Genomic DNA, 144,179 nt, shown 5'->3' on the forward strand with positions numbered 1-144,179 from the left:
GTAACCCACTCTCTATCCCCGATTTACAGTTAAAGACTTTATGAAATTTTACATGACAAGGAAGATGTTTGCATTAAAATGGTTACATAGTTAAACATCGGACCTTCCCCTTGGATAAGTATGTGGAAACAGCAAGAAAGATTGAATTTATGTGGCCATTACCTGGTAGATGTTCTGCCGGCCGGAGAAAGAGACGCCCCGCCTCCTGCCTTAACACACACACTCAGAAAGACGACGATCAATTGACAAGGAGACTCGAAAAGCCGCAACTTACGCGTGTTTTGTTTGTGACTGCAGTTGATTAGGTTATGTGCATGTTTACTGTGTAACTTGTAAATAAACATCCGTGTACGCAACTTGACAGCATTTTGTGTGCGTTCTTGTGGCTACAACAAATGAAATCATACCAAGTACTGGATATCAAAGCAACATAGCTGAAGTACTAGCAAATATTAAACTTGCTACTAGCATATAATAGTCTTCTGATGACGAATCTGAAAGTTGAAGTATTTCATCAGATTCTTATTCAAAGGCTCACCCTCAGATTCACTGTCCGATGTCACTTATGTTATCAATATCATCTTGTTCGTTCATTAGCCGACGCAAAGCCATAAAACTACAATTTGCTGGAAAAGTTGCACATTGATACTATATTTCACTAAACAATGAGGAAGTTCCATGCCAACGCTTGGTGTATTCAGACACTAATAATGTAACCGATATCCGAGGCTAGTGAAGGGCAGTCTAAGTTGAGGTCTCCAGACATTCGAGACTAGTGCAGACACTTTTCTCGCGAGAAATTTCGAGAGCGTTGTCCCGACAATGCGTGGCGAACAGCTTGTAGCAGCTCTACAAGTAGGCAGAGCTGAATGTTGTGCCGAGTATGCAAATAGCCAACCATGAGCCTTCTCCAGTCCGTAATGAACCCGCATAATCGGGGTCATAATTTAATCATGATTTGATATATGAAAGAATATAGGGTACAGTTATTGAAGTACAGAATTTTAGTTGACAATATTTAATCTGTGTAGTGTTGAAACATGAGCTAAGGACGGGACAGACTGGAGCCTGGGAGATTAGCTTGTCACAATGTGTAGAGAGCTGCCTCACAGCAGGGGTCTATTAATTTAGCGACCAGAAGATACAGATGTCCACAAATATGTTTCGGACAAGAAGAGAAAGGCGAGCCAGAAACAATAGAATGGTTGCAACATCAGCGCTGCGAAGGTATATTTTGGGTGAAAACAAACTTTCCGCTACGTCACGGATTCTCGAAATCAGACAATGGAAAATTAGTGTTTCCACGGCAATCGTTGGTTACGTTTTTGCAGGTGAAAATTCAAATCGACCGCTCGCTCGTTGACCAATCACAAAATTTAGTTGACGACTCAGGTATACCACCTTGGAAGATCTGGGTGAAATAATACAGTTGGCTTCGAAAGTAATCATCAATAAATTATTGCAGTTATATGGATCAACTTAAGGAACTTTTTAGGTGTCATGCATGGAAGAATAATCAATAATAAATTGCAAATTAAATAAATTGAAGACGGACTTTCTTGGAATTTGATCACCTCGATTGCTATTGGCTGGAAGGTGACCACGCTGGGAGAGACGCTTTCAAGCCCGCGAAAGGTCAGGAGCGAAATCCGTCCATATCTCCGAAATCTATGATCGTTAGGAGATCATATTCGATCCAGTGTACGTTCCAAATGAGGGGATTAATTTGATATAAAGTATAATTTCCAGTTCGGAGGGCAAGTGCCGATTTGAGAAATCCACCCCCTCTCTGAGATATGACGTCAGCTAAGCCACGAAGAAGACATTCACCGATAAATATGAGCACAATGAACACTCACCAGTTTTACTTCTGAATTAATGTTGACGCTAACTCGTCGTGTGCCGCTGATTTCAACTTGCATTTGTGCGAACGACCGCATTTACTTACATGATGTGCTCGTGTGGGCGAAGTGACTTAGTATTTACGTCTTGTTCCAGTCAGTCGAGTATAGTTAAACATTTCAAATCATGTTACGATTTGAGACTTTGAGATATATAGTTTGTCAAGTCTAAAGAGTAGATGGTATTTCCAAGGAGAGAAAATACTTTCTGGTCCTAAAACAGTAAATGCAGAGGTACGCTACTGCGTGACGAACAGTGTGAGGAAATAACAGTAAATTAATGGAGCCTGTATGGTAGGAATCGAACCGTCATCATGATAAACTCTTCAAGAGTGCAACGTGATTCGGACGGGCCGGACAACACGAAGCGTGTCGGGCGTGTATATCGACACTCCGCTGTTGTGTTAAGTCCTTTGTGCGAAAGGGGGACTAAGAGATAACAGTGTAAATAAATTAATTTGGGTCTAGGATGATTAAGTGTTACGATAGTATTTCAGTGAATACCAACAGTGTTAATATTTGAAATAGTAAATGTGTGATAATTTAATAAGTATGGCGGAATGCCAATTAGTTACATGTGACGTGCAACCAGCCGTTATGGAAGGCTAAACAGCAGAGAGGGCCGAATGGGTCTCTCGTCTGCTATGCCGCCAGGATGACTACCAGATGAGTACCAAAATGTAAATAATATTTGGGAATGTTACTATGACAAGGGAGGGGTAGTAGTTTGATTTTGACTTGGTTACTTCACGTAACAAAATGGGTCGCTTCTTGATGCCATTCTAAATTTGTATAACGAACGGGATTAAGTGATTCTAACGTAAACGTCGGGTCGAAATATGTATTCATTTTGTTCTACATATGATTCTGTAGGTATAGGAAAGTGGTTAAGTCATGCATGTATTATAAGTATTTTATAGTCGAGATTTTTTGACAAATTTTGATTTTGTGTAGTGTTCAATTCGACCCGGAGTTTGCTTTTATGTTATTCATTTGACAAGTTGTATAATAATATTGAGGGAAAATCCAGCCATGTGTCAGACCAGCTGTGTTTAGGTTATGTTAATAGTCTCCGTTTGACGTTGTCAAAATTTGGAGGGAATGCCACTAATAATAATCATAATAACAATTCATGAGATACCGTCTTTCTATGTGAACAGTGAGTAATAGCAAATTTTGAGTGGTAAATGTTTAAATTATCCTAAATTGTTAGTGACTGCATATTTTTCTATTTCGGACTTAATATGTGTGATAATCTAAATTTGTGAATTAATAATTACGAGCAATGATATCGGTGCTAATAAACCTTGAATGTTAAACGTATTATTTAAATTACGGTCCAATATTTTATAAATAAATGTCAGATATTTCATTTGCAAGTATTAGCCAGAACACGTAGGACTATGAATTACGTGATCATGAATGTCAAATGTTGGCAATATAATTCCAGGTTGTTGCGATGATTTGTGGAGAATGACCTCAGATATAAATCAGATGGGAAGAGAGATGATATAAAGATCACGCAGTCAGGATATAAAATAGTCGTACGATGTCATAGATGAGAAATATAAGCCAGTTGAAAACTCTGTGATAAATGAATAAAATAATGTTGAGATAGAAAGAAATGTAAATACCGGTACCGTATGGGAAACACTTAGCCTATGATGAAGCTGTCTTGAAATATGATACGAGGAAATGTACGAAATTAATGATGAACACAGAGAAATGAGTGTAAAAGTACGAGCAATTTAAAGACTGAATTACGTAGCGGGCAGGATTCGAAACCGTGACAGCATGTACGAAGTAAATAGACTGCGCAGCTATTAGTTGAAATACTACGGACCTAAAAGATAACGAGAGGTTCAGATTCCACATAAATGATCGTATGTTGTGATAGTTAAAAATGACGAGTGATAATCATGATACCGTAATAATAATAAATATTGCAGATCAAGTAGTTGGACCGTATTAAATAAACGAGGATAAATGTGTTAAAGAGGAATATAACTGATGGTGTGAGACCGATAATAATTATCAGTATAACAATAATTATCAGAAAAATAATAATCACATTTTGGTTTGGTGATCACTGTAGATTCGTAAAGGTAACCGGTACATTGAAATGTTTGCGGACGCGACCAACTCATAACCCATAATATTAATAATCACATGAGTGATAGTATAATAACAGTAATAACATTTGTGTTTTGCGTCCCGTAATAATCAGGATCATAATAAAACGTGGCGGTATCAGGAATCATCGAATAATAATATTTTAATAATAATGAATCAAAGTATTGACGACGACATCATTCAGCTTGCAATCATGGTTTTCTCGTAACTATCTGGCTCATGCGCGAGTCAAGTGGCCGTAATACTTGGTTTGTTTATTTTTGCTTGCGGGGTGAGTGGAGGTCATCGGCCGGTAATCCCTACTACTCCTCATGTTATCTCATCGTGACACCAACCTACTGAGACCATGTGGCCCAGTTGGGCAGTATTCAGATCATGTGTAAAATAATTTGTAGATGCTAGTTCCAGTGGCGTGGCATCAGCTGGATATAAAATAGAACCCGTTCGTGATTACACTTCCCAAAATCATTAAAACATTTCCCATGCCGAGTGCCGACATCGGGGAAATGTAGACAGTCGGAAGTACTTCATCTAATTTAAATCGAGAGGCCGACAAACATGGTTTATCCTCGGGCTCTCGAGTCCTACGGAGATAGGTTCGATCCTCATGCGATCGATCAGTGAATTATACCCCACAACTGTAATTCTTTTCCAGGATGAACATCAGCAGCATATTGTCACCACTTGCGGTGAAGCAAATGATTTGTTTTAACGTGTTGTTAAATTAATTATCAAATGTATCAAAATTCAGCACGCCGGATGGCGCAATAAACTGCTTCTTCCGGCAATTATTTCAAAGGAAACCATTCTCATAATCTTTATTGTAGTTAGATGTTATGCCCTTTTTAAATGTCAATTGCTAGTCCTATCACGGAGTCCTTAAATTCATGTTACAATCGAGTTTTCCCCATGTTTACTTTTAGTTGCCCCGTTCATTCCCGTGTTCACCGATGCCTCTATATATTTTTGATGACTTAAATAATGAACCGACACCCCTAAGATAAATGCTAGTCTGGGACTCGGGAGGTGGACGGGTGCAGTAAATACGTGCCAACAAGCGACTAGGGCGTTCGTTTTTCATTTCTACCGAGGTCTATTTTGACGCAATATAACAATTATAAGGGATACACATTCTGACATTGTATGCAGCGGAAAGTACACGAATCAAGGTCTGTCTAGGGAGGTCAAGTCACGAATGCTACTTATGGAGCCGCCATATTGGGTCTTTAAGCGAGCGTAACCAAAGACAAGTGTATTCGAATTTAGAGGATTTCGGTACCGTACACTGAAATAAAAACAAAACCAACTATGTTTGATAAAGAATTTAATTGGGCATCTACTGGTCATGTATATATATCTGTATAACACTTAAATGATATGAATACATTCACAGCTATTTGAATACGCCCGCCTGGTGGCCATGATCGTTAAGGCGCTGAAGTCTAAAACGGTCTAACACCGAGGTTAGCCGGTTCGAGTCCCGTTGGTCGAAAAAATTTTCACCATCTGAATGTTGGCCGGCAGGGTAGGGGAGGTGGTGGTATACAATTTCTAATCACTAGATTGCGTGCCAAAAGCCTGGATTAAATTCCAAACCTCTCCGCAGTGCTCATATGGAGTGAGGGCATATGACGCTGTTGATGGTGATTCGTCCGTCGGATGGGGACGTTAAGCCTTGAGCAGACCCCTTGGTGCTATTCGACAGGAGTAGGCTATGTGCCGGCACCGGGTTTCACCCTCTCCCTACTATCATATATCACGTCATTCATTTCATCTCCCATTAACTCCTCTGATGAGGTTGACGTCAGGAAGGGCATCCGGTCAAAAAAAAAAAAAAACCGCCACGACAAATTCATCTCACCTCATACCCGACCCCGTAGGGAAACGGGACAAGGGTTGGACAAACAAACAAACAACACAGCTATTTGAATAGGAAGATAATTAACAGAGCCTGAAATTCTTTTTCTTTTTTGAGAAACAAGAATCAATAGGAAAGCTCATGTTGTTCTCTTTTACTTCCTTACAAGTTGGTCTTACTGTGTTTCTTAGTAATATCTGTCAAATACGTAGTCTTATTGACAGAAACATACAAATCTGTACAGTACCTGTATCATTTTTATTATGATTACCGGTACATGAAATACTGAACTTGAAGTACTGTATTTGAAGTACTAAACGACGGTTGTAATAAATTACCTTCAGTTTTCTTTATTAAGAAAGTAATTTCCGATACTGCGTTTCTAAAAGGTTACCCCAGTATGTTGACAAACACTGAATGCCTCTAGAGTTGAGTGCATTAAATTATGTATGGTAACTGTTGTTATCCACTCCTTTGGGTTCTAAGGCAAAGATATTCTGCACATATGCAACAAGAGTGATGTTCTTAGCTACTCTTAACTAGTTTATTGATAACCCATGCAGCTGTATAGTACATTGTGGTGGCGGTGATTGTTTTAAGAGGTAGTGCAACGGGACAGCCATCCTTTATAAACACTAATTAGAAGAAAACAAATGGAAGGGGAACAACACTTCGAAAAATAAAGGTATCGGCAAAAGAAAGATGAAGGCCACAAAGTACGTGGAAATGAAAAACTTCCTAGGCCTCGAATGCGCTAATGCCGTCACGGTCGGAAAAGAACACGTGTTGACGAGGGGAGGTCGGATGGGCTAGTATAGTGAAAGCAATGTCAAGACTCAGCTAAGGGCCCCGTAGTCACAACTCAAAATAGATTTCCCTCGTGGGTGGGGGCAATAGCGACACCCACGGTATCCCCTGCCTGTCATAAGAGGCGACTGAAAGGGGCGCCAGGCGCTCCTAACTAGGGAGCGTGGGTTGGCGACCACGGGGCTCTTAGCTGAGTCCTAATATCCATGCATATAATAATAATAATAATAAATAATAATAATAATAATAATAATAATAATAATAATGGTTAAGAAAATTAAAGCCATTGGTAGAAATTCAGTCACTATTGAGTTAACCTAGGTTAGGCTATTTTAGTGATTACATTAGGATATTATGTTAGGCTACGGTACATTAAATTACAGTAGTTGGTTAGTGCGAGTGTTGTGATCTTTAAGTATTTGTCCAGCCATATAATGTACTCTATAGAGCATTTAAGATGAATGAAATTTAGCTGGAAATAACTACAGTACAGTATAAGACTACTATTATCAATAAAATTGTTAATGATGGCCAGCTGGACATATATTGTTGGTTTGAGGTGATAGCCCTATTGTTTGTTGTGATTAAAATTCGTAAATGAACAGGAACAAGCATTTCAAATTTCTGTGAAACATTTCTACGTTTCATGCAGGGCTAGAATGATACTGTCTGTAATTTACATGAAAAGGAATGGAATGAAATGGCGTTTGGCTTTTAGTGCCAGGAGCGTCTGAGGACAAGTTCGGCTCTCCATGTGCAGGTCTTTTGATCTGACTCCCGTAGGCGACCTGCGCGTCGTGATGAGGATGTGAAGATGAAACACACCCACCTCCCGTGCCAGCGAAATTGACCAAGTATGGTTAAAATTCCTGAACCTGTCGGGAATCGAACCTGGGACCCTTGCGACCAAAGGCCAGCACACTAACCATTTAGCCATGGAAATTTTCATAAACATCAATACTACTGTTACACATTTCCTGTTACTTTTCTTGCTTGTTTTGAAAGACAATTCTCTTTCTTTGGGAGGTTTCCTATTATATGTCAAAGATTTAGGTGGATTAGGGACGTTGAAAATTGTTGGGATGGAATTCCACCCGAGTAGTTTCCGTCCATCTGCCCTCTGTAGTTCAAATTACGATTCTTCAAAATGATGCTAGAAGAAAATACGTAATAAGACCTATAAATATCAAACATCGTTCATATAAACATACTATTATTCAGGAACAATACGAATGTATAACTTCACTAACCTCGCACAAGAAGCAATTATCTGTAGGTTGCCATTTGTCACACCTACAGTTTTGTACCCACTGAGCTCTCCTTTGCTTATCTCTCGGGAAGCGAGAAACACTAATTCCGTCAGTTGTCTTATTTTGACAATTTGGTGCGGCGCAATATCCCGTTTTCCTTCAAAATAGAAGTAATAACTCGCATCATTACATAGGGCACACCCACACAACGATATTTGAGACCCAATATGGCCGCCACAGCAAAGGATTGTGGTAGCGTGACCAGACCTCCCTAGACAGACCTTGCACGAATGAGTAGGCTAAGTACAGAAACTGACCTCCACTGTGGTTACACCTACCTTGTTATTAGAGGCGTGCATTATTGAAACTCGAGACGGGGCAAGATGCGCCTTGCATATGCAACCACAATTACGCACGAGGGGAATGTGTAATATAAAATGCCCGAGTTAGCTCCAGTTCTTCCGATGGGTAGATTTACATAGTTATCAGGTCCCACATTCAGTGTCATATGACCACTGCTTGTGTTTACTGATATTTTGGTGATTAAGGAAATAATTCCTTACAATGTTGTAGAGTAATCGCATCATAATTAGGTACTTCCGTATATGACTGCGCAATGTGTAATTGTATCTAATTGTACGCGACAACTTTAAGACGATATGCGAAACCCAACTTAAGTCGTAGATGTCTTATTTTGAAGAGATGCCACATAGCACAGCCCGCTGTGTTTGTTCAAAAAGAGTAAAATACGTCGGCAGAAATAGTTCTCGGTTGTATACCGAAATATGAAATTGTGTGTGGATGTTTATTACAATTATTAAGTCTCAAAATTTCAGGATCCCAATTAAAATGAAAAGAATTAGCAAACGTTTCAGTGATGACCCAGCCGCATTTGTAGTGTTAAGCTTGTGAACACTATTTTGCAGGTCTCCCATTGTAATGGGAAATCCTGCTGTATGAACAACCCATTCTACCAATAGGCCTTCCCCCTCCACTGTGAACCACATCTCTGTGGAGTCTTTCCCTTGACTGAGAGGTTCCTTGGAACACCATGTCTCTTGCAAGCTGTTTAATGGACATATCATCATAACCCTTAATTACAATCCTTTTTACACCCCTAATTCTAAGAATACTATTGGCCTTCCAGAACTCCGCACCTCAGTAGCTTTCTCAATCACAGTCTACTGACTGTCACTATGGTAGTCAGTGTTGGAGGTGCTGTGTTGTTTCCCATATTAAAGTGACGTCCGGGAGACCGTGCAACTGTGTGTAAGTCGTGACAGACTAACCTTTTCTTTTGTGTTCGTTGCATTTGTTTTCCATACCTGTTGACAGTAACAGGTGAACTTTTAGGTGACCCTGATCTATCATATGCGAATACGAACGATCCAAATTTTGATAAAATTGTTTTGAAAATTATCTATGACCTAGGAAGTGACGTATCCAACTCAAATTTCTGAGGAAGAGGATGGTGATTTTATACATAGAAAACTTGACTCAGACTCCTGTGTCTTAGAGAGTGAAAGTGGAGGAGATAGCCAAAGGGAGAATTGGAAAGCAAAAATGAGGAACATGATACTGTACATATTTTTATGGAAGAAATAGATTCAAGAAAATTAGAATTATTTCACAGTATGAGGATCCCACGGACTTGGCTCGTCTATACAGATGGGGAATGCCAACTCCCAGATAAACTCAGCAACGTTCGGTTGCTGTAGAAGTGACGTCTAATGGTATTGAATAGATGGACCGGTGCAATGTGTAATTGTGTCTACTTGTACGCGACAACTTGAACACCATGTCTGAAACGCAACGTAAGTCGTGGATGTCCGTTATTTTGAAGATATGTCACACAGCACAGCCCACTGCGTTGCTTGTTCAAAATAAGTAAAATACGTCGGCAGAAAGACTTCTGGGATGATCCGGCACTTACAAACGCATATCAATGAAAAGGAATCGTCACAGAACACCTCCGGGCTGGTCTGCATCACAAGAAGCTACCCGTCGCAACGGTTGCGAGGTATCCAGGTAGGTGTACATCCTATCTACGGTTATTAACAAATTATAGGGGTTATTTAGCTAAGAAGTCCACCTGAAATAACTCTTTGAACAGTTTAAGATACTGACATTCTGTTTTCACTTACATTAATGGTATTAAGGAGCTCTTAGTTCAACATGCAGAGCTTCCCCAGGATTTTGACAAAATTTATCGTCGCACACGTTTCTATATGAGAACTGCTGATATACTATGAAGCTTACACTCTTAGTTACTGGGATGTCTCAAAGCTCGCAGCACAAGGGAATTGGTCTTGAGAGCGTTGCCCATTACCCTTGCCGACAGAACTGGAGCAAACTAGGGCATTTTAGATTACACGTTCCACTTGTGTGCAATTGGGGTTGCATATGAAGCAAAGCCCATCTTCCCCGTCTCAAATTCGAATAACGCACACCTCTAGTATCCAAGACGGTGTACATCCTATCTACAGTTAATCACAAATTATGCAGGGTTATTCGGCTAAGATGCCCACCCCAAATAAGTCGTGAACAGTTTAAGACACTGGCATTCTGTTTTTACTTTCGTTAATGGTATTAAGTACATGCAGTATTTTTCCAGGCTTTTGACAAAGTTTATTGGCTCACACGTTTACATATGAGAACGTTATTTTACGCAATAACTGCTAAAGATGTACTATCAAGTTTACAATATTAATTACGGGTACGTTGTACAGCTTGGGCTAAAGAAGAATCTGTCTCGAAATTCTCGCGAGAGTCTCCAGCGAGAGCGTTGCCCATCATTAGGAGAAACTCTGTGCAATTTAAAACAAGTTATAAGTAAATTTGACATTTGTAATTTATCAAATATATATTTTGTCTGTATATTCCTCAATTTAGCAAAACAATAGTTCTGTATTTAACGTGTCCACAGTAAGAACAAACTGCTATTTTCATTTTTCTGTCATGTCTTTCCACACATCACAGCAAACCAGTATGTAAAGTCGGAATAAAGCACTACAATCTAAGCTATAAATATTTTTATTCATGCTGGGTGAAATGATAGTTTGAAGGAAGGCCTGTCAGTAGTCCTATTGATAAATTCTACATAAAAGTTATCGAGAATACAATTTGCCATCATTTAAATCGTATACAGTTTTACTGTACTGGCTATTATAAGAGATATTCATGAATTTAGACTTATTGCCTAGTCCACATCACTGCTGAGCATTACTAACAAGGGATTATTGTTCAATCACATTAACGGGTGATGGTGGTGGTTGCGATTGTCGTAAGGTGAAAAACAGCTTGGTCAATAGTCCATATTGATAAGGAAAATTTTGAAGGGACAATTTTAAAAAAATTCTGAAGGAACGAGCGGTTGAAGAATAAGACCAGAGGAAGTCATGAAAGGAGAAAGAATGACTCCCTTTACATTGGATGTGCTACTATTCGAGTTGGAAGAAAACTAAATGCAAAGGCTTACAATATCAAAAGCCCATAAAAATATCAATAAATTGCCTATTAATTGTTGTGATGTGCTCTGTCTTCTGCCACTAATCTCTGATAGATGGCATTACTGCTGCATGAGCTAAGGGAGTTATCTTTCTTATTTAGCAAGCCATTCCCCTGGTTCATAAATGTTCTGGTAACTACTGGAGCGCGACACACTGGCTCATCATAGAATTCTGGATATTCAATCCCTGTTACAAGGTGCCGATAGGAACGAGGAACATGCACACTTAATGAAAAACTACAGAGCATTGTTCACTGCTGTCTGTGGCTGGGCCATTCCAGTTCTGGAACTTGGCATGTTAGAACGCCAGTATAGCAGTTTGTTTGAGCATTTCACACGATAGCGTAGCTTTTAAGGGTTCAGTGTGATATCTGTCTTGGCTTCACCAGAAAATTGATGCATAGATTTTAATGAAACTTTGCATTTTAGCTAAGAATAAGGTTGAGTATGACCTTAGCTATAAGTTGTTCAAAACATTTCAGTAGGAGGGGGTACTTCTAAAGGGGCCTAAAGCATAAAACTTTACACCTCTCCAATTGGTTTTACATGAAAGTACCTCGTACCATTTATTTAGAATTTCTGTCCTACACCTTTTTCAGATAGTGATTAATGAGGGAAATATTAGTGGTAGTCGTATGAAAGTCCGAGAGTCAGTAACTAGCTCAATATGTAGACTGTAATGAGAGCTTCTATGGAGATTGTTGGCAATGTTTAAAGGCTTTGTACATCTGCCAGTAGTTTTAAATATTAACCCGATACTTGGCTACTTTTTCAATACCGGAAAAAACGGATCAAACTGGGATCAGGAATAATGAAAAACCGTATAGAACTGCAAAGAGCTACAGAGAGCAAGTCACAAGTAGCTGACAGGAAGAGGCATTCCCATTTTATGTGCCTCTGAATCTGGGGAATGAGGGGTGGACAGAAATGCACATGCTACGCGATTATCCCATCAACAACTGGCATTACAGCTTGTTAGTAATATTACAGAGTGTCTGACATCACATTGTAAAAGAAAATGCCTAAGTTTACTAAAATATCTTCGTAAAATCAGATACAATTATTTCCAGAATTGATGTGGACTAAACCATGAGGGTGAAAATGCAGGTGTAACTCATTTCAAGTACGCTTAACTTCAATTTTCTCATAAATTGGTAATATATTTAATTCATTGAGTAGCAACATTAGACACAAATCTGATCCTGTAATAGTCACTGACCTTGTAGCCTGAACCGTGATTACTGAAACCAATGATTTTATGACAATTCTATGAAAACTGGTACTTCAGTACTGTATTATATCACCTTAGCACACGTCAGAGGAAATGATGTGTACCAGTATTTGCCATAGGCGCAAAACACCAGTGAAATGAAATTCTACGGATCCTATTGTCACCAAGTGTGCCCCCTCACCCACAAACACAAAAGGTAAACCAGTGTTCAATCATACTTAAAACACCAAGAGGGGAATAAAATTACAATTTCTATGAAAATAATACCTACTTACCTGCATATTGCCGACAAACACGAACCGCTAGCGCATGTACAACTTACTAATAAAGAGGATTGTCTCCTACATGCGGTACGGAAGGATACCGATTTATACTGTGATGCAACTGATGTTCACTGCAGATGACACAGGTTTTTAGAAAGCTAATAGCAATTTTTAATAAACATGTTAAAATAAGCAGAAAACAAGTGCAGTGACAAAAACCGGTGCATCTACTTTAGAGCAAGGTTTTGCCAAGAAAATTATATTCTTTCTGAAGACATTACAGAGCTTTTATATTACATCCTAAAATGAAATGGACATTCACTTCAAATCTTTCCTTACACCTGTGATTCTTCTTATTAAGCATATGGATTTACTGATAATCAGATTTGGTTTACTTCACCACATTCCACTTCTAAATATTTTCCACAGAATGAATCCAGATATACATTAATAAGACATTTACTTCAATAAGGAACAGGGTTTTTGGCATCAGATTATTAATCTTTGAATAATTATCAAAGGAAACAGAAAAACTATGGGAACAAAAGAAAACTGGCTTTTGTTTAGAACAATTATATTTTACAGAAGAAACACTTAGTGGTAGCTACAAGAGTTATAATTCATGATTTATGGAATGACATCTGAATTAAGAGTAATGCATGCTTTACAACATTAGAGCATCTACACCACCACGTCCATATGGTGAAGAATGAGGATTGAAGGAGGAAATTATAGTGTGCATAGTTAAATTACATTAACCCCCCCTTCCAGAAAATAGCAATCCTACAGTTCAATAATCAAAGATAATGTGTTTATTTTATATATTTATATATGTATACTTAATATATATTACATAGGTGAGACGTTCAGAAATATCAAATTCTTATTAAATACATTTCCAAAAACTAAAAATTTTTGATGTTCTTCAAAAGAAACGATTTCACAGGGCTATTCCAGAATAAGCAAGCACTCACCAGCACAATTTGCTCCAGACACATCTATACACTGAGTAATGCTAGGGCTAAAAAATGGTGCACAATTGTCGTATCTTTTTTCACTGCTACAGTACAGATTAACACGCCAGACCAAACCTGCTGGGCACACACTGAAACAAAATTGTCCTGGACCTGAAGAGCTCATACCACATGGGTTTCCAGCATGTCCACAAAAAAATCTCAATACACTTTTCGAATGCAACCAGAACCCAGATCTTCTCTTCTTTCCAGGCAACAACACTTCAATAAGGAAACGATAACGTATGCAATTCTGAAACAAACACGAAAAGTTGTCAAGTGATTTGAATAAATTAGAATTAGCAATAGTCTTATGACAACCTTGGCAGAATGAAAGGTAGTTCTCAATCCTTGCCTCCCTATATGTACTATCTTTTTACTCTACATATGTAAGGCTCTTCAGAAAACGATGCATTGCAATCAGAGAAAAGTAGAGTTTTCTTGCCATACAGGGCAATATTGAGCAGAAACACACAATGAGAGTGCAAAAAAAATATAAAGCAAGTTCCAGGTGAGGGGATTAAATTTCACTAATATAGCAAATGCCCAAAAAGCCTTACATCTAGTTTTTTATATGCTCTATAGAAATTGCAAAGTGGGAAATAAGTCCATTGTGGAGATTTATCTCCTGTATGCAGTTATAACCACTAATGGGCTTCTGATAAATTCACCTGCATATATTCTAGTGTCAGTGAATAGGGCCTGATAACCTGCTCATGAGTCTAGTATCAGGCCTAAGAAAAAATTCTGGTTTTATAGAGCAAACACTTGATGATGATGTTTGTTTAAAGGGGCCTAACATCAAGGTCATCAGCCCCTAAAGGTACGAAATGAGAAAATGCAATGACGATATAAAAGTACAAAATTCATCCACTGACTAGAATTCAAAACGATGAATGAATGGATGAATATGAATTTAAAACAATCAGTGGATCTGACCTGCAATGCCTCGCCTTCCCAGAAACTACATGATTGACCAAGGGAACACTTCCAAATAACTGAGAATCAAGGTGATTGCATGCAATAACGGGTCTTAGAATATATTGTGACGCAAGGGTTGGCATTTCTGAATTACGTGTTGGCGGTTAATTCGAAATCACGTATTTCGAAGTCCGATGTTTTAGTCCCATCGACGTTGAATTAACGAAGTTTTACTATCAATGATGAATCATCTATTCATGACTAGCAGAAGAAGGAAAAACTTCTAAAAAGTAACGCCGATTGCAGAGTGTTCTGGAGGCAGAGTGCAGAGTTTCTGGAAAGTGAAGAACGACTCCACAAATTTGTGATAGAAAAATGTAAGTTAGGATATGGTGTTTCTACTGAAATGTGTCCACTGAAAGCACTAGATCTCATAAGTACTCAAAACACGGTTTTACTGCAAGCTGCGGATGGATCCGAAACTTTTATCGGAGAAAGGAGACGTACGTCTATTTCACAAAGTCTCTCTGGCGCATATGAAAAAAAAAAAAAAAAGTAACGGCCTTTCAGTGTCCCAGTATTCATTTGAGGAAGCAAAATTCTTGTTTGCTGTCTCAAATTGGGAATGCTCAGACACCTGTCTATTTTGAAATGCCGTTGGAAAATACAGTGGATATGAAGGGTTCTAGAAGTATAACCATCAAAACATGTGGTAACAAAAAAAGCAATGATGCACAGTGATGTATTAGTGGATGGAACCTAACTCCCTCCATATCTGGTTCTGAAAAGGAAAACACTTCCGAAAGGAAACTTGCCGTCCGGTGTTATTGTTAGAACACATGCGTCCGGCTGGATGGACAGTGCGTTAGTTGAGGACTGGGTGAAGTGCTTTTGGCAACGTCACCCAGGAACTTTGTTACAAAAACGAAACATGCTTGTGTTGGATAGTTACCAAAGACATACAACTGATACCGTAAAAGATATGAGGAAAGGAAAAATCAATCTTGCGATGATTCCCGGAGGACTCATTTTTATTCTACAGCCGTTGGATGTGTGCGTGAACCAGCCTTTCAGAACTGCAATGAAACAGTTGTGCACCGAATGGATGTCTGATGGTGATCATGCGTTAACACCAACCGGACGAGTGAAGAGAGCTGAAGGACGAATATGCAGCTGGATCAAGACCGCATAGGCGCACATTCCCAACGATCTAGTATCCAAAGCTTTAAGAAATGTGGAATTTCAAATTCAGTGGAAGGCAGTGAGGACGACTATTTGTGGAAAGATGCCAACGACGGAAGTTCTATGGTGAAACTTCAGACGACAGTGAATTGTGATTGATCTGAGTATTGGACCGACTTTATTAACGATTTTTGTGACGATTTTATTAATTGTAAGCTGTTTGAATTTATATTTGTGGTATATTTGAAGAAAATTCAATAGGTAGGCAAGTTATTTGATTTTTTATGTTTTCCCGTATTTTGCTGTCTCAAATTTAGGGTGCGGGTCTTATTCGGTGGAGGGTGGCATTGGAGATTATATGGCAAGTACATTGGCTCCACGAATTCTTGATATTTGTGCCCAACTCTAATCACTTGCAACATCTTGATTTGCAGCCAAAGTGCCATCTACCAGAAGAGCTGTGAACTGCTTCTGAAGCTCATTCACCACTGCATCTCTCGTTTCTTTTTTTTTATCAAGTTTTAAACTTGCTTCTCTCTCTCTCTCTAAAAAAACCCCCCCTATATTGGCCCGAGTTACGCAATATTAAACGATCACTTTGTTAACGATCTTGCTTGCTATATTAATAGCAACAACCGTGAATATTTTGCAACTAAAGTAAACCCATTTTCTCATCTAGAGGTGGTGCAGCTCATTTTAGACACGCCCCCAGTGGAGGGGAGATACATGTACCATTTTCACTGCATATCAACCTTCCTGCCATTTGTAAATTTCTGGCAGTACGGTCAAGGAGAAACTCAAGACTCCCGAGAACAGCTAATTGTGCTAACCATTACGCTGGCAGACTTTCTTAACTACAAAACACAGATACATAGCATGACTGATTCATGCTTGCAATGTGCAGGTCAGACACGAAACTATTCACCTATTTGTGGGACATCAGGCCTATGCTACAGAGGCGGACATTTCTTGAAATACAGATGTACTGCAAGACCGACGCATTTACATTGCGTGGGTCGTACGCACAAAACTATTCACAAATTTGTGAGATCCCATCACAGCTGCAATAAAACTTGTACCTGTTTCGAAGCGGAATCCTCCTGACGAATTACGTTGGGGGTTTTTGTATCCGAGATTTTCTTTTTTTAGATTTTCCTCGTCAGTAAAAGCTGGGGGGGAGGTCTAATATGCGAGGGGGTATAATACACGAGTAAATACTGTTATAATTGTATACACGTGACTTGTATCTTATGCGTAGTTTGATGATTTGTTCGAGATTTATTAACCAGTGACAAATGAGTTTTCATTTGAAATACGTAAGGCTATAAGTTAACTTATTAGATTAAATTACTACCTAATCGACACTTTATTACATGCGTAAGTTATTTTTAATCTCGATTACGAAAGCAGCTGTAGGTTTGAAACTTCCTCTATGTTCCGAGAGGTGCTGCCATCTGACAGTATTTTTACCACCTTTGGGTATCTAAGCAGTTCTCATCTGGGAATCCCCTTGTTATCTGCTACATAGCTGCGTAGCACAAGAACAACCTATTTGGCGCTTGGCTCTTGCTGGTGCTACTTTTTTTCTTTTCGCTATTTGCTTTACGTCGCACAGACACAGATATGGGATAGGAAAGGCCTAGGAATTGGAAGGAAGCGGCCGAGGCCTTAAGGTACAGCTCCGGCATTTGCCTGGCGTGAAAATGGGAAACCACAGAAAACAATCTTCAGGGCTGCCGACAGTGGGGCTCGAACCCACTATCTCCCGATTACTGGATACGGGCCGCACTTATACTGCTGGTGCGAGAAGCTCAGTCGGTGTGCTGCGTGGAGCGTAGTATTGCGTGTCACGGTGTGAATGTTTCCAGCTCCCATAAGTTGTTTTGTTGGTATATAAATATATCTTGTGATTTATTGTTTTAATTCTACATGTAGTGCTTCCTATTAGTTGGGAACATGTCCAAAAGAATTACAGATCTTCAGAGTGATTATATACGGGATATTCTCAAACTCAGTGAGGAAGATAGTTGCAGTGATTCTAGTTTAGACATAATAATGGTGAGACTATCCTGCTATTAGATGCTCCAAGCACGAGTGCTTCCACCGGAGTAGGCCTGCTGCTCAGGTGCCGACTTCGAGCTCTGATGAGAGTAGAGAGTCAGAAAGTGACAGCGATTTGCCTCCTACTCCACCTAGTGACCGGAATGTAAGGGGATGAAGGAGAACTCAATTTCCAGCTACACACCAAAGTGGAATTTGGGGTGAACTTTTAAATTTAAAAAAAATTGTACGAAATATTTGAACATTTCATTGATGAACTGTGCGAACTTATTGCAGAGCAAACTAATCTGTACACTCAGCAGTCGATACAAGCTAGTATAGGTACAGCTAAAATGTAAAGAAGCAAAGAGGTGGATTGGGTTCCTACTAACAAGAAAAATAAAAATTTGATTTGGGATATTTCTTCTTCAGGGTATTATTCAAAAGCTGAAGCTCTCATTTTTCACGTAATAGATTGTTTGCTATGCCCGTGTTTTACGAGACCATGTCCGAGAAAGTGGTTTTTCCTTCTGAAATGTTTAAATTTCTCCGATAACGAGGCTTATGATCGGCAAGTACCCCCAAAACTCCACAAAGTGAAGGCTGTTTTAGACATTTTTGTATAAAAATTTAAAATTTCCTATTTTCTATTGAGGAACGTTTACTCCTCTGGAAAGGCCGCTTGCGGTGGAAAATGTACATTCCAAAGAAGAAAGCTTGTTTCCAGACGAGTCATCCAGTTGCAAAACCCGTTATGTGAAGACAAAAATTTTTCAGGAAGGGCAAAAAAATTATCATTTGTTACACAACAAAGGTAAGAGGTTGAAATTTTTAATTAAATAGCAAGCGTTCAACATACTGCAAAATCTTGACAAAATATAACTTAAACCATGTTATTTGCAAAAAGCCTTTGGACATAATTAGTTTTGCAGCAGTTTTAAGGATATAAAAGGTATGTGCTGCAGTGTATGGAGCATAGTGTGCAGATTTATGGTGAACATGTTTTATTAGCTACATTTGAAAGTATTACGCTATGAAAATAGCATGAATAGAAATAAATTAAAGGTTAGGATATAATGTTTTGATATCTAATCCCCGCTCCTTGATTTTATGATTACATCAAGAAATCATTCATTCAAAAAGTTTTATAAAGTTGTTTAACATTTTGTACAGTTATATTAAAAATCCATTACTGTCTTCAACAAAATCTCCCACATCAGTATCATAGTATGGCATTTCATTGTTTAAAGTTTGCCGCTGGCCAAACAGTGTCTTGAACGTGTGGTCATCGTTCCTTATCCATTCTTTCCCGAAATGTTGCATCAGCAATGTGTTCAGGTTGTTGAGCTTTTCTTTCTTAAGAGGAAACCCTTCCTCCACTGACACTGGCACAATAGCAGAAAAGGGTTTCCCATGTTTCAATAAGCTTTTCGCTTCCACCACACTCACTGTTATAGTCTACGTCACCTTATCACGCAGTTGCCCGATTCTGTTCGTGGAAGTATGATCCTCCTACAGGGTTCTGGGACATAACGAGCTTTGCTGCATACCACACGCTGGACATTAACGACTTCTGCAGCATTTCCGGTTATTTGTCACCTTTAAACGAATGGATTAAATGAACTTTGAACACGTATTAAATTACTGGATTGTGTATTTTGATGAGCTGCATAAAATGGCGGTGATAACTCATTTTGAGAAAAAATGGACATAACTGGTTTTGCAACTGGACGACTCAGATGGAATCCTTCAAATTATGTGAGGCTAAAACAGGATATGTTGTGGAATATCCTGTGGTACACATGCAAAGAAACTGGGCCAGTAAATGAGGTTTGTGGGGTAAATATTTCTCAGTACACAGACACATCCTCAAGGTAGCGGAGAATAAAAGACACCATTCTAGAAAGAGATCTAGAGGCAAGCTGTTGAGTTTGCTCTAGCCAAACCTCTTCTAAATAAGGGATACCTCATAGCTCTGGATAATTATTACAGTAGACCGGAACTCTTCGATCAGCTCAATGAGTTTCAGACAGACTGTTGGTACTGTAAAATCTAACAGAAAAAATCTTCCGAAGGACGTCATGGGGAAAAAGTTGAAAAAAGAGGGAAGTGGCTTTTGCCTATAAAAACAAACTCACGGATTTGAAGTAAGACAAGAAAGATGTCTGCATGCCGAATAGTATTCATGACGCAGAAATGCGCAGTGTTCTGAACAAGAAAGGAGAAACCAAAAAGAAGCCGGTCGTATGTATAGAGTATAATGACCCAATGGAAGGGGTGGACTTACCAGACCAATGTATCGTTCTATACAGTATGACAAGAAAAAGAATGAAGTATTTCCACAAGATTTTTAGACACCTACTGGACATAATGTTCAATGCTTTCGTGCTATACAAGAAACACGGCAGTAAATTCACTCAGCTGGAGTTTCGTATTCAAATGGTGCAGAAACTATTTCAGAAGTATGTGAACGCTACCCCTAACGCAGCCTTGCGAATTCGATCAGTGAAACCCGCACCGGCAACTGTCAGTGACCATCCTGAAAAAGTCTTTTAAATTTTTTCTCCAGTCATTTGTGATACTGGTTGAGTAAATAATTAGTGTAAATGGTGTTTAACAGTGTAGTGTAATTTTGTATAATGTGGTGACAAAATCTTGATTGAACTCTTGGATTACTCGCTGCCCTCTACAATGGCAAGTTATAGGCCTAAGTGGTGAGTACATTTTTCTATTTTATTTCAGGAAAATGTAATATTTGAGTGAATGTATCTCTTATTTGGAGTATATGATAATTTTTCATTTGTGTGTTACGCATTTCAAAAATCAATTAATACAAGCAACACAAATAATACTCCGAATCTGAGTAAATATGTAATGGCACATACGCAACTTTTGCACTGACACTGGATTAATTTTAAAATAGTTTTAATTGTAAATAAGACAATTTACTCTGCAAGGTACAATTTTACGCTAAGTCCGACATAATATAATATTTAAGCGGGTGTCGGTTGGCAAAAACTATTTCCTTTTTAAAGAAAAAGTTTACTGAAAATGATTGCCCACTATGCAGAAATTTCTCATATGACCTCCAACTTAACGGGTTAACAATCCTAGCACAAGTTCCGACCACTTAGTGGTTATCTTCAGCTGTGTCCGAGAAACCTTAGGCGATAATACACGAATAGTAAGCACGTTAAAAATCGTAATAATTTTTTCCCATAGGAACTTTAAAAAACAATCACTATTTTATATTGAACGAGGAAAGGAGGTGGGGGGGGGGGGGTTTCGGAGGTTGGATAAGAAAGGATAGAGTATATTTAAAATTAAAATCCATGTCTACAATGTGTTAAATACTTATTCTTACAGTTAAAGATTTTTTGAAAAGATTTTTTAGAAGTCTATTGTGAGGCTCTTTTATATGATAACTGAATGACCTGAACTTTTATACAATAGAAGTCTATCCATATTGCAGTCCTCAAGTGTTTAGTGTTTGTATGGCGTGTTGAAAATCTTCCTTGAGGGCTTCATTTAAACCGTACTAGAAGGCTGTTAGGTGTTTGATTTACTGGTTTTTTTTTTTTTTTAAGTTAACTTCACTGTTGTATTGGGTGGAACAGTGGTCTTCTAATTGGGCTGCTTGCCTCACAATCTCTTTCTAGAACGGTGTCTTATTCCCCGCTACCTTGAGGATGTGTCTGTGTTCTCTACCTGGTGTGAGGCAAGCTGCCCAATTAGAAGACTGCTATTCCACCCAATACAAGTGAAGTTACCTTGAAAAAAAAAAAAACAGTAATTCAAACAGCTTCCAACAGCCTTCTAGTACAGTTTAAATGAAGCCCTCAAGGAAGATTTTCAACACCGTACAAACACTAAACACTTGAGGACTGCAATACGGATCTACTTTTATTGTATATAAGTTAAAGTCATTCAGTGACCATATAGACGAGCCTCACAATAGACTTTTAAAAGACGTTTTCAAAAAAACATGTTTAATTGAAAGAATAAGTATTAACACATTGTAGATACAGATTTTAATTTTAAGTATACTCTATCCTTTCTTATCCAACCCTTAACCCTCCACTCCTTTCTTCATTCAATATCAAATAGTAAGTTTTCTAAAGTTCCCATGGGAAAAAATTAAGGATTTTAACGTGCTTACTATTCATCTATTATCATCAAAGGCTTTTTTGGACACAGCTGCTGATGACCACTAAGTGGGCGAAACATGTACTGTGATTATTAAAGTTTTTATAATTTTGCCAAAGGCATGTAATGAAGTAACGATTAGGTGGTAATTTGATCTAATAAGTTGATTTAACTCATAAATAGGGTCATGAAGTGGACAGCTTGCAAGGCTATAAGTTATTGCTTATCAGCAACGTCGCAGGGAAATACCAGCACAGCATATACTAAATTATTGGTAGTTTGACAACATGGTCGCAAGATAGTGTACAATTTATTCACCAGCGGCCTATGAGTTTCCATTTGAAATACGCACGGCTGTAAGTTATCGCTTATCTGCAACGTGACTAGAAAATGCGTGTTCCCTAGTATGACTTTCAAAGCCTTGCAACCAGGGGTGCACTGCTATCAGAACATGCAGGTAAACTGTGACAAAACTTGTCAATGAGAATCTTTCACGAAAAAGAAAGTACCGTATTTCACGACATAATAGTCACACTTTTTATACCAAAATTTTCGAAAAAAATTGTAGGGTGCGACCATTATACGATGAATATTTAATACCAGTATTTGTATTACTCAAAAAATGTATTTATAACTAAATTGTATTTGATACAAATTTAAGATGCACGTAATACTCGCGTTTATACATCAAAATAATTAAAATAGTCTAAAACAAAATTCATAATTTTTCGCAACAATTCACCAAAAGTTTTTCCAACCTGAAAATAAAAATGAACGTATTATTTGTCATTAATTTGAGTATTAAAGTTAAAATATTACACTTGCAAAATTATCGCTTTGTTGTGAAATGCGGACTTACCGGTACGCAATTTATTCCAAATCTTCTTCACCCACGAGCATAACAAGTCCAAGGGTGGACGCCTGATATTTCCGGCGGGCGTCAATTGCTGATCGCCGCTCATCATCCACTCATTGTAAAATCGACGTAAGTGGTCTTTAAAGGGTTTATTAACACGTACGTCTAGTGGCTGCAAAGCAGATGTTAGGCCACCAGGAATGACTATCTGTCGTGTCTTATTTGTAGTGAGAATTTGCTTCACTTCGTTCACGAGGTGACCTCGGAAACTATCTAAAACAAGCAGAGCCGGTTGTTTTAGTAGTGCACCAGGTCTTCTATTCCACACAGTTTTAACCCAGTCCAGCATGAGTTCTACGTCCATCCAACCCTTTGGTTGCACTCGTACATGAATTTCACGGGGAAACTGTATATTCTTAGGCATCGTTTTCCTCTTGAAAATGATGTAAAGCAGCAACTTTCTCCCGTCAGCTGTCATGGCTAGCATTGCCGTGCATCGCAATTTCTCACTACCGCTGGTTTTCATTAATACACTCCGTGATCCTTTTAGCGCAATAGTGCTGTTGAGAGGCATATCAAAAAAGATTGGAGTCTGATCGGCATTACCGATTTGAGAAAGCAAGTACGAAGTTTCCTTGCGCAAACGTATGACAAATCGGTGAAAATTTACAATCTTGTCCATGTAAAGAGCAGGCAACTTTTGGCTTAGTGTTGTTCTCCTTCGCACTGACAGATTGTGTCGTCGCATGAACCCCTTAATCCACCCATGAGTCGCCTTAAACTGAGTTACCGGTATGTTGTGTTTGCGCGCTACCTCCTGTCCCTTAATTTGTAACATTTCATATGATACACTGCAGCCATTGTTACGTATTTCACTGACGTACCTAAACACTTCTTCGTCAATTATAGGAAACTTCCCTGTTTTAGGACCTCTAAACGCGCGTCTAGAAGGGTTTGTGCTTTTTAGCTTGTTTTTTACTTTCCGCCAGTCACGCACCAACTTTTCACTCACTGAAAATTTTCTTTCTGCAGCTCTGTTCCCATGCTGTTCAGCGAAGGCAATTACGCTTAGCTTGAAGCCCGCAGAATAGTTTCTATATTTACCCATAATCGCTTATAAATGCTTCACACGTTAATGTTTTGCGATATAAATGACTTTCCGTAATTGTTCGCTATTAAAACAAATTATTTCTGCAAACACCCAAAACACAAATTAAAAACTTAAATTCTCACGCACACATGTGTACAGTAATCACGTAAATCTGAAACAAATAAATGCATCTGTGATCTGTCCATTCCAGAGCAGCCAATACTTGTAGGCAGCAAGGAAGCATGCAACAATTTATCAGTTTAGCTCGTTGGTTGCGACACACTACTGCGCTTGCGCAAAGCTCGCAAACCGGAGCTCTAGCTAGCGCGGTGTAGATCTACTGTATAGTTGTTGACTGTATTCCTAGACGTCAGTAACAAACATTCATTTTTTTTCAATTTCTTTTAAACATACGGTAATTAGGTTAATATTTCTTCCCAGTTATTGATGATTTTACATTACATTACTGACGAGTTTCTAAAATAAAACTTTAATAGCATTGGATAATAATTATCTTGACTGCTTGGATAAGAGTTTTCATCCCATGCCCGGACACTTATGACGTAGTAGTAAGATAAGAGTCTAGCGATGACAACTGAGACATCGTAAATAATTCGGCTGAATAATTCCGTGGAAATCTGCGTTATCGTCTTGGATTTCACTTCGTGCGCAATAACACAGGAGCCAGCCCCATGGTGTAGGGGTAGCGTACTTGCCTCTTACACGGAGGCCTCGGGTTCAATTCACGGCCGGGTCAGGGAATTTTACCTGTATATGAGGGCTGGTTCGAGGTCCATTCAACCTACCTAGCCGGTATTTCCTGGCGACGTTGCCGATAAGCGATAACTTACAGCCTTACGTATTTCAAATGGGAACTCATAATATGTAGGTGGTGAATAAATAGTACACTGTCTCACGACCACGTTGTCAAACTGCCGATAGCCTACCGGTAAGCATAATATGTAGGTGGTGAATAAATAGTACACTGTCTCGCGACCACGTTGTCAAACTGCCGATAGTCTACCGGTAAGCCATGCGTCGTACATATACCGGTATTATTTATTTATACGTTGTGCAACATGTCGCAAACGTGACTGTGTTGCCAAATTGCCCATAAACCATACACGTATTTAAATTGCGCATTCATGTGCAACTTACGTTGCAGTTCCATTTACCTTTTAACCAGATTAGTGAACAAAATTTGGACGTGCGACGATTATGTAATTAAAGGTTTAAAGTCCGATTTTTGTATTGAAAATAAAGGATGCAACGATTACGCGGTGGCGACGATTATGCCGTGAAATACGGTAAATATTTGCTCTTTAATTATGAACATCAGAATGAATGAGTTCTTTTTTTAAAAACATGGTCATGTTCTTGTGGTCTGCTATAGTACATAATCAACGTTCCAGTACTGGAAAATTTATGAGCAGATACACCCCTGCTTGCAACCCTTATACTTCACTTCTAGTGGACCTCTCCAAAAATTGATGAAAGACAATTTTGTTGCTATTTTTGATGTCAACATTTAATCCTACCCGGCCAGTGAAACTGATTGCAGGCGGGCAAGAAGACTGATGCATATTGGTTATCTGAATGTGCTCAATTTCACTTTGCACAGAGTCTGGTATATCATTGGAATTGCTATTGCTATCAGTGCAATCAGGGATGAGTACTCGTTTCACTAAACACCCTCAAAAGATTATCATGACTGGCTTAGATTTGTGTTTACTCAATGAAAAAAAAAAAGAGCAATGTAATGTACCCTCTGTTCAGGTAGACAATGTGAGAGACTTCATTTATATGCCATCAATGGTTTACAACACAAACGACTTCATACGAATTTTGTGCTAAATTCAAAATGCAGTTTACATCACGCGATCTTAAACGCCCTAACTCAAACTGTCCTACACATAGGCAGCTTATGGAAGTGAATGTGTTAATATAGCAAATACATTACTGAAGGACTTGTAATGAAGAGCAGAGGTCCTACATTCACAATTTCACAATGCTCATGGGTAGCAAAGGGAAGTGACGATCAAATAAGTATTGTTGCCAACTCACAAGCTTTGAAACGAGAAGGGTTTAGCAGAAAGGCTTGAAAGGATTGGACATTCTTTTTCTTTTTTTCTGTAGGAAAGAAATTTTTTTCGTGATCGTCAGCCTTTCTGTAATAATTTCCTCTGACTACAATGCCGCAACCGTGAGATGAAATCCGTAATAATCATGGACAATCCGTAATAGCTGGCACCACAAAGAACATCCACCTTAAACATAAATCATTCCTAATTGCAATCGAGTTTCACAAATTTTCCAGATCATTTGAAATTCCTCACGCCTTTACCTGTAACATTGGCCCATTCAACCAGTTTCTTTGTTGGTTACTCATTGCAGCAACATTCATTTCAGCCAAAATCAACTTTCTTTTCTGTCATCTACAGTTGAACCTGACTTATACGTACATCAAGGGGAAGAGAAAAAACTACTTGTAACTCAGAATTACTTAGAAATCAGACTTACACTATACATCACATATTTACTGAAAAACCAATGGACTAGACCTACATGTGTAAATCCTTGCAAGTAATAAATATATTAAGATAGAAAATATTATTTTGAACTTAGTCTAGCCTTAAAGAAATCATATAGTTTGGCTTGTTTCACTTTTCTTGCATTAGGAGTATAAACCTCCTTTAGGAAACTTAGTAATAAATTCAAAGCATTTTCACTACAACTTTTCACACTGATGTAACGCCTACACACTTCGATTGCAGTTAACACTTCACTTAGTTCAGATGTCAAGATTCAAGTCGTTATCTCCATCTCCAATCTCACTATCGCCTGTAGCTGGTCCATCACCGCCGCGTTGTTGGCATAGTCACCTTTTCCAGCTAATGTTTTATTAGGAAGGAGATTGTAGAATCAGCCGGTCCCATCACAGTTGTAGATGTTTGAAGGCTGATAATTGCTTACGGTGCCCAGCAGAACCTCTTCTTTCCAGTGTTGCACCGTGACTTGTCCGCAGATTTTGAGTCACCACAAAGTGTTCTTCCTGCGATTCCATGACGATCTTTAAATCTTCGCAACCATCCTGATGAAGCCTTTATCAGCAGTGATACTCATCATTTTAGCTAAATCTATCGCCTTTGCCTTCAGCATGTCTCCACTAATTGGTAGAGCTGCAGCCCGCTTTTGCTGGAACCATGTGAAAAGTGCTTCCTCCAAATCTACGTACCATCATTCTTGCTGATGGCTGCGCTTTGCTGATTTTGAACCCAGTTTTAAGAACTCATACAAAACTCTTTTACTGATGACTATACATAGCGTGATATAAGCATCCCTAAGTCTGGAGCGATTTCAGTTTTTGTTTTATGTGGATTAGAGTCCACTTCTCATATAAATTTTCCTTTTTCTGTTCTCCATGGCTAATCAAAAGCAACTGAATGACAAAACTGCTGTTCAACAGTAAACACCAGATACCGGCATCATGGACATTTTAATTCTCCGTTGTTCCCACGAAAGAAATTCTCATATTCAAACAAATTTACTGTATTTTCTTTTGTTTCCGCACCGAAACCGCCCACTTTGCTTAAAATGTATCTTAATCTTTGACTGCGTGTCAAAAACAACGAAGGTAGAGGAGCAGCGAAGGGGACTCGCCTTTGTTAAGCGGCCAGTAAGTAAGCTGCAACAATGTCACTCGGCGAAAATCGGTGTTCTGTTTCAGCACCGAAACCCGATCGCTCTACTTCTGCCTACTCCGACAAAGAGGAAACTTCGTAAATACAGAAGTTTATTTTTAAGAAGCACGTGCTCATTACAATTACGCAAAACTCAGTTATATTTCACCGACACTTAATACGTATAACAGCGAATTACGTATAAATAAGGTTTAATTAACACGATTTTAAATTATATTTTGCCGGGACCTGAAGGATATTACAAACAAATACGAATAAAGCAGGTTCAACTGTATTACTATTTTCCTACCGCTCCCTTAAGATTATTTTATTCTTCACAACTGGGCTTATTTCAGCCTTTCCACATCAGAACTTTTCAGTGAGCCTCCTCGCTGGAAGTCTCTTTCAACACTTTCCGTAATTACATTTTTTCTTGTCTCAAGATCTAAACAAGCTCGTCCCTTGTTATTGGGCAATTGAAATTCTATGGTATTTCTGTCTCAACAATTAGCAGTCTCTTCCTTTCGGCGTTTAAATGAACTATTGGACTTCGACCTTAGTGACAATGCGAGTTATGGATAAAGAATGCAAGCTAGGTTGGAACGTCCGCGGTAACTTGCAAAGTCACTGGCAGCATTCCCGATCAACTAAAATACTCAGTACGTACATTAATTAGAACGCAAGACTGCCATAACAGAAGGTGTGGAAAGAGACCTCTACACAAGAATTAACTTTGCAGCTACTACAGCATCCCTATGGACATTTTCCATCTATTTTCCCAGGACACAAAATAGTACAAATATTCCAAAGGAATTCCCACGTTTGCAGAATGTTTATACAAGAAACTATGACATAGTCCGATGCAAAAAAGTGTCATAACGTGTATGAGATGTCCACGTAAGACAAGTGGACAAGACTAACAGTGCTGTCCACTATTCGAGGTGTCTGCCCAAATGAGGCTTATTTAACATGGGTTATGCAAAATAAAATTTGTTCCATGAAAAAATGCCTGTATAGGAAGATTACTGCTGAATAGAGTCACGTGATGCAGGAAATTCCGCATTTACCCGAATAATCCCCACATATTAAAAAAAAATTAAGGCACAAAATTGGGGTGCAGTTTTTATTTGCATCTAGGTTGCCAACATGCTCCTGGTTCACCTAGTTTTCGATGCTGAGTGTACAGTGATGCTTTGTGCAACCATAGATTGAAGAAAACTGACCCCATGTCATATTTAAACAGAAAACAATTCAGACTTAATTCTAAACTGACTTTACATTTTCTTAAATAGTACTGTATATTACAGAGTAATTTAAATTCAAAATTTCTCCATGTCACAATAGAACGTGTCTTCTGAAACATGCAGTAGTAGTATTTCGCACTTTCACTCACTTAGGTGAGTATAGTGTGTTTCATAGTTGAAATTAAGAGTGAAATCTTAATTCTTTTGTATTCAGCGTTTTAAGAAACACCACAATATCACGTAGCAGGCAGTACCCTGAAAAGCAGAATCTGCAAAAACTGGCGAGGGTTGGCATTTCTGAACTACAAGATGGCTCTTAATTCAAAAATCACTTAATTGGAAGTCCGATTTCTGTATTACAAAGACTTCGAATTAATGAGGTTTTACTGTATCGCAAAACTAACATCAGATTTTGCCGGTGTGTCTATTTCAAGTGTTTACATTGCACGAAAGGAATTATCCACCACCGGTCGCGTTACTGTCCAGTAAAAAGAGACCACGTGTGAAGTGTTTTAGACATAGAGTGTGACTAACTTGTAATTAAGAGAGGATTCTAGAGTAGAACGCAGCTGGGGAGGCGGTCTGAAAAGGGTTGCGCAGAAACATTCGCACGCTTTGTAGTACGTGTTTTCCACAGAGCCAATAGAATAATTTCAGTAAGTAGTGCCTGTTGGTGCAGGTCACGAGTGAATGTTTTGAGTTTTATTTGCAAATATCATAATCAACGAATTTTGGGGAATTATTTGCATGTGTACGATGGATTCAAGAGCAAAAAGACAAGTATTGCATCGACAGGCGAGGGAAATAGTATTTATTTAGAGTGCATTTGTATTTTGTAAGCATGCAGCAGCAGGCGTTCAGAGGCGGGGAAGGTGAGGAACGCCATGTTGCCGCGCCTCAAAAGAAGACACCACTCGCGTACGGTATCAGCCTGCGAACAGAACAGAGGATAAAAAAAATGCAGAGTTCTGGTCACCAGGCAAGAACCCTAAGAGGAAGAAGCCAGTGACGGACCTCTATGTTTTCAATAAAAATGTTCTGCGTAAAACAGTATCCTACGGCTTTGAAACTGTTTACCTTCCTTAATATCTCGAAAACTTCCCTGAACACTTTCTCAGGGTTTGGTGTTAAAAATTAATTTAGACTTTCAGGAAACATCTCGAAAATTTCCCTCAACACTTTCTCGGGGTTTGATGTTAAAAATTAATTTGGACTTTCAGGAAACTTTTAAGCCCACGTAAAATATAGGTTATCGCTTTGGAATTGAAGATATAACTGGATGAAAAAAACGTAGGCATACTTGCTCATTTTCATGGAAAATATATTTCATAACAGTGATAATGTATTTTTATCATCTCAGGCAAAGCAGCTATATCCATAAGTTTACATGTTCATATTTGCGTAGACCACGTGGACCTCGCGGAGTGATACAAAATGTTTATGCCTACGTTACTCTTTCAATGGAAGGAATTTCAGTTCACTTACTGTATTTACTCGCGTATTAGACCTCCCCTAGCTTTTCAAGACGAAGAAAATGAAAAAATAAATCTCGCATATAAGACCCCCCAACGTAATTCGTCAGAGAACTATTCTGCTTTGAAGCAGGTATAAGTCTTATTGCAGCTCTGATGACATCGCACAAATTCGTGAATAGTTTCGTCCGTACGACCTACGCAATGAAAACGCATCGAATCCATATGGTACATCTGTGTTTCAAAGTTAAATGTCCACCTCCGTAGCGTAGGTCTACTGCAGCTTTGATGACGTCGCACAAATAAGTGAATAGGCCTAGCTTCGTGTCTGACCCGCGCATTGCAAGCGTTCATTAGTCATTCTATATATCTGTGTTTTTTAGTTAATAATGTCCGCCAGCATAATGGTTAGCACAATTATTTGCTGCTCTCGGGAGCCTGACTTCGATTCCCGGTACCGTACTGTCAGATTTATGAATGGCAAGAAGGTTGATATGTCGTAAAAGCGGTACATGTAACTCCCCTCCCCTGGAGGTGTGTAAAAGAGCTGTACCACCTCCGGATGACGAAACGAGTTTACTTTAGTTGAGAAATATTCGCAGCTGTTGCTATTTATACAGCAGGCGAGATCATTATCAAAGTGGTCATTTAATATCTCTAAACTCTGACCAATATAGGTATATATTTGGAGAGAAGTAAGTTTAAAACGTGATTAAAGCTATCCAATTATAACGATTGTTTTACTCGCCAACGTACCTAACAAATAATAATAATAGTAATAATTATTTTATGTCCCCACGTACTTCAAACGATTTTCAAAGACGCCAAACAAAACATACGAGGGCATGCGTTAATAAAAAGGAGACAACGAACATATGAAATTAAATATTATAATAAAATGTACTACCGCCACACCTGTAGATATCCATAAATGCGGCATATTTTCCTGTTATTTATTTTTATTCATTCCGTCAAGGAACTTTTGACACTATCAGGGTGATATACCTAACCTAAACAATGTGGTCTGTCTTATCTCATGGGCAGCTATTTACATAAATCCTGATATGATAAATGTAGAGAACAAGCATGAAATGTATGCTACTTAAAAATAAGGGCCTGTGTTTCAACAGCCGCAGTCATCAAAAGAATGTTTCCAGTTACTATATATTACATTCGGAAGTACAACTCGTAACATACGCTAATTATCAGCTGACGGTTTGGCATGCTAGCATGCCTTGTACAGCACGGCATTATTCGGAAGGAGCGGCTTCTGCTACATACACACCAACGGGGAATATCAGAGACCATCTCCAGAAACAATTTGGGAATAGATTCACACTCTTTAGACTCTATAGTCGGGAATGAAATTATTTTTAAAAGGTTCAAAAAGACGGGACCTCGTATGCTCTCGATTGCAGTGCATGGGTCGAAGAGAATGAAGCATGGCTGACGCGACTGACGAGATGGCAGTCAAGATGACGTCACTTGAAGTGCCGACACGCCGGTAGCAGAGCAGGGAAGTTGGCGGCGCACGGCGATAGTTCAAATGAAAGCAGTGATCACGTTTACTGTGTGGTAGGCCTACTGCTGAGCTGACAGAGACGAATGACTGGCCATTAACTTCTTTTGTATCAATATTTAATTATATGATAACACGATACCAATATCCCATACCTTTTTTCTACAGGGTCTAGTATGAAGCGAGCCAAATCTTCGCAGCGAATTTTTACGACCGTATGCCCCTCCTGACGTCAACCTCACCAGAGGAATTAACGGACTCTTATATGTACTGTAGGCCTAAAAGTCGTGTTCATTTATTGCCTTTTTACGTTTAGAAATACTGCCTTCCAACAAAAATAGCCAGTATAACTTACATACATTCTAAGTTTGTTAAATAATAGTATAGAATGGTTACACGTACAATTTATAGCCCTTTACAGCCCAGAAGTCACATGTTCGCTACACAAAATTTTGAGATTATCGCATATTGGACCCCCCTTTACTATTTTTGGCTGTAAAAGTGGGGGGGAAAATGGGGTCTAATACGCGAGTAAATACAGTAGTTTTTTTTTTCAAAATGAGCCTTCCTAAAATGAGGGTGCGGGCATTGTTCGACGGTGGGGATTATTCGGGTAAATACGGTATTAGATTAGGAAATGAAGTCTTGAAGTAGATGAATGTTGTTACTTGGGAAGCAGAATAACTAATGATTCAGATGTAAGGACATAAAATACAGACTAGCACAAGCAAGGGATGCCTTTCTTAAGAAAAATTTGCTCACTTCGAACAGTGATATAGGAATTAAAGATAAGTTTTTGACGACTTTCGCTTGAAACATTGCATTGTATGGAAGTGAAACATGGACGATAACTCAGAAAGAAACCGAATAGAAGCTTTTGAAGTGTGGTGTTACAGAATGCTGAAGGTGAGATGGGTAGATCAAATCACAAATGTAATATAACGAACATTACAGCAGATCTAGGATGTAGTAGTTATGTAGAAATGAAAACGTTAAATTGGGATAGCATGGCATGGAAAGATGCATCAAACCAGTCAGTCTATGGACTGATAGCAACATGCAAGGTAAAAACACCAGCAATAGACAACTTACGTTTCTGTCTAGTTTCAGCAGCATCCTGATTTGGTAGCCTCAATAGGCCTACCATGGTCAATTTTCACCCTATTGGCAGTATCTGCAGCAGATGATGGTGGGCCCACTCTGTTCTTTATTTCAGCAGCCATAGTCATAAAGGCTTGCTCAACATTTGTAGCATTCTTAGCCGATGTTTCCAAGAAAGGTATTTCTAGCTGGTCAGCATATTCCTGAAAATGTACAGCACCATTAAAGCCAGGAACTGTATTCCTGAAAATAAGCTACATATACAGCCATTAACATCAGCAATTCCATTAAAAATGCTCAATACAAAAGTCTTACCTAATTTTCTTATTATGGACATTCATTAAGCAGAGTGTATATCATATTGTGAAAGAAAGTACAAATGGGAAGTTTATGCCTGCATGCAACATTTGCAAATAATGAAACTGATGCCAAAAATATTATTGTATTCTAAATTAATATTATACATTACAGAGAATGACATTAGACAGACTCAGAACCTGAGAGAATGTGATACCAATCTGCTGCTAGCAAGATCTTCAGACTACACAGATGGCAGAAACATGACCATGAAGTTAAAGATTTGTTTGATGAGTGTCTGCTTGACTATATATATATATATATATAAAATATTAATCAGTACTGCCACTACTTTTAAGCGATGAGATTATACTATACATGTCAATTTTGCATAGAAAATATGACTAGCACAGACAACCTGTTACAACCAATATCAAGAAGAAATACTTCCCCTGGTGTTCTTGTTACAAGTTCTATTTTAATGTTTGTTTAGAATTAGTATTTGGATTGAGGTAGCAAGTTATGGTTAAAATGTTCGGATCTGAAAATGTATAAGAAGCATAAAATAAATTCTATGCAACAAGAGATTTCGAATTTTCTGGAAACTGCTAAGGTATGAAAATATGTCCTATGGCAATCAAATCGTTCTCTTTCAGTTGCTGAACGAGTTTAGAAATGATATTTTAAAATTACTTTTGAAGCAAGATTCTTCTACACAAAATTATTTTCGAACTGGGTGCTAGTGACTGGAATCCATACCACTGTGTATTGTTATCTGCCTGATTAACTTGACTGTCATCATGGATATCACCAATACCCACAGACTAGTATATTGCTTTGTATAACACTTGTTTTTGTTCCCTCACTTAAAAAATCCCACATTAAGAGGAATTTCATTTTTGAATGCCCCATATTGAACTGTGATTACAATTAAAAATTAAGGCCCAGTTTCATCAACACATGTTAAATATATACTAACAAGTAGTTAGTTAATACGGAGTTAAAAATTTAACATCTTGTTAGGTTTCTTGCATTTCATCAAACTTTTCTTGTGAAATGTTAACTAATCAACTGTTAACTCTCCCAATATTGTGAACTGGTGCGAATCAAGGAAGCAGTGGTACGAACATGCTGTTTTACAGCGCGCTCCGATGCACTTTTGAGTACAGCTGTAAAATGTGGCGCGTGAAGTGAAACTGAATCTTAGTTCTAATTTTTCCTCCTTCGAAAAAAAGAGTTGTTAATTGAATTAGTAAATATATATAAGTTATTGAGTGCAAGCGCGCAGATGGCTTGACGATAAAAGAAAAGGAGGCGTGGGAGAAAGTCTGTTACAATATATTTCGGCCCAATTGCCTCCAGGTGATTGGATTCTTACACCTAGAACACCAGAAAAACGGCTTATTTCATAGAAGTCGCGGATAATTTGCTAACGCTCTTCTACTGAAGGGAACGTTATATACCTCCTTCTCATGGATGCTATTGCTGCAGACACTCAACAAACAACTCTACTAACAGTGGCTTTAGAAATTCCAGCACTCTCTCTGACCATTGTGAAAATAACCAGTAGCAAAAAATAATATTATCAGTACCTGCAACACTGGAAAAAGAGGTAAATTTCTCTTCATAGTATATTCCAACCTCACTTGAATTTCGTCAACAACCTTAGCAACGACTATTTTCAATAACCTGTATCTATGAAGAAATTCCGCATCCGTCAAATTTTCGAAGTCATTACGTCGCTGAACTCTTCTTCGATCAGGATTGTTTTATATAAGATCTAAATAGAGCAATTCCGCATCGAAAGCGAGATTCACAGCAGCCATTTTGGAACAGGTTGCTAAATGCTAATGTTAGCCATTTAACATTGGAAATGGCTGATGTTAACTTTAATACGCAGTTTAACATTTGTTGATGTTAATAGTTGTTGATAAAACACAAATTTTCTTAAATCGTATGTTAAAATGATTTCACACGTTAAGTACTAACATTTGTTGATGAAACCGGGCCTGAAAGTAAAATATTTCCACCTTTTCAATACAAAATGAAGTAATGTGGGTTACATTGGGGAAGAAACATTTATTGGAACTACTTTCCACCCATTTTTTTAAGGTCAAGCCAAACAAGTTGCACAATGTATCTGATAGTTCTTAAAAAAAAAAAAAAAAAAAAAAAAAAAAAAAAAAAAAAAAAAAAAGGTTGTGAAAACAGTGGTTTGACAGTATAAAGGGGAAGTCAAACTTGTGGTAAAAGTTTTGGATAATACATAAAATGCATAAATCGATGCACTTAGCTGTTGAAGGAAGAATTCAAGAATAATAATTTGGCTGTTTAAGATTCTTGAGGTTTGTATACATCACTCATTGTGATGTTCTGATAGTTGTGCTGCAATGTGTTGGACGTGTTGCAGGTAGGGTCTCATTGGTGATCAAAGTTACAGATTATGTTTAAAAATGCATACATCAATGCATATAGTTGTCGTTGAAGGATAACGAAGATTCTCGAGAATTATGTATCACACGATGCTGAGTTTTAAAAGCTGCAAATCAACGGTATTAGTAGTGCTGAGAAAACAATTCATGCACACGCAGTGAACAATGTAAAAAGATGGTAAAGAGAAGTCATTCAAAGAGATTAAAGTCCTTAAAAAAAATTGAAAAATTGAAAGTGAAAGCGCTTGAAACCTAAAAAAAGTTTTAAAAAATTACCTCTTCTATTCCTTTTCTTCCTGCATTTCCATTCCCCTTTTCTTTCTGAAATTTCCCCTCCCTTTTGTTTTCTTTATCTTGCTTCCCATCATGTAAGTTATCCAATACGTCCAACACTCAGCAACGCAAGGCGAGTCATACTACATATTTTCTTTATAAAAATTTCTATTTTTCCTCTTTTTCCATTCCTATTTCATTAATTTGGTTTTATTACTATTTACAACTTCATTCGTTTCACTTCTTTCCGCACTGAACTGCAAATCTTCACCATTTTAAATTTTCGGGACCGTTTTTTTATCTTTCAAGCTTAATTTTTTAAGGACTTTTAATCTCTTTGAAATACCATCTTTTTACATTGTTCACTGCGTGTGCATGGAATGTTTTCACAGCACTACTACTACCACAGGGGATTTGCAGCTTTTAAAACTCTACATCGTGGGATCCGTAATTCTCAAGAATCTTCGTTATCCTTCAACGGTAACTATATGCATTGACGTATGCATTTTTAAACATAATCTGAAACTTTGATCACAAATGAAACCTTACCTGCAACACGTCCAACACATCGCAGCATTACTATCAGAACTTCATAAGGAGCGATATATATTGCACCCGACAGGGGCATGATCGAAGGACCTCTGGTTAAGAAAGGTCATTTCAATTGCAGACGCAATACTATTTGAGGAAAGAAATCTCGAAATTAATAAATATCAATATCATTGAGACAGATGAAATAAGTCTTTAAAATTTATTCCATAAATTTCATTATTTGCGATCTATTGCACAACATCTTACTTGGTCCAGCGCTGAGCCCGCAGAAGAGAGAAGCCCGTGAAGTCATGGGTGGGGTCGCATCGGTGGTTCACCGTGATGCAACTTGAAAAGTCATCCCCACCTCAGTTCAAGAAAGTGAGGAGAGGCAAACTTTTTCGAAGCGAAATATGAGAGCCATCTTTACATCAGCTTGACCAACTTGATTGTCTACGATGTGAAAATAAAATCTGAATTCTGGCGTCGCTTTTTTTATTTAGATGAGATAATTATAATTGGGGCATTTATTTAGAGTGTATAATGTCCTCTTGGCCGATAACTTACGGATCGAGCAAGAATACTTCGTTATATCTGCGTGGAAAATTACCAGGGGCCATCTGGTTAGTGTCAAGACACCTCAATGATACGGGGACTTACCCCAGAGTAGAGGGGGAAACAGGAGAAACTAATTACACGAGATCCTACAAAAAATAATCGCACGGATGTGTCTCAGCCACATCAGGTGAATACTGGTCACCTAATGGACGCATTATTTGACCTCTAGTGGACCGTGGACAGGCCATCTGCACATTTTAAGTGGGGGAAATCTCCTTGTCAAAAGCACTGCCAAGGGTGCAGCGTCTCATTCGTAACTTTCAGCTCATGGAGGGCGAAGCTATGTTTAGCCGAGCTTGCAGTAATTCTTTGTTTAGTGATTTGAAACCTAAAATTCAAACGCAGGAGAGTAATTAGTGTGAATAGTACATAGTGCTGACATGCGTGACGCTAATATTTAAACTGTCGAGTCGCGAACACTTTGTTAGACTTGTAAAATTATTATTATTATTATTACTACACTACGACCATGACCGGTAGTAATAAATGAATAGTGGCCGAGAGGCACAGGGTAATTCGATATTGAACTGCGGACTACAAGGTACTAATCTTCATAAAAGGAAAGAAAAATTCCACCTAATCAATACATTTATTTTCTTGTAAACTATTACAATCTAGAACCGGTTTCGACCCTTCATAGGTCATCCTCAGCTATATCAGAATCACATTTGCATTTCTATCTTATACCTCTGAAAGACCTTCATGATGTATTGTTTCATAATTTTTCAGTGAAAACTTATCTAAAAACTTACAAATTTCTAAGCGTTGTGTTAAATTTAAAAATTAAAATTACAAAACTTTGTCTATTATATACATGCCCTTGGGCTGACAGAATGCATCCTTGGGTTGATTAAGCACATATCTTAAGTATTGCTTACTCTGTTGAATCGAAACCCTTTTATACTTATGTACAATCGTGAATAGACTATCAGTAAAATTTGATAAATAAAGCTTGCGTGATAATTATAATAAAATATCATGTTACATCTTTATACCTTATTGCTGGAGTGATATTATTTTAGGCAAAATATAAATGCGTGTTGACCTCTATAAAATATTTTTACATAAACACACTAATGTACTTTAAAGTCTAATCATTGTACTTTAAAGTCTAAAATACTTATTGCTTGGATCTTGCGTTGTTATGTGGTAAAATATTATAACAATTTGTCTTGTATAACATCAGATATTGATAATGTTTGAATATGCCGTGTATGGTTGGCTTCCCAAAATTCACAAAGAAAATACCCCTATGAGAACCATAGTAAATTATAGATCTAGTCCCACATATAATCTCTCTAAATTTATTCAGAAATTTCTAAAAAAATCACTATTCCTTTCAGGCTAATAAGAGCATACGAAATTCCATAGATTTTTGCAACAAAACAAAGAACTTTAAGTTAGATAAATATCATTCCATAGCCTCCTATGATGTAACAAATATGTATCCAAATATCCCCACTGACAAAACCTTAAACATAATCAGAACTAATCTCAAAACATATAGTAAATTAAGCACATTGGAAATTGAGGAATTTATGATATTACTCAAATTTGCAGTCAATAACAATTTCTTTAAATTTCACGATACAATTTATCAACAAACAGGTCTACCTATGGGATCACCCGCCTCCGGAATAATAGCAGATATATACTTAGACTACTTAGAACATACTGCATTTAGTAAAATTGAAGGAATATCTTTCTGGTGCAGATTTGTGGATGATGTATTCGTCATCGACAACAGAACAACCATAATACCAATATAAATGGTCCGTTATTGGACATTATAAATTTTCCAGCTAACTCATTCTTGGTTGCCAGCGTTTCGCCCTCGTGTGCTAGAGTGGGCTCATCAGTTGGTACCTAGCACACCTACCAATACGCTGGCTAGTGCATACCGTGGAGGCCACTGCGTAGGCTAACTGGAGCCACCGGCAGTGCCAATGCACTAAGAGACTTTGTCTCATCAGCAAAAATTGATGCCTGCTTGGCCATCAGATGATATAGATGTTGATTCCCATAGGGAATCTGAAATATTTGTCCTGAATGAGTAAATTTATAATACCAATATAAATGGTCCGTAAAATTTATAATGTCCAATAACGGACCATTTATATTGGTATTATAAATTTACTCATTCAGGACAAATATTTCAGATTCCCTATGGGAATCAACATCTATATCAACAGAACAACCAACGAAAATGCAATATTGGATAAAATAAATGCCATAGATACATGTATACAATTCACCAAGGAATCTGAGAGTAACGGTCAACTAAATTACCTAGATCTAACGGTTACTAGACACGAAAAACATCTCACCTTCAAAATTTACCGGAAACCTACACATACAATAAACACCATAAAAATAGATTCTAATCACCCTAATCCACATAAAAAAGCAGCATATCAAAGTATGATTTTTAGAGCGTTTAATATACCGATGTCAAAAGCAGATCTCAAAGATGAACTACAACTAATTCACGAAATAGCTCAAAAAAATGGTTATAGAAAAGAAATGGTTAATTCCATCATTCGTAAGTTCAAATCACGACCCAACACCACTCTGACGAAAACAGATCAACCCAGAAAAAATTACGCAACTTTCACTTTCAATAATACGGGCGTATATTCACTAACCAATGTTCTGAGGAAGCATAACATTAAAATAGCATTTAAGACTACACAAAATAGGCATGTCATATATAATAGCAAATCAGTAAATAGTAGTAACAAATATCTTCAATCAGGAGTCTACCGAATGGAATGTAACAACTGTTTAACAAGTTATGTACAGGCAGGAATTTCACGTCTAGATATGAGCACGTAAACGCAATTAGGCATAATCATTTCTCGGCAATAGGGCAACATATGCATGAATATAAGCACAATTTTACGGACATAAATAACGATTTAAAAATATTAAATGTAGAACCTAAAGGTCCTTTGCTTAATATAAGTGAAGAATTATATATAACTCTAGATCAGTATGCAAATCCTAATTATAACATAAATGAGTTATCCGAAAAAACTAATATTTTGTTCACTAAAATCGTTCCTATCTTAAAAAACGACTATGTCAAAATAGTCAACAGATGACGTCATACACAAGCTACGGCGCAGACAGCGAACCTCAGTGACTCCGCCCATACACACGTAACAACCTCCCCTGCTTATCCCTCCGCCCCTCTCACAACAGACAACACTAGAACCATCAGTACGAGGTACATCACTCGTCAAACGGCCAAGAAACTTGCATTTCAAACATCCAGCAGTAAGTAAATTAATTCAGGCTTTACAAATTCACACAATATTACACTTCTATTGAAATCTAACTCACTTCATTCATTTTGGCTTACAGACTTTACCAGCCTTAAAAAAGGGAAGGGAACCACCAGTCTTACGGCATTTGATGGGAGAAAACTCCCGAAGTTAGGCCAGAACTGAATCATACATATATTCCATAATTTAACACGTATCAAGCTTATATTGATCCATTTCACAGTTATACAAATGGAACCTATAAAGTTCAACATTCGACATATATAAGAAAAGGCAAATTATGGAAATATAACGCAAGAATCAAGGCCAACACGTTTCAGTGTCACTAAACACACTGACTACATTACTAGACATTCAAGTGTTTTTTAAAACTTCTGTAGTAAATGATAAGCATTCAATTTAATAGACATTCATGTTTTATACAATACATAAACAACATAATATGAAACTTGTAATTTTATGCAAGAAGGAACTGACATTTAATCATTAGGTTTAAAAGCCAACCATACACGGCATATTCAAACATTATCAATATCTGATGTTATACAAGACAAATTGTTATAATATTTTACCACATAACAACGCAAGATCCAAGCAATAAGTATTTTAGACTTTAAAGTACAATGATTAGACTTTAAAGTACATTAGTGTGTTTATGTAAAAATATTTTATAGAGGTCAACACGCATTTATATTTTGCCTAAAATAATATCACTCCAGCAATAAGGTATAAAGATGGAACATGATATTATAATTATCACGCAAGCTTTATTTATCAAATTTTACTGATAGTCTATTCACGATTGTACATAAGTATAAAAGGGTTTCGATTCAACAGAGTAAGCAATACTTAAGATATGTGCTTAATCAACCCAAGGATGCATTCTGTCAGCCCAAGGGCATGTATATAATAGACAAAGTTTTGTAATTTTAATTTTTAAATTTAACACAACGCTTAGAAATTTGTAAGTTTTTAGATAAGTTTTCACTGAAAAATTATGAAACAATACATCATGAAGGTCTTTCAGAGGTATAAGATAGAAATGCAAATGTGATTCTGATATAGCTGAGGATGACCTATGAAGGGTCGAAACCGGTCCTAGATTGTAATAGTTTACAAGAAAATAAATGTATTGATTAGGTGGAATTTTTCTTTCCTTTTATGAAGATTGGTAAATGTCAATACGGAAAATGAAATTCATAAATCAAGATACAAGGTACTAATCCGAGATCGTGGCCGGATGCCCGTGCTGAACACAATCGAACGTATTGTGGAAATAAACCAGTGAAGTGTTCTGTGCCTAGGAAACTGCAAGTGACATCATCGATCGAGGACCATGGACTTCCATCTTGATGGTGAAATGGAGTTGCCAGTAATCGTTTGGTGCTGCTGGAGCAGTGCTAAATCCCGATATGGACCACCCCAGCTGACAAAGGTGTCAGAGGATAAAGGATGAGTACTGTTCTAATTAAATGGCATGGCTAGAAGGGGCGGGAATTTGTCATAAACTGTAGCTATAAAGTTAGGGATGTAACCTTATTTGAATGTAGAAGTGCCAAGGATGAGCACTTTTTTCCCCCTTTTCTTTATTAATAAAAGGTCCGAGTGATTTTAATTGTAAACTGGGGAAATTTTGATTTTTGAGAGATTTGTATGTGGGAGAAGATTCATTTATTTACAGAATTTGGGAAACCTGTAGTTAGCTAATGCGTCATAAGACTAGTAGTTTAGTAGATTCAGGGATTGATAATTTAAGTTAGGTTGTAGTTAATCCAGTATTGATAATTGCATGGATAGTAAGTACTGTAAGTTAAGCTACATGAGAAGTTCCAGAATTCTGAGGTGCCCACAGGACTGATACCCCAACAACCCTCTTTGAAATATTTAGCTAGGAAGTGTCTCAATTTAAGTTGGGTCATTTTGATCAGTTTAATTATAATTTAACTATGGTTTAATTATGAATTAATTACTGTGACTAATTACGAGTTGATTATGGTTAATTATGATTTAATTATGAGTTGATTACCGTGTGACAATTTAATTGTAGTTCAATTATCGTGTGACTAATTATGAGGAAGTTACCGTGTGATTTGATAGGATTTAATTGCCAGGTATCACCTAATTTCAATTTGATTACCACGTGTATGGCCTCATTGCATGCATGTGCAAGGTAAATCACGTAAGGAAGTCAGTGGACAGCTGAAACCAATAATAACGATAATGATAATTATGCAAATATTAGTATTCTAAACCCGTGTCGTGATGCGAGATAGGTGTGACACTTGAAGTCATGGGTTCGGCCATGAAGAAAATACGTGCTGAGCTGAGGTTCTTTTATTTACAGAACGAGGTGTCTTTAAAGAGATGGTTTGTTTTTGCCCGTGAAAGGTGAAGCTGATGACCGCCCGTGGTGAAGGGGGGAATGGTCGACCTTGCACTAGATGTGGTTTCTTTTTATATGTGTTCGCTTCCAAGGGAAGGGGATTTTGGGCTGAGAAGCAAGGCCTGAGTGAATATCACTATTAGAAATATTCAACACGGCAGAATGATGTATTTGCTAATAAGCGACACGGTAATTGGTATTGATATTTGTTATATTATTATTTATTGGAGTATAAATTAGCAAGGGTTTTCAGTGCCATATGTTTTTCATTGGGGTCATCAGATCAGTCCTGGGCGTGGGCAATGGTATTCCACAATGCTGGGATGAAGGATGTGTCTCTCGCATGATTCTTGTACATAATGTGTGACTATGATGCTTTGTGTAACATGTAGTGAATGTAATTAGCGCCGGCGGTGGCTTCATCCCATCGCACAGCGAATTGTGTATTCAAGGGAGGGTTCGGTTCAAACCCACGAGTTTGATCCAGGTTTGTATAATCTATCTTATGGTATTCCGTTGGAGAAATAATTCGTGTGCATTTAGAATAGGCATCACTCAGACTTGTTGCATGTGTGTCAATTTCATTTGTCCAATAATTTGGGATAGCTTCAGTGTATGATAAATCTTTCCATCCACGTTACGCCATGGCATCTCGCATCGCGATAGATCTCTATGATGTATCACACAAGACTAACAGTCAAATAATCCACAACAGATGTAAATTCAATTATGTACTTTATGTATATATGTTTCATTTCCATAATCATCAGGATTTAATAAACTGACTTAATTTAAACTTTATAAGAATGTGTTATAGTTAGGTATGCCCCGTTTCTCCTACCCTGTATGCCGCTAAGATAATTTAACATAAGCGCCTATTTTTTTGCCCATTAACGCCCTGTAGATTTCTCGCTGGAGCCTTCTAGTAGGGGGCAGGTACAACAAAACTCCAGAATCTTCAACGCCCAAATTATTATTCTTGAATTCTTCCTTCAACAGCTAAGTGCATCAATTATCCAAAAATTTTACAATTTTGGCCTTTTCACATTTACAGTGTCCAACCAGTTTTTTCAAGACCTTTTTATTTACAATTTCTATGAACTATCAGATACACTGTGCAACTCTCTATTTGGCTGATCTTAAAAAATATGTCTAAACTAATTCCAATAAATGTTTCTTCCGTAATGCAACCCACATTACTTGATTTTTTATTGAAAAGGTGGAAATATTTTACTCTTAATTTTTGATTTAATTGAAAAAACCCAGTTTAAAAAATAAGTGTTGCAACAAGTGCCGTAATTACATTTTTATTCGCCAGTTGGAAAGAACAGTACTTAGGTCCTCCAACACAAAAATTAGAAAAGTGTGCACAGCTCTACCATATTTTCTTTCAGTAGTTTGACATGATTAGTGTACTCTATTCTAATTATAATGCACATGCCTGTTAGTGCATTATTTTATAATGCACCAAAAAGAGGTCAAGTTAAATTACTCGTACACCTTTATTTCAAGATCAATGTTTTTTCCTAAACTGAATGCAAGTACTAAATATTTTACTTTATAGTTTAGAAATTGTTGAAGTAAGTTGCTGATGCTTATTCGATATTCATATTTTAAAATCTCTGAACAGACTGGGGGTTTATGAGAAGACCAGAAGGGATTTCTTTCAATTAATGACTCATTTTCTCTTAGATTTGTTTACCAGATTTTCTGCAAGCTCATATTTTTGCTTTTGTACAACTCAAGAGCTGAAAATGGAACGATTTCATTGATGTATTTCTACATATTTTTCAACTCCTGGATGTTAGCATTCTTACTATTACATAGCACACGATATACACTGACTGACAGAGCAAATGCAACACCAAGAAGGAGTGGTCAGAACTTTATGCCAATTGCAGGGTAGACTGACGTCACTGAGGTATGCTTATGATGTGAAATGCGCCGCTGTGCTGGGCACGTAGCGAACGATAAATGGGACACGGCGTTGGCGAATGGCCCACTTCGTACCGTGATTTCTCAGCCGACAGTCATTGTAGAACGTGTTGTCGTGTGCCACAGGACACGTGTATAGCTAAGAATGCCAGGCCGCCGTCAACGGAGGCATTTCCAGCAGACAGACGACTTTACGAGGGGTATGGTGATCGGGCTGAGAAGGGCAGGTTGGTCGCTTCGTCAAATCGCAGCCGATACCCATAGGGATGTGTCCACGGTGCAGCGCCTGTGGCGAAGATGGTTGGCGCAGGGACATGTGGCACGTGCGAGGGGTCCAGGTGCAGCCCGAGTGATGTCAGCACGCGAGGATCGGCGCATCCGCCGCCAAGCGGTGGCAGCCCCGCACGCCACGTCAACCGCCATTCTTCAGCATGTGCAAGACACCCTGGCTGTTCCAATATCGACCAGAACAATTTCCCGTCGATTGGTCGAAGGAGGCCTGCACTCCCGGCGTCCGCTCAGAAGACTACCATTGACTCCACAGCATAGACGTGCACGCCTGGCATGGTGCCGGGCTAGAGCGACTTGGATGAGGGAATAGCGGAACGTCGTGTTCTCCGATGAGTCACGCTTCTGTTCTGTCAGTGATAGTCACCGCAGACGAGTGTGGCGTCGGCGTGGAGAAAGGTCATATCCGGCAGTAACTGTGGGGCGCCCTACCGCTAGACAACGCGGCATCATGGTTTGGGGCGCTATTGCGTATGATTCCACGTCACCTCTAGTGTGTATTCAAGGCACGTTAAATGCCCACCGCTACGTGCAGCATGTGCTGCGGCCGGTGGTACTCCCGTACCTTCAGGGGCTGCCCAATGCTCTGTTTCAGCAGGATAATGCCCGCCCACACACTGCTCGCATCTCCCAACAGGCTCTACGAGGTGTACAGATGCTTCCGTGGCCAGCGTACTCTCCGGATCTCTCACCAATCGAACACGTGTGGGATCTCATTGGACACCGTTTGCAAACTCTGCCCCAGCCTCGTACGGACGACCAACTGTGGCAAATGGTTGACAGAGAATGGAGAACCATCCCTCAGGACACCATCCGCACTCTTATTGACTCTGTACCTCGACGTGTTTTTGCGTGCATCGCCGCTCGCGGTGGTCCTACATCCTACTGAGTCGATGCCATGCGCATTGTGCAACCTGCATATCGGTTTGAAATAAACATCAATTATTCGTCCGTGCCGTCTCTGTTTTTTTCCCCAACTTTCATCCCTTTCGAACCACTCCTTGGTGTTGCATTTGCTGTCAGTCAGTGTATGTTGAAGATTAAATATTAAACCATCATGTATTTAGGAAAGGTAATGGAAGAACAATTGTGAGGGTGGGAAGGCGGAAAGGGTTGCAAATTAAGATCTTCCAACTCAACTAAACGTCTGATCTTGTTTGGTACCAAAATGTATTACTGAGCTTCAATACTATTCTTTTGTATATAATGTGAGTTATTAAAAGCAATATTAATCAGTTCTACAGCCAGATGGCCTTCCTGATGCCAACCCCATGTGGAGTGATATAACCATTGTGCATTTCTCTGGTGGTTGGTAGCATGGTGTTACCTGAATATGAAGAGTGTTGGGACAAACACAAACAGCCAGTCCCCAAGTCAGAAGAATTAATCAGATGAGATTAAAACTCCCAAACCCACCAGGATTCAAACCAGAGACCTCCTGAAACAAAGGCCTCATTGCTGACCATTCAACCAAGGAGTGACAATTTTTACTGTACAGTGATGTGAAGTGTAAGAATGGACCACAAGTCCTAATTAATAAAAATAAATAGAATACGAACATAATGTACTTCATGGCACGGTAACAGGACATTTTCTCTCAGTTTCACATCACCTTACTATGCAGCTTTAAATAGAAAGTGTAAAATTCTTCAGCAAGATACATCACCATATCTTCAGGATCCCTTTTCTTTTCCTTATGGGGGTTAATTCCATAGTACATAGGAAGTCTATTTGACAGATCTGGTTATAGGTCTTCAGTTGTTTATTTCTCACTATCACACTTTCAATCAGCTGGAAGAGTTTGAAGACTGGTATAAATTTCAATGACAAAACACTCTGGATCCAGAATTGATTACTTCCACGGTGAAAGGTGGTATATATGACAATCTTTGTTTTCTCAATCAAAGCAAAGTCTCTGGTGCAGGAGAGAAAGCTATGGCTTGTGCACAGAAATTTCTGGTGAACTTTCCTAACAAGCCACTAGCCACAACAGAACTGTAAAGTGTAAGAATCCTCCGGTTATTGTTTTGCCTTATGCAATGATCAGACAATACAATTTGTTTCTGCTCTTCACAATGGTTGGAGACAAGCATTTAAAATGGTTCATAATATATGATTCAACTTTCCTAAGCTCTTTTCACAATAGTTGCATTCCACAAATAAAATGTCATTTCCTTTTCAGAGATCGTTAACAGGAAAATCATAACATGACAACTGGAACTGATAAAACACAGAATTGTGACCATCAGGTAAAATACCTGTTGCTACATAGAGCAAATAATTTGGATTTGCTGGGCCGAGTGGCTCAGACAATCAAGGCACCAGCTTTCTGAGCCTCAGTTGGCAGGTTTAATCCTGGCTCAGCCAGTGGTATTTGAAGGCGCTCATGTATGTCAGCCCCATGTAGGTAGATTTACAGACACAAAAAAAGAACTCCTGTGGGACAAAATTTCAGCACCTCGGAAAATCGTTAAAAGTAGTTAGTGGGACGTAAAACCAATAACATTATTGGGAAGCAGACTTATGTGCTAAAAACTTGATACTGTATTTCACTTTTTATGTAGTAAAAAAATCAAATATTTATAAAAATGGAAAAATGTCTATAAATTTCAAAAACACTGTTGTAATATGGCAAATCTGTAAACAATTGAGTAAAAAGTAACTCGCCAATCATGTGGAGCAGAGGTGGATTAAAAGAGCTCGCTACTGAAGTGACTAACATCGCAAGATGGTGGTTTTGCACATTTCAAAGGAATGTCACTGGCACTCAAACTTTCCATTTCACCAATGACTTATTGACTTTCCAAAACTTTGGCAAGTACAGAATCTATCATTGTTTCAAAAACACTTAAATTTCTGTTTAATACCTTCCACTTCAGGACATCTGAGTGAATTTTTCGCTAGTGTCATTTATCTCACTGTGGCATTTAAGAAGTTGGTTGATGTTTCCATTTTTTTATGCATGAAAAAACTCAAATTTGCAGATATAAGATAATTTTTTTTTTAATGTACTGCCTTTTAAGTCCTGGAGAATTTTGACTGATGAAGCAACACCCTTGTTTAGTTCATCTATCACCAACTTAAAATTTTCAAATTATTTTGCATAATACTCTATTGCTTCTAACCACGTCCCCAACAAGTAATAATGGGTCTAGGTGGAGTGCAAGATCTTTATTTTTTTTGCTCTGAACAAATCAACTCTTGTTGGCACTTTCCATTTGAAATCAATTTGTCAACTTTACGAAACAATATAAGCATGTGCTCACATACTATGTGTAAACCATACACTAAACAAGTTACGTATACCAGTATAATGTTGGAAAATCTTGCAGAGGGGCCATCTGCTGCCTTCATATACAGAGCAGCATCCGTAATTAAGAGTAAAACATTATCAAATTTCATCACATTCGGCCTTAACTGCAGAGATTCGTTGAATAACTGAGCTACGTATTGTTAAACGATTCAATGCTGATACTTCACATGTTAAAAGAAAACACCTATTGGAAACAATTTCATTATTTTCTAGCACACCTACAACAACCTTGCCACTTTCCTACCACTGGAGTCTGGTGATCCGTCTATGCTAACCCATACTCTATTTTCACGTTCTGTAAAGATCTTTCCAAGCATTTCTTTGTAATATGCAGGGGCATACAATTTTCTTAACGTTGATTCATTAGGCACATCAAATTTGTGTACTCTGTAAGAAAAATTATAAGCTGTGGACTTATAATTTTACAATATACAGTATAAAGGAAAAAACAAAAAAACACAAGCTCATAACCATGGGTAGCTCCTAGCTACCACTTTAACATTGCCCTAACACAACTAACTCACTCATAAGGGGTAAAAACAGGCAGCAATACTCCAGAAGCAACAATCCTACATGTCCTGACAAAACCTACAAGCAATGGATTATTATTTACACCATCAACATGCTACTCTATCCACAATTGTGGTTTATATTACAAGATATCCCGAAAGAGCTACCCTGTAGGGTTCACAGCAGGCAAAGCGAAAAGGGGCCAAAATCCACTGTAGTGGCTCTTAGCACCGAGGGCAAACGCTCCTTGCACCACTGTAGTAGCTCAAAGCAGTATAAAAGCAGAAAGCAGTGCCACTTCAGTGGCACACAGCACTGACAGCACAAATTATCTAAACTGTTAAAAGTTAATTTGTATTAATTTTGCTTCATGAACTATTTCCCAAATATCCACTCTCCAAAACCTGTGCGTCAACTTAGCTGATGTAGTCTAACCCTATGGAGTAAAACCCGTACAGTTAAGTAACACAACTTAGGAATGAGTTTCTTAATTTTAAAAATTTATAGTTCATGTATAGTTCATATTTGGAATAATTTATAAACCCAAATATTCTATTTCCTTCTTTTGCAAAAGAAATCAAATTCTTACAGGAGATTTAATTCAGAGAGAGAATGATAAAATGAAGTAGTCAAAACTGGTTAGGACGATTTTGTGAAGACGAAAAAAACGACCTAAAGAGGGAATGTGCTAAAAAATGAAAAACAATTACGCTGTTTAAGACTAGGTTGGAATGTAAAAATAATTACGATGAAAACAAAGAAACAAGTATTCACAATTATAATGAAAATACATTTTAAGAACACCAACAAATCAAAACATCCAGGAAAAACATTTTTAGAGACAACTATACACGTCGCTTACAATTACCGTATTTCACGGCATAATCGTCGCCACCGCGTAATCGTCGCATCCTTTATTTTCAATACAAAAATCGGACTTTAAACCTTTAATTACATAATCGCCACACGTCCAAATTTTGTTCACTAATCTGGTTAAAAGGTAAATGGAACTGCAACGTAAGTTGCACATGAATGCGCAATTTAAATACGTGTATGGTTTATGGGCAATTTGGCAACACAGTCACGTTTGCGACATGTTGCACAACGTATAAATAAATAATACCGGTATATGTACGACGCATGGCTTACCGGTAGGCTATCGGCAGTTTGACAACGTGGTCGCGAGACAGTGTACTATTTATTCACCACCTACATATGAGTTCCCATATGGAATACGTAAGGCTGTAAGTTATCGCTTATCGGCAACGTCGCCAGGAAATACCGGCTAGGTAGGTTGAATGGACCTCGAACCAGCCCTCATATACAGGTAAAATGACCTGACCCGGCCGTGAATTGAACCCGAGGCCTCCGTGTAAGAGGCAAGCACGCTACCCCTACACCATGGGGCCGGCTCCTGTGTTATTGCGCACGAAGTGAAATCCAAGACGATAACGCAGATTTCCACGGAATTATTCAGCCGAATTATTTACGATGTCTCAGTTGTCATCGCTAGACTCTTATCTTACTACGTCATAAGTGTCCGGGCATGGGATGAAAACTCTTATCCAAGCAGTCAAGATAATTATTATCCAATGCTATTAAAGTTTTATTTTAGAAACTCGTCAGTAATGTAATGTAAAATCATCAATAACTGGGAAGAAATATTAACCTAATTACCGTATGTTTAAAAGAAATTGAAAAAAATGAATGTTTGTTACTGACGTCTCGGAATACAGTCAACTATACAGTAGATCTACACCGCGCTAGCTAGAGCTCCAGTTTGCGAGCTTTGCGCAAGCGCAGTAGTGTGTCGCAACCAACGAGCTAAACTGATAAATTGCTGCATGCTTCCTTGCTGCCTAAAAGTATTGGCTGCTCTGGAATGGACAGATCACAGATGCATTTATTTGTTTCAGATTTACGTGATTACTGTACACATGTGTGCGTGAAAATTTAAGTTTTTAATTTGTGTTTTGGGTGTTTGCAGAAATAATTTGTTTTAATAGCGAACAATTACGGAAAGTCATTTATATCGCAAAACATTAACGTGTGAAGCATTTATAAGCGATTATGGGTAAATATAGAAACTATTCTGCGGGCTTCAAGCTAAGCGTAATTGCCTTCGCTGAACAGCACGGGAACAGAGCTGCAGAAAGAAAATTTTCAGTGAGTGAAAAGTTGGTGCGTGACTGGCGGAAAGTAAAAAACAAGCTAAAAAGCACAAACCCTTCTAGACGCGCGTTTAGAGGTCCTAAAACAGGGAAGTTTCCTATAATTGACGAAGAAGTGTTTAGGTACGTCAGTGAAATACGTAACAATGGCTGCAGTGTATCATATGAAATGTTACAAATTAAGGGACAGGAGGTAGCGCGCAAACACAACATACCGGTAACTCAGTTTAAGGCGACTCGTGGGTGGATTAAGGGGTTCATGCGACGACACAATCTGTCAGTGCGAAGGAGAACAACACTAAGCCAAAAGTTGCCTGCTCTTTACACGGACAAGATTGTAAATTTTCACCGATTTGTCATACGTTTGCGCAAGGAAACTTCGTACTTGCTTTCTCAAATCGGTAATGCCGATCAGACTCCAATCTTTTTTGATATGCCTCGCAACAGCACTATTGCGCTAAAAGGATCACGGAGTGTATTAATGAAAACCAGCGGTAGTGAGAAGTTGCGATGCACAGCAATGCTAGCCATTACAGCTGACGGGAGAAAGTTGCCGCCTTACATCATTTTCAAGAGGAAAACGATGCCTAAGAATATACAGTTTCCCCGTGAAATTCATGTACGAGTGCAACCAAAGGGTTGGATGGACGTAGAACTCATGCTGGACTGGGTTAAAACTGTGTGGAATAGAAGACCTGGTGCACTACTAAAACAACCGGCTCTGCTTGTTTTAGATAGTTTCCGAGGTCACCTCGTGAACGAAGTGAAGCAAATTCTCACTACAAATAAGACACGACAGATAGTCATTCCTGGTGGCCTAACATCTGCTTTGCAGCCACTAGACGTATGTGTTAATAAATCCTTTAAAGACCACTTACGTCAATTTTACGAGTGGATGATGAGCGGCGATCAGCAATTGACGCCCGCCGGAAATATCAGGCGTCCACCCTTGGACTTGTTATGCTCGTGGGTGAAGAAGAGTTGGGATCTTATACCACCTGAACTAGTCTCCAAGAGCTTCAAAAGGACTGGGATTTCGAATGCACTAGATGGTTCCGAAGATGACGCAGTGTGGCAGGGAGACGAAGAATCTGATACTGGTATTAACAGAGGCGAGGACGGCGCATCAGATAGCGAAACCTGCGAAAGCGACACCGAAGATTTGGAATAAATTGCGTACCGGTAAGTCCGCATTTCACAACAAAGCGATAATTTTTTGCAAGTGTAATATTTTAACTTTAATACTCAAATTAATGACAATTAACTTAATACGTTCATTTTTATTTTCAGGTTGGAAAAACGTTCGCCGAATTGTTGCGAAAAATTATGAATTTTGTTTTAGACTTTTTAAATTATTTTGATGTATAAACGCAAGTATTACGTGCGTCTTAAATTTGTATCAAATACAATTTAGTTATAAATACATTTTTTGAGTAATGCAAATACTGGTATTAAATATTCATCGTATAATGGTCGCACCCTACAATTTTTTCGAAAATTTTGGTATAAAAAGTGCGACGATTATGCCGTGAAATACGGTATGTTTCAAGTTACTGTAGGAATGTCCAACATCTGGGCTATTTGCACACGTTCTGTGTGTGGATTATAATACGCAATTCTCAATAAACTTTACATCATTTGTAAAATGTCTAGCTTTCTTGTACAGTAGGCCTAATTTTTGTACGTTGTTACACAACTAACTTCACTCTCTCTCTCTCTCTCTAGTAATCAGCTGTGATGCTGGTTGGCAACAGCTCTCCATTCTTTGAAGTTGGAGTTTGTAGTAGGAGTCGCATCTCGTGTCATCGAATATTTGCATCATGTACCATAACCTTGATCGTCTACTTTTTTCCTCTAAGGAACCGTCTATTTTCTTCAATAACCCATCACGTGTAAGTATATGGCCTATTAGATGATCCCGCCGTCTTTTTAGTTGTGTCAAAACACATCTTCATTCGTGACTGACGCTCACTGCAGCTGTAGGCCGACATGCTAGGGCTGTGAAATTAAGTTCTCTACCAAATCCTCACCCAGGTCAGTCGCCACTGGCGCATCATGCGTTCAACATGACCGGGAACGCCAATTTAAATCACTTATGATGGGGAATATTACAAACGTACTAAAGTGTGACGTAAATGTGGTATACAGGTTTCTTGAACATGTATTTAGTAGAACACTGACTGGGACTTTGGAATAATGACATAACCAGGGAAACACACTAGAGAGGGACGTCTTAACCTGTTTCAACTGTATATATTCACTTTACAGACTAAAAGAAACACCGATGACAATGAAGAATGTTTCACAGCACCAATGTTTAATGAATTTAAGCACCACGTTTTCAGGAACTGTCTTTAGCAACTTTTCTTGCTGCTTTTGTTCATGAATTACAATTTCCTTTTAAGTGATTTCCATTAGAAAATTTGTTTCTTACTAATTTTAGCCAATAGTGTGTACAATATTTACAAATGCCTCATTCTTGACCTTTATAGTATTTATCCTTTTCTAATCTATGGCTATACAGGGAACAATACACGTATAGTGTCCCGCTGGTTTTCAGCTTTTCATTATACTACCATACATTAATCAACAAGGCAATCATTCAAATCAATAGCACTAATTCTCACAGAAGAGGAAAAACAGTTTATATGAAAAAATTGAAGAAACCTTAAAATTATAAAATATATGCTTACCTTAGCAGCTGTAAAATCGACGACTTTCTTTGTAGTTAGATCACATTTATTCCCTACTAAAAGTTTGTTTACATTGTCACACGCGTAACGATCAATTTCTTCTAACCATTGCTTGACATTGTTAAAAGACTCCTGGTCTGTACAGTCATACACTACAATAATGCCATGTGCCCCTCGATAGTAACTAGATGTGATGGTCCGGAAGCGCTCCTGACCCGCTGTGTCCCACTGAAACAAATATTGCCTTAAATCAGACACAGGATATACAAGATAAGGATGACAACAATCAATAACAACTTTCTTCAGCTTATCCCAGTTAACGGGTTGCTGGAGCCACCTAGGGATTTAACCCTGACAATCACACCATACGGCTTTCTGACGTGTCGTGCGAATGAATGCCATCTAGCACTTAAAGGCAGGGAAGAGTTATCCCATCCACACCACCACTATTCCTTGTTCATTCAGTCTGGTGAGAGATCCCGTTGGTGCTGCTTGTCTGTCATGAGCGGCAAGTTACGTTTCCTTCCTTAAAACATAGTGCGCCAAAATGACATGTGGTGTAACGTAAATATTCACACGTCTTTCTAATGTATGGTGTAACTTACATGGAGTGATTTACATTATTTTGGTGTACGGTGTGTGCTGTGTTTCTATGCACGCATGTCAGGTATGCAGGAATAAAAAGAAGTTAGAAATACCGTATTTACGCGAATAATCCCCGCACCCTAACTTTAGGTAGGCTTATTTTGAAAAAAATAAATGCCAACTTTGATACAAAAAAACGCATCCCAATTTCGTGCCTCAAATTTTTAAAAAATTGTGCAGGTATTCTACCACGCGTTGTTGGCTTCAATATCTTATCTCCATTCTCAACCTTATTTCTTTCCTTTCCGGTTTTTACCTTTAGGTATTTTATTTGATAAACCATCTAATGGTTTCATTATTTTTTTGTTTCTAGATCACAATGGACAAAGAGGAAAATTACTACAGGTATTTATGCGAATAATACCTGCCACCGAATAATCCCGCACGCTAAATTTAGAAAGGCTGATTTTGGAAAAAAATGTCAACATTGACGCAAATAAAACCCGCATCCCAATTTCGTGCCTCAAATTTTTTTAAAACATGTGCGGGTATTACTCATGTAAATACGGTATTAGGCCACTTTATTTCTGTATTTACTGTCGGATTATTTCCTACCTTACTTGCTTCCTTCTACCGTGCGTTGTTGGCTTCAATATCTTATATCCATTCTCAACCTTCTTTCCCTTCCAGTTTTTACCTTTAGGTATTTTATTTGACAAACCATCTAATGGTTCCATTATTTTTTGTTTCTAGATCACAATGGACAAAAAGAGGAAAATTACTACTGAGGAAGAAAACTCAGCTGAGCTGGAAAAAGGTCTTTCTTAACCCAGATATTGAAGACTATCATTTCTTCAGAAGATGAAGAGGCATCACAAGAACCAACTGATTTTGAGATGGAGACATGACTGACGAACCCTTTGGATGACCCCAACTACGAACCCAGGAATGAATTTCTTGCAAGAAATGAGATTTATACAAGATGAGGAACTGGATGCTCCTGGTAGTTTCAAGGGTGGGAGACCAAGTAAGAAGAGAGCATCTGGACCATCTACAACTAAGCAAAGCATTCATCCTGAGGAACCGTCTGCAAACAGTGAATGGCACACCATCACCTAAGATTACATTTCTGGGTACCGAAGTTCTTGGGAAAGATGGAACTAAATGGAGTACTAAACCACTAACTTCAAGCACAAAAACCCGCCATAAAAACCGTGTAAATCAGCGTGTTAAAACTATGTGTAATGCTGCTGATGTGAAAAAGCCTATCGAATGTTTTAGAGCCTTCATTTCTTTTGACATTCAGACAATCTTACAAAACACCATTGAAGAGATGACTGCTGTTAGCAACAGCAAATCTAAAAAGTATTCCAAAGAAGGCCCCTTCACAGATATTGTGAGAGGAACACGAAGCATTTATTGGCTTGCTCATTTTGGCTGGTGCTACCAAAAATGACCACCTACCTGTTACTACAATCTACGACTCATCATTGTGTGGTGACAGGTATCAAGGAACACTATCAATGAATTGATTCCGATTCATTAGCAGCTGCCTAAGATTTGATTCCAAGGATACACAAGAGAGACTAAAGAACAATAAATTTGCTCATATATCAGAAATTTGGGACATTCTAATTGAAAACTGCAAGAAAAATTATCAGTCGAGTTCATATCTGGCTATTTATGAACAGCTTGTTGGTTTTAGGGGCAGATGGTTTTCAAATGTACATTCCCAGCAAGCCAAACAAATATGGCCTCAAAATCATTATCCTATGTGATCAGAGCAGTAAATACATGGTGAATGCAGTTCCATATCTGGGAAAAGGTTCAACCCCACCTGGGGCCCATTCCACAAACGAACTTTGCAACTTTTCACTTTTCAGTTCAGATCTTGTTCCACCACCACTTTTCAGATTTAGGTTGCAAAGTGAAAAATTAGGAATCTTTTCACTTTTCAAGCCTGGTATGTTCCTCCATTGGTACTGAAATGCAAAGTGCAACGAAATGAAGTGAAGTGAAATGTTTTCATAAATCCTGCAAAGAGACGACTCCCTTTCCATATGTTAATTAACAAGTATGTATACTAGTTTCTCGGTGTAGAATTTGGTTTAGTGATCTAAACACGTTACGACGTGAGCTTTTGTTAGCATCAAGTGAGAGTGATGAATCCAATAAGAGAACGTACAAAGACAGGATTAATTTTCATAACCTCACTTTGACAGAATTTCACGAGTGATTTCGTATTGCCCCAACACAGGCCGACTATATTCTTGAAATGATCGTTTATTGAAACATGCAATAAAAAGTCAATTCCTTTCCGAAAAAGAACAAATTCTTATATGCTTACATTGGTTAGTAAATGGTGCCCAGCTGCACGGGAAAGCAGCAATGCATGGGGCATCAAAATCAATTAGTTGCAGAACTGTTACCAAAGTCGTAGATGTTATAGCAAATGTAATATTTCCTAACAGTACGTTTAACGGTACGACAATTATACCGTCAAGTTTGCCGCGAAAAGTAAAGCGTTAAAATCAGAGTATTAGGCCTATACAGTTTGCTCACGGAATAAACTTAATCGGATCACTCATTTGCAAAAAGACTTTTCACTTTGCGAAGAAATTGAAAAGTTGAAAAGTTCGTTCGTGGAACAGGCCCCTGGCCTTCCAGCCACTACATACTTCACTAAGCTTCTCGTTGAGCCCATCAAAGGATCTAAACAAAACATCACGGGGAAAAACTGGTTTACGAGTGTTCCATTAGCTGAAGAACATCTCCACGACTACAAGTTGACTGACTTAGGCACCATGAAGAAAACCAAACCCCAGCTTCCTGTTGAATTCGGGGATGTGAAGTTTCACGTTAAATCACGTTGTAAAAATCCCGCATTATCCGTTCCTCGAAGAAACGGTTTCCCGGATCAACCGTCCAGAAATTTCAGTCCCATCAACGCTAAATCCTTGATCACGCGTTTTTCAAGATACTGTATTTTACGAAAGGACGGCTACGGCATACTTAGGCATCGCATTTGGCAGTTTCGTATAAACCAAAAGCTAACAAACTTGTTACTTTGATCTCCAACATGCATGATGATGACACTCGATTCGTCAAACAGAAAACCAGAGAGGATTTTGAATTATAACGTCACTAAAGGTCCTGTAGATTCCTTCAATCGAATGTGTCAGCTGACAAACACTGGGCGCAAAACAAAGCGTTGGCCCATGGGTATATTTTATAACATGCTGAATATAACATGCATCGATGTATATGTGTTGTACCTCTATAATCTTTTCAAAGGAGGAGAAAATGGGAAAGCTATGTCCCGATTTCAGTTCATGGTTAAGCTTTCTGAACAGCTTGTTGCTCCTTAGTTGGCAACGTGACTGGAGAAACCAATCCCTAATCACCTTCGGGAGATAATCAGCCGGCATCTTGGGATCAGAGAAAACCAAAGCAAACCCCATGGCACTACAGCCCTTGAAGGGTCTTGGCCTACCAAGCGACCGCTGCTCAGCCCGAAGGCCTGTAGATTACGAGGTGTGATGTGGACAGCACGACAAGTCCCCTCGGTCGTTATTCTTGGCTTTCTAGACCGGGGCCGCTATCTCGCCGCCAGACAGCTCCTCAATTCTAATCACGTAGGCTGAGTGGACCTTGAACCAGCCCTCAGGTACAGGTAAAACACCCTGGCCGGGAATCGAACCCAGGGCCTCCGGGTAAGAGGCAAGGACGCTACCCCTACACCACGGGGCCGGCATCAGAGAAAATCAGGCAGGTCAGAAGTCTGCCACCGAGGCCTGTGAAAAGAGGAAGTACCGCAGCCTCTGTCCTTGAAAGATAAAGAGGATGACAAAAGATGCGCGATTTGCAAACGTGCGATTTGTGGTCCGCATCAGAAGAAAATTCGCCCAAATTGTGAAGGCCGGCGAGATTAGTGAACGTTCAACAGCGTTAAGCACAGTGGAACATGCCCATGCATAATTATGCCATAATTAGAAGCTTGTGTTTGGTTAATTTTCTGCTCTTATGCTTCAGTTTCTGAAATTGTGTTTTATTTGTGTGTGTACTGATAGTGTTTGAATTCTGATTCCTTTGAGTATTTGTATATCGATATTCATGTTTAATGGACTCAAAATTGCTGGTACCATGGACTCACTATTTTCATATTGTGTTTTTTCTTGTTTGCCTATATCAAATTCAGACTTTATTGTAGTCACTTCTTAGAACAGTTTTTAAATTGTTCAATATCAAATGGTAATTTAGACATGCTAGTTGAAACAATGCTTTTACTTTTTCAGTCGTTCCATTTCCTTAAAATAATCAACAATAAAACTTGCAATTGGTGCGAACTATTTCTATTGCATAACGCCTACCGAAACGTAATTTTAAATAATAGGCTTTCAGTGGCATGTCTTTTGAGACGCCTGATGTAACTAAAGCAATATTTATAGACTTGTTACTGTTAGGGTTTAGAGCGAGTGCCCTTCCTGACCCCAGATGATTCTTGAGATGAAAATCTCGACCCAGGATCGAATCTCTGCCTTCTAGGTGGGAAGCCGGAAGGTATACCACTGCTAATCACCTTGTTAATTCAAAATAACATCTAATTTGGAGCACTACATCCCCACTCATTTTAATTAATTCAAAATGCACATGTATTTAACACCGTAGAACCTTGATTATACGTTCCCAGAAACTGTTTTGCCCTATTATTCGTTCAAATGACGTGGTCCCGCGAGCATCCTAATTAAATCACGTTGTAAAAATCCCGCATTATCCGTTCCTCGAAGAAACGGTTTCCCGGATCAACCGTCCAGAAATTTCAGTCCCATCAACGCTAAATCTTTGATCACGCGTTTTTCAAGATACTGTATCTTACGAAAGGACGGCTACGGCATACTTAAGGATCTCGGTGTTGACGTCCCGTCATTGCGGTACCGGTAATTTGAAAAAGTACCATACTGTACGGTACTGGAAAAGCGATCGGCGGTGAACCTGCATAAGGGACCATCTTAGCATCGCATTTGGGTAGTATTGTTTAGAAAAATCATCGGAAATCAAAGCAGAGTACCCACGACAATTGGAAGGAGACCGAGTGCATTTTGACAGCTCTATTTGAAGACTGAACGAGTTTCGTCAAATGTTCGTACTTGCAAAACGTCTACACTATATCCAGGGTTAGACGTTTATTTTATTTTACTTTTTTCGAGTGTATTGCCGAACAGTTTTTCGGCATTTCCCTCAGGGCACTGTATAGTCACTGGGCTTTCAGGCAGGAATTGAAACTGCTCATTCTTAAGTAACACAAATTTAGTATTTCAATATTATCGTATACGATTATGTTATCGAGACCAGGACAGATGTTGCACCTTGCATACATAAAGCCACGGGAGGTTTTGGGATTGCCTATTACAGTTTTCGTCCTAATTAAAGACTGGGAATGTCGTGTTTTTGTATTAAAATGTTATAAAAGCCGCAGTCTTATCTGCGCATGTTACATTTAAACATTTATGTCATTTTGCACTCGTACTGACTTACAGCAAGCGCGCTTTCCAGCTGAGCTCAAGGTCGCGAATAATCGTAATTTCGGAAGTGTTGATATTTTTTCTCTTTCCAATTTGATTGTGATTAGTGACGGGAAGAACTAAATATAATGCATTCGAGAACTTGAGGATTGATACTTTCGAAACCTTATTCTCAAGTTCAACATAACCTTTAAAAGTCTATGTGGGCCTAATTTGCGCTGTACAAGATTTCCATAAACTGACTAAGAATAGTATACCGGTGACCAAATTACAATGGAAGATTTAAAAAAAAGGGATTTTGCCATCATGTTGGATACTTTTGTATCTAATGTGCTTTATTTTATTAGATTAGCGAATGAAGAACTACTTGTGGTCGATTGTTGTTTGGCTTGGCGTAACGGGTACCGGTATTAGATTTTTCGAAGAGTTTGGCTGATCAAAGTTGCTTACGGTAACTGAAATAAGTTTTCAAAGGAATATGACGAAGTTTTCGGAGGAAACTGACGAAGTTTCCCCGGTAAAACTGAAGGTAAAGTTTTGAGATTTTTAAGTCGCGTACCAGTAATAAAAGTCTGAAGCCAGATCCACTGTCTAACTTGCCTGGGTCTCACCCAGAAGGGCCCAGGTTCGATTACTGGCCAGGTCAAGCATTTTTACCCGGATATGAGGGCTGGTTCCATGTTCAGTCATTCTACGATTACGTTTAATTGAGGAGCTATTTAATGGTGATATGGCGACCCCAGTCTAGAGAGCCAGGAATAACGGCCGAGAGGATTAGTCACACTGACCATGCGTCACCTCGTAATCTGCAGGCCTTCGGACCGAGGGCGGTCGCTTGGTAGGCAGAAGGCCCAGTGGGACTGTAGTTTGGTTTAGGGACGTTTGTAAGATTATAAGTATACACATTTCATTTTTGTGATGTTTAGCCAAATTGTTGATGGTTTATTCGTTCCCGGATTTTTCGTTTTCCTGTGTTGTACGGTTTTTTTCCCCGGGGTCCCTCCAAAAACGGAGAATCGAGGTTCCACTGTAAATGAATGTGAATTTTAGGTGTCAAGCATTTAGATAACCCGTTTGAGTGGTTTAAGCATATCTGAAATAACATTACAGTTGATGGTAAAGTTTTAGAAGCTAAGGCGACTGCATTGGCGTTGAGGCTAGGGCTAATTTTCAAATGGATGGCTCCAGAAATTTAAAGAGTGACAACATAACGCGGCAAGCTGTGTGTGGACAAGCGGAATCTTAACATAGCAGAAGTTGGGGCGATGGAAAGAAAAGCAGCATATATCAAACTCATATGCAGCAAAGGGAGTTTTCTAACGTGGAACTAACTACATTATTCTTCAACGCAGATCCTAGGACTTTAATTTTCTGAGGGGATAAGTGTCATGGTGGAAGCCGTATTAAGATATATTGTCCTACTGTGCTGCAATTCCGATTGAAACGAAAAAATGTCACATTGAGAAAATTTGAAAATCCAGTGTTTCAGAAGAAGTATCTTCTGTGCGTTTACAGGGCATTAAAAAAAATGCCTAGAAGACAAATCATTTGAGGACTGCCTGAATTGTTTGGGAAGGAAAATGACCTAACAAAACAAAATTTCTTATACCAGTGTGCAGCACAAACAATGGGATATTAAACAATGTGCAACTTTTTTATCTGCCCACTAATATGATCGGCTATCTTCAGCCTCTTCGGTTTTTAACTCTTTCGCTGCGCTATTTTTAAACAGAACACTTACAGAAAAATGCAATTTTTTTGGTATTTTCCAAATGAACTGAAATTTAATTTTTGTTAAAGGTTAGTGACATTCAACACCATTGCACCATTTTTAACTCAAGTTTGGCAAACTAGCAGTGACATTTGACCTTGAAACACACATTACTGTGATACATCTCCGAACATGGAACTGGACACATTGCAGGCTGACCTGGGTAATTCTTACCAAAAAAATACTGTTTTCTCTTGCACAGTCCCTTTCCTTTCTCTGAACATTTTGCTGGTAATATGGAACAAACAACATAATTAGGTTTGTGACTTGTACTGCTGCTTCCTAAGAAAGTGTGTCTCCATCAGGCGTGCTTGAGGTATGTAATCAGATCTTCCTCGTTTCGCCAGTGGACTGCGCTGATACTCTCGTAGAAGTGTCAGATTATGACAGAATTTCTGAAGTCAGGAGCACTAATTGCCCTTTTTTGAAGCTTATTGTACAATATTCTTTCTCTCATTAGTGAAGTTTCAATGCCATCACTAATATCCCGCTAGTCTGAAACAAAATGAAGATCTTCCTCACTGTCATTACTAATGTTCTTCCGCTCGCTCATAGCTGCCGAGTGAAGCCTGGTATCGGCCAGACAGCTGACAGGAATGTTGGCGGGCGGGCGAAAGAAGATAAGTAAACATAGGTCCAGTATTCGTGGCAACGTTTTCAAACAATGCTTAGTACATAGTCAACACATGACTACAGATGTTTGTAGTATTAAATGCGCCTTTATTAAAGAAGCGCGTGGAAAATATATCAGGAAAGTACCCAGTCGACAAAAGTCGACTTCCGCAGCGAAAGAGTTAAAGGCAGGTATAGGAAAAGTCTGGCATGATTCCTTCTGCGAGAAATCTCCAGAAATATTCCATCAACGAAATGGAATATTATGGACTATTTGCAGAATTGCTTATGTAAAGGATACTATTTCTTCAGTCAAAGAACTGTTTGGTAAACCGTCAACTTAACCCCGGAAATGCTTATAATACAAGTGTACATTCGCTTGTAAGAGCATCGCCTTCTATGATCACAGTGCAGATGGTTTCGACAGGGATTCTTAGAAAAAGACAACTGAAGTAGATTCAAGTGACTTGGATAGAGGAGAGGCCAGTTCAATGTTTAAAAAAATATGTAAATATTTTGTGAACAAATAATAAAAGTTTATATCTGTTGTATAACATCATACAGTTTTTTTTCTTAATCAGTAAGTGGTGGTGGTGGTTTTTGTTTTAAGAGGAAGTACAACTAGGTTATCATCCTCTCTGAACAAATTATTGGAAAATAAATTTAAAATAAAACAAAAATAATTATTCAACGAAGGAATTTGGAAACTCACAAAATAAAACTATTATTGAATTAGGCCAAAAAAACACCAACGAATCAAAAGGGAAGATGCGTTCCCTGAGTAACAGTTCACTTGTAATTATCATACCCTTGATTAATCCACTGTTGCACATAAAGCAGATGAGATCAGCAGTAGTCCAAATCATTGGCTAGCAAGTGTTCTAGTGTTTCCTGCAGGCCGAGGCTCCGTCTTAGGCCAGAGATATCTGTGCACTCCGAGGATGTGGGCCACTTTACGATGTAAGAGTGCCGGAAAGAGAACCGCCACACAGTAGTTTTCTTAATTGCTCTCAGCTTGCTGTGAGCTGACACACCTAACCTCTTTGATTCCCAAGATGCCAAGATGGTTCAACATAGACGAGAAATACCCAACGTGGCTTGGAAGTCGCGCGGAAGTGATTCTGATGCCAGCATTACTTAACCTGGCTAGGTCATGAATCTCTTGTACCAATGAGTGTTGCGAGAAACAGGTTTCAATAGACTGCAGAGAACTTAACGAGCCTGTACACATAAGAAAATGGTATCTTTCGTCACCCAGTGCAAATTGCAGAGTTTCTGAGATGGCATAAAGCTCCACAATATACACGCTACATATAGTAGGAAGCAAGATCTTCCATGTTCATGTCAGTAACGAATGAGCAACCAACATTTCTCGATTTTAGACCCATCCGTGAAGATATGTCTTGTGGCTGGATACTAGTGAACGAAGCCCTGGAAACACCTCCGACAAACTGAGTACCCCGATGTGATCGAAAAAATCAACTTTTTGATCGTGGGAATAAAGACTGAATCCACGAGATTCGATTACCTGCTAGCACAACTGGAACTCAGATTCTTCAAGAACACATGGGATCTAGTAAAAAGTGGTAAGCAGAACAAATACTCTTTAGCCAAGGAAAGACTTAATGACTTTTTAGGAAAGTGAAGAAGAACATTTGTCCATAAGGATCTTCACAACATGAGCCATGTCTTTGTAAGGAATGATAAAGTGAAAGTTTTCCCTGGCCAGAAAGGAGTTACCTTCTAGGTGGCTCGCCCCAATGAAAACATCCCCCTAGGTGAAAGCTTTTCTTGTTTCTCTTTATTAAGACCCTTACAAAGAGCTGAAGCGCAAACCTAAATAATTCAGCCAACAAGTAGGACACCACTATTGTTACAATTGACCAACTGGCCTACATTCTTATGGATCCAAGCAGTGCTCATCAATAAAAGCAAAGCTCAACAGCACGTCCAACAGAGACCTCTCAAAACATTTCACCTCAAGGTGCAGTTAATACCCACGACTCAAAGACACCTGAGCTGGTCAAGTGGTGAGATTACCTGTTTGATTCATAGATAATTTTTAGTGACTTACATACTGAGGAGGGGATGAATGGTACATTTGTTTGTAAGAACATTGCCTTTTATGATCGCAGCGCAGATGGCTTTGACTTGCGGATTCTATGAAAAAGACAACTGAAGTAGATTTGAAAGACCTGGCTAGATGAGAGGCCAGTTAAATGTAAACAACAAATGTAAATACTTGATGAACGAACAATAAAAGTTTATTTTCTATTTGTACCACCATATGGGTTTTCTTAATCAGTATTAAAGTATTAAATACCCATACTTACTATTTGCAGTTTTATTGTTTTTCCGTCAAGTTCAATAGTTCGGATTTTCTGAAACAAAAAAAAAAAAAAAAAAAAAATTAGCAGTGCCACTCAGTATTAACACAGCCTACAAATTAAGGACAAGGCCACTATTGCTACAATTGACAGACTAACTGGCCTACATCCTACAGGATGACAGCCGTGGTATTTACTTGGACCTTATTTTATTGTATAAAATTATTTTATATAATATTTTATTCTGTGGGTCTTTCAAGAACATTTTAAATTGACTGTTTAACAAGTCTTATTTGATTGTAGCAAAAATTATCATTTAATCCGTGGATTTCAAAATATTCTTTTGGATCAAATGGTAAACATTGCAAAATAAAATACTCACAAAATCCACTCCAATTGTGCTGATATAGCTTTCTGTATATGTATCATCCTGGAAGAAGAGGAAAAAGAAAATGAACAAGGCATTCATTAAAGAATTTACTGAAATTTCCTTAAACTGTGATTATACATTCTTGAAACCAGGCAAGAATTAAAAACATTAGGTAATAATTCCTGCAGGAGTGACTTAATTCAGATCAAATTGCATTCAGTTTGACATTATTCTACCATTAATGGAAATTTTTATTTCCATTTTAGTACAGTCTCCAATGTTCTAGAAATTTATTCCTGGGTACTCAATTTACAGCTCATCTCTTTTGTATCGTTTCAAAATCTTTAGCTACTCAGATGGTCTAAGAAAAACTGTATTGGTCTGAATATGAGACTGTTAAGTGTACTAATAAAAACCGCAGTCTCGTATGCATAGCCTAACCAGTGTTTTCCCCAGAAATTTTCGTCAGCCAGGTGTCAGGAATGAGTAGCAGGGCAGAAAATAGGGCACAAAAAATGGATATGATAAAATTTCAGTTTATCCCCCTCAGGGCATTAATAAAGGCAAAATTTTAATGTTATCACAAACAAGACATAACAGTATTTTGAACTTCTAGTGTTATTACTATTTGTTCTTAATCATGTAACACGGGGTTTACCATTTCATTGCTGTGAAGAGCCATACGTTGGTGACATGCGGAATCTGACGAGATTCCGTGCTAATGTAGGCACCGCCTGCGCACAACACTACGCAGTAGTCAAGCTAAACATTTAAACTCTGATGTAATCATTGTTCTCCCTAGGACGTTTTTAATGGGCGGGCCGCCCTGCCGTTTTTACAGACAGTCCAGTTAACATAACCTAGTTATGTGCTAGTTACACATTAATACATTTGAGTCATTGGGTGCTCCAAATTTAAAAGTAATGACTGTAAAACTGTTTATTTAAATCAAATCACGTAGTGTCGTGCACGAGCGGTGCCTGAATTAACGTGAAATCGCATCTGAGCACTATTCCGCATAATGTCACAAACCCGTATGGCACTCCAGGTCTGAGCCCGCTGTTAAATGATTATGAAGGAGCAGTAAAACACTAAAAATTTAAAATACTCTTATGTCTTCAATTTTGCAGTTAATGTTTACCTGTCTGATATTGTTAATGCCCTGAGGGGAATAAATTGAAATTTTTCATATTCCATTTTTAAGTAGTATTCCCAACCCGGCTACTCATTCCTGCTACCCGGCTGACGAAAATTTCTGGGGAGAACACTATCATTGCTGCAATTATTCTGACAATGAAGATGTGTCTAAACAAACAGTATAGCATTGTTGTGTAAATACATAACTCTGTGGTGTAATTAATTTAGAGGGCATACGAAAAGAAAGTCTTAATAATGTAATTTTCCAATTGGAGTGTCCGGCTCCATGGCTAAATGGTTAGCGTGCTGGCCTTTTGTCACAGGGATCCTGGGTTCGATTCCCAGCAGGGTCGGAATTCTAACCATCATTGGTGTATATGTCTTCATTATTATTTCATCCACATCACGACATGCAGGTTGCCTATGGGTGTCAAACCTGCATTGGCGAGCCAAACATGTCCTCTGACACTCCAGGAACAAAGCCATACACCATTTCATTTTCAAATGAGGTGAAAACCAGCCAATTATATCTTCAACAAGAAATATACAATAAATCAACCATCCAGTGTAATGCAAGTATCTTATTACAATTTAATTCTTTTTACGAAGTGATTAGAAGGGTTATTCTTAACTGAGTAGTTTCTGACATACAAAAATCATTAGTAAAATTAAGTTTTCAAGTGTTAAAAAATTGGACTGTTCTACCATATAATAGACAGCCTGTCGAGCAACTATGTATGATCACTGAGCACAATACTGCCTGACAGGTGACTATGTATGGCAACGAGTTATCAATGCAGTTACCACAATGTTAACATTATTCTGAATACAGTGTTGTACATTTCCTGTTAAAGATATTTCCATTTTTCACTCCCAGTGGAAAAATATAGTAGTAACCACCTTTTCTTGCATTTCATATACACAGTTAGAAAATGACATGAAATTTAGTCGCATTCAAGCAATAATTAAACAATGTTTAATTGATCAGATGTAGACTACTTTCTTTTCAAAATGATAAAGACAGCGAAGACTAACAAAACACAAGTGCATTTATGTTAGGCATAAATTCTAACATATATTCAACAACTAACTGTATTCGCTGTATTTCCAGTCACTTTCAACAAATTATCTGTTGGTCACTTAGCTTAAAATGCTCAAAAAAAATGCTTGTTATCAACAGCTCAGTTTAAGACTTTTAGAATGCTTCTGATAAAACAAATGATAAAACAAACCCCAGTGGATTGTTAAATGAGTTGGCATGGTTAGTTCTTGGTTACTCTGTCTCAAGATGGTTAATATCCTTTACAGGTCCCAAGTACCCTATTCAAAGTTTTATATCACTGGAAAATGAACACAAAGTAGTTCTGCACTTTTTTCTGTGCCTGTTCATGAATACATTTAACAGCAAACTCTGGTCAAACAAGTTCTTTGGATTTCATGAGAAATACTTACAGCAAATCTTAAGAGTAAGCAGGATTTGCCCACACCAGAGTCACCAATCAGCAGCAATTTAAACAGATAATCACTGAAACAGAGTAATAATATTAAATTAAACAAGACATTTAACACTTCTATCAATTTACTACATTGGCTTGTGATCACAATGGCCCAAGTGTCTTAAAAGATGCAACAATTTATATTGAAGACCCAGGAACACCTGTATCTGTCGAGGGATTTGGTTAATCCACATGTTAATTATTCTCATCTAAAATCATATTCATACCGAGAAATGCCCTTTCATAAGCACAGCAGAAATTAAGAAACTGCCACGTGGAACCATTGATTTCAGCTCTTCAGCTGAAATACTTGCTCTCAGGTCGAAGGATAACAATGTTGTTCTATGGTGAAAATAGAGAGGGAACCTGCTCTAGATGGTCCAAGGAAAAGAAAGGAAAGGTGATCAAACAACCTACACTTTTTGGCTCCTATAATAAAGAATGGGTGTGTGTGTGTGTGTGTGTGTGTGTGTGTAGATCTAATAGATCAGTTAGTGGCAACATACAGAACCAGAATACGTCAAAAAAATGGTATTGGCCAATCTTTGTTTACTTACTGGACATTTGTATTGTCAATGCATGGCTGATAATTAGAGACGGGAATTTGCCTATTTTATTCCTGTGTTCAGAAACATAGGCTTTTGAGATATAAATCCGTTTTGGGGTCCTTTAAGCTAGATTTCGTTGGTTTTATTGTGCCTATAAATGCCTATTTCAGGGGTTAATGCCTATTTTGAGTATAATTGCCTATTTGATGCCTTTTTAATCTATTTTAAAGAAGCTGATTTTCTTCCAGTAACTGATGTGCTCTACAGAGTTATCTTCTCATTTCTCAACGTCTGTGTACCCCACGAACAAAAATGGGAATTTTCGGAAGTCACCAGAAATAGTTCTTGGGAAATTTCCGTCAGGAGAAACAAGGAACAATTTGACAATGTCGAACTACGTTTCACAACCCATATCCCTTATACCTCCTTCTCGATGTGAACTGTTGTACGCGTACGATTTATCTTCAGAACATGTTGCGATTTATTGTGAAGAAGTGTCTGTGGCAATGCCCCCCAAAAAAATCACCGGGCGAGTTGGCCGTGCGCTTGGGGGCGCAAAGCTGTGAGTTTGCATCCAGGAGATAGTGGGTTCGAGCCCCACTGTCGGCAGACCTGACGATGGTTTTCCGTGGTTTCCCATTTTCACACCAGGCAAATGCTGGGGCTGTAACCTTAATGCCACGATCGCTTCCTTCCCACTGCTAGACCTTTCCCATCCCATTGTCACCATAAGACCTATTTGTGTCGGCCTTACGCAAAAAAAAAAAAAAAGTAATTGCAAAGAAAAATCGTCGAAGTCCTACTACCTGAAGCGGTGGATCACAGGTGATCCCAATTTCACAACGGATAGAAGGGTAGTCTTCTGCCAAGTTCACTGTAAGGAGGTAAGTTCGTTTGTTCCTTTTATCCTTTTTTTGTGACAACTACTATCGCATTTCATTGTAGCATTTATAGGCCTATTAAATTACATATTGTGAAAAGTTGTTTTGTTGCAATAATGTATTAGTCGTGAACTTTCAATAATTTATGTTGCTAAAATTTAAATAATAAATACTGAACGAGGAGTTAGAACGCCGGTGGTCTCTTGTCACAGAGTGGATGAAAATTAAAAATCGGTATTTTGAGCTCTGATTCATTTCTTGTGAAAAATAGAGATTTACAACTGAAATATTTTCTTTCTTTCTTTCTTTCTTTCTTAATCTGTTTACCCTCCAGGGTAGGTTTTCCCTGGGACTCAGCGGTGGATCCCACCTCTGTCTCAAGGACAGCGTCCTGGAGCGCGAGACTTTAGGTGGGGATACAACTGAGGAGGACTAGTACCTCGCTGAGACAGCCTCATCTATGCTGAACTGGGACCTTGTGAAGGCATGAGAAGATTGGAACGGACATGCAAAGAAGAGGGAAGGAAGTGGCCGCGTCCTTAAATTATCGTAGCCGGGCTGAGTATCTCAGACGATTAAGGCGCTGGCCTTCTGACCGCAACTTGGCAGGTTCGATCCTGGCTCAGTCCAGTGGTATTTGAAGGTGCTCAAATACGTCAGCCTCGTGTCGGTAGATTTACTGGCACTTAAACTCCTGCGGGATTAAATTCCGGCACCTCGGCGTCTCCGAAAACCGTAAAAGAGTAGTTAGTGGGACGTAAAACAAACAACATTATTAAATTTTCGTTGGTTACATCCCAGCATTTCTCTGGAGGAGAAGTGGGAAACAGCTGAGGTGGGAATCGAACCCACCTCTACTCAGTTGACCTCCCAAGGCCGAGTGGACCCCGTTCTAGCCCACATGCCAGTTTTCAAATTTCGTGGCAGAGCCGGGAATCGAACCCAGGCCTCCGTGGGTGGCGGCTAATCACGCTAACTACTACACCACTGAAATTTAATTTTTAAAAATCTTGAGTAACTTCCACTAGCGCTATGTGTAGGCTCTAGTGAACTCTATTACGCTTCCGCTAAGCCTTTGCGAAACATAGGATGAAGATCGAATGTGGTGTCGCTAGGACGATGTCACAGAGACTAGACATACAGGATGGCATGGCGTTAGCTCTAGCATCCCATCTAGAGTTTGCTAAATTGTGAAAAAAGTAAGGTCATGGGTGCATGCCACGACAGATAAAAATCACGCGGTTTTCTAATTTTCAATGAGGGTCACAACCTTGTGGGCACACATGATGCAGGATCTATTGCAGGCAACAGAAAATAGTCTTCATGATAGCTGAACCGGCTGACCAAAGCCGGCGAATAGCAACATACGTATAAAATGTTCACAAATCTGAGATGTATAATGCCTCCGTTTTAATTTTTCTATACAAGTAAGAATAGCCGGCCCCGTGGTGTAGGGGTGGTGTGCCTGCCCTTTACCCTGAGGCCCCGGGTTTGATTCCCGGCCAGGTCAGGGATATTTTACCTGGACCTGAGGGCTGGTTCGCGGTATACTCAGCCTACGTGGTTAGAATTGAGGAGCTATCTGACGGTGAGATAGCGGCCCCGGTCTCGAAAGCCAAGAATAAAGGTCGATAAGATTTGTCGTGCTGACCACACGACACCTCGTAATCTGCAGGCCTTCGGGCTGAGCAGCCAACACTTGGTAGGCCAAGACCCTTCAAGGTCTGTAGTGCCATGGGATGGAGTTTTATACAAGTAAGAATACTGCTAGGGGCAGCTTGGGGAGTCCCTGGCAAGTATATAGGAAGGATCTCTCCTCTACGCTACTCAGATATCGCTTCACGTCATTTTTATTATTTTTTCACCCGGTGAACTCTACAGGAAACTGCCAGATTTTAACTGAACATTTTGGAGGACATTTACATGTAAATTACGAATTCTCTTGTTCCTACTTTAAAATTTTGTATTTCTAGAAACATCATCTCTAATAGTCTTTTCCTTTTATGAAACAAATGCATGATTATACTAAGCATTATTGAAATTAGCCCACCTGTAGAAATTTAAGATATAGGAACATTGTAATTTAAGTCAATTTTATTATTTTTCAGATCAAATGTGAAAAGATACCATATAGATCAACATAGAAATACTGCGATGCTTTTGACACGAGTACAGAAAGCTGTGTCATCGCAGCTTTTCTACCTGTCCACTGTAAACAGCGACCAACAACAATTTTATAATAGACCAGTGCACTGCAATGGTGAGAGCTAATATCCCCCTGCATAAACTGGAGCATTTTTAAACTTCAACAAGCTGCCAGGAGCAATCACCGAGTTGGAGACGAGTGGCGTTCCAATGGTGGTATCTTTTAGGATTGTGGAAGAAGTCAGGAGAAATTTTGACCGAACCTCTGGGAAGATAGCCGCTGTCAGCAAAAAGTTCAGTAAGAGTCCTGCAGCAGAATCCATGATGGAAAGGGACGGTAAACGTAGCCATGGTACTACGAGGTGAGGTAAATGAAGCAGTTTAACTAAAACCAGATGAAGTGGCTTCATTGAAATTTCGTCCAATCACTTCCTGTGACGTTGAGAGATCTTTCTTTCAGTACAAAACAGTCTCTCCGACAGGAGAACAAGATTGTTACTGGAAAACAGAAAATTAGCTTGTTGTAAATTCCTTTTATAGTAATTGAGTTATTAAATTATAAGCATTTTTCATGCCTATTTTACACGTTAGTGCCTATTTACATGCCTATTTTGGCCAATTTAAGAGCCTATATGCCTGCCTATTTTAACTGTTTTTAGTGCCTATGATTCTCGTCTCTACTGATAATGCATAAAGCCTTGCCGGATGATAAATCGCAAAGTCTCCTTAGGTATCGAAGGGATGAATGTGTTAGTTTGCTGAAGACTCATGGAATTGCTTCTAGAAGGGGAAAACAACCGTGTGATCCCAACACAGATAGTCGCATTGATGGAAGGAACCACTCACTGGATTATTTCCGTGAGCATGGAAAAGAAATGTCGCCAGTGTTCAGGTAAAGCAAAATTCATATGCGACAAATGTGATGTAGGCCTGCACCCAAAATGTATCAAGGCCTACCATTCATACTAGAAAAACAGTGGTGGTATTATGCCTCAGGCAGTTTCCTTGAAGAACTCTACAGACTGACGCTGAGTATTATGAAAAGTGTGATAGAACAGAATTTTGAGCAAAAAGTTTATATCAACAATTGAGCATGTTTCTTGTATATGAGTGTATTTCTAACTAACATTCTGACAAATTCAACAATAAAGGAACTATTGTTGTCTGTATTGGTCTTTTATTACCGAGTCTTCTTTTCCTCTCCCTCTGTGTATTTTATCTTTGCATGTGATCAGATTTCTCAGATCGCACCTCCCTACCAAAGTACGTAATATACCGTGTTCTGTGCATAATAGATATTTAATGTACTTATAAATGGTTAAGAAAAAACAAAACCTAACCTAAAATGTGACCAGGAAACTTTATGCATTAATGGGTTTACTGTACTTTCAGTACGCCTGTTCTATTTTTAACTTTTTGCAGGTTAACCGTAATTTTACTTATCCGGGAAGCCTTAACCCTACACTATTCCGGTTAATTGAGAGTTGAGTGTAGTCCTATTTCTATGACATTCTTTTCTAACACTTTTAACAGCTACGACAGACAGCTTCAGATCACTTCTACCATGTATCACTTTGGTTTCCACATAGAGCTCATCTGGTTTCATCACCACCACGTCTAAAATATTTTCCCCTCTAGTTTGCTCCATCACTTTCTGATTCAGCTGTCCTTCCCATAACTTATTCACCATTTGTTGCTCATGTTTTCCGCTGTATGCATTCCCCTCCCAGTTAACATTTGTCAGATTCAGATTACCCACTACAATAATATTCCTTTCTATGTCGTTCCCCACATAGTTGATTATCTTATTACAATTTAGCATCAGCACCAGCCTTGTCAGGCCTGTGCATCCCAAAAACATCAAGTTGCCTATTGTCTAGAGCAGGGATGGCAAACCTTTTCCAACCAGGGTGCCATTTAAAGTATAGTTTATTATTCTGAACTGTCTACTGTGCCACTTATTTTCTCTGGAATGGCTACAAACCCCCACCTCCACAACTTCTATCCATAATTCCAAATTATGCTTCATAATATGTTATATACATATCTTGTAAAATAATACATTTGATTGCCAGTTCCGTGGTCATATTTTGGAAATCTGCAAAAATACTTTATTAAATGTGTTAGTTTTAAGAATCTTCTTCCTAACAGCTTTTCCCACATCTGTAGGGTCGCGGGTGCCAACTGTGTCGAACGTGTGGATTTATCCCTGTTTTACTGCCGGATGCCTTTCCTGACGCTAACCCTATATGGAGAGATGTAATCACTATTGCGTGTTTCTGTGGTGATTGGTAGTGAAGTGTGTTGTCTGAATATGAAGAGGAAAATTTTGGGACAAAAACAAACACCCAGTCCCCGGGCCAGAAGAATTAATCAGAGGCGATTAAAATCCCCAATCCAGCCGGGAATCGAACCCGGGACCCTCTGAACCCAAGGCCTCAATGCTGACCATTCAGCCAATGAGTCAGAATGTTAGTTTTAAGAATACCCAACATTATTTGTAAAAGAAATACAATAAGCATTCACTGTAACACCCTTAAGTATTAATAGATATAGAAATAAAAAACGTTAATATTGCAAAAGGACTTCAAGTGGAATATCGTTCTCAACTTTAGTGTGAAACTTGTTGCTGAATCTTAGTAGCCACGTCATTTATGTTAGGTTCATAACCTGTTGTCTTCCATAACAGAAAAGAATCACTTAGGTCTGAACCAAGACGGTAGAAAAAATTTGCTCGCAGGCGTACTGATTACCCAAACAAAGTAAGTAGCGCTGTGCCAAGTTTCTTTATGGCCGAAAACATTTGTAGGAGGCTGTTCCACTGTTCAAGTATTAAGTTCTCCGGCTTCTGTAGAGTACAATAGAGTAAAATAATATATTATTATTATTTTACTCTATTGTAATCACAGTTCAATACGGATCTATCATTATGAAACTTATTTCTTTTAATTCTGTAGAGTATTCACCATCAACAGCACACTATTTTCACCAATCAACGAATTTGTTCACCCGTATACTGTACTGCTTTCTTGAAATTCAGTCAACTCCATTTGAATGGATGAAAACCATAACAGTATAAGTGACATTTTTAAAAAAATTATTTAAGTGCAGGATGTAACTCCGGGAGGATGTATCCTTTCACCAGCAAAGAGATACAAGTGATAGCAGTAATATTCTGCGCTCTAGTGATGGGTGGTTAACTACAAATAGCATTCTTTATGAGTTAAGATGACCAAAATGCTACTTACACCGTTATGGTTTTCATCCATTCATTTGTAAACTGTCAATTTCTAACCACACAAAAAAAAATTTGACCTTAATATCACTCATTTGGGCAATATGAGGTTTTGAAATAAAGTGCAATAGTTTCTCCAAATCTAGAAATTGGGATTATCTCTTGGCAATTATTGTCTTACGAAATTCAAAACAATGAACAGTTATTCACTAAGAATAATTACTGGCTGATGACAACCATACACAAGCCAAAGTTCACTAACTGACTGATGTGGGCGAACAAACGGCTCTCCGACCGCATCTGACATTTATCTCGGTGACTTCTGGACCTATAAGTGTTGCCATAATGCACTTCCGAATGGAAGTAGAATTTAGGTTGTTGGTATTTATTTCTTAAACCTGAAACACTATGACTGTACGTTGCATGGGATATGTATAGTCTATAATACAAGACTTGTATAAAAATGTTATGTGCATGTGGCGTGCCACCGAAATCGTGTTCGCGTGTCATCTAGTGACATGCGTGGCATAGGTTCGCCATCCTTGGTCTAGAGATTAGTCTTGCATCTAGAATTTCATGTTCCTCTTCCTTAACTTTTTTGTAGCTAACAAATTCTTTCACCAGTTCATTCCTAACCCGTCTCCACGATAAATACTGCAGTTCAGTGAGAAAATGTCCGCACCCTTATAGATACACTGCAGGGGGAAAAACATGCAACATCTTCAAGGACAAGGTCATTTTATTCACAAGCGATGTGATAGCTCATCCAGGCAGGAGTATATGATTACAAACTCAGACCAAATGACACACGTCACAGTAAAGGGTGCCCAAACCGTTTCATCAGCACACACAGTGTTATCCCCTCCAGCAGCAATGCAGGCGTGTATTTGCAGATACAAACGAGCATGAAGGTGTCGAAAGGCATCCTGTGATAGATTGTTCGAAGCATCTTACACCTTTTGATGCAATTCAGCAATGGTTCTTGCAGGCTCTGGAGAACATGTAAGCTTTTTTTTTTTAAAGAATAAAATTTACTGTATCCACCTATTCAATACAATTCACAGTTTATAGTGATTAAATTCTAGATGAATTATATACACTTTTCAGGTACATGTTTCACCCTTTTTTTGGGCATCTTCAGCCTACTGACAATCTTAAGGTCAAGCCCAAGGCCTTGTTTGAATATACATTTAAACTTAATTCTTGTAGAATTTAATCACTATAAACTGAATTGTACAGAATAGGTGGATACAGCAAATTTTATTCTTGAAAGAATTTTACTTATTGTTATCTTCAATACAGAACAGACAGATTTGTTACTGGTAACATGTAAGTTCCCACTTCATCATATCCCATGTGCGTTTAACTGGCAAGAGATCCAGTGATCTTGCTGACCGAGCAATTGTTGTACACCACTGAGCATGTTGCATCCCACCAGTCGTATGTGCACGTGCATTGTCCTGCTGTAAAAGCACATCACGTTCCTGTCAAAGAAATGGCAGTAGCATGGGGACAACAACCTATGCAATGTAGCTGGTTATGTTACCCTGCAGAAACACCAATTGTGACGAGTTGTAACAGATGGGCACGACGTCTTGGCAGGTGTGCTATTTACGAACTGATGAGCCCAAATTACCACAATGGGGCTAAATGCTGGCAACCAGGAATGAGTTAGCTGGAAAATTTGTAATATCCAATAATAGACCAACTAGGCCTCTACTGGTAAAATGTACTCATCCGGGACAAATATTTTGGGTTCCCTATGGGAATCAACATTTATATCATTCCCCTTGGCAATCGACTCTTAAGACACCAGAGTAGCCATACTTGGCAGTGTCATGGCATCAGTCGTAGTCTGGTCAAAGGCAGATAGTTCCTAATAGTCCTTGGTGACAGCAAGTGCAACATGCGACTAGATGCATGCATTTTTTTTTTCCCCCCAGCAGTGTATATAGCCTATATTTTGAAAGAGCATCAGCACATGTACTGTGTGTGACCATAAGGATCCTGAATTTGATAAAAACGCTACGCTAGTAGACGTTATGTTACAAACTTGGGGAAAAAACCTAATAAGCCATGATTTGATTCCTATTACAATATCTTGCAAATATACCTCTACCAAATTAATTCTATTCCTTTCTTTACAATACTTCTACAGTTTAACACTAACAATTTTATGTCATCCTTACTTGACTTCACGCTTCCTATACTGCCATCACCGATCCCTAGTCCACTGTTTCCCTGGATGTACCTCCCTGTAACTCTTCTAAACAAACCCCAAAGCTTATATGTACCATTGCAGTTCAAGTGACGGCCATCTCAGCGTAGATCCCTGTGTCCTACCCACCCATTATGATCTACAAATCACACTCCTAATTTCCCCCACATACCCATTCCATAGTCTCATTTAAATCCCCAATCACTGTATTCAGTATCTCTCATACACAGTATCCAATGATAATCTGTTTCCTTAAAATTCTTCCATGCTACCATACTGTATGAAGCGATTCAAACAGAAAATATTGCTCTGTTCCAACTGTTACATGTTCCATGACTTCTCGTGAAAAGAAGCACTGAAATACGTCTAAAGCCATCGGTTCATCTTGAACCCGATGAAATGTCATCAAAACTGCACTACAGGACCAAACATTATTTGTGCGCCATTGTAATAACGCAGGTTCAGAAAATTCTTTTCCTGATTTGCAGAGCTTGTAGTTGAGTCTCAGCACTATCACTAGCATGTATAATCACTACCGAAACAACAGATATCTGAGTACTCTTCTTCCAATTCAAGAGTATTTACAGCTTCTATACGTTTGAACTGTGAAAGCATGTGCCGTCTGCTACTTGAAGCCATTTTCACAAACTCTGAACACAGGTACTTTGCGGGGCTGCCAACCTAGGTTGTACACTAAGCTGAGTGGATTATTTCAGGTATTTCACTGTAGATAGCATTAAAATGCAGTAGATCTTTATTGGAGTAATCACATACACAGAACTGTAAATGAAGGTTACAGATCACTTCAGAGGGTTATGAAGAATTAGGAGTTGTAGTAGGGACGTAAAGAAGTCTCTGGTAAGAGTATGCTTCCAGCATATGGAACCCTCAGCACAATTACTGTATTCCAAGAACTGGAAAAAATCCACACTAAAAGCATTCTATTTGTTCTGGGTGATTTCTGACAAAAAAAAAAAAAAAAGTTAAAAATGTTGTCAAGTTTGGGCTGGGAAGACTTGAGAGCTAGGAGGCTAGCTCCTCGACTATGCAGCATGTTATGAGTTGTCAGTGGCGAGATGCCGTGGCAGGGCATTAGTAGATGAAGTTTGAGTGGTGTTTTTAACAGTAGGAAATGAAGATAAAGTTGGAATTCAAGAGGACAAAATGGAGCAAATATTCGTTATAGGAAGAGGAAATATGTTGAACCTACACTTGAGGAGGAACAATATGGATTTAGATCTCATAGATCAACTATAGACCTCATTTTTGCCACCAGTATGCTCTATGAGAAGTACTGGGAGAAAGGTAAAGCACTGTTTTTCTGGACATCGAGAAAGCATATGACCATGTACCACGCAGGCATATATGGGAATGTTTGAGACATAAGAAAGTGCCTGATGACATAGCACGAGTACAATTATATGATGAAACCAAATGTTGTGTCCAGGTCCAGGATGGAAGGTTAGGTTGGTTTGAAACGAAGAGTGGAGTCCAGCAAGGAAGTTGTCTTTCACCACTTCTCTTCATAATCACAATGGATGAAGTTTTAAAAGCAGTTAAGAGAAAGGATCCAACAACTAATGCCCTGATTTTTGCTGATGTAATAGTATGGGGTGAGACAGAAGCGGAAGTACAAACTAGACTAGATCTCTGGCATGAAGCTTTTACAACCTTTGGTCTCAAAATCAGCAAAACGAAGACAGTTGGCTTGGTGACGAGTAGAAACTCTCCAACTGTTCATCTAAGAATTGGAGATGAGATGGATATTGTACCGTATTTACGTACTGTCATCAGACAATACCATACATCAAGAGTTTAGTAACAATACAGAAAGCTTCCAAATTCTATCACATTGTACATCAAATACTTTGGGATGAAACATTTCCGTTAGTTCCAAGATCAGCTTGTACAAAATATATCCAGTACCTATACTGACGTATGGCCTGGAAGCAGCAACACTTACTGGACCAACAAAGAGTCTTCTTCAGTCAAAGGAAATGAAGTTCCTCCGTTCTTGTCTACAAAAAACAAAAATGGATAAAATAAGGAATGTGGATATCCGACAACAGCTTGGATTGGAAAGAAGCTTGCTGGAGACTCTAGAAGTGAAGATATTGCAATGGTATGGTCACATGAAAAGAATGAACTCCCACAGGATTCCTCGAACATACTTTGACCACAATGTTCTTGGGAAGAGACCAAGAGGAAGACCTCGTGATGTTTGGAAAAAACAGATAATGAAGGACCTTTAAATTAGAGATGCAAGCTGGTGTCGCATATATGAGCAGCATCTGTGGATGGATAGAACAAACTGGAGGAGGCTCGTACACAACCGCACCCAGCTTGCTGGAGCGAAGAAATGATGAGGAAGGGGAGTTAGGGATTGGAATAATTTACCAAGGGAGATGTTCGATAAATTCCAAATCCATTAAAAAATTATCTAAGATTAGACTGATAGTAAATCTGCCAGCTGGGCGATTGCCATAAGGATGTATCAATTGCGATTGATACAGAGAACTATTACCATCACTTAGTGGTGCAGAACCTTGTAAGGGAACTACGTCTCTTCACATTACGCGATATCTTCCACGCATTGTCTCACAGAGTTGGCAAACTCTGCCTGATCCTTAGATCTTATGGCGACGATGGGACAGGAGAGTCCTAGGAGTGGGAAGGAAGCGGCTGCGGCCTTAAGGTACAGCCCCACCATTTGCCTGGTGTGAAAATGGGAAACCACTGAAAACCATCTTCAGGGCTGCCGACAGTGGGGTTCGAACCCACTACCTCCCGAATACTGGGTACTGGACGCAGGTTGGTGAAATCTGATTTATTATCAGGACAAAAGCAATTCTCTCTGCATCAAAGTTTTAATTCTGAAAGCATAAGCATCTATGTGATCAGTTCAAAAGCATTCAACCTTTCCCCTAACAGAAAGATCAAAGAGCATGTTTAGTTCGACCTCTTATCTTCAAATAATTAGAAACGGAGTATAATCACTGTTGTCTGTCTTCCTTTACTACACATACCCACCTTGACAAAGCCAACTACTCTCCTGGGTAACGTGTCCTCCTCCATTTGCCTCACATGACCACCATTACCAAATCTAGTTTGTGCACACTGTTTCATCCATTGAGGTCATTCCAAATTTAGACTATCTCTTAAATCTGAGTACCCTCCAGTCATTGTCCCCCCCACCGTTCGTTCAAGTCATTCTCACTACTTTCTGATCTGGTACTTATGAGCACGATATCCTGTATCCACCCAGCATTTACTCCCATACATCAAAGTCGGTCTGAAAACAGACTGATGTAAAGACAGTTTCGTCTGGAAGCTGACTTACAGAATACCGTTGATCGCAACTGGAATGCAGGCTCTCAAATACAGTCTGCCACCAAATTGAATTCTTCCCTGCCACTTTATACCTTAGTGTAGATTATCCATATACAGTAAACTATGAACAAAGGCCTTGTCTAATCCCTGTAAGTACCCTGAACCAAGAACTCATTCTACCATCAATTCTCACAGAAACCTGATTGCTAACAAAGGCCTAGAGATAGTTCACTACAGATCAGTGGTCTGTCCCATCAAAAAAACTCTGGAATACCCGCATACTCCAAATGGATTTCCCGAATCAAAGTCTGTTATGATATAGTCTACCTACCCCTACCCTTCTGCATGTAGCCTTGTGCTTCAAAACTGTATTCAAAGCTGGTAATCCCATACTAACACAGAAGTCCAGTAAACGCTTCCCATTCCTATTTTCTGCAAGGAATAAGTATGGGATTGACGGCTGCTTTAACATGTGTACTCCATCTGTGATGGGGATGGAGTGGGAAGAAAGCATTAGCATGTCTTTATAACCCAGAATTTGATCAATCACATGCAACTAACCACAAAAGAGCGCAGGCCAGCAAAGAGAAGGGAGGAAAAGCTAAAGACAATATCGCCGTTTTCATAGCATATGCAGCGAGAGAGAGTTTTCCCCAGCAGTGTTCACTGTGCTGACAGTCTTAAGAGTGAAGGTTACTTTGTGTTTACATGTGTATGTCCATGTGTATAACTGTACTGTCCTTCATGAACAGTTTTGCTAAAGACTTGTGCATAACAGCGTAGTTATAGTTGTAGGCCCTGCAGTTAATTTTTAAATACTGCTTTGGTACCGTATATTATATGCCTAGCATATTCAATTTTAGTCCAATGGCAGAACGTGAAGAGAGGAAATGTTTTGGCCGAGACATTCCTATACAGGGACAAACTCAGGACGTTATTTGTTACGTACCATACTACTTTGAATGGGAGAAAGGTAATAACAGTCCTCATTTCCGTAAATATGTTAAGATAGAACTGTAGCTGCAGTTAGAGCAAGCAAAAGAACATTGTAGTTAAAATAGGAAAAGACATCTATGATTATTGTAAACAGGCAGCTCTAGTACAGGATTTATTGACATTGATAAATATTTGTTCTTGCCGCAAATACTATTATCTATTACATGTGGTATTTATTTCATTTTACTTTAAATATCTGCTTAAATTATTTAAAATACATCTTTAACATATAGTACGGACCTTGCCGCAAAGAGGCCTTCGTTGAGTAATGCAACATGGCAACACCAAACGTCTCTCTCGAACATCAATCCCATTCTAGTTCTGCATGAACAATAGCTTTCACATCTTCCCCACATTTACCCCATCTTCTCATATCCGTCAGTTCTATGTACAATTCTTACACTGATATCACTCATTAACATAATTCTATCCTTGCTATTGACCTGACTACAATGCCACTCAAGACTTGTCAATTTCATCCTCTCACATGCACCCTCTCAGACAATTCTCTTCCCAACTCCTCCATCTCTTAAATCTACCACATCTTTTACAGACACTTTAATAAATTACTTTTCTTGCATAATCCATGGAAAAAATTGCTAAACAAGCCATACATTAACTTTATGTACCTAACAAGAAAATACTCATGTGTGTATATATGTGTATACCTATAGCTGGCAGCTCATTTTTCCTCGTCTCCTAAGGCTGTCATTTTTTGCACTTAGCCTACAGTTGTCACCCATACTGCATGATGTAACAAAATAACTTCCTCTTCAATCAACTAATCATTATTTAAGTTGCAGCCTAAACATTAGATATCCTGTACATAACCAGGATACTTTCCCCTAGCCTTGTACAGAAGAGTAGGTTTTTGTACCCTGTATTTTGAAGCTGCCATATTTACTGGCATTCCTAGTTTCACCTCATCCAATGCAGCAGCCATGGCTGACAAAGGGTACTTTAGAATGCAGCAGCCATGGCTGACAAAGGGTACTTTAGAATTTTACTTTGTTGAGGGCCATTCTATATCACCACCTGAAAGTTAGGTGTGACAAAAATTTTTTTTTTAAATACACACTGCATCTACTCTGGGTTATGGTTTATATCAGTTGCCAACACCTGACACATGGTGTCAGCTTCAGGTTCCCTTACTGGAGAATCACATGAAATAGGCCTATTATATCTAGCTAGTATTATGTCCAACCCTTGTCACGTATCTATAGGATCAGGTACGAAGCAAGATGAATCTTCGTAGCCAGTTTTTACGACTTCCTCACGTCAACCTCATCAAAGGAGTTAGAGATGAAATGAATGACATGATACAACAGTAGGAAGGGAAAGTGAAACCCGGTCTGTCAAATAGCACCAAGAGGTCTGCTCAAGGTTTCACGTTTCCATCTGGTGGACTGATCACCATCAACAGTCATTTCCCCTCACTCCAAGTGAGCACTGCAGAGGTTTGAAATTCAATCCAGGCTCTTGGCGCACAATCTAGTGAGCTGATGGTGAATAATTTTTACCAACAGGATTCAAACCGGCTAACCACAGTGTCAGACCATAGACTATGCCTTTAATGATCATGGCCACCATACCTATATCTAGCTGGTATAAACTAAGTTTCTAATTTGAAACGGATCAAAATAATTTTTGACCCTACACTGACAAATGCCAGGTACAGGTTTAAGGCCCACTATGGTGTACTACCATCAAATGGGGTAACATTAGACACAATGCAGGTCTTCCTTTTTTTGGTTTTGTTTCTCTGGTCTCTGATTCATCACAGCAAAAGATACTTTTAGTTTTGCCATGTTGCTAAGAACACGACTACTGAATTTACATCACCTCCTATTGTGTTCAGTTAATGTTTTGGAGTTAAAGAATGATACAGCTATGTTTCTACTGTTACTGAAAAGATATTTTCTCCCCAATATAGCCTAGAGTAATTTGTTTTATGCTACAAATACATTGTTGATATGTTTAAGAAAAATTTGCAACAATAATGAAATTTTTGCAAACACTGGGTTTCCTAATAATGGAGGTTAATTTCTTCAGGGGTAACTTACAGATACCACAAATAAATTCTACAGCATTAATGCTAATTTAAATTTATGTTTTACTCATTGCAGTGTTGTTAATTACAAAGTTAGCAGATAATTTTGTGTGATTGTTTTCCTGCACTTTTGGACCAGCTTATGTCCAGATTACACGAAGGACGAAGAGATTCACAAATATGAATAATCATTTGCCATTCATAAATTCTCATTTTTCTACCTTACTATAGATCTAAAAAGAAATATCAGCATCAATCACGATACATCCTTAAAACCAGCATGTAAAGAGATCGTGGATTATGGAGGAAGAGATTCCCCAAATTTACAATCCAGAATAAATCCTCTAGATGCAGAGTGTGCTCAAGCAGATGCCAGAAGAGAGGACTGGTAATGGTACCACAGAGCTTCCAAGTTCTGTTTCCTCTGCTGTGGTAGACATTCTTGAAAAGTTTCATTTTGAGACTCCAGCAAAGAAGAATGGCAGAAAGAAAATTAATGTCCAGCCTGGAAAAAGTTACCAGTTAAGACTACTGCCACTAGTAAACTTGCCAAGAGAAGACTGACACCTCCACGAAGTGCTGCTAGCAAAGATGCTCAGCTTAAACAACGCACTCATACATCCACCCTGAAATCCTCCAGCAACCTTTAGCTTGATTTATTATTTGTGTGTGGTGTATGCATTTATAATTATCAAGCACATGATTTTTGTGCATTCAATTAAATTTCTTTCGTAGTTTACCTTCCTGACCTCTTTCTCTATACTACCATCTCCAAAATTACCCCAGAGAGTGTATACTGACAGCATGTGTTTTATACCCATGTCCAATGTTACCCCATGTTAGGGTAATAAAAATTTGCAATTTCAATGCACTAAGTTGTTGGAAGATAACATTAGCAGTCAGTTAAGATCATGATGAAGGTAATACAGAAATTTTTCTCCCTGTGAAGTGAGCAGTTGTAGTATTGTAACAAAGAATGTGAAAAATATGTCCAAAGTTACCCCATTTGATGGCAATGGCTGATCTGCAAGTTATGTGATCTATAACTTTCACTTCAGCCACCATATAGAATTCATACATATTCATTAAACAAACTATCAAACATTGATTTAACTTTCATAACCCAATAAACAAAATAGGCCTATAAACTTATTTACTTGTACCAACCTCCTTATGAAAAATGCTAAGATTCCCTCCAATCTTCGTTTGCTGATGCTCCCCTTCATACAAAGGACTTTCATAATAACTTTCATTACTGCTAACTCATTTTTTCTTCCCCTTTCAACAGCTGTTACGAACATTTTATAATCTACCTCTTCCTCATCGCCCCTTACTCTAATAATAACCCCTAACACATACAGAAGCATCCTCTTTGCTGATTCAGCCAGTTTTACCTTCTTTTTTTTCTCCATTAGCCCCATTAATACCAATAGCTCCCCCGTGAGAATCTCTCATCTAACAGGTTAGGGATCATTGGTGGATTGTATAGGCATAGATATATGAACACAAGGAAGGCCATGTCTGAGATACAGCTCCTATTCCATAGACATTGGTTTTAACTAAATTGACGAGGCACCAGTTTACCAGCCATGCTGACTATATAAATTACTGTATGTAACAAAGAAGTTAACATACCCATCACAGTGATGCACATCAATGTTAAAAAGCTTTTTGCATACTGTCACAATTATAAGCATAGTTTTATTACTTTACCAATAATTTTTTTGTCATACTGTAGTATTGTTAAAACTATAAATCCCAATAATCATTTGCCATTCATAAATTCTCATTTTTCTACCTTACTATATAGTACGCGCATCTTTTCTTCAGCCCAGATCTCCATAGTAATGAATGGGAACCAGGGCTCAAGAAAAGGTGCGCGTACTACAGATCTAAAAAGAAATATCAGCATCAATCGCAGCACATCCTTAAAACAAGTTTGTAATTGTAATGAAACAAATTCCAGTTAAACTTCAGGCATAAACAGCACCTCATCAGTTACATTTCACAGAGCACTCGCAAATTAAATCAAGAATCACTGAACTTATAAACGAAAATAAAGATTAGAAAGCACATAGGCCCTCCCATATAAGCAAATTACAAACACTCCATAACCCTGGCAGAAAGAACAGCAATGTCAGACAAACACCACCAGATTCTATATTTCCTCAGTGCAGAGACATAACATATTCCAAACCCTTTTTTTTTTTTTTCCCCTGAGAATGGCAAGCATTAATATAAACTTAGGTTATAATAGAACGTAGGCTACAGACAAACTTTTTAGTTCTCGCTAAATGTCGGCACAAAAAAAAGTCTATGCAGGGTCTACAGTAAACTGACAACCAAAGATTTACGTAGTTTAGCAACCAAAATCAGAAAAGCATGATTTAATATAGAGAGCCATTACATTACAAATACTAAAAATTAACGTCGTAATGAAATACTTCACGTACAATTAAATTTATTATGATTTCAAGCAAGTGGAATCATGTCTTCTCAAGATCGACGCCCCACATCACAAGGTCATTAATAAAAATATCATTCATGACTAAATCAACGTAATATTTCTAGATTCATAATGCCGTTATCCCAAACTTTTTATTATCATTGAAGTTGCCCGTCATGGATGACAATGAGTCATATTAGTCTCTGTGCACCCATTTTTGTCAATATGAAACCTCTGCGATAAATGAGTAATACAACATGTTATTAACTAAAACATTCCCAAGATTATAGCAGAAACACGATAAATATATCTACATTACATTTCTTATAGCGGTTCAGAGGCTTGAAAACAGTCTTAGTTGGAGGCGTAGAATATGCTCAAGTATTATGCCTCACCACGAGAGAACAAAGCATACTCACTATTCAGGATTCATTGTAGACATCATCCACCAAACCACACTACTTAATTTAAACTTGAGATGGCACTGAATTAATTCCAACAGTAGATGTTAACTACTTAAACCCAAAAAATAACACTGACAAATGGCGACCAGGAGGAACTGAACACAACGAGCCAGTGAAGTTCCTACGATTGACGTAATGCCACAGTGGCAGGTGATATGAGAATTTTCGGAACGAAACTCCAAGGTACGTTTATAAATCCCTTTCAACAAACCTGCACGCGGATCATACTTCAGAGTTAAGAGTAACAAGGAAGAATGGAAATGTATCCCACTGAGAAATGTAAAATACGTCTATATTGTGAAGCTGAAAATGACATTCGTGAACAATTTCATCACTATTATCCTAATATACATTAAATAACAAAATATGTTTTAATACCACCAATTTGCTTTGAGATGAAATATAGTCTACAAACGTGTCGTAATCAGTTATATCTTCGATCTCCCTTCTAATGCTGTAAACATTACGGCATCGCTAAAACTGGGTTGAGACGATAAGAGAGGACTCTGGATACACTTATATATGAATACACATTTACGCCCAGTAAAAACTAAAATAATTATACTAAACTAATTGGAAGATATGAGGGGAACAAAAACTACACTATTGTGAAAAAGAATCGACAATCGCCGGTAGGGTGATGCAGTTATCCGGAATCTACACTCCCAGTCTATCCATTTCAATTTTGAATCCTGGTAACATCTGGCAGAGGACACTCATCCAGTACAATGCGTGATGACCATTCAAACGAAATCAATACAAAAACAATTGTTATAGACATCGTGAATGAAAACGGTTATACACAGCACATTTAAATAACTAGAAACAGTGTACGGTACATTATATATAACCAAATTCGATGGAAGACTTTACCCCTTTTGAAGATATATGAAAATTGTACCTAGAAAGTAATACATGAAGTTAGTGTAGGCCGCTCCAGTCCTCTTCAATGCACTAGACAATGAATTGAAAGTGTTCAATAAGAGCTGACAGAATTATTGATCTAATTTTGTTATAAAAGGTTATACCTAACATAAAATGACAATTTTGAGTTTTCCATAACCTACACCATGCCATATCGAGATGATGGGATAACCTCCGACATTCTGGCAAATCATTTTTTGGCTTAATCTACATATATACCATAAAACTATAGGCCTACATGATTACTTGATTACCTACTGGTAGTATGTAGCCTACAGTTAAATGAATAGTAGTTTACTGCAGTGAGGGTAAGGGGAAACGCAAACAATAAGGCGAATAGTTTTCTTTGCAACTTTAAAATGTCTGTTCAAATACCTGCTGGGAAACATGTAAACTAGGGAAAATGGAGTGATTACCCTCTGTTGATTTCCATTCAACTTGGTATGAGGTGACTAAACTTTTCTGAACCCCTAATTCTTTACACTTTTGACATTTAACGTTCCTCGTTTAATAACTCTTCTGTAGAAAGGCTTAGCCTCTGTAACTTCGGGCCATAAGTCAACTTAGGGTTAAAAGAGTTTTCTGGAAGGAGTGCAGGATTTTCACCTCCTTGCATTTTCTTTTTGGCGCATCATAATCAACCTTTCTTTTTCATATCAAGATCATTTATTATGGGCACTCAATGCCCCTGTTTATATTTTTGGACAGAAAGTGAATAACTGTTGAGTAGAAGATAAGCCCAAAACAGGGCTAAGTGACTGTAAATACCTTATTTGAAGATTGTCAGGTATAACCTTGTGCGCTCTAAGAAATGTATACCTCTGAGAAGCTGGACCTCTATTAATGTTGGAGCTCAGACTCCTAGACTATGTAAGTTAGTGGAGCAAACATGCTCTTATAAAAGAATGTGCCTGTTTCAGGGCACTAACGCTCATCCGTTCGTATATTATCATGTGGATAGTTCTCCCTAGTTTTGTACCTGAATTAGGACTTTAAGTCATTCTTGTTGGACCTGACGAGCTCATTATTATATTGTTATAGTTTATTTAGATCTTCTATCTAACAAATTTTAAGCTCAGAAAAGAAAGGAAATACATTTCGAATTTTGTTGTGTTAAGTTGTACTCGTGTTAATTCCTCGTCCACCCATTCACCTTAGCCTCTTCTTAAACCTCAGTGAAACGATATTTCCGTAATTATTATTATTATTATTATTATTATTATTATTATTATTATTATTATTATTATTATTATTATTATTATTATTATTATTATTATTATTATTGAGCCTCCTAGTCTCAGGCGGCAGCGCACCGTGTTCTCACCGCTGGGTCCCGTGGTTCAAATCCCGGTCACTCCATGTGATATTTGTGGTGGACAAAGCTGAGGCGGGACAGGTTATTCTCCGGGTTCTCCGGTTTTCTCTCATCTTTCATTCCAGCAACACTCTCCAAAATCATTTCATCTAGCAGGCTTCGGCTGCCGGCACAATTCCTATCCTCGTCACTAGACGAAGGCTTCATTTATTTCATTCCTGACCCTTTCCAATGCCTGGAAACAGGCTATAGATTTTCATTTCATTTAAATTAGGATTATTGTTGTTATTACTATATATGACTTCCCTCCACACATTAATTACAAAATGTATTTTTGTTGTTCACTTTAAATGTATTATTTTAAATCCGAACACACTGTTAACTCTACGCATACCGGTCAGATGAGGAAATGAACGCAGCTGTTATGCAAGCAATCCGAGCCACGTTTCACTCAGCGGTGGTGCGTGAACAAGTGAATGTGTCACTGGATGTAGTTCCTCTCGCTCCTAGTAGATCTAACACCATCACTGTATTCATTTGATTACATAATGGAAACAGTTACTTGTGCCGAATTAGCTGATATTCAAGTCGTTTACGGAGCAGCTGGAGAATCTGAACATGCAACGAGGGAGCTGTATGAACAACGATTTCCAGATAGCCGAACGTTCTTCACTGTGAACCAAAGACTCCGTGACACAGGCTCGCTTCATCCTCAGATCAAGCGTCATGAACCGTAACGTGATCCTGCGGAGCGATAGGCGGGATGAAGAAATGTTACTACTTGTAGAAGAGAGACCGACTATAAGCACAAGGAGCTTGGCAAGGCAAATAGGTACATCTAACTGGACTGTTCACAGTACTCTACGTGAACAGCTGTTGTACCCATACCAATACCAAAATGTTCAACATCTCCAAGAAGCAGATTACCAAGAGCTGAATTCTGTACCTGGTTCTTGAAACAATGAAAAACTAATGCAGGATTTCCGCACGACGTGTTGGTTACAGATGAGGCATATTTCACCCGGGGGGCTATCATTTAACTTGACAATGCCCATGTATGGGCAGAAGAAAACCTCATGCAATTCTCCCGAAGTCGTTTCGAGCACAGGTTTTCTATAAATTTTTTGGGCCGGGATTTTGGGAGATCAGATTATTGGAACATTGGAGCTGCCTGGACGACTAATTGGCTGTTTTCTGCAGTCTTCTACATCAGAGCTTCCAGTCGACGTTCTACTACAGATACGGTACGTCAGTGGATGTGGTTCAAATGAACAATGGGACAGCTATTCACGTCAGTCTGGACATTCGTTGATTTGTAGATCGCAGCTTTCGAATTGGTGGGTTGGTTGGTTGGTATGGTCCCGTCAGCAGGTCATCGAGGTCCCCCGATTTAAATCCACTAAACTCTTATTTCTGGCAGTACGTCAAAGACTGGGTGTACCAAGTGAAATTTGCCGATGAAGCCACTCTACAGGCCTGTTTACAAAGAACAGTAATTTCATGATAACTAAATTTTAACTTAATTTTAAGTGACTTGCAGGGTGTGAACTGCGACTTAAGTGGAAAGTGGTAAGTAAACGATTAAGTAACAGTTTAATCAATTGGAATAGAATCCCGTCTATTTTATTTTTAAAGGAGACCTCGCAAAAGCCGCGCGCGCTCCCATCGGAGTGATGGGAGAAGCACTGTACTTGCTATTTTCCACGTACGAACAGGCGCAATTTAGTCAAGTTCATAAATTGTGGGTGAAGATACGGACTTAATTATCGCTGTGAGTGCGGTTTTCTTTCGATCGTTCGTTCTAATTGCTGAGAACAAGGCTACATTGACAGAAGATAACACTCTAAAATTCCTTAGTTAATACGTTCAGCACGAGTGCTCTTGGAATACTAAAATGCACTACGCATGATAATATCTGTCTTTTGCATAAAATGTTCAACTGTATGCAGTGACACATTGGACGTTACTTCTGGCATTCGCAACGTTAAGAAATATCCCTGGCGATCTTCCTCGGTTAATTCTTTAAAGAGAATTGTACTTGCTCCGAGTTTATTCCTTCTGGTTAATCATTTTCACTCCCATACTTTTCTCAATCAATCAATCAATAAATAAACAAACAAACAAAGAAATCAATCAATCAATCAATAAACAAATAAATAAATATATAAATAAATAAATAATTTTTTTTGCTAGGGGCTTTACGTCGCGCCGACACAGATAGGTCTTATGGCGACGATGGGATAGGAAAGGCCTAGGAGTTGGAAGGAAGCGACCGTGGCCTTAATTAAGGTACAGCCCCAGCATTTGCCTGGTGTGAAAATGGGAAACCACGGAAAATCATTTTCAGGGCTGCCGATAGTGGGATTCGAACCTACTATCTCCCGGATGCAAGCTCACAGCCGCGCGCCTCTACGCGCACGGCCAACTCGCCCGGTAATAAATAAATAAATAAATAAATAAATAAATAAATAAATAAATAAATAAATAAATAAATAAATAAATAAATAAATAAATAAGTAAATAAACCAACAAACAAATAAATAAAAATAAATAAATAAACAAATAAACCAACCAACAAATAAATAAATAAATAAATAAATAAATAAATAAATAAATAAATAAATAAATAAATAAATAAATAAATAAATAAATAAATAAACCAACCAACAAATAAATAAATAAATAAATAAATAAATAAATAAATAAATAAATATTGCCATTGATGCTTTCACCGCCCGTACTTATAGACAAGATACTGTACAGGCTTTTGGGATTATGCCGTGTCAAGGAAATAAGGTGAAATTCTTTACGTTTCGCAGAGAACTGTGCTCTGCGTCATCAGAAGAAAATCTCGACCGTCCACAAGACAGGCTTCTTAAACAATGAGCCTTTGAAATTTAGACGTTATAATGGAAGTGGAAATGGTACGTTCATTCGTCATCAGATGGCTCCCCGGAAGTGGCAATGCGCTAGCCTTCGAAGCGGAAGCTGTCCGAACCATCAGAATCAGTCTAAGAGGGTCACATAACATGAGTACGTAACATATGACAGTGGCAGGTGTATGACATTGACACAAGCCAGGAATGTAACATCTGGCGATGAGAAACGTACGAATTTGGGAAAACACCGAGACGAAATAACAATAGTGAAGGGACAGGGGAGAGAACTACCAACGTAAATCATTAATGGCTGGCAACCAGGTATTACTTAAGTGATAGCCAGTGTCCCTGTTGAAATTGTTAGGATTTCTACGTATTTCCACAGCTTCCGCTATAATCCTGGACCTGTAGTGTCTAGTGTGGGTAAGAGTTCGGGCATCTTGGAACATGACATCATGACACGACGATAGAACGTGCTCAGCTATTGTTGATTTGCCTGACTGGTTGAGACGAATATTACGTTCATGTACCTTGATACCGGTACCAATGGACCGGCATGTTTGGCAAGTACAGGGAATATCATATACCCCAGGATGTAAAAGTGGGGACAACTTGTCCTTGGTTTTACTTAGACTGTGAGCAATTTTAATGGCGGTGGCAAACACGGTTTTTATATTGTGTTTGCGGAGGACATTGGCAATTCGATCTATGGTGTTGTTAATGTAAGGCAAGTAGGCAAGTTCCCTTCACTTCTTCCTTCTGTGAGCTTTGCTTGGTCGTTTCTCTGGGATGCAGGGCTCTATGATCTGCAAATCGCTGTAACTATTACCCTTGAAAGTGACTTTGAGCATGCCCATCTCCACCTGGATATTTGATAGCTCACAAATTCGTCTTGTCCTCTTGGCGAGTGTCGTGTGAGAATGCCTTGTTTCTTTGCTGGATGGTGGTGAGAATCTGCATGAAGGTAGCGATTTGTGTGGATAGGCTTACGATAGACGGCATTTCCCAAGAAGCCGACCGGTTTATTTCTTACTAGAACATCAAAGGAAAGAAGGCATTCGTCCGACTGTATCTCTATAGTGAATTTAATTGAAGGATGTTGCTGATTTAGGTGGTTTAGAAATAGGTGAGGCTTCTCATAACATTCTGTCCAGACCACAAATGCATCATCAATATACCTCCACCATTTTACAAAGGTGAAAAATGAGTGTATCCTCCTAATTCAATACATCATATATTCCATCATTAGACGGAGTAAACATGTTTCGGCTCGTTTGAGCCATCTTTGTTCCTAATTTGGTAACCTTTATTTTGAGACTGCAATAAAGGTTAGCTTTCTTGCCTGCCTGGATGGCATTTCCATTACAAGATGTTAGAATCATTCCGTATTGACGGTTTTCACTTTACAAAGGTGAAAAAATGAGTGTATCCTCCTAATTCAATACATCATATATTCCATCATTAGACGGAGTAAACCTGTTTCGGCTCGTTTGAACCATCTTCAGTCCTGATTTGGCAACCTTTATTTTGAGATTGCAATAAACGGCAGTTCTAGCTGGGGGTCTTAATATCACTGTCGCTCTCTCTAAAATTCCCTCTGAGGAGTTAATTACTTCCGTTGAGGCAGCCATCCACAAACTACCTACGGATGAGGCTGAGGAGTTAAGACAGAAATGTGTGAGACTCATAAGGTCCATTGTTGTACCCGCGCCTAATTTAACAAGAGGCGAAAGGAGAGCTCTGAAGGAACTTAGAGATTATTCTGAACTGACCATTCTCTCAGTTGATAAGGGTAATACGACAGAGTTTATGGACACTGACTAGTATAATAATATCTCGGCTATATTGTCAGAGCCTGTTTGCAGACTGAGCTCACTTGACCCCACCACTCGTGCGTCCAACGCCACCGTGAAGCTCTTAAGGCAATCTTCATTTCCAAAAGAGGAGGCTTAACATCTGTCCCCGCGGGATGCAGTGCCACCTACATTATATGGACTGCCTAAGATCCATAAAAAGATGTTCCCCTCAGACAAATTGTTAGTGCGGTAGGTTCTCCTACGTATGCTCTGGCTAAATACCTAAGCAAATTGCTTCAGCCACACATAGGACGTACTGAATTATACGCCAGGGACTCTTGGTATTTCGTCAACAACCTGTCAACGATAACCCTTCAACCTCATGCACTTTTGGTGAGTTTCAATATGGAGTCTTTGTTCACTAAATTGCCGATTGACTCGGTCATGTCTCTCATTGAACACCTGTTCCCTGAGTACAGTACTAAGCTATTTTATCACTGCATGACTTCCAGCTATTTCTTGTGGGGTGGGATTTTTTACGAATAGACGGACGGAGTGGCTATGGGAAGATCACTTTCGCCTGTAGTGGCTAATTTCTTTATAGAGCATTTTGAGGAGGAGGCTATTGCTTCAGCGCCCGTCGAACCTATGATATGGTGGAGGTATGTTGATGGTGCATTTGTGATCTGAACAGAAGGTCCTGAGAAACTTCACCTATTTCTAAACTACCTAAATCAGCAACATTCTTCAATTAAATTCACTATGGAGATGGAGTCGGACGAATACCTTCCTTTCTTGGATGTTCTAGTAAGGAAAAAACCGGTCGGCTCCTTAGGACATACCGTATATCGTAAGCCTACCCACACAAATCACTATCTTCATGCAGATTCTCACCACCATCCAGCATAAAACAGCAAGGTATTCTCACGACACTCGCCAAGAGAGCAAGACGAATTTGTGTGCTATCAAATATCCAGATGGAGATGGGCACGCTCAAAGTCACGTTCAAGGGTAATGGTTACAGCGATTTGCAGATTCATAGAACCCTGCGTCCCAGAAAAACGACCAACCCGACCAACCAAAGCCCACGGAAGGAAGTAGTGAAGGGAACTGCCTACTTGCCTTATATTCACAACACCACAGATCGAATTGCCAAGGTCCTCCGCAAACACAATATAAAACCGTGTTTGGCATCACCACTAAAATTGCTCACAGTCACTAAAACCGAGGAAATTGTCCCCACTTTTACATCCTGAGGTATACGAAATTCCCCGTACTTGCGGTGAGGTATACATAGGCCAAACATGCCGGTCCATTGGTACCCGTTTCATAGAACACGAACGTAATATTCGTCTCAACCAGCCAGGCAAATCGGCAATAGCTGAGCACGCTCTATCGTCATATCATGGTGTCATGTTCCAAGATGCTCGAGCTCTTACCTACACTAGACACTACAGGTCTAGGATTGTACGGGAAGCTGTGGAAATACATAGAAATCCTAACAATTTTAACAGGGACATTGGCTATCAATTAAGTAATACCTGGTTGCCAGCCATTAAGTATTTACGTCCTGTCCCTGTCCCTTCACTATTGTTATTTCGTCTTTTTTTTCAAATTCGTACGTTCCTCATCGCCATATGCTTCATTCCAGACTTGTGTCAATGTCATATGTTACGTACACATGTTATGTGACCCTCTAAGACTGATTCTGATTGTTCGGTCAGCTTCCGCTTGGAAGGCTAGCGCTGTACTGCCGGGGAGCCATCTGGTGACGAATGAACGTACCATTTCCACTTCTATTATAACGTCGACATTTGAAGAGCTCATTGTTTAAGAAGCCTCTCTCGTGGACTGTCGAAATTTTCTTCTGATGACGCCAGAGCCATCTACAGTTAAAGCCGGAAGGTACGCTTGGCAAGTCTGTATCTACTATATATGTCAAGCGGAGGCCGAGAGAAAAGGGGGCGTGTCCGATCTTGAATTGACTTCATCCATATTCAGCGCACTTATACCAACATGATGGTTATGATAAATGGACACACTGAGAAAAATGATACTAAGAAACACACACATTAAGAAATGCATTCACTAAAGTTAGAAATACACATTTTACATGCAGAAAAACAAAACCCTCAAAAGAGCAGGTCTCACAAGCTCAATATTTATGGAGTGTTGAAAGCTTCCTCCGTTTACTGATTTTATCATCACTGCTTTTTATAATTATTCAACATGACATTAATAATAATAATTTCGTGTGGCCATTTCTAGCCGAAGGCAGCCCTTGTAAGACAGACCCTCCGGTGAGGGTGGGCGGCATCTGCCATGTGTAGGTAACTGCGTGTTATTGTGGTGGAGGATAGTGTTATGTGTGGTATGTGAGTTGCAGGGATTTTCGGGACAGCTCAAACACCCAGCCCCCGGGCCACCGGAATTAACCAATGAAGGTTAAAGTCCCAAACACCCAGCCCCCGGGCCATTGGAATTAACCAATGAAGGTTAAAATCCCCGACCCGACCGGGAATCGAACCCGGGACCCTCTGAACCGAAGGCCAGTACGATGACCATTCAGCCAACGAGTCGGACAACATGACATTGGAAAATGTAGACAATAAACAATCTATCAGACTGTTATTGTCATGCCCACATTTACCATGTTCAAACCAGAACTGTTGGTTTTCATCTCTCCCTAAAGAAGCCCTGGATAGAGAGAAGAGAACTTCTTTGTGATTCCCAAAATCCAGGTAGTCTTCCTTGTAGTCTTCAGATACCAACAAGGTAAACATTCCTGTCATTGTTACACAGACACACACAACACAATCTGATGCGACCACTAACTCACCTCAAAATAGGGGTCATCTGTTTCATTACACTGCAGGAAACCTAAATATGTGTCACAGCTTATCCTTTTGGATATTGTCCTTACTGCATACCTAGAAATGCATATTACCCCTGACATCTCAAAATGCCCACATAAAATGTCACATGATAAAAGTGAGCCGAACTTTTTTTATCATTACTATATTGAACCTAATATCACCTGTCTTGGTGGAATCAGCCATTTCTAACTGGCTACAGTCAAAATGCACTTTCCCATACCTAGATGATTGCAAGCCCAGAACACTGTTAATCCTAATTTTCTTCTCACTTTCTAGAACTTGAAGTGCAGTAACATTGTAGTTACAACCATTAAGCTGTCTGTACTGACCAAACCTTCTTTCCAGATTTCTGAAACTTCCCTAACGGTAAATAATATGGTTTCACAGTTTCAAATGATAATTGGATAATTTTTAACAGGACAATTTTGGTATGTGTCAAAAGCTCTTGAAGTGTCAGTTGTTAAGTGATGATGAACCAAATTTAAATCGCCCCAACCGCTTACCCACTCACAGAAATGTTGAAGAAATTGAATGCGGTCATCATCTAGTCCAGGAAAGGGCAATCGATTGTGGTCCCTCTTGCAAATTCCTTTAATTACAGTTTTGACGTTTACAATACGCCACCACTTACTAATAACTTCTAAAAAAAATTCTATGGCATTAGAATTTTGTTGACTGATTTTTAAAGCAGCTCTGGTGGTGTCATGTAACAGATCATCAACAAGTAACACTTTCTTCCTATCAAGATTGTTGGGATACACCGTTTTATAATTAAGTTTAAAAGCTGTAGCAATAAGGTTGGATGCATGACTCTGGTACACATAAAGGTTTCTTAAATCATTAAAGCATGCCTTACGAATAATCTGATCTACTTCAAAATCAGTGAAAATAAAAGTTTTGTCTCTGTATTTCTGATTCAGCCAATTTTTTCTGATATTCTTAAATATATGTACACCGAGCTCGATAGCTGCAGTCGCTTAAGTGCGGCCAGTATCCAGTATTCGGGAGATCGTAGGTTCGAACCCCACTGTCGGCAGCCCTGAAAATGGATTTCCGTAGTTTCCCATTTTCACACCAGGTAAATACCTTAATTAAGGCCACGGCTGCTTCCTTCCCACGCCTAGCCCTTTCCTGTCCCATCGTCTCCATAAGACCTATCTGTGTCGGTGCGACGTAAAGCAACTACCAAACAAATATATGTACAGGATCATCCATGAGAAATATCTGTAAATTCTTGTGTAGGGTATTTGGTACACAATACGGACTTTCACTTCCAAACATTGGACACATACTACTAAACATATTCTTATTTATCCTATTGTTGTCACATATTATATACATAACAAATAGTCATGTATTCTGAACAAGAATCAGAGCATTCATTGTCAGGTTAAATAAAATATCTCCGGACTGTGCTTTCACTGGGATGAGAGAGACGACTTCCTTAAAGAATCCAAATCATAATGCACCATGAAAGCTTGTAGTTTTTTTGCTTCTTGTAAAGGGCTATTCCTGGTTTTACCAATGAGTACTCCATTCTTGTACTCAAGAGAGGGATTCACCTAAATTTCATCAAGACTTAAAACTACATATTTTTCAATGTATGATAAATTCCTTGTCACTCAGTAAAGAAAGAATCTGTTTTCCTTTTCCGAATTAGGTGACACTTGTAAATTTGCTTCTAATTTTTCAAGGTACTTAGGGTATGGTAGTATCAGTGTACCACTCTCACACAAAGCATGAGACTGACAGTTCAACATGAAGGCAAGAATCAATGTACATTTTTAGCAACTCTTCTTCCATTTAGTACAAAGTTCGAATTGTTCCATTAAAAAATAAGGTTAGATGAGAAGTCTGTGCTTTCACTGCTAACCTCACAAAAGTCTATGAGCTTGTCAAGCATTTTAAGAACATTACTTTGTACACATTCAACACTAACACTACTAGCATTGGCTCCTGTATAATTGAATAAATATTCATTTATCTGAGACCACTTGGAGATTTTACCATCAGCTAAACATTTAATTTCTTCGACTGACACCCGATAATATCAACATATACAGTCACATTCATATCCTGCTGAATTTTGAGTAAATTACTTACATTTGCAAATCATACAGATTTAATCTGTATATGCAAAGAAATTCATTACAGATACTGATCTGCCATTCTGACATGTCAATTTTGGTATGAAGAAGGGATTTTAAATGATTAAAGTCAGCTATTAAGTCATCTTGAAGCTTTGATTCCTCCAAATCTGTTTTCGTCTTGTTTTCCCTACTCTTAAATTACCAGTCTCTTATCTTCAGGATATTTTCACACACTTTGATGACCAATATTTTGGCGAATTCGGGAAAATAGTTGGATATGCATTAGAAAGAAGCTCATTAGGTTTAGGTAGCTATATAGTTATATTGCCTTTCCTATCACTAAAATTTTCCCCTTTTGAAAAACTATCATCTGTGAAATGTTTGATACACACGACTGAATCCTTCCCAGGTTCCCAATTATCTCGCTTTACTTGATGAATCCATTTTTGTTTTAATTCCTCATCTGAAGAAAACCTAACTGAGGTAATATAACAATCCTTTTTGATGCCATAGTTGCTACGACACATAGGCTCACAACCTTTTCTGGGCATCTGCAAATACTTGAAACGTGTTATTAATTACCCAAATTCAGGCATGCCTTCACGTATTTCGATAATAGGTTCTACGGGTATGTTACTCAGTCACCTACCTTGTTACTTCTTCTTCTTCTTGATGGTGTTGGGTTGGACTCTGTGAATTTCGTCCAGTCACTAACCTTGTTACATATACTCGAACATATCCATGAAAAATACAAATAAACACAGCACGAAGTTCACTACACATCAACATGCACAGATAGCTCCACTTGACGTTGCCAAACATATATGACACCGGCTTGTAAAATGTAGACCACTCTGGATGACGCAGAGCACAGTTCTCTGCGAAATGTAAAGAATTTCACCTTATTATCTTGAAACGGCATAAGCCCAAAAGCCTATTCAGTGTCATGTGTATAAATAAATAAATAAATAAATAAATAAATAAATAAATAAATAAATAAATAAATAAATAAATAAATAAATAAATAAATAAATAAATAAATAAATAAATAAATAAATAAATAAATAAATAAATAAATAAATAAACTGTGCTTGGCAATGTTATCAATTGAATTGATTAGTCAGAAAAAAGGTGTTCTAGCCAAATGTAAATGGAAATTACGAGGGAAATTCAGGACATGGTTCCAGTGTATGGGACCCTCACCAGAGTTACTTGATTCAAGAACTGGAAAAAATCCAAAGAAAAGCAGCTCGATTTCTTCTGGGCAATTTCCGACAAAAGAGTAAAATGTTGCAAAGTTTGGGCTGGGAAGACTTGGGAGAAAGGAGACGAGCTGTCAGTGGAGTATGGCATGGAATTGCATCAGTAGATGAATAAGTTTGAGCGGCGTCTTTAAAAGTAGGAAAGATCACAATATGAAGTTAAATTTGGAATTCAAGAGGACAAATGGGGGAAATATTCGTTTAGAGGAAGGGGAGTTAGGGATCGGAATACAAAGGGAGATGTTCAATAAATTTCCAATTTCTTTGCAATCATTTAAGAAAATGCTAGGAAAACAATAGATAGGGAATCTGCCTCCTGGGCGACTGCCCTAAATGCAGATCTGTAGTGATTGATTGATTGATTGATTGATTGATTGGTTGATTGATTGATTGATTGATTGATTGATTGATTGATTGCACGTTATAGAAGATCGAAGAAACCACGCCCAATGGATAAAACCAACAAAACTCATCACGTCCAAATAACCTATACAGTCCATTTAAACTAGAATCGGCGTACATGCCGTTTGTGCTTTTCGATTTCCTATTATTGTTGACCGCCGAACGTAATGTAAAATCGTTTAAGAGTCCGGAATAAAAGGGAAGTATGGTAGCTATACTTTGATTGCCTGTAGAGACAAATATTGACAGTAGAACTCTTTTTAAGGATACGGTGGTTGATTTGTGTGGTAAAATCTGCCTCATAATTAAAAATTATTCGTCGTTGTCTGACGGAATGGACAGCACAGAATGTATTTCACTGATGTGATTCGAGAATATCCACATGAATAGAACCTGTGACGTTGACGCTTACTTCCGGAAATATGTTAATTCCATGATATCGAGTTATTGACCAAACGTCAATTAGTCGTCCGTGTCGGCAGTGTGGCCCAGAACCACTTCCTCTCTTATGTTACAATGTTCTTACTATACCGACTAGTTTAGCCTCTATGAGCAAATCAGTGGGATTGTGGTGGAAATGAAATTGTTAAGAGTCAAATTATGTACATGGAAAATGAATGGATCCACAACATGGTATTGAATTAATTATTTCCATAAATACTTTTGGTAGTAGATTGCCTTTTCATTCATCTGTGCTAACACTCCGCTTAGTAGTTTGTAAAAATGAGAATAATAGCAATATTTCATAAGAATTGACTGCTGGTTTAAAAAGTTCAAGAGTAATGTTACAGTTTGTGTCACTTTGTGGCTTGTAAGATATTCGTATAAAAGCTTATTTCTGTCTAATACGTACAGTATAGGTATTGTTTCTTTGGACCGAATTAATTGCATAGCCCCTACCGGTATTAAATTATTGCGTGCATTTATTTATTTATTTATTTATTTATTTATTTATTTATTTATTTATTTATTTATTTATTTATTTATTTATTTATTTATTTATTTATTTATTTATTTATTTATTTATTTGCAAATACGTTCCATGAAGGTTCTTGAGACATACATAAAAAATTCTCGTGTATCCAACAAAATAGGCCACACAAATCGAAATTAAGAGGCCAGGAAGTGCTGTTTGCGGAAGAAAAATGGCATGGGGAATTAGGAATATCTTATTTACGATAACTATAGGCCTAATATGAAGACACATGATTCGAAAGGGCATGTTTCTTCTGAATTTAAATTGTTTTATTATATAAACAGGGATTAGCAGTCAGCGTGAAAAATGTGATACGTCTCGAAGGCGTTAATAATAATAATAATAATAATAATAATAATAATAATAATAATAATAATAATAATAATAATAATAATAATAATTTCGTTTGTTGGTAGACTGGCAGATCCTCCGAAGGGAGTTATTGTTTTAAGAGGAAGTACATCCGGGCAACCATTTACATAATACTGACAGAAAACAAGAAGAGATCCGACACTTCCAAAAATGAAGGTATCAGTCAAAGAAAGACAAGGGCCACGAAGGGCGTGAAAATTAAACACTGCCTAGGATTCGTAAACGTAATTCTGTCGGGGTCGGAAAAGAACATTAGATAACCAAGGAAGGTCGGATAAGGTAGATGAAAGTGAGGAGGCTGGCATAAGTGGAAGCAATGCCAGGACTCAGCCCAGGGCCCCGTGATCGCCAACCCACGCTCCCAAGTTGAGAGCCCCTCGAGACCCTTTAAGTCGCCTCTTATGACAGGCAGGGGATACCGTGGGTCTTATTCCACCGACCCCACCCACAACGAGACCTCCTACGAGAATGGGAGCATCTGTCGTGTATGGAAAACTGCATGTTACTGTGTTGGAGAAAAATATTGTCTGTGTGTGGTGTGAAAGTTGCCGGGATGTTGGGGACAGCATAAAAACCCAGTCCCCGTGTCAAGTGAATTAAACTTTTAAGATTAAATCCCCGACCCAGCCAGGAATCGATTCCGAGGACTTCTAAACCACTACGCTGACCGTTCAGCCAATGAGCTGAATGTTCAATGCGTTACACGTTAGCAGCATTTGTCTCCATGGCTTGACATTCGGCCTCGAAATCCCGGGTGCGATTCCATGTTGGGTCGTGGGATTTTAATCGTAAATGGTTAATTGCCTATTCCCAGGATTCCTGCAACTCACACGCACACTGCATTATCCTCCAACACAACAACACCCAAACTCCCATACAGGGAAGGGGCAGCCCACGGACCAAAACAGCCACACGAATTTAAGAAGGTACATTATACTCCGGCGGATGGCTTAGGAATCCATCGTCGACCATTCCTCTTCCCACGGCGTCCTTTCTAACGGAACGGGAATTTTCCATTTGAATCGTACTCACTACCAGCTGTGTAGCTAAGTAGGATTGGTGTAAATCTCCTGTATTGAAAGCTGCGGAATCGATCCCGATAAAGTCAATTTAAAGGTGCCTAAATGCAAGATTTGTCTTGTTAATAGTTTTATTGGTACATGAAATTCTCGTGGTAGAACTGCGGTACGGCCTGCTCCAGCACCATTCATTTATTTTATTATTTTACAAGTTGCTTTACGTCGCACCGACATAGAAAGATCTTAATGGTAACGGTGCGGTAGGAAAGGGCTATGAGTGGGAAAAAAGCGGCCGCGACTGTAATTAGGGTAATTAGGCCCGGTGTGAAAATCGGAAACCATTATCTTCAGGACTGCAGTCAGTGTGGCTCGAGCCCACTGTCTCCCAAATGCAAGCTCACTGCTGCGCGCCCCTAACCGTACGGCCAATTCGCACGCTACTCCAGCATATCTTAATGCAATATTATTATTATTATTATTATTATTATTATTATTATTATTATTATTATTATTTAAATTGAACTAAACTAACATGTCAATAATGTGTGTGTATGTATGTATGATTGTACGTATGTATGTATGTGTACTGAATAATTAGCAATTTAAACAAAATAAACAACCTCTTTATTCCGCCGCCATTACATCCGAAGCAAAAACAACAATTCTCTTCTCCCTGATCTTACAACACACACATCGATCTACTACATATCGATAGTACAGAACATCACTCCTTCTTTTTTATACTTTTTTAATTATTTTAAATCATAGTCTGACAAAAATCCCGGGGGTTTCCTCTCCCGTTGACTTCGTCTCGGTCCCGATTCTTGGCTCCCTTTTTCTCCTTTCTTCTCTGATTGATGTTCTTCTTCTTCCGGTTCCTCTGGTTGCTCTTTCACACTCTCCGACTCGTCCTCAGACAACAGTTCATGAAAAGGCCGGAAGAAGGTAGAGTTGCGAGTTATTTGTCTACCATCCGAAGTCTCTACTGTCACAGCGTTGCCATTTTTCTTGACGACTTTTAAAGGTGTGGGTCCAAATGTGGTTGAATATTTGTTTACTTTGGGGTTACGCATCAAAACCTTGTCGCCCTCTGACAATATATTTTCTCGGGCCCCACGTCTAATGTCCGCGTATTCTCCCTTTTTAAACATTTGAATAAGGTCTCGTTCCACTACCTCTTCTAATATTTTTTCTGTTTTGTATGGGGCCAGACCGGGAATTTTGTCCCTCAATTTTCTGTTAAAAAATAACTCCGCAGGACTAACCCCTGTAGTCTGGTGCTCATGGTTCCGGTACATCAGTAGGTACTTCTTTAGGTCTAACTCCCTATCTAATTTCATAGCATTGGCAATCTGCAGTCGTTGAATTATCCCTGGGTTCAGTCTTTCCACTGTGCCATTTGCTTGTGGGTGTAACGGGGTAACTCTGTGGTGATGAATTCCACACTGCTGCAGGTAATTTTCCGTCTCTGTGCTGACGAAGTTCGTGCCGTTATCTGTTGAGAGATCCTCAGGATACCCGTATCTTGCAAAAATACCATCTCGGGCCTTTATTATGCTTTTAGAGTCAGTACTACTTAGTTTTGTTACTTCCATGAAACGGCTAAAATAATCTATCACGATCAATAGTTGTACCCCATTAGGGAAAGGACCCAGAATATCCGCAGCTATTTGTTCCCAAGGCTTTTTAGGAATTACTGTAGGAGATATTTTTTCGTGCTTCTCGTGTTTACTGGTAATCTGACAACCCAGACATGTTCTCACTGTCCGTTCCACTGCTTTATCCATTCCAGGCCACCATACTTAAGACCTGAGTCTGTTTTTCATTTCCAAAATTCCAGGATGAGCCTCGTGTGCCAAACTAAGGACCCTAGTTCGTAAACTTTTCGGAATTGCCAATTTAGTTTCTTTCAGTAATATATTTTCCATGACGCATAATTGCGACATCATCGCCCGAGATGGAAGGAGGTTAACGTCATTACGATCCCAACACCCAGTTTGTAATTGTGATCGGACATTTTTTAGAGTGGGATCAATTTTTGAAGCTTCATCTATTTCCTCCAAAGATAATGCAACTGGTGCCAAATACGTAGCCAAGTGCATCAGATAATTGTCCTCCTCGGCTTCACCGATTGAATTCTCACTTAACCGTGATAAAGGATCTGCTATGTTATTTTTCTCCTTTACATACTTAACTTGGAAGTCAAAAGATTGTAGTCTCAGAAGCCAACGTTCAATTCTTGAGCAGGGTTTTGATCTAGGCCCAAAAATTATCTCTAGTGGTTTATGGTCCGTATACAGACAAAACTGCTTACCCGTCAAGGAAAATTCTTAGACGTTCACACGCCCAGATAATCCCAAGTGCTTCTTTCTCCGTCTGAGAGTACCTTTGTTCGACATCCGACAGGCTGCGACTAACGTAGCAAATTATGCGTGGGATACCTTCATTGTTCCGTTGTATCAGCACCGCACCAAGTCATTTTGGGCCAGCGTCTGCCATCACTATCGTTTCGTCCTTGGGGTTGAAATATCCTAAAACTGAACTAGATGTAAATACATTTTTTATTTTATTGAAAGCCTCTCGGTGTACTTGTTTTCATACAAACTGTGCAGATTTATGTGCAAGCTGTCGCAGTAGTTCTGTCATGGTTGATATGTTCGGAATAAATCTACTTACGTAGTTCAGTAGGCCTAGAAAACCCCTCAGCTCAGACATATTTTGTGGTCTTCTGCAATTCTTCAGAGCCGCCACTCTGTCTTCGGTAGGCCTAATGCCATTAGCTGATATTATGTGACCCAAGAACTTAATTGAAGTTTTACCATATTCACACTTTTCCTCATTCAATTCAATACCGTGCTATCGAAAAACTTCCAGAACCTTTTTAAATCTTGAATCATGTATTTCTTTAGTTTCCCCATACACCAGAATGGCATCAATAAATACGTAAACTCCTGTAGGAATCTTGTTCTTTATCAGATGCTCCATTATCTTTTGGAACTGAGGAGCTGCCCGATTCAAACCAAACTTTAGCCGCTTGAACCTATATAAGCCTAAATTTGTGTTAAATGTGGTAATCTCCCGTGAGTATGGATGTAACTGCACGTGGTGAAAAGCTGATCTAACATCCAACTTTGAAAAGTATTTGCTTTCACTAATTTCAGGGTGTAGGTCTTCCATGGTTGGTAAGGGATGACTAGCCTTTAGTACAGCTTTATTTGCCATTCGCATATCGACACACAATCTAACGCTGTCACCTTTTGGATTTGATACAAGAGGGGAAATCCATCTTGACGGTCCTCCAACTTTTTCAATTATGTCATTTTGCTCCAGCTCAAGGAAACGTTGAGCTATTTTTTTTTGTCAATGCCAATGGCACCCTCCGCAGAGGTTGAATAACTGGTGGGACTTTCGGGTCGATTGGTAATTTAAGCTGAAAATTCTTTATTTTGCCCACCTTCGATGTGTCAGAAACCACCGTCTGGTTAATCTGCTCAGAAATTTGTAATATTCCTAGTTTTGTAGCCGAGGAACGTCCCAAAATAGGTGATCCTCTACCTTTAATAACTACAACAGTGGTACTAATTTTTCTACTGGAATGCGTTATGTCCACCTCGAACTCTCCTAAAATATCCAACGGATCGGTTTTACCATAAGTGAAAAGTCTTTTTGAACTATTTAGTAACTTTATCGGTTACCTGCTTCCTTTTAAATTCCTTCCAAGTTTCTTGGTCAATAACATCGCAAGTAGATCCCGAGTCAATAATAAAAACGAAGGGTACCCCTGACAATAGACAAGTGGTCTTCCCTGTTGTCTCCCGCTTTTTTCGTCATTTGTAAGAAAGGTGTAGCCTAAATCACTACTACATCCTGGGCCGACTTCATATTTGACGTTGCCCACGTAAGAAACTTCGTCATCAACAGTTGACTCCCCCTATTCTAACGTATATGTCCTTTTTGTTCTACAACACTTCCGATAGTGCCCCGTTGAATTACAAGCCTGGCAAACTTTTTTTCTTGCAGGGCACTGGGGGTCACTTGCTAAGTGATTTGTTTCCCAGCAGCGATAACATTTCCTTTCTCCTCTATTTTGATAACTATTACAACTAGTTTTCGGCGGGGCACCAGTGTTTTTGCCACTATTGGAAATAGTTCTTTGTGAAATTCCATATTTCTTCCTATTCGACATACTATACACCTCTTGCTCAGAACCGTCGTCCTTACTAAAATGTGATATCTGTATGTTTATAATTTCGTGAGCCTGTCCAATGTCAACCAAATCGTCTACTGTGACAGAGGATTTTCCAATATTCTCTTTCTGACTTCAGCTGATTTGCAACCCTCTACGAACTGGTCACATATAAACATGTCCTCTAATTCTTTTTTGTTGTTGTGGTATCTTTAAAATCACATTTGAAAACTAGTTGACGCAACCTAGATATAAAGGCGTCAGATGTTTCACTAACATCCTGTTTCATAGACTTCATAATATGCCATTCAAATAGCGGATTGCTTTTCGTTAAAAATGTTTATCTAACAATTCTAAAGTATATTCATGCACAGCTTTACCTGTAGGAATAGTGTTGTGTTCAGGGATGGAATAAAATATGTCTTGCAAGCCTTATCCACCCGAATGTAGCTAAATTGCCTCTTTTCTAACAGAGTCTTTTATTCCTTTTGCGGCAATATACAATTCGACTGAACGTTTCCATTTTTACCATCTAGAAGCAAGGCTGGTGACATCTCCATTTACATCGAAAATTGGTATAGGGCTAGTGCTGCTTCTTTCCATTTTAATATCTTCTGAAGGTTTAGTTTACGGATTTAATCAATGGATTTTACCGACTGCGCAAATGTACTGAATAATTAGCATTTTAAACAAAATAAACCATCTCTTTATTCCACCGCCATTACATCCAAAGCATAAACAACAATTCTCTTCTCCCTGATCTTACAACACACACATCGATCTCCTACATATCGATAGTACAGTACAGTATGTATGTATGTATGTATGTATGTATGTATGTATGTATGTATGTATGTATGTATGTATGTATGTATGTATGTATGTATGTATGTATGTATGTATGTATTGCACCCGTCATGCCGGGCTCAGCTCGGCCGGTGAGCGAGGATCTCCTGGGGTAGATCGTTCGCTTATCGGCTGTGCGGAAAATTTTAAGAGCAGGGATAGATGATGAACTAGTGGCAAATGAAAGAAAGCTAAATAGGTTTCACACATTTATTGCAACTACTGCTCTTCTCAAATTCTACAAACAATTTACAAAATCTAGGAACTTTTCGTATGATTCATCTTCTTTTATGTTGTTACTAACATGGACACTCCATCGATAAATGGAACAGCAAATGCCTGAGCCTGTAAATATAATATTTAGATTTTAGTTAAAAATTAATTAAATGACTAATAATAATTAATTTGAGATTATATCTTCCGTTAATAATTAAATGATTTGAAAATAAAATTTCCTTCCTCAATGGACTTCATTTAAATCGAGTTTGAAAATGATAATTTTCACTCCGTTCTAAAAATTAAATAAAAATTTTTCTCCCATGAAATTATGTTTGAATCGTCTTCCTTAGCCTTTAAACTAGTTAATAAATTCCCTTTCATAATTATTCAGTAGTTGATCTTCACACAATAACTTGGAATTTGACATCATGTTAACCTACGTTTACCCATTGATTGATAATAATTGGTTATGTCACACTTACAAATTCTATTTTGTGAATTCAATCCACTGACATGGCCTATACTTATTTATATGTATTCGCTAGTTAAGACCCTATTATTCCTTAAAAACGAATAAAATTCATTAAAAGTTTATATTCTGTTAAATAGTGAACCACTGAAGTTGGCATAAAATTGGCCAAAAATCCACGAAAACAGCGAAGAGCATCGTCACAAATATGGACCGTAAAATTACAATGAGCAAAACATAGACAAGTCACACACACTACATTCACACATACACGGAAATATTATATACATATTTATACGAATGCTAGCCCTTGATTATTATTTTTAAGTTTATTCAAAGTCGGGGAAATATTCTCATGATGACAATATCGTGGGAAATTCCTCTCATCAACTTGAGATGTAACAGAGCAATGATTATCACTTTATTGAAGAATTCAGTCATACGACGATGCTCAGGGAAAATTTACGAGCAGAAATCATCCGAAAATTATCGACAAAATTGCCTAAACACAGGTCAGAATTAACATTACGCGCACGCGGTTCATGAGCTGCGATATTTATTTTTATCCTTCCACCATAATTGTGGCTCTCAATTAATCTGCGCTCACAACGAAGAAATTATGTCAGGTAACACATTTTCTTCTTCAATTGACTCAATAATGGATGCACAACTTATCCGCTAAATTCTATAATATCCATCTACCAGTCAAATAATTATAATAGCACAGCAAAAATATATAGATGTATCGGTCAGATACTGCCATTTCCCAGGCCTAAATTAATACAAAATGAGCACACATCAATCTTATACAATAATAATTATTATTATTATGCTCATGACCTTAGGTGTTCCTTTACGCGATAATTAGGTTAATTTATTTTTATTTTTATTATTATTATTATTATTATTATTCCTGGCCGCGCGAGATCACACACGCGAAAGCTACTGCACGACTATATTTCAGATGACTCTATCGGGCTCGAAGTCCAACCATACGTCGTATAATCGAGGAATGAACTCTGATATAATGGAATTCACGAAATTACTGTCCCATCTGATCTCAATTCAAGTATACAAAATATTCAAATAATCCTAGTTTAACGTTGAGGTCGTATTACTTTTATATCTCCTGCCACAATGAACTCGGGGCAGTTGAAACATTTCTTGATGACATTCACTGAAAACAAGCTAATAGGTTCAAAATACACACACTCATCATCCCAAACTACCTTCACCAAGAAAGAAGAGATGGCAAATTTCTAACTAATAGAAATTCTTCTAAGCAAATAAATAGAGGCTATATCATTACATTTTACATTTTACAAATAGAAAGAAAGAATGACAATGTTTAAATATTACTTGGTGGTGACTGTCGATCGTAGAACTCGGGCTGATGACCTAGTGCATTATCGCGTTACGCACCATCGATCCTGGTCTCGCCCGTCTGAGCTGCTTCACATTCTACTCGTTCATTGAGGACACGCTGGCACGCTGGACACCACACTATTCATATTGTAGGAAGACAGGCATCTTGTACTCGAACCAATAGTCCCCTCTGTAGAAGTTCTTGCGAAAGCTGAAACAGAAAATTAAGTCTGAGACAAGTCCAACACACACACACCGCTGTTTGACGAGATGGAAAAGCAACTTATCTTTTGATATCTTCAGGTAATTGTAAATAGAATCTGTGAATGTCTGAACTGCTATCTGTAACATGTTGGAAGCTCTAAATAAGGCGAAGTTCTCCAGTGAGCAAAGTGCGTCTTTTCACGTCTGTAACTGAAGTCAGAATAAAACCCCACTCGTCGCGTTAAGAGGTAGAAAATCCAGGGAGTAGTAAAATTGGATGGTTCTGCGGCCACTTCCTCCTCGGGCTCCCAGATTCCTCCTCCACCTCCACCACAGCCAGAGGCCTCCCAGAGGCCTCCTCCACCTCCCGCGGGAAATTTGAATTAGTAAACAAAGCCACGTGATTTTTGACAGCTGTCATCAACAACAACGCATCGCTAACCTCACTGCTGCCATCTTGACGGGCCTAAAACTCAGTAGTACCAACTTAAACTAACTAGCGCGAGATTTGAATAGGTAAGGAATCCACGTGTTTTTTGACAGCCACGTGCTTTTTGACAGACAACAACGTAACGAAAACCTCAGTACTGCCATCTTGACGGGCCTAAACCTTAGTGCTACCAACTTAACCTGACTAGCGCGAGATTTGAACCGGTAAACAAAGCCACGTGCAGCTGTCATCCGCCATCTTTAATCCAGAGAGCACCGTGCTGCACTCTTTATCGTAGTAGATGCAAATTCGTCACCTGTCATCCGCAGTGCTGCCATCTTTGCGGGCCTAAACCTTAGTGCTACCAACTTAACCTCACTAGCGCGAGATTTGAATCGGTAAACAAATCCACGTGCTTTTTTGACAGCTGTCATCCGCCATCTTTTATCTATAGAGCACAGTGGTGCTCTCTTTAGCTACTTAGCTTTGAAATGTGGTGGGGGATAATTTGAAAAATGCTTTTTGACAGCAGCCATCTTTGAGCACCGTGCTGCCCTCTTTAGCTAGATACCTGTGGTGGCAGGCAATTCCACATGACAGTAGCCATCCTTAATCAAGAGAGCACCGTGCTGCCCTCTATGTGGTGGCGGCAATTTAAAAATTCTACATGCTCTTGTTTGGAAACAAACTCACGCGCTTTTTTGACAGCCGTCATCCGCCATCTTTAATCAACAGAGCACAGTGCTGCCCTCTGTAGTAGCAGGCAATTTGAAAAGTTCTGTTAGCTGTCATCCGCCATCTTTAATCAAGAGAGCACCGTGCTGCCATCTTTAGCTAGATACCTTTGAAATGTGGTGGCGGCAAATTGAAAAATTCCACGTGCTCTTGTTTAGTAAACAAACTCACGCGCTCTTGTCAGCTGTCAGCCGCCATCTTTAATCTATAGAGCTCAGTGCTGCGCTCTTTAGGTACATACCTTTGAAATATGGTGGCGGATAATTTAAAAATAAAAATTCTACATCAGCCATCCCTCGACGCTAATTGCACAAGATGGTGGCTATACATGACTCCTTAAAGGTGCTTATGCAAGATGGCCGCTATCCATAGGTTCTTATGAGACTCCCTTGGGATGCTTGCGCAAGATGGCGGTTATACAAGGCTCCTTATGAGACTCCCTAGGGATGCTTGCGCAATATGGCGGTTGCTCTTATGAGGCGGCTTTAGGGTCCTTTGCACAAGATGGCTAGAGATGCCCTAAGGATGCTTGCGCAAGATGGCGGCTATACACGACTCCTTATGAGACGCCTTAAGGGTGCTTGCGCAAGATGGCTGCTGCTCTTATGAAGAAAGCTAGCATAGAGGCTAACGTGTCGTGCTAGCTCGATTCATTAAATTTGGGGCTTAAATGCAAAATGTTAAATATCTCGAAAACGATGTATCGTAGAGCAAAACGGACAAAATTTTTCTGCCAAAAACCTCGGGTCGCAGAATGAGGAACAAGAAAAACATAGTCTAATGATGAGATCAACGGTTCGGTTCTAACTTAGGCCCTTTGGCATTGGCAGCTATCTATTTCTACAAGATGGCGGCTATACCTAGCTTCTTATGAGACAGCTGAAGAGCGCTTGCACAAGATGGTTGCTGCTCTTATGAGTCGCCCTAGGGGTGCTTGCGGGAGGTAGCAGCGACAAGACGATGACTATACACAGCTGCTTATGATACGGCCTAGAGGTGTTCACACAAGATGGTGGCTGATCTGATGAAGAAATCTAGCTTTGCATCGTGCAGGTATTTTTACAGCACTAAACCTCATACCTTTGAAATGTGGTGGCGGGCAATTTGAAAACTCGACGTGCTTTTTCTTCACAGCAGCTATCTTTAGACAATAACGGCTATACATAAGCTGTTAAGGCCTCCTCTTATGTCAAGGCATAGCTCTATCGAACAAGTTTAAACCTGCATCGGAATAGCTAGAGTAAGCACGTGCTGCAGTGATGACGTCATTAAGCATGTTTAGACTTGCGAATCACAAAAGAAACGTAACAAGACTAGAATCGAACACTGCACTCTATGCCGTGAACTTTATCATGTGATCGGAACATTGATTGAAGTGTTTAGAACACTAAATCAGTAATCAATACTAAAATAGAACACTGTACTCGATACAACATGTGTTTAGAACATGTCAGGGGATACCTTTGTTCTAAGAAGATTAGATTACCGCACATTCCTTGTAGGGCTAATAGGCTAAAGGGCTAATGGGCAAAAGGGCTAATGGGCTAAAGGGCTAACGGGCTAAAGGTCTAAAGGAGCAACAACCTCATCGATCGCTATCAGCAAGAACGCTTGTACTTTGTTAAGTGTAGAAAATTAATCTTTATTGGTAAATGGTTTTATGTTCAGAACAAGGAATGGAACCTAGGGGTTACGTCTTACCTAATAAAATCCCCGAGGTGCGATGAGTTACGTTTTTCGAACTAGTGTTTGGAACACTGAACTTTTCAAGGTGATAGCAGAGAGTTTAGCAATGTTCTGTTGTTGGATTATAAGTTCCGCGCTACAACATGCATAAGGTGGGAGCCTTGAGGATTACCGCCGTAAAGATGACAAGAGTGAGGTTAGCAATATTCCGTTGTTGGATTTTATATTCCGCACTATAACATGTATAAGGTGGCAGCCTTGAGGTTTACCGCCGTAAAGATGGCAGCAGTGAGGTTAGCGACGCTCTATTGTCCTTCAAAGTGAGGTTAGGGTTCGTCAAGAAGACATCTGTCAAAAAAGCACGTGGCTATGTCTACTAAACAAGAGCACGTGGTCGTGAAGTCACGGTCACGTAGTATGCTGCCTCAGCATGCAATGTTCAATGTCTACACCTACGTAGTTAACATTCTGCTATGTTCACAAGATTTTTACACATAACTATTCTTTATGCTTTAAGTTCATGTACATAGGTTATGTTAAAATAGCAGCAGATACAAGCGAGGGTCACATCGTCTAGTAGAAGATGCATGCATTATCAAAAGGTGGCGTGTACACGCTTTTAAACCTTGCTATTCTTACCGCTGCCATGTTCACAAGATTTTTAAACATCGCTATTCTTTGTACTTTAAGTTCATGCACATAGGCTATGCTAAGATAGCAGCACAAACACATGCGAACTTTGTACATTCTAGTGGAATAAGTTTAGTACTGCGTGCATCATGGATACATGATGTGTACACGCATTTAAACATGGCTATACTTAAAGCTGCTGCTTTGTTTAGAAGATTTTTATACATTGCTATTCTTTATGCTTTAAGTTCGTGCACACACAAGCGATAGTCGTACGCTCTGGCAGGATAAGTTTAGTTCGATAGTCGATACATACATTATCGATAGGTGATGTGTACACGCTTTGGAACATAGCTCTTCTTTGTGCTTTAAGTTCGTGCGCATGGGTTAGGGATACACAAAAGCGATTGCTATATGCTCTAGCGGAAGAAGCCTAGTACGATAGTCGATGCATGTAAAATCGATAGGTTATGCTAAGATAGCTGCACACTTACACGATTTTAGCACAATCTAGTGGAAAAAGTTTAGTATGATAGTCGTTTCGTGCAAAATCATTAGGTAATGTGTACACGCTTTGAAACAAGGCTATTCTTTGTACTTTAAGTTCATGCGTACAGGTTATGCTAAGATAGCAGCACAATCTAGCGCAAGAAGTTTAGTACGATATTTGATGAATGCAAAAATCGATAGGTGATGTTTACACGCTTTAAAACATGGTTATTCTTCGTACTTTAAGTTCATGCGTATAGGTTAGGCTAAGATAGCAGCACAGTCTAGCGTAGGAAGTTTAGTACGAGAGTCGATGAATGCAAAATCGATAGGTGATGTGTACACGCTTTGAAACATAGCTATTCTTTGTACTTTAAGTTCATGCGTCTTAGTTATGCTAAGATAGCCGCACAATCTACCTGAAGAAATTTAGTACGAGAGTCGATGCATTCAAAATCGATAGTTGATGTGTACACGCTTTGAAACATGACTATTCATTGTACTTTAAGTTCATGGGTATAGGTTATGCTCAGATAGCAGCACAATCTAGCGGAAGAAATTTAGTACGATATTTGATGCATGCAAAATCAATAAGTAATGTGTACACGCTTTGAAACATGGCTATTCTTCGTACTTTAAGTTCATGTGTATAAGTTATGCTAAGATAGCAGCACAATCTAGCGGAAGAAGTTTAGTACGATATTTGTTGCATGCAAAATCGATAGATGATGTGTACACCCTTTGAAACATGGCTATTCTTTGTACTTTAAGGTCATGCGTATAGGTTATGCTAAGATAGCAGCACAATCTAGCGGAAGAAGTTTAGTACGAGAGTCGATGCATGCAAAATCGATAGGTAATGTGTACACTCTTTGAAACATGGCTATTCATTGTACTTTAATTTTATGGGTATAGGTTATGCTAAGATAGCAGCACGATCTAGCGGAAGAAGTTTAGTACGATGGTCGATGCATGTAAAATCGATAGGTGATTGTACACGCTTTGAAACATGGCAATTCATACTGCTGCTCTGTTCCCAAGCCTTTTAAGTATAGCTAATCCTAATGCTGTTCTTAACGACGTCGAGATAAGGATTGATTACGTGACCGTGACGTCACGACCACGTGCTCTTGTTTGGTAAACATAGCCACGTGCTTTTTTGACAGCTGTCTTCTTGACGAACCCTAACCTAAATTTGAAGGACAATAGAGCGTCGCTATCCTCACTGCTGCCATCTCTACGGCGGTAAACCTCAAGGCTGCCACCTTATGCATGTTGTAGCGCGGAATTTATAATCCAACAACAGAACATTGCTAAACTCTCTGCTATCATCTTGAAAAGTTCAGTGTTCCAAACACTAGTTCGAAAAACGTAACTCATCGCACCTCGGGGATTTTATTAGGTAAGACGTAACCCCTAGGTTCCATTCCTTGTTCTGAACATAAAACCATTTACCAATAAAGATTAATTTTCTACACTTAACAAAGTACAAGCGTTCTTGCTGATAGCGATCTATGAGGTTGTTGCTCCTTTAGCCCTTTAGCCCTTTAGCCCATTAGCCCTTTTGCCCATTAGCCCTTTTGCCCATTAGCCCTTTAGCCTATTAGCCCTACAAGGAATGTGCGGTAATCTAATCTTCTTAGAACAAAGGTATCCCCTGACATGTTCTAAACACATGTTGTATCGAGTACAGTATTCTATTTTAGTTTTGATTACTTATTTACTGTTCTAAACACTTCAATCAATGTTCGGATCACATGATAAAGTTCACGGCATAGAGTGCAGTGTTCGATTCTAGTCTTGTTACGTTTCTTTTGTGATTCGCAAGTCTAAACATGCTTAATGACGTCATCACTGCAGCACGTGCTTACTCTAGCTATTCCGATGCAGGTTTAAACTTATTCGATAGAGCTATGCCTTGACATAAGAGGAGGCCTTAACAGCTTATGTATAGCCGCTATTTTCTAAAGATAGCTGCTGTGAAGAAAAAGCACGTCGAATTTTTCAAATTGCCCGCCACCACATTTCAAAGGTATGAGGTTTAGTGCTGTAAAAATACCTGCACGATGCAAAGCTAGCTTTCTTCATCAGATCAGCCACCATCTTGTGTGAACACCTCTAGGCCGTATCATAAGCAGCTGTGTATAGTCATAGTCTTGTCGCTGCTACATCCCGCAAGCACCCCTAGGGCGTCTCGTAAGAGCAGCAGCCATCTTGTGCAAGCGCTCTTCAGCTGTCTCATAAGAAGCTATGTATAGCCGCCATCGTGTAGAAATAGATAGCTGCCAATGCCAAAGGGCCTAAGTAGGAATCGAAGCGTCGATCTCATCATTAGACTATGTTTTTCTTATGTTATCATGTTCCTGATACTGCAAACCTAGGTATTAGGTAGAAACATTTTGTCCGTTTTGCTCTACGATGCACCGTTTTTGAGATATTTAACATTTTGCATTTAAGCCCCAAATTTAATGAATCGAACCTGCACGGCACCTTATACTCTCTACCATAGCTAGATTTGATCATGTTGCGAAGACTTGCTTCATTACAAGCTGAAACAGAGCTAATGCCAAAGGGCCTAAGTTAGAACCGAACCGTTGATCTCATCATTAGACTATGTTTTTTCTTGTTCCTCATTCTGCGAACCGAGGTTTTCGGCAGAAAAATTTTGTCCGTTTTAATCCACGATACATCGTTTTCGAGATATTTAACATTTTGCATTTAAGCCCCAAATTTAATGAATCGAACTAGCACGACACATTAGCCTCTAAGCTAGCTTTCTTCATAAGAGCAGCAGCCATCTTGCGCAAGCACCCTTAAGGCGTCTCATAAGGAGTCGTGTAATGCCGCCATCTTGCGCAAGCATCCTTAGGGCATCTCTAGCCATCTTGTGCAAAGGACCCTAAAGCCGCCTCATAAGAGCAACCGCCATATTGCGCAAGCATCCCTAGGGAGTCTCATAAGGAGCCTTGTATAACCGCCATCTTGCGCAAGCATCCCAAGGGAGTCTCATAAGAACCTATGGATAGCGGCCATCTTGCATAAGCACCTTTAAGGAGTCATGTATAGCCACCATCTTGTGCAATTAGCGTCGAGAGATGGCTGATGTAGAATTTTTATTTTTAAATTATCCGCCACCATATTTCAAAGGTATGTACCTAAAGAGCGCAGCACTGAGCTCTATAGATTAAAGATGGCGGATGACAGCTGACAAAGAGGGCGTGAGTTTGTTTATTAAACAAGAGCACGTGGAATTTTTCAATTTGCCGCCACCACATTTCAAAGGTATCTAGCTAAAGATGGCAGGACGGTGCTCTCTTGATTAAAGATGGCGGATGACAGCTAACATGACTTTTCAAATTGCCCGCTACTACAGAGGGCAGCACCGTGCTCTGTGGATTAAAGATGGCGGATGACAGCTGACGAATTTGCCCGCATGATAGCAGCACAGTGCTCTATTTATTAAAGATGGCGGATGACAGCTGTCAGAAAAAAGCACGTGGCTTTGTTCCCAAACATGAGCACATAGAATTTTCAAATTGCCACCACCACATTTCTGAGGTATCTAGCCAAAGAGTGCAGCACTGAGGTTTGTGATGCAAGATGGCGGATGACAGCTGTCAGAAAAAAGCACGAGAGTTTGTAAAGCACGTGGAATTTGCCACCGCCACAAAGAGGGCAGCACGGTGCTCTCTTGATTAAAGATGGCTGCTGTCACGTGGAATTGCCTGCCACTACAGGTATCTAGCTGTAGATTGCAGCACGGTGCTCAAAGATGGCTGCTGTCAAAAAGCATTTTTCAAATTATCCGCCACCACATTTCAAAGGTAAGTAGCTAAAGAGGGCAGCACTGTGCTCTATGGATTAAAGATGGCGGATGACAGCTGTCAAAAAAGCACGTGGATTTGTTTACCGATTCAAATCTCGCGCTAGTGAGGTTAAGTTGGTAGCACTAAGGTTTAGGCCCGCCAAGATGGCAGCACTGCGGATGACAGGTGACGAATTTGCATCTACTACGATAAAGTGGGCAGCACTGTGCTCTCTGGTTTAAAGGTGGCGGATGACAGCTGTACGTGGCTTTGTTTACCGGTTCAAATCTCGCGCTAGTCAGGTTAAGTTGGTGGCACTAAGGTTTAGGCCCGTCAAGATGGCAGTACTGAGGTTTGCGATACGTTGTTGTCTGTCAAAAAGCACGTGGCTGTCAAAAACACGTGGAATTTTTACCTATTCAAATCTCGCGCTAGTTAGGTTAAGTTGGTACTACTGAGGTTTAGGCCCGTCAAGATGGCAGTAGTGAGGTTAGCGATGCGTTGTTGTTGATGACAGCTGTCAAAAAGCACGTGGCTTTGTTTACCAATTCAAATTTCCCGCGGGAGGTGGAGGAGGCCTCTGGCTGTGGTGGAGGTTGAGGAGGCCTCTGAGAGGCCTCTGGCTGTGGTGGAGGTGGAGGAGGCCTCTGGGAGCCCGAGGTGGAGGTGGCCGCTGAACCATCCAATTATACTACTCCAGGGTAAAGTTTCCTTAGGAAAATCCATAATTCACCGTCTTAAGACAGGGGTGCGTCTTTTCATTATACACGATTGGTCACTTCATTAAATTCACACGAAATGTATCACCTGATTGGCTGCCATAGTCAGACGTCATATAACCTTGCTAGTATTGATCGAGTGTTAGACACATATATCGCCTGTTCACGTGGTGTTCACGGCTGATTTGAAGGTCGAGTGGCTAGCGGTATCTGCTTGTTTCCTCTCGCTCGCCCTCAGCTGGGATTTCCATGCACCTGGTAACTGGTTCTAGTCGACTCAACGTGCTAAAACTCCCTTCCTGGTTCACGAAATAATGTTCGAATTCACAGTAGAAATAAAATATCTCTCTCTTAAATGATTTTTACCACTACTGAAGGGGACAGTATGTATGTATGTATGTATGCATGTATGTATGTATGTATGTATGTATGTATGTATGTATGTATGTATGTATGTATGTATGTATGTATGTATGTATGTATGTATGTATGTATGTATGTATGTATGTATGTATGTATGTATGTATGTATGTATGTATGTATGTATTGAAACCGGAATGCCCTGCGAGCATTCGCGTTCATGTATTTCTTGAGAACACGCTAACACCCGGCTGTATGGATTCAAAACGAGCGCCGAGAGCGCAGGCATTATGGGGGACAGCATGCAAGCAAGCGCTGCTACAGAGCAAATACAGTAGAGACAATACGCGACACTCAGCGAGATATCGAGGGACAGCTATTAGAGCTCTCTCTAGCTGGTAGACCTGAGAACTACTGATTCTGTCATAAGAGCACGTGTATTTGTGCGTGAAGTTTTTGGTGGTATTTATGCGTTTTCAATGAGTTGAAATAATTAAATAGTAGCGTGTGTCATTCCTTGATATCTCCTCTCAACATGAGGAGAAAGGTATGCGCTGTGTTTGGCTGCAGTATTTATGGACTAGAGAAGAATGCACTGACTTCTTTCGCCTCCCTCGTGACAAGAAAATGTAAGTAATATTGTGTTTGCACATATATTCTTCCAGTGACAAAGAGATTTTTATAGTACTTCATAATCTTCTGACCTGTTCGACCGATATTTTAACTGGCTTAAAATATAATACGCATATTTTATTGTATAGTGCAGCAGTTAACCTTCAATACCGATGTGTTGTTTGAGGTGTGATCTGTGGGTTTTGAAATGTCACAGAAGTGATTCTGATAGGTGTACAAGAAAGAAGGGACGTTACGCTTATATAAGAATTATAAGATCAGTTCAGATCATTTCCAGGCCAGCGACTTTAGAAATCCCCGACTATACAGCCAAGGGTATCTTTCATTTTTACTCTAATTGTACGTAAATATTCCTCAAAGCATCACTATCGACAACATTTTCGTACATTACTTTCTTTTATCCCTCTTTTCAGATTAAAGTCGGGATTTTATAGATTTTCTTTCTGTTAGTAGGCTTCATGTTAAGAGGAAAATTGTCCAGCTTTTAAATGTTAATCCATTACATCATGTGTGTAAGGAATGTGCCGATATTTTTATTGACAAGTGTCTTAATGTGATGATACAATGTTTTTAAATGAGAAAAAAGACCAATCTAACAGTAAAAGTTCAGGGAGGAATGCTAAAGCAAAAAAGTAATGCATAAATGAAAGATCAAGCTATTTCACAGCTGTCCATTTCACATCTTGTTTATATGTCTAATTTCAGTCTTTAAATAACCTTTTAAATAATTCTTCATTCATCCAGAATTGCTTTAGCAACTTCGAAGTTAATATCTCAATTATACTTTCTTTCTAGACGTAATTTATTTATCCATTTTCGTATATGCATTTCCATTGATATTTGAACTTAGCGCGACTTTTCAGGTCAAGTCACGAGGAGCGCCATCGTCGAATTATCTCCCATTTTAATAAGGCTAAATACGTAAGTGTCGCGTATTGTCTCTACTGTATTTGTACAGGGTGCCAGCCAAGGCCAAGTGACGTCACACCGAAAGTTCTATTGGATTCAATGGCATTTCATCACGAGCGGAAGGTTAAATCGTAATTTTGAGAAAGTCATCTTGTAGGCCAGGACAACAAATGCTAGTACCCAAAATTTCATTAAAATCGTCGGAAGGATGGCCGAGATATGCAATTTTTAGAAGCTCACATTTCCAGTCTCGCCATTCGACCTTGAGTAATATAAGGGGGTCGCCAAGAGAAGTGCAACCGTTGTGGAGGTGATCACCACTACACGGCCTGCGCAACACTTAAGGTGGCGCCGGTGTACGCCAACTGCGCGGGAGAGCAGTCTACCGGGCCATGGCGCAGGCAGAGAGGAAGGAGGCCTGGCGTCATGACCCACCCCCTTCCAGGAGGCCCCCGTCTCGGCGGGCTTGGCCTCATTCTCCGGGATCGGAGACTGGGTACGAGGGACCCCAAGGAAGTGGTGCTGTGCGTCAGGCCCTATTGGTACTCGACGCATGGCTCCGCAGCCGGCAAGGTCCGCGCTAGTCACGGCAGTGCCCAGACGGACTAATCCCCTGGCAGATGGAACGGCGAGACTATGGTTCATGGCTAGCTGGAGCATGATACCTCTTCTCAACTAACACTACCACTGGACCTTTTTCCAGCTCACATCCTTGCATGTGCTATCAAAAGATGTCAGATTTTACATGTAGGATATTTCTCTTTCTGCCTATGTGGTTTTTCCCTGACCCTCCAATATCACACATTAACACTATCCAACCAACACAAACTCTTGCCGTGGTAGCGAGTCTAACTCGGAAACCGGCAGATACTCCTTGTATCACTTTCCCACTCTTCCCTGCTATCTCCTTCTTCTTAGAAATTAATAGCATGTCGGAGGCCATGTAGATTGAGTCGATGGTCACGGCGGGGGAGCGGGCTACGGGGGCCCCCCGTAAAAAAAACAATCGAAGAGATCAGAGTGTGTCACAGTGTGTGTCACAGTACTTCGTCATGAACCAGTCGTCTCGCTGATGTGATGCAGTTCGTTACTTTGTCCGGCTAGGGACCGGGGTTTGAAAGTACGTAATACGAGTGTTGAAAGTCTTCTCTGTGGACTCTAACTTCGCGTGTAAGCGAAAGCTTATTCACTGATAATATCGGTCTGTCGAGCCGAGTAACATCATTTCGTTTCGTGAGTTGTGTTATTGAAGAGACTGTACAGTAATCACTTGATATTTTGAAACTGTGCTTAAAGGACTTAGGGCATAAAGACTGTGCTTTAGTTGTTTCCTCTACAAGAGACTGTGTTAGGATATTTCGTGAAATTGTGCCCTAGTAAAAGTACAATTCTTTTCATGGACAGTATTCTTTGTTTCATAAAGGACAGTGCCTACTTTCTTTCAAAGACTGTGTCAATTACTCCGTGTCGACATTTTCTTTTCATAAAACTCTGCCAACCTTCATTTTCAAAAGACCGTTAATTCACTTCGCATAACCGTGCTAACATAAGACTGTGCCGATATTTCCTTTTAAAGACTGTGCTGATTTCTGAAATACGCTGCCTTTATTTCCTTTCAAGGGACTATGTTAATTCCCCTCATAAAGACTGTGTCTGCATTTACGTGTAATATTGTGCCTCAGTGGAAAATTTACCTCTGAGAAATTACGTGATTTTTGTTAAGACTGAGTCGTAAGAGAACTTGATCCTCTTTCACAAGACTGTGTCATAAACTATTTCTTTCTGTCTTCGCAGAAACTTTCATTTATTTCTACGTGTGTGTGTGTGCTAGAACATTGCATTTACTCATTACAAACAGTGCAGAGACTGTGTCCGAAGGATTTAATTTATTTTCTTTCACACTGAGATTAAGCGAAGTGGTAAACCATCGTATCTCAGAATGTTTCAGATTATTTTCATTGCCTATCACTTCAAGTTCGATAGTGACTATTGCACGAACAATATTCATTACTCTCCCAGAACTGTCATTTTGAATTCATCTCTTTTTTCTTCAAATGTGCGTCCAACACCATTTATAGTGGAACTTATTCGGCCAGTAAACAGTGTCTCGCCATAATTTGCAGTGCAGTGCGGCAGAGAAGTGTCGTATCAGATTCCATTGACATTCTGTGCGAAAGTTTTACATTTCTCTGCTCCTTTCATGGGACTTAGTGGAATACAAAACTCAACAATTATTCCACACTGCACTATCGTCAGACGACCGCCCCAGGTTCGAGTCTCCTTCAACACCAAGGGCTAAAATCCGCCGTGGGACGACGCCGACAACGTGGAACAACGCCGGCGCCGACAACGTGGAACGACGCCGACGACGTGGCGCGACGACGACGCCGCAGAACGACGCCTTCTTTACATCTTCGAGGACATTCAAACCATTCGTCTGTAAAAGGTAATATAATTTCCATGCATTTTTCTGAATAAACTGCACGTTCCACTTTAAATATGAACTCATTTCACTACCCTTCTCTCGTACTCTCTAAAGCATGAACCGTACACGCCTTGGCGTTATCCATGCTCTCTACAAAACTGAAGTACGGGGGTTGAACCTTGGCTTTCTTTCGTTGTGGTGATGAGGGGTGCACCCATTCCATTGATGTTCGCTTCGTTTCGGGGGTGAAGTGGTGGACCCACGTTTCGTCGCCTGTGACGATTCGCCGCAGAAACCCGTTGCCGCCTGCGGCATAGCGTTGCAAAAGTGCCAGGGAGGATTGGAAACGTTGTCCCTTGTGCTCATCGGTGAGAAGACGTGGAACCCATCTTTGAAACAGCCTACGATATCCAAGATCCCCGTGAACAATGGTGAACACACTGCCATACGACATGTCCAGCTGCGTCGCGATTTCTCTCAGTTTAATGCGCCAGTTCTGTCAAATGATCGAGTTCACACTGTTGACCTTTGCACGGGTCCTGGACGTTGCGGGCCTGCCTTCGCGATGGTTGTCCGTGATATCCGTGCGTCCGGCTTCGAATTGCTGACACCACTTTACGATACCTTGCCGGGAAATGGCCCGCTCCCCATACACAGAACTAATTTCACGATGAATGTCCGTGCGATTCGTCCTTTTGGCCCATAGGAATCGGATTGTCGTACGCACTTCATATTTGGAGTGAACATCCAGTTGACACGCCATTGCATTTGGCCGCTATTCACACAATACTAGACGAGACACCTCAGCGACCTGCCTAACAGTCGTGTAGGCAGTGTCTGTCCCTTTCTCCGCTGTGCTCACGTTTGCGACACACAGCGCGCTGCTGCGGCACGTTAGTGCAAAAACCTTTTGATCCACCTACGTACTTAATCAGATTGATGATCTTTGGACATGCCGAAGACCTACATTGCTCTCCAGATCTTAGCCCTTAAAATGCTATCGAAGAACCCCTCAAAGTCAATGAAGAGCATATCGTCCCTTAAGAAACAATACCGCGTATCTGAGAATGCTCTTCCTGTCCAATAATTCCCTTAAGTCTGGTCACGCCTCCGGGACGCACATGCTTATGCAGTCCTTCAGAACAATTTTCATTGAGTTCATTTTCGTATGCGGTTGTGTAAAGAAAAATGAACCTTAAATACACCATACTCTAGGAGGGGGTGTGTCATGCAAACATACATTCCTACAGTACGGTACAATAAGGTTCATTTTCCTTTACGCGCATAGGAAAATGAACTCAACGAAAAATTGTTCTGATGGACTGCATATTAATGTGTGGCTGGGAGGCGTGACCAGTCTTAAGGAACGTAACGGATAGGAACATCATTGTTAGATACGCGGTGTTGTTTCTTAAGGGACGATATACAGGAAGGTTGGACGCAACGTGAACCGGTTATATGAGCGTTAGAGGTTTGGTCATACTGACAAGTCACTTGAAAAAATTATTAGATATCCCCGGCCGTTGTCATTTTATCAGCTGCCGAAATTAGCCTATCAGATGGTTTCGCGAGCGACTTCAGATGGGCTGTTAGAGGCGGTGTTTTAAATCTGCACGTGGCTTATGACCGGCTTGAGAGCGTTAATAGAAGAAATAAACTTCTCCTAGGTAGCGACTTGAACAAGGACCTCCCTGCTGACAGGCTCTGCCCATAGCAAGTACGGTACGGTGGCACTGGCTGAAATCCACTGTGTGTTAGTGTTTGATGTCCATTTCTTGGCATGGCTCTCAAACTCGACCAAGCTACGTGCAGATTAAGCAACACCGCCTCGTAAAGCCCATTTGAATTCGTCCGTGAAGCGATCTGATTGGCTAACTTCAGCAGGTGTAAAATGACATCGTCTCGAAATATCGACGTCATTTTTCAAATTGCTTATCCGTATGACCAAAGCTCTAACGCTCATATACTCGGTTCATGTTGTTTCCGACCACCCTGCACAAAGATGTCTGGTATTCTGCTTACTGCTCTGCAATTTCCCGTAATGCATTGCTCTGATAGGCACAGGAACGATCATCTCGGAACCCAGCCTGCCCTTTTCTCAGCTTACTGTCCACATAAGGCTTAATCCTGGAGAAGGCAGACATGTGAAAGAACCTTGCTAGGCACAGAGAGCACTGTAATATCACCGTAGTTGTCGTAAACTGACAGGTCCCCAGGTCCCCTCCCTTCGGAAGTTTGATAAGCAGCCCTTTGTTCCATTCTTTTGGGAAAGTCTCCTTTTCCCAGATAGCAAACATTTGTGGAAGCAACAATGCAGATACACCTGAATTTCTTTTGAGAACTTTAGGTATGGCATTATCAAGTTCTGGAGATTTGCCGTTCTGTAGATGTTTGATGTTTTTTACCATCTATTGTTTTGTTGGTGGATCGCTGCTGATCCTTCGAACTTCTGGTAACTCTCCATCCTCCTATTCTGGACCTTCAATTTGTTCGGTAGTCTGGGCCAGGACTTCCGTAAAATATTCTCTCCATCTCTTCAACTGCTCTTCCTCGAAGGTAAGAAGTTTGCCTTCTTTATTCTTAATTGGACTACTACGATCAAAATACTTCTTTGCCAATTGTCTTGTAATGGTACAACAGACAATTCATACCTCTCCTACTTCCGCTGCATGCTCTGCATCTGTGGTTAGCTTATTAAGAAACGTCATCTTATCCCTGTGAAAACAACGTTTAACTGATCGATTGATGGCAGCGTATTCCCTGTGAGTCCTCGCTTAAGCATCTCGTGTTTAAGCAGCATTGTTCTTTGTTTAAGATATCGTTTAAGATATGTCATTTAACCAAATGCAGTATAGTGTAGTGTAGATACATTGTAGTATAGATACAGTACGGTACATGTAGATAGTGCCGTATCTTGCCTGCTATATTCGTGTGTAATCTTTCGTGTGTATCTATTAGACCCTAATACTAATAATAATTTGCCTAAGCATTTAGCTTCGTTGGTAATCGTTGAGTACAGTAGTTCTTGCAAATTTCATTTCTGTTGTGCTTAGTAGTGACATACGGTACGGTACTGGTATCGTAATTAGGATACGTCTGAAAGTAGTTTAAAAATTACTGTAGTGTACTGTACAGTAGTATACGAGTAATATCCTATTAGAATTTAGTGTGCTTATTTTATTATTGTAAAATATTTGTGTAGTACTGGTGTAGTAGAGTTATCCGTAGAAACTCTTACTAAAATATTGTTGAAATTAGGATAGGCTTAATTGCAGTTTGGAATTGTGTAGTTCTTGTGTATTACTTTCGATATTCAGTAATTAACAGCAGTTTTTATCCTGTTAGGGGTTGTAGGATTAAAAAAAATAGAGCACGACTAAGTAGTATTGTAGTGTAGTCGTATATTAATTACCTTATTGTTGTGTACTATCCCAGACTATATATCCCTCCGTTCATTAATTTTATTTTGCAAATAAGTTACTTAATTTTTTTAATTTATAATATTTCCCCCCTAAAGAATGGCTAAGGAGCGCTAGTGTACTTATTGTGGGTGTGGTGAGACATTGAGGGGTATGAGGGAGGAGTTGGAAAGTTTGAGGGAGATAATTAGGATTCTCACAGAAGACAGGAAGGAAGATAGGACTCCCTCAAACAATGTACAGGTTACAGTAGGTGTACAAGAGGGAGGGGAAGGAAAGGGAGGAGTTGTAGAAGACAGGTGGTCTAATGTTCTAAGGGGAAGGAGATTGCAGGCCAAGGGCTCTATTCAGGATCAGAATTCAGGACAGGTGTCTGTGCGAAATCGGTACGAGTCACTCCAGGTAGAACAACAGAGGGAAGATGAGGGACAGGGAACTGTTGCTGAGATGCATGGAAGTAGGAGGAAGGGAAAAGGTAGGAAAGGGAAATGTAGAGTAGAGGATAGGAAAAGACAGGTGGAACAGGGTCATGGGAAGGAGAAAAGGGAGGAGGAAGTAGCTTCTGCAGCTATCAGGAAAGATAGGGCTGACCAGGAGGGGAGGGGATCAAATGAGGTGGGTAGGGTTGAGGCTCTGGTCATGGGGGATTCCATCGTTAGACACGTGGGGAAAGTGTGTGGAGGAAAGGGAACCAGGGTAGAATGTTATCCAGGAATTAGGTTGAGGCAGATGTTGAGGAAAGTAGAAGAGAGGGAGGAGGGGAAGGAGAAGGTGGTAGTGTTTCACGTTGGTACCGACAACGTAAGGCAAGCTGATATAAGTACCAACATAGTTGGAGATGTGTGGGATCTGGTAAATGCAGCACGGGTGAAGTTTAAGAAAGCGGAGATTGTTATTAGTGGAATACTGTGTAGGAGGGATACTGACTGGAGGGTGATTGGGGATTTAAATGAGACTATGGAGTGGGTATGTGGGAAACTGGGAGTAAAATTTCTAGATCCTAATGGGTGGGTAAGAGATAGGGATCTGCGCTCGGATGGCCTTCATTTAAACCGCAGTGGTACGTATGTTAGGAAATTTGTTTGGAAGCGTAATAGGGAGGTACATTCAGGGAAACGAGATGGCCTAGGGAGCGGTGATAAGGGAACAGGGAACTGGAAATCAAGTAGGGATGACATAAAATTGTTAGTGCTGAACTGTAGAAGTATTGTAAAGAAAGGAATAGAATTAAGTAATTTAATAGATATATATTTACCAGATATTGTAATAGGAGTTGAATCATGGCTGAGAAATGATATCATGGATGCAGAAATTTTCTCACGGCACTGGAGTGTGTATCGTAGAGATAGGATAGGAAAGGTGGGAGGGGGAGTTTTCATTCTGGTGAAAGAAGAATTTGTAAGCTACGAAAAAGTTAAAGATGAGACACATGAAATTCTAGGTGTAAGGCTCATTTCTAAAGATAATAGGCAACTTGATATATTTGGAGTGTACAGATCGGGAAAGGGTAGCACTGATGCGGATTCGGAATTATTTGATAGGATAGTCAGCTATGTGGGAAACGACATGGAAAGAAATGTGATTGTAGCGGGAGATCTGAATTTGCCAGATGTAAATTGGGAAGGAAATGCGAACGACAGGAAGCATGACCAACAAATGGCAAATAAGTTAATATGGGAAGGACAGCTGATTCAGAAAGTGATGGAACCAACCAGAGGGAAAAATATCCTGGATGTGGTGCTGATAAAACCAGATGAGCTCCATAGGGAAACTGAATAGATGGTATTAGTGATCATGAAGCTGTTTTTGTGGTAGTTAAAAATAAATGCGATAGAAAGGAAGGTCTTAAAAGTAGGACTGTTAGGCAGTACCATATGGCTGATAAAGCAGGTATGAGGCAGTTTCTAAAAAGTAACTATGATCGGTGGAAAACGGTAAATAAAAATGTAAACAGACTCTGGGATGGGTTTAAAGTGTTGAGGAATGCGAAAACAGGTTTGTACCTTTAAGGGTGGTAAGGAATGGTAAAGACCCACCTTATTATAATAGAGAAATAAAGAGACTAAGAAGGAGGTGCAGACTGGAAAGAAATAGAGTTAGAAATGGCTGTGGAAGTAAGGAGAAATTGAAGGAACTTACTAGAAAATTGAATCTAGCAAAGAAGGCAGCTAAGGATAACATGATGGCAAGCATTATTGGCAGTCATACAAATTTTACTGAAAAATGGAAGGGTATGTATAGGTATTTTAAGGCAGAAACAGGTTCCAAGAAGGACATTCTAGGAATAATTAATGAACAAGGGGAGTGTGTATGTGAGGATCTTCAAAAGGCAGAAGTATTCAGTCAGCAGTATGTAAAGATTGTTGGTTACAAGGATAATGTCGAGATAGAGGAAGAGACTAAGGCCAAAGAAGTAATAAAATTTACATATGATAACAATGACATTTACAATAAGATACAAAAGTTGAAAACTAGAAAAGCGGCTGGAATTGATCAGATTTCTGGGGATATACTAAAGACAATGGGTTGGAATGTAGTACCATATCTGAAGTACTTATTTGATTATTGTTTGGTCGAAGGAGCTATACCAGATGAATGGTGAGTTGCTATAGTAGCCCCTGTGTATAAAGGAAAGGGTGATAGACATAAAGCTGAAAATTACAGGCCAGTAAGTTTGACATGCATTGTATGTAAGCTTTGGGAAGGCATTCTTTCTGATTATATTAGACATGTTTGTGAAATTAATAACTGGTTCGATAGAAGGCAATACGGTTTTAGGAAAGGTTATTCCACTGAAGCTCAACTTGTAGGATTCCAGCAAGATATAGCAGATATCTTGGATTCTGGAGGTCAGATGGACTGTATCGCGATTGACATGTCTAAAGCATTTGATAGGGTGGATCATGGGTGACTACTGGCAAAAATGAGTGCAATTGGACTAGACAAAAGAGTGACTGAATGGGTTGCTATATTTCTAGAAAATAGATCTCAGAGAGTTAGAGTAGGTGAAGCTTTGTCTGACCCTGTAATAGTTGAGAGGGGAGTTCCTCAGGGCAGTGTTATCGGACCTTTATGTTTTCTTATATATATAAATGATATGAGTAAAGGAGTGGAATCGGAGGTAAGGCTTTTTGCGGATGATGTTATTCTCTATAGAGTGATAAATAAGTTACAAGATTGTGAGCAACTGCAACGTGACCTCGAAAATGTTGTGAGATGGACAGCAGGCAATGGTATGTTGATAAACGGGGCTAAAAGTCAGGTTGTGAGTTTCACAAATAGGAAAAGTCCTCTCAGTTTTAATTACTGCGTTGATGGGGTGAAAGTTCCTTTTGGGGATCATTGTAAGTATCTGGGTGTTAATATAAGGAAAGATCTTCACTGGGGTAATCACATAAATGGGATTGTAAATAAAGGGTACCGATCTCTACACATGGTTATGAGGGTGTTTAGGGGTTGTAGTAAGGATGTAAAGGAGAGTGCATATAAGTCTCTGGTAAGACCCCAACTAGAGTATGTTTCCAGTGTATGGGACCCTCGCCAGGATTACCTGATTCAAGAACTTGGAAAAATCCAAAGAAAAGCAGCTCGGTTTGTTCTGGGTGATTTCCGACAAAAGAGTAGCGTTACAAAAATGTTGCAGTGTTTGGGTTGGGAAGAATTGAGAGAAAGAAGAAGAGCTGCTCGACTAAGTGGTATGTTCCGAGCTGTCAGCGGAGAGATGGCGTGGAATGACATTAGTAGACGAATAATTTTGAATGGCGTTTATAAAAGTAGGAAAGATCACGATATGAAGATAAAGTTGGAATTCAAGGGGACAAACTGGGGCAAATATTCATTTATAGGAAGGGGAGTTAGGGATTGGAATAACTTACCAAGGGAGATGTTCAATAAATTTCCAATTTCTTTGAAATCATTTAGGAAAAGGCTAGGAAAGCAACAGATAGGGAATCTGCCACCTGGGCGACTGCCCTAAATGCAGATCAGTATTGATTGATTTTGATTGATTCCATGTCAAAGTCTTTGCCCTATTAATAATTTTTTTCCTCTTCAATTAAATTCCAAGTGTCTCGGGAAACCTGTCAGGTATTCCTTTCCATTTTACTCCAAGTAACGCCTCACAGTTTTAGTTGACCGCTTCTTTAGCCCTTGCCCAAATTTGGTTTATATCCTTGGTCTCATCCTGCTCCAAGTTGCCTAGCTCTTCGTACCGCTTTCAAGGTTCTGTTGAGAACTCTTCTTTGATGGAAGTCTCCTCGAAACTGCTGGTGTTATATTTCGTTCTTGCATGTTGACCTGATCGTCTTGCTGACGCTCTTTTAATTCGTACACTTGCTGCGACTAAATCATAGTCACTACCAATGTCTGCTCCTCTTCTACTTCAAGCATCGAGTAGGGAGGAGCGCCAAGTCCCTTCCTTTTTGTGGCAAAATGTTCAATCTGGTTTTCAGTCTTATGATCAGGAGAAGGATACCGTATGGCATGTTCTGTATGAGAAAATGGTACCACCAATAACCAATCCAAACATACCGCAAAGATCGATGAATCGTTCTCCATTATCATTTCGAGGTTCCATACCATGCCGTCCCGTAATTTATTCCAGGCATTGGTTGGCACTTCCAGTTTTTTATTTAAGAATCCCATTACCATAACAATATCTCTTATACTTATACTTAAACTTATACTTATACTTCGTAAAGTTTCGTGTAGTTTACTACACCTGTGTATAAAGAAAAGGGTGATGGATATAAATCTTATAAGTACAGACCAATCAGTTTGACATGCATTGCATGTAAGCTTTGGGAAGGCACTCTATCTGATTATACTAGACATGTTTGCGAAATTAATAACTGGTTCGACAGAAGACAGTTCGGGTTTAGGAAAGGTTATTTCACTGAAGCTCAACTTGTAGGATTCCAGCAAGATATAGCAGATATCTTGGATTCAGGAGGTCAAATGGACTGTAACGCGATTGACCTGTCTAAAGCATTTGATCGGGTGGATCATGGGAGACTACTGGCAAAAATGAGTGCAATTGGACTAGACAAAAGTGTGACTGAATGGATTGCTATATTTCTAGAAAATAGATATCTGAGAATTAGAGAGGCGGAGCTTTATCTGACCCTGTAATAATTAAGAGGGAGTATTATTGGACCTTTTTGTTTTCTTATATATATAACGATATGAGTAAAGAGGTTGAATCAGAGGTAAGGCTTTGTGAAAGATGATGTTATTCTGTATAGAGTAATAAATAAGTTACAAGATTGTGAGCAACTGCAACGTGACCTCAATAATGTTGGGAAATGGAGAGCAAGCAATGGTATGTTGACAAACGGGGTTTAAAGTCAGGTTGTGAGTTTCGTAAATAAGAAAAGTCCTCTAATTTTTAATTACTGCGTTGATGGGGTGAAAGTTCCTTTTGGGAATCTAGGTGTTAATATAAGGAAAGATCTTCATTGGGATAATCACATAAATGGGGTTGTAAATAAAGGGTACAGATCTCTGCGCATGGTTATGAGGGTGTTTAGGGGTTGTAGTAAGGAAGTAAAAGAGAGGGCATGTAAGTCTCCCGTAAGACCCCAACTAGAGTATGGTTCCAGTGTATGGGACACTCACCAGGATTACCGGATACAAGAACTGTAAAAAATCCTAAGAAAAGCAGCTCGATTGGTTCTGGATGATTTACGAAAGATGACTAGTGTTACAAAAATATTGCAAAGTTTGGGCCGGGAAGAATTGGTAGAAAGAAGACGAGCTGCTCGGCTAAGTGGTATGTTCCGAGCTGTCAGCGGAGAGATGGCGTGGAATGACATTAGTAGAAGAATATGTTTGAGTAGCGTCTTTAAAAGTAGAAAAGATCACAATATGAAGATAAAGTAGGAATTCAAGAGGAGAAATTGGGGCAAATATTCAGTTATAGGAAGGGGAGTTAGGGATTGGAATAACTTACCAAGGGAGATGTTCAATAAATTTCACATTTCTTTGAAATCATTTAAGGAAATGCTAGGTAAACAACAGATAGGGAATCTTCCACCTGGGCGACTGCCCTAAATTCATTTCAGTAATGATTGATTGGTTGATTGATTGATAAAAGCTGTCTTTCTTCACTTCTTCAGCCATCTTAGTCGGTACCGGTAACTGGTTTTTCTCAAGACGCAAATCGTACGGTGATTATCCGTTCAGTAATAGTGAGTCACTATAACTAACTCTCCTTTTCTGTACTACTCAGCAGGTTCGTTCCAACACACGTGTTTCAGACGGTCACCAACGTATTCATGCATCTCCCTGTGTGCTGGCGCCGGTTTAGGATTGGTCAGCGGCTGGTCCCTAACTTGATCGTGTTGGAACACGTCATGGACAGCAATCAGACTAGTAAACAAAGCGTTTGACGCGTATTTTGTCTTACCTTAACCTTCTGCTTCCTTGCGCTGTTCTGTTCATTCGTTGAAAGAAAGGAAGGATAAATAAAAGAAGATGGAAGATAAGCGTTTTATTTCACAGTGAACCGGATCCCACCCACGCGTAACTCTCCGGTAACCAAAAAGAATCGGCGGAATATAATTCGCGAGCACAAGACCATGAACCGTGACTGGGAAAGGCCGAAAGGCTAAGACCCTGAGCTAGAAATTGGGCTCTTAAAATAATACTAATAAGAGTCAAAATGCTACTCGAATGAAATGCAAATGTGCAAACAACTAGGTTTATTCAGTCAAAGAGAATACAATTTTAAAAAGACTGAAGTAAATTGAAACAAGGATAGAAATTGTGGCAAATACATACGTAACTCAATCGTCGATATTTTGGTAAAAACCACGACCATTCTCCAGCGAAGATTCCAACATGTTTTTAAAATTGATTTTTAAATTACTCAATGCAATTGCGCTGAGGGTTAGAACATTATTAAAATCATCAAGGACAATTTCTTTGTAATTACAGAACAGATCAATGAGGGCCACACTTCCCTGCGGATATATAATTCCTCAAGAAGATGCACTTTAGTCCACCCGCACACATATTATGGTTTTCAACAATCCCATCCCCGTCGTTATCCGCCCACGCACCAAGGAACAAGCAAAGGTAATAATTGTTCCGAGAGTTCCAGGAATTGAAAAAGGGGTAAACGAGCTCGCTCAGCTGAGGCGAAACAAAATAAATGACTGAGGTCAAAATTGTGCGAACTAGGGATCGAAAAAATTAAATATGTTGGCAAAAAAAATGAATAATATAGTAAGAGTCCAACACGGACACGAAACTACAAGCCTGGAACCGGCATCAAAACACAGATAAAATTAAAGATAATAACACAGCTACGCACTCATCCACACCGCCAAACATTTCGGTACTGATATGCAAATATTTGACAGGGTACACAGATCCAACGGTAACATAATTTCGTAAATATCGTGACCCAAAGGTCACCCAAGGGTCATGCAAATGGGCACAGGAACGTGCGCATGGTGCATGCACGAGGAATACGATAACAAGAGCGTGAAATATAACGCACCAAAGAATTCCCATCACGACCGCGATTCGTACAAGGCAAGGAATTCTCGCGATGACACGAATGGCAATCACAATCCGATGGTTAAGGCAAGCGAGGAGGCTGACGCAAATATACAGTATACGCTGGACCATATAATAATCAAAAAGCAAATCAACCAAGTACTAAAACTCACAGGCGCACAGTCGTTTATACAACGGAGTAAACATCGCATATCGAAAATAAGAAAAAAGGCAATATTTAATATAAGATAACTTACTAATACCTGGAGCTATCAAGGACTCAACAGGAAAATGAATGGTAGTTACAGATGCACTTAAAACGTTTAAAAACATTCATATAAATCAAAAACCCTGCTCCAATGTGCAGGGAAGCCATTTTTTTACAGTCCCCAAAAACAACAACCAAATCAGTTAAGGAGATAAAAGATTCCCAGGTGGCAGGAAGTTTGACCTTCGGCGACGAACACCGAGATGTCCGCCATCTCTCGCACACATATGGTAGGCGACTATTAAACACATATCAAGTGAAGTGGCAAGACACCATTGCAGTAATACTTTGTTCGGAATAAACCGAACTGACATGTCGACACGATATTAACCAACGCAAAGTAGGTCATCATCTCACTGCCCCGGTATAAAATGTCAATCAATCAATCAATACTGATCTGCATTTAGGGCAGTCGCCCAGGTGGCAGATTCCCTATCTGTTGCTTTCCTAGCCTTTTCCTAAATGATTTCAAAGAAATTGGAAATTTATTGAACATCTCCCTTGGTAAGTTATTCCAATCCCTAACTCCCCTTCCTATAAATGAATATTTGCCCCAGTTTGTCCTCTTGAATTCCAACTTTATCTTCATATTGTGATCTTTCCTACTTTTATAGACGCCATTCAAACCTATTCGTCTACTAATGTCATTCCACGCCATCTCTCCGCTGACAGCTCGGAACATACCACTTAGTCGAGCAGCTCTTCTTCTTTCTCTCAATTCTTCCCAACCCAAACATTGCAACATTTTTGTAACGCTACTCTTTTGTCGGAAATCACCCAGAACAAACCGAGCTGCTTTTCTTTGGATTTTTTCCAGTTCTTGAATCAGGTAATCCTGGCGAGGGTCCCATACACTGGAACCATACTCTAGTTGGGGTCTTACCAGAGACTTATATGCACTCTCCTTTACATCCTTACTACAACCCCTAAACACCCTCATAACCATGTGTAGAGATCGGTACCCTTTATTTACAATCCCATTTATGTGATTACCCCAGTGAAGATCTTTCCTTATATTAACACCTAGATACTTACAATGATCCCCAAAAGGAACTTTCACCCCATCAACGCAGTAATTAAAACTGAGAGGACCTTTCCTATTTGTGAAACTCACAACCTGACTTTTAGCCCCGTTTATCAACATACCATTGCCTGCTGTCCATCTCACAATATTTTCGAGGTCACGTTGCAGTTGCTCACAATCTTGTAACTTATTTATCACTCTATAGAGAATAACATCATCCGCAAAAAGCCTTACCTCCGATTCCACTCCTTTACTCATATCATTTATATATATATAAGAAAACATAAAGGTCCGATAACACTGCCCTGAGGAACTCCCCTCTCAACTATTACAGGGTCAGACAAAGCTTCACCTACTCTAACTCTCTGAGATCTATTTTCTAGAAATATAGCAACCCATTCAGTCACTCTTTTGTCTAGTCCAATTGCACTCATTTTTGCCAGTAGTCTCCCATGATCCACCCTATCAAATGCTTTAGACATGTCAATCGCGATACAGTCCATTTGACCTCCAGAATCCAAGATATCTGCTATATCTTGCTGGAATCCTACAAGTTGAGCTTCAGTGGAATAACCTTTCCTAAAACCGAATTGCCTTCTATCGAACCAGTTATTAATTTCACAAACATGTCTAATATAATCAGAAAGAATGCCTTCCCAAAGCTTACATACAATGCATGTCAAACTTACTGGCCTGTAATTTTCAGCTTTATGTCTATCACCCTTTCCTTTATACACAGGAGCTACTATAGCAACTCTCCATTCATCTGGTATAGCTCCTTCGGTCAAACAATAATCAAATAAGTACTTCAGATATGGTACTATATCCCAACCCATTGTCTTTAGTATATCCCCAGAAATCTGATCAATTCCGGCCGCTTTTCTAGTTTTCAACTTTTGTATCTTATTGTAAATGTCATTGTTATCATATGTAAATTTTATTACTTCTTTGGCCTTAGTCTCTTCCTCTATCTCGACATTATCCTTGTAACCAACAATCTTTACATACTGCTGACTGAATACTTCTGCCTTTTGAAGATCCTCACATACACACTCCCCTTGTTCATTAATTATTCCTGGAATGTCCTTCTTGGAACCTGTTTCTGCCTTAAAATACCTATACATACCCTTCCATTTTTCACTAAAATTCGTATGACTGCCAATTATGCTTGCCATCATATTATCCTTAGCTGCCTTCTTTGCTAGATTCAATTTTCTAGTAAGTTCCTTCAATTTCTCCTTACTTCCACAGCCATTTCTAACTCTATTTCTTTCCAGTCTGCACCTCCTTCTTAGTCTCTTTATTTCTCTATTATAATAAGGTGGGTCTTTACCATTCCTTACCACCCTTAAAGGTACAAACCTGTTTTCACATTCCTCAACAATTTCTTTAAACCCATCCCAGAGTCTGTTTACATTCTTATTTACCGTTTTCCACCGATCATAGTTACTTTTTAGAAACTGTCTCATACCTGTTTTATCAGCCATATGGTACTGCCTAACAGTCCTACTTTTAAGGCCTTCCTTTCTATCACATTTATTTTTAACTACCACATAAACAGCTTCATGATCACTAATACCATCTATTACTTCAGTTTCCCTATAGAGCTCATCTGGTTTTATCAGCACCTTACTTGATGACAGTCAAGGCGACGCATTTTAAAACGAGGTTCAAAGACTTAAATCTAAAGCGCGCGCTTTAACTTAACACTAAGAATCTAAAATCTAACTAAGACTACCAACATTCAGTTGTGTACATGGTCATGATCAAGGGACGTGGTGATTGAAAAATGATTTATAGTCCGCTTCAAACGGGGTTCATACACTCTCAAGTAACACCGTGCCGATTGAATTAGTCTTTTTCATATTTTGTCGAGTAACATTGGGATAAATTAGTAATTCAAAATTCCATATTGGTAGGTAAATATTCGTGAAGGGAACTTAAAATTTACTTTGTTCCATTCGACTCTTCTCCTTTCCTTATTTTTTGTTTCGCATACCGAAATCCTTCTCTCATATATCTCCCTTTTCCTGAAAAAGAATTCAATACACTGTTATTTCTTCAACAATCAAATTAAAACACAACATGAAAGCATTATATAGATCAGGCGTAAGGATTACACGCATCGCCGATTATACGGATTTATTAGAGATATGTGAGCATTTGATACCCTTTTATCCTTGACATCTTCTAGTCGGACCGTCACAGGTCCAAGAAATTGGATAATTCTGTTTGGACTAGACCACCTTTGGCATAGCTTGACAGTAAATTGTTCAGCTGCCGAACTGACTGGGAACATTTTCACCACCACCAGATCTCCAACCTGGTAGGAAACGGCTTTTCTTCCACGATTAATTCTCTTAGCCACACGGTTTCGGGCTGTGACCAGATGTTCAATGGCTTCTTTCCATTTCGCCTACACGTCGATGTTCCTGGAGGAGTCGCAAAGGTATCCGATGTCCCCATCAGTTGGAGCGGATCAGGGATGCTCCTCTCTAAAAACAAGCCAACTGGTGTGTGACGATGGGATTCATATACTGCAGTAGTAAAAGCTACAACAAAGAAAGTCATATTATTATCCCAATTGTGCTGATCAGAGCTGTAAAAGGCACTGAGGCAAGATTTCAAATTCCGGGAGAATCTTTCAACGTGTGATGCTTTTGGGTAATGTGAGCTTATAAATACGTCTTGCACACCCAAATCGAAGCACAGGTGACGGAATTATCACAGCTAACGGTTGAGGCATTATCAGACACCAACACTTTGTGTGGCCAATACAATCCAAATATGTGCTGCGACAAGATATAGATAGCCGAGTTCGAATTCATCTTGCGAATTGGGAACAACCAAACAAATTTTGAAAAGGAATCTATTACAGATAATATTCCTACGTTGTTTCCCCTAGATTTCGTGAGAGGTCCAAAAAATTGACGAATAATTTCTCGCCAGGATAGAAATCAACATCAGCTGAATGGAGGCAATTTGTGAACTTTGAGCAGGCTTACACCGTTGGCAAATGTCGCAGGTTTAGCGTATAGCTAAACATCCTTCTTGAGGTCGGGACAGAAGAAATCGCGAGATACGCGATGTATGGTTTTATATTGATCTAAATAACGCCTAGATAGGAGTCATGAAAATAGTGCAACATCATGGCCTCAATTTTTAAGGAACAAAGATCTTGTCCCCCCTTTTTTGTGGTTGCGTCGAACCAAAAACCCGCGTTTCATCGCAAACGAGGCGTGATGAATGGACCCTACAGCGAACCCTTTCATTAAGCCAGAGCACTCATCGTCTTCATTCTGATGTGTGGAGGTGTCTGTGAAAGACCAGGGATAGTTTTGAAGAATGTTTACACTACCATGGGATCACAATTGCCCGGGATTTGAGGTCGTATGAACAGTTTTCTTCGAACATTCGCGACAAGCAATTAGCTACAACGTTCTCTTTGCAGCGAACGTTTGATGATGATGATGCTTGTTGTTTCAAGGGGCCTAACATCGAAGGTCATCGGCCCGAACGTGAGTTTCACAAATAGGAAAAGTCCTCTCAGTTTTAATTACTGCGTTGATGGCGTAAAAGTTCCCCTTGGGGATCATTGTAAGTACCTAGGTCTTAATTTAAGAAAATATCTTCATTGGGGTAACCACATAAATATGATAGTAAATACATGGTACAGATCTCTGCACATGGTTATGAGGGTATTCAGGGGTTGTAGTAAGGATGTAAAGTTGAGGGCATATAAGTCTCTGATGAGACCCCATCTATAGTATGGTTCCAGTGTATGGGACCCTCACCAGGATTACTTGATTCAACAACTGGAAAAAATCAAAAGAAATGCAGCTCGATTTGTTCTGGGTGATTTCCGACAAAAGAGTAGCGTTACAAAAATGTTGCAGAGTTTGGGCTGGGAAGACTTGGGAGAAAAGATACGAGCTGCTCGACTAAGTGGTATGTAATACCAAAATAATTGGTCCGTTATTGGACATTATATATTTTCTAGCTAACTCGTTCCTGGTTGCCAGGTTTCGCCCCAGTGTGCTAAGCTGGGCTCATCAGTTGGTAAATAGCACACTCACCAAGACGCATGGCTAGCGAATACCGTGGAGGCAACTGCGCAGGCTACCTGGAGCCACCGGCAGCGCCAATCACTATGAGAGACCTTATCTCTTTTTCAAAAATTGTTGCCTATCTGGCCATCAGATGATAAAGATGTTGATTGCCATAGGGAACCCGAAATATTTGTTCCGAATGAGTACATTTATAATACCAATATAATTGGTCCATTTTTGGACATTATAAATTTTCCACTTGACTTATTCCTGGTTGCCAGCGTTTGGCCCCAGTGCTAAGTTGGGTTCATCAGTTGGTAAAAAGCACACTCACCTAGACGCATGGCTAGTGCATACCGTTGTTGATGTTATATTATTCCCTAAATCATATACGTATATTGTGCAATTCCTTTCCAAACTTTCTCTTCCTGAGATACATTATTTCCTACTTTGACTTTCTGAACCCTTGAATTTAGAAATGCTTTTATCCAACGTGTAACCCTTACGTCCAATCCTATTCCCTCCAATTTCTTTAATAATATTCCATGTTCCACTCTATCAAAGGCTTTGGAAAGATCTATGACTATGCAATCTAACTGGCCTCCTGAATCCAATTGATCTGATATGTCCTGCTGAAATCCCACCAGTTGTGCCTCGCAAGAAAATTTCTTTCTAAATCCATACTGGCTCCTCATGAACCAAATTTTATCATCACATTTCCCTCTGATGTTCTTTGATATTAAACTCTCCAGTATTTTACAAACTATACTGGTCAGGCTGATTGGTCTGTAGTTCTCTGGTTTCCTTTTATCACCCTTTCCTTTATAAATTGGTATCATTACAGATTCCTTCCATTCCTTTGGTATTACACTATTATTTATGACATAGTCAAAGAGAAATTTTAAATAAGGCACTATGTATCACCCCATTGTCTTTAACACCTCCCCAGTAATTTGATCAATTCCTGCTGCTTTTCCTTGCTGAAGCAGTTGGATTTCTCTGAAAATATCTTCATTTGTGAATGAGAAGCGTCTTGTTTCCCTCTGTGTCTCTCCCTCTCTATCTTCCGTTTCGCTTTCCAACTCCTGACAATCATCTACTGAATCTCTGAATTCCCTACTAAATAGGTTTGCTTTCTCAGTATCTGTTAAATAGTGTTCACCCCCTTCTCCCAACATTGTAGGAATTTTGATTCCTTTTCCTTTTTGATTCCTGATATATGAATACAGGATTTTCCATTTCCCTTTGTGGTCATTACCCTCTTGAAGCATGCCATTCATATAATTCTCTTTTGCTTCCTTTTTCACTCTATTCATTTCCCTCATTAGCTGTTTTCTAGTTTCTCTACTCTCCCTACCCTCTTTGATTTTCCTGTTTACTATTCTACATTTTCTTTTTAATTTTCTTATTTCCCTTGTATAATAAACAGGGTCATTTTACCCTTCTTAACAGGTACAAATCTCTTCTCACCTTCCCAAATGATTCCTTTAAATTTAGTCCAAAGTGTATCCTCATTACTCATTTCACATATCCAACAACTGAATTGTGATTAAAGGTATGTCCCAAATACATCAACTTTAGTTTTTCTGTACAATTTCCTGTCTTGTGTGACCCTCTTATTAAGCCTTTTCGGTATCAGTCCTACATCCATGATTACGGCCTTATGGTCACCTATTCCTTCAATTACCTCAGTTTTATCAACAATTTCCCATGGTTTAACCAAGAATACATCTAGTAAGTTATTGAGACGAGTCGGTTCTTGTACTACTTGTGTAAATTCTCCCTCCAAAACTAACTTATTTGCCAGTTTCTGTTCATGGGCTTCACTTGCAGCTCCATTCCATTCAACTTCAGGCAAGTTTAGATCTCCCCCAATTATTACCATATCATTATTATTGTTTTTATGAGTGTAATCTATTATTTTCTCAAATATTTCCATGTCTCTTTCCTCTCTTCCAGGCGTGTATGTTCCTACAATTCCCACCTCCGTCATATTATCACAAACTAATTTTATCCCTAATATTTGATCCCTTTCGTCGGTAAACCATTCATGTGAGCAATAAGTTTCCTTCACCAGAATAAACACCCCCCTTTCCCATTTTATCTCCTCGGTCTCTACAATAGACTGTATACCCTTCTGGAAATACTTCTCTATGTTCTCTCAACCACGATTCTACTCCTATCACCAGATCAGTCTCATAAGATTCCATCAATGTACCGAATTTTAATTGTTTATTTACTACACTCTGACAGTTTACCACGAGCAATCTCAGACCCTCTTCCTCCCTAAAACTTGACTCTTGCAATTGGGTAACTTGAAAGTCCTTACTTTCCTGAGTTTCATTTTCTAGTTGACTAAGCCAGCTTGAAGTGCAGCTGGCCCTTTCTAGTAGTTTTCCTGGTCAGTATTATAACTCAAGGGAGTTGCCTGTTTTACAGTACATATCTTAAGATTAATAAAATCTAGAACATTATTTGCTATCTTTCGTTTACCTGAATTGTTTAGATGAATGCCATGCTTTGTGTAACAGTGTCTCTCGAAGCTGCTGCTATCAATTACCTGTGTATTACGAAAATGTTTACAAATTTTAACCATATCTGTATTAACTTTGTCCACTTCAATGTTCACACACGAGTCTCTAATCAAATCATGCCTGTGGGGGCACGTTCACTACAAAGATGTTAGTGTGAGTCAGCTTACCTAGTCTACATTTAAATTGAGAAATTACATTCTTAGCGTCGTTGTGAGCTACGTCGTTCGTCCCACCGATGATCACTACTGCATCGCGACTTCCGAGATTTCTTGCTGCCTGTTCCGTGTTTTCCAATACCTCCTTGATTGGGGCCCCAGGATATATGACGGCCGATGCTGCAATATCTTCATTGTTCACTTTCTTCGCAATTCCCCTCGCCTGGCTATCACCAAATATAAGGATGTTCGACACTTTCGCCGGTGCACTGTGTGAGATTTTAGGCCTAACTTTGCCACTTCTCGTAACGGATTTTGCGCTATACGTTTGACTGCTTCGCATACGGATAAGTCCTTGCGTATCGCTTACTTCCCGTAGGGCTGAAAATCTATTTTTGGTGTCAATTACAAAGTTGTCCTTATTTAACTGTACACTTTTCCTCCTAGAATCTGAAGCAACTTCACACCACGCGCTAGAATTTACGGAGTCACCTGGTTTATGAATGTTTACTGGTACCGGTACTTTCGATTCCAGTAAACGTACCTTCAAAATCTCATTCTCCGCTTTTAATGCTTGTAAATCCCGTTGCAATAAAGAGAGAATTGCAAGTACCTACATTACCATTACCTCCATCCTCCAAGGAATGAGACGCCAGCGATTCGTTGACCGCTGTAGGCTTAGGTTTGTACAGCTATTAAAATTGCTCTCGCCACAGCTCACACATGTCCAAGTATCTTCATTTTTAGCAAAACCAGCATTATATATACACTCAAAATAGTACCAAATTAAAAACTTTCCACACTGGATACCATTCTTCACTCGCTTCTTGTTTACACCATACTCCTTCACGATTATTTCGCAAGAGAACCGGGAGCTATCTTCACTTACATCCTTCGCTGACGCCATCTTGAAAAAAGGTAGTAGATCTTTTCCGTATCTTTCTTTGCTAAGTTGTACACTCTCTATTTCTATTCATACATTTGTACTTTAAATATGAATATTGATGTGTGCGTTGTTGTTGTTGTCCCTACTCCAACAACTTCTGATCAGAGAAATGAATGTTATCATGGCAGGTGGTTTGCAGGAAGAATGAACTCTTTCTTTAAACCCGAATATCTAGGAAGAAATCATTCATTTATTAATCCTTTCATTCAGCAGAAGTTCAAGGACCATACAAATTCCTGTATTTACAGTGTATTTTGACTATATTTTTGCTTCATTTCAGAATACATGAAGCACAGGATATCCTTGAAATGAGTCGCAAAACATTTGTGAACCGCAAAATTTCAAAATCTCTACGAGAGCATTTTATTTGTAGACCACCACCAAGGTAAATCTTAAGCACAGAACTAGAGTGAGCTCAAAGATGGTAGGTATGCACTTTTTATTAACTTCTACATTGTAAATGTGAACTCAAAGTTACTTTGCAGATTTATTCCACTGTATTTGTATTTCTTTCGAATATCAGACCTCTAACCTTTAATTAGTCGCTCACGGAGATTTCCTCCGGGCCGATTACATTTTACACTGTACCACATCCTTCGTAATGCCCAGGCCGTACTATAGGTTTGATGACGTCACACTTGGGGGGGGGGCTTGAAGGTGAAACGCATACGCTCCTTTTGAATAACACACTCGTTTAAATTACTTAAACAACTGTTAACACCTTGTAAAACCAAAACCTATCCTCAACGTTCTATTTCTCGCGTATATCCGCTCGTTTGCGTGAGTACAGGATAACACCTTGAGACATATTATTGCGATTTTATCCATTTTTCTGGTCAAGTGGAACATTTCCAGCGTACATACTGGCAGAAAACATCCAACCAAATACCAATAAAAAATACTACAAAATAATATGAATTATTTCTGTACCTCACTGTTTCCACTCCATGAACACTGCAGCTTCCCTGGACCTATTACAGGAATTACACCTGTTTCTTCTCTATGGAGTAGGACTGATCTCTTTGAAGCACTTTGTTGAATACACAAGTCGGCGTGAATTTTGGAAAAGTTATTTAAAACAATATTCACCCAAATATCTATAAACTGTCCAGTCAGGTCCTCCAATTTCTTCCCACAGTCACAAATGACTGTTGAATCTGCCAACTTCATTGACTCCAAAGCCAAGGATTTTATGACACACTTAGGATGGTTTCAATTTAGAAATACCATCTTAAATGTATCTGACATTAACACACAAAATACTTTGTACACCTCAATTCCAAGTTCTACTGACATGTCTGATGGGTACTTTAAGCCCCCTCGATTTCGGCAATTCAGATATCTTACTTCTGGAGGTAATTCATAAATAAGATATGAATCTGTCAGAATATAAGATTTACATAAATCGCACTGCTGTTTGGTACTCACTTTGAAGCCTTTATAACCTGCAAGAAATATAATAACTTCTAGGGTTTAGAAATCTACTACCGTACTGCTTGTTGGGAGATGTTTAACACATCATCTAATTGCTCTGGCAAAGGGCAATCATCACCTACTCCATTTTCTGAAGCTGTGTTGATGTCATTTAGCATCTGAGCTACACTTACAGACTGTCTATTCTTTAACTTTAATAAGCTTGTCACTTTGATTTTTCTTTCAGACACTATAACTTGCTGAACTGAGATCATATAGTTACAGCCACTCATCTGCCTGTATTTACCAAACCGTCCTTCCAGATCATATGTCTGGAAAACACCTAGCATAACATAACACAGCTTCAGGTCATTCACGAAGTACGCGCACAATTTAATCAGGGTCTCAGTGGTGTGTAGCAATGCTGAGAATGTCTGCCTGCTCAATTTCCCACAATTTCTCAATTTTCCCATGGACAGTCCATGACATCAATAGGCTATCATCCCAACACTTCAGCCAAGAGCAGAAAGAACTCAAATTCTCAATGTTTTCCTGTTTCATGCTTCTTATGCGTTCATAAAATTTATCTCTTAAATGGATTCTTTTTTTTTAGGACGCTTTACATTTACAGTCATCCACAAGTTTCTTATAATTTTTAACCACTCTTTTGTACCGTCTGAATCTTTTACTGGGGACATAGCTGCAATAGTGTTATCCTCAAATAATGGAACAAAAAACTCACATTCTGCCTTTATAAATTATTTGGA

At 39.2% G+C, this 144,179-nt stretch overlaps 1 protein-coding gene across 1 annotated transcript; it reads right to left on the reverse strand.

Moving 5' to 3' along the window:
* Window positions 1–13,740: 13,740 nt before the first annotated feature.
* Rab1 (RAS oncogene family member Rab1) lies at window positions 13,741–86,221 on the reverse strand. Its single transcript, XM_067152097.2, has 7 exons — window positions 86,035–86,221; window positions 67,723–67,795; window positions 65,146–65,193; window positions 64,770–64,817; window positions 53,947–54,174; window positions 33,207–33,418; window positions 13,741–14,217 (listed from the first exon to the last, which is right to left on the reverse strand). Exons 1-6 carry the CDS (start codon window positions 86,058–86,060, stop codon window positions 33,221–33,223), a joined length of 621 nt encoding a protein of 206 aa, XP_067008198.1. The 5' UTR covers window positions 86,061–86,221; the 3' UTR covers window positions 13,741–14,217; window positions 33,207–33,220.
* Between the last annotated feature and the right edge of the window lie 57,958 nt (window positions 86,222–144,179).

Source organism: Anabrus simplex, chromosome 1, assembly GCF_040414725.1.
Source record: "Anabrus simplex isolate iqAnaSimp1 chromosome 1, ASM4041472v1, whole genome shotgun sequence".
Lineage (NCBI taxonomy): Eukaryota > Metazoa > Arthropoda > Insecta > Orthoptera > Tettigoniidae > Anabrus > Anabrus simplex.

Coding starts and splice junctions, on each gene's coding strand:
- Rab1 (XM_067152097.2), bottom strand. CDS start 86,060: ATGATGTCTACAATGAATCCTGAATA. Junction 64,818..65,145: donor GCACAATTGGAGTGGATTTT/GTGAGTATTTTA, acceptor TTTTTGTTTCAG/AAAATCCGAACTATTGAACT. Junction 54,175..64,769: donor AAACAATAAAACTGCAAATA/GTAAGTATGGGT, acceptor TATTTGTTTCAG/TGGGACACAGCGGGTCAGGA.